Below are 143,617 nucleotides of genomic sequence, written 5' to 3' on the forward strand. Positions count from 1 at the left end.
TGCTAGGTTGACAGTTACACCCCCCCCCCACTACATCACTAATACATCATGGTTACATCATGAAAGGGGAGGTCTGGTGGCAGTAATCTGAGCATCCTGGACCCTGCCCCATGGTTCCCCTTGCCCTCCACCAAACACCCATCAAGTGAAACAAAAGAGATACATACAGTGGTACCTTGGTTTGCAAGCGTTTTGGATTACAACCATGTCAAACCTGGAAATGTGTGTCCCTTTTTTTATTATTACAACCCATTTTTTTATTATTACACCCCCCCCCTTTTTTTGGAGGCCCCATTGGTGAAAGCGCGCCTTGGGTTACAACCTATTTTGGTTTACAACTGGACCTCCAGAACGGATTATGGTTGTAAACTAGTTAGTTGTAAACTAAGGTACCACTAGGGACGCGGGTGGCGCTGTGGGTAAAAGCCTCAGCGCCTAGGGCTTGCCGATCGAAAGGTCGGCGGTTCGAATCCCCGCGGCGGGGTGCGCTCCCGCTGCTCGGTCCCAGCGCCTGCCAACCTAGCAGTTCGAAAGCACCCCTGGGTGCAAGTAGATAAATAGGGACCGCTTACTGGCGGGAAGGTAAACGGCGTTTCCGTGTGCTGCGCTGGCTCGCCAGATGCAGCTTTGTCACGCTGGCCACGTGACCCGGAAGTGTCTCCGGACAGCGCTGGCCCCCGGCCTCTTGAGTGAGATGGGTGCACAACCCCAGAGTCTCTCAAGACTGGCCCGTACGGGCAGGGGTACCTTTACCTTTACCTTTTTAAGGTACCACTGTACTTACATTTCCCTGTTTCCCAGCCAAGTTAATCACATCCTTTTGTCTTCATCTGGGTTTGTTATTTCTGGGATGGCTACCTGTCTGGCACTCAGGTCTCAGGAGGCCAGGGATTATCACTCAGGCAGAGGGGCTCCTAAGTAGCTGAGCTCACAGGTCTATAGGAATTTCTGAAGTTTTCCCAGTGAGCCAGTACATAGATACATTTATCAGTGAGTTGTTGCATTTGGTATCATGCAGCAAAGGCCCTTTGAATAGATAGGAAGAAACTGTGGTGAAGTGTTTTGTGGGGACAAATTACAAAAGTCTCAAAAGCGATTGTGCTGATTTTGGTAGCGGGCTGCATGTGCATGATATCTGCTGGAGGAGCAACCCACCCTATACATAAATTCCTGCAACAGTATGTAAATAGATAGATGAGAGAGATGAGAGAGAGAGAGAGAGAGAGAGAGAGAGATGATAGATGATAGATAGATATAGATAGATTAGATAGATAGATGATGGATGATAGATTGATAGATGATAGATAGATAGATAGATAGATAGATAGATAGATAGATAGATAGATAGATAGATAGATGATAGATAGATAGATGATAGAGATAGATAGATAGATGATAGAGATAGATAGATAGATAGATAGATAGATGATAGATAGATAGATAGATAGATAGATAGATAGATGATAGATAGATAGATAGATGATAGATAGATAGATAGATAGATAGATGATAGATAGATAGATAGATAGATAGATAGATAGATAGATAGATGATAGATAGATAGATAGATAGATAGATGATAGATAAATAGATATAGATAGATGATAGAGATAGATAGATAGATGATAGAGATAGATAGATAGATAGATAGATGATAGATAGATAGATAGATAGATAGATGATAGATAGATAGATAGATAGATGATAGATAGATAGATAGATAGATAGATAGATGATAGATAGATAGATGATAGATAGATAGATAGATAGATGATAGATAAATAGATATAGATAGATGATAGATAGATAGATAGATAGATAGATAGATGATTGATAGATAGATGATAGATAGTAGATAGATAGATAGATAGATAGATAGATAGATAGATAGATAGATGATAGATAGATAGATAGATGATAGATAGATAGATGATAGATAGATATAGATAGATGATAGATATCACAGTCGCACTGCACCATGGATACTGTAGTTTCAAAGCTCTGTGAACTGTATGCTGTGTGGATGCAGGGTTTTGGGGAACAGCGAAAAAGGGAAATGACCTTTACAGAGTCAGAGCATGAGTTCCACCTCGGTCCGTATGGCCTTCACTGAAGCACAGCAGCTCTGCAGCTTTCAAAGAGGGAGTTTTTACATGGAGATTTTCTTGCCAAGAACTGACCCTGGGGGCCTTTTTATGCAAAGCAGGTATGCCACCCACAAAGACATGGCGGGCCTTTCCAAGAAGGAATTTTGACAGGGGAGGGAGGAATTGATTCAAAGGAGCACTTTAAACTCGGGGGAAAGAGAATTTTTAATCTTCCTTCTAAATAATTAAACATGCATTTATTGAAGTAATGCCTTCAAACATGCATTCTAATAGTAAATGACTGCAATTTAAAGAAACTTTAAAAATTAATTTGCTTCTCCACCACCTCACAAAGCACTAGACCTCGTGGACTTCATTTGAATGGTGGAAGATTCGAGAAAGAGAAAGAGATGCACTCGGCACATAAACTATGGAACTCCCTCCTGCAGGAGGCAGTGATGACCACCAACCCATAAGGCAATAATAATAATAATAATAATTTTATTTATACCCTGGCCTTCCCTGCCAGGCCTTCCCTGGCCTTCACTCAGGGTGGCTAACACCAATAAAATCACAGTAAAAAGATAATAGGGGAAAGAAAGGGGGGGACCAATTTCAATTACAGGTTAAAATGCAATTTAAAATGCAGCCTCATTTTAAAAGTACCCCATAGATCAAAACCATAAGGGGAGAGAAACATAAGGGTCAGATCGAGTCCAAACCAAAGGCCAGGTGAAACTGCTCTGTCTTGCAGGCCCTGTGGAAAGATGTCAAATCCCGCAGGGCCCTGGTCTCTTGGGACAGAGCGTTCCACCAAGTCGGGGCCAGTACTGAAAAGGCGCTGGCCCTAGTTGAGACCAATCTAACCACCTTGGGACTTGGGACCTCCAAGGTCTTGTCATTTATGGACCTTAAGGTCCTCCCTGGGGCGTACCGGGAGAGGCGGTCCCATAGGTATGAGGGTCCTAGGCCACATAGGGCTTTAAAGGTCAAAACCAGCACCTTAAACCTGACCCTGTACTCCAGGACAGGACAAATTCATTGAGGAGGAGAGGGCTATCAGTCGCTATTAGCCAGGATGGTTACGCTCTACCTCCACAGCAATAATTCTGAATCCCAACTGCTGGTTTACTGAGGAGCTCCGGAAAATGAAGCGGGACCTCAGATGGCTAGAGCGAGTATGGCGGGGTGCCCATGACGGAGCCTCAAGAACATCTTATAGGGTTTTTATGAAAACCTACGAGATGGCGGTGAAGGCTGCTAAGAAGTCCTACTTCTCGGCCTCCATTGCATCCACTAGCTCTCACCCGGCGCAATTATTTAGTATAATCAGGTCTTTAACGTCCCTTGAGGGACAGCCAAATTTAAATAACAATTTGACACACAGCTGTAAGGCATTTGCGAGCTTTTTTGCGGAGAAGGTCTTGTTGCTCCGCCATGACCTCCCTGCCAATTTGGATACAATAAAGGAACTGGAGGCCCCTCGACTGTCCTCGGGTCCAGTATTGGACCACTTCGACTGGATATCCCCAGCCGATGTGGACAGACTCCTCCGAGCTGGAAAGCCCACCACCTGTCCTCTCGACCCGTGCCCGTCTTGGCTGATTAGAGCGTGTCCAGACGAGGTGCAGGCCCTCCTGGGGGATATCATCAATTTGTCCCTTGGCACGGGGACATTCCCAGGGGAACTGAAGGAGGCAGTGGTGCGCCCGCTCTTAAAGAAAACATCATTAGATCCTTTAGATCTATCCAATTACCGCCCGGTTTCAAATCTTCCATTCCTGGGTAAGGTGATTGAGAGAGCGGTTGCTGAACAGCTTGGTGGGTTTCTGGATGAAACATCGGCTCTGGATCCATTCCAGTCCGGCTTCCGCGCTGGTCATGGGACCGAGACGGCTCTGGTTGCCCTAACAGATGATCTTCATAGACAGCTGGATCGAGGCGGGTCGGGGCTGCTGATTCTTCTAGATCTGTCAGCAGCTTTCGACATGGTCGATCACGAACTTCTGGACCACCGCCTTGCCGACGTGGTGATCCAGGCCACAGTCCTTCAATGGCTGTGCTCGTTCCTCTCTGGTCGGGGACAGAGGGTGGCGCTTGGGGGGGAATTGTCATCGCGCCACTCCTTGGTGTGTGGAGTACCTCAGGGTGTGATACTCTCCCCGATGCTTTTCAACATCTTTATGTGCCCCCTCGCCCAGCTTGTCCGGAGTTTTGGGCTGGGTTGCCATCAGTATGCCGATGACACCCAACTCTATCTGTTGATGGATGGCCATCCTGACTCGGCACCAGACACACTGACCAGATGTTTGGAAGCTGTGTCTGGATGGTTACGTGGGAGCCGGTTGAAGCTAAATCCTTCGAAGACAGAGGTCCTGTGGCTGGGACGGGACGATATGGGATTGGGGGGGCAACTCCCATCTCTTGCGGGGGCGCAATTAGTGCCAGCACCATCCGTTAAGAGTTTGGGTGTAATCTTCGACACCTCCCTTTCCATGCAGGCGCAGATTGCAGCTATAACAAAGGCGGCATTTTTCCATCTCCGCCAAGCTAAGCAGTTGGCTCCTTACCTCTCTCGCCCTGACCTAGCCACTGTGATCCATGCGACGGTCACCTCCAGACTGGATTATTGTAACTCGCTCTACGTGGGGCTGCCCTTAAGACTGACCCAGAAACTCCAGCGGGTGCAGAATGCTGCAGCGAGACTCCTTACGGGGTCTTCGCTGCGAGATCACATTCATCCGGTGCTATATCAACTGCACTGGCTCCCGGTGGAGTACAGGATCAGGTCTAAGGTGCTGGTTTTAACCTTTAAAGCCCTATACGGCCTTGGACCCTCGTACCTACGGGACCGCCTCTCCTGGTATGCCCCACAGAGAAACTTACGGTCTTCAAATAAAAATATCTTGAAGGTCCCAGGCCACAGAGAAGTTAGGCTGGCCTCAACTAGAGCCAGGGCTTTTTCGGCTGTGGCTCCGACCTGGTGGAACACTCTGTCACAAGAGACTAGGGCCCTGCGGGACTTGACATCTTTCCGCAGGGCCTGCAAGACAGAGCTGTTCCGCCAGGCCTTTGGCCAGGGCACAGCCTGACTCCCTCCCTCGGCAATCTTCGCGGAGCTCTGGCCCAATGGTGGCCAGTGGCTTGAATGTAATTAATTTTATAATGAATGATTTTAGAGTGTTGTTTGTGCTGTACTTTTGTACTGTTTTATTGTTGTTAGCCGCCCTGAGCCTGGCTTCGGCTGGGGAGGACGGGATATAAATAAAATTTATTATTATTAATTATTATTATTATTATTATTATTATTATTATTATTATTATCATCATGAAGGGAGAGCTGTTCTTATGCTTAGGATCATAGAATTCTAGACTTGCAGAGTTGGAAGGGAACCCCAGGGGTCATCTAGTCCAACCCCTGCAATGCAGGAACCTCAGCTGAAGAATCCCTGATGGGTGGCCACCCAACCTCTGCTTAAAAACCTCCTGTGACGGTGAGAGTGTTAGAATTCCTGCTCCGTGATTGCAGTCATGGGATTGTTGTCTATCACATGACGGTGTATGTTTTGACTCCACAGAGTGGGAAGTGATGGAGACAGGATGTTTGTGTTCCTGTGTTCCGTGAAGTGGGACTATTGTCCTTTCTTCTTCTTCTCTTTGCTGTCTGATGCAAGAGAGAGTGGGAGCCATGTTGCAGTGTTCCGTGTGTGTTTAGATGTAAATAAAGTCGATTAGCCAAAATGCTGAGTTGCTGAGGTCTGTCACGCAAGCTGCGAAGGCTCTGCGGATCCCTAAGTCTGCCGGTGTCTGTTGGCACTGGTCGCTGTGATGTTCGGGCAGAAGAAAGCTTTTGAAGCTCCCAAAAGATCGACGAGGAGGGAGAGAACATGCCAGTTGGGCATGTGTCTCTGCCAGGATCCTACTTGAGTGTAGGATGAGCTCCTGACAGAGAGCCCACCACCATCTTGTGTAGGTCTGTTCCCTCCACTGTTGAACTGCTCTTACTGTCAGAAATTTCTTCCTGGTGTTTAGTCGGAATCTCCTCTCTCGTAACTGGAATCCTTTGGTTCGATTCCTGCTCACCGAAGCAGCAGAGAGCAAGCCGGCTCCATCTTCCAGCCAACAGCCCTTTAGGTATCTGAAGATGGCTCTTGTATCACCTGTGGCAGTGGCATCATATCAAAGCTGGTAGGTCAGGTCCTTAATCATGCCTAAGAGAGCGGCAGCAAGAGGGGTCAAGGATCTTGAGGGCTATGAATATGCAGGGGATCTCTCAAAGCTAATCACTGCATATACGTCAGCAGGGCCAGATTTAGGTTTGATGAGGCAAGGGATGAGGGTGGCACTGTGGTTTAAAGCACTAAGCCTCTTGGGCTTGCCGATCGGAAGGTCGGCGATTCAAATCCCTGCAATGAGCTCCCGTTGTTCAGTCCCAGCTCCTGCCAACCTAGCAGGGAGCTGGTGTTTGTCCGCTTCCGCAGACAGTTTTTCTGGGTCATGTGGTCAGCATGACTAAGCTGCTTCTGGCGAACCAGAGCAGCGCATGGAAACCCACCAGAGTGGTACCTATTTCTCTACTTACACTTTGACGTTCTTTCGAACTGCTAGGTTGGCAGGAGCAGGGACCGAGCAACGGGAGCTCACCCCGTTACGGGGATTCGAACTGCCGACCTTCCGATCGGCAAGTCCTAGGCTCTGTGGTTTAACCCACAGTGCCACCCGCTTATACTATATGTTAAAAGTGCCATGAGTTTATATGAGTTATGGACCTTTCCCAGGAAGAGATCTGGCCCCAAAGACTTAATGTCTCAGAAGAGGGAAGTTATGTGTGGTTGCAGAGAGGGTACAGATACGTAACTCTCTCTCATGTTAGCATGACTCAAAATACATAGCAAATTCCTGGATCTTCCTCCACGATTTCACAACCAGGGCTGGGAAGTTATAGGAGGACTTCACATTTCCTCCCCGCTCTGTTCTGTTTGTTTTTAATAATTTGGGCCTCGAGTGTGTTTTGTCTCCAGAGAAGGAGCTGAAATGAGAAAGCAAGCAAATAACCAACAGGATTATTTTTCTATACTTCAGCCTTCTGGTTCACTTCATTGAAATGAGGAGGAGATTCTCAATGGGAAGAAATAAAACTTTAACAGAAAACATGGAGGTGGCCCAGATACAAAGCTAATCTTTTGGTCCATGAGCCTCAAGGGGCTGGATCTGCAGGCAAGGTTCTCCATCAACAGGGCATCCGAAAAGAAATGTTTCTCAAACAACAGCAAGATGCAAATATTTTAATAAAACAAGGCTTTGTGTCAACGTATAACTCCTGTGCCCAGAGATGGCACTGGTTTCTGATTTGCTACTGGGTCAGGTTCAAGGTGGGATCACTTTACCTACAAGATCACCTCACCCATATATGCACAACTTCTAGTGTGGCAGCACAGAAACTTTGGAACTCCCTGCCTCCTGAAATAAGGGAGGTGCCTTCACTGTACTTTTTTTGGCGCCAGATGACAAGATAGTTGTTTTGACAAGCCTACTCAGATGTTCAGAAAGTTCATTCAAGTTTAAATATGTTTTAGTCTATTGTTATCTTCACTTGTTGAAAGTTTTGAACTACTGTGCTTAATTTAGTGTGTTCTATTTTGTAAACCACTTTGGCATGTTGTTGTTGTTGTTGTTGTTGTCAATCATGCCTTGTAAATTTTATGAAATAATGATAATTTAAAAATAAGTGTTTCTCTTCCTCTGAATTCAATTGCCCAAATAGGGTATTGACATGTGTTTGTGGGGGAAAATGGGAGAGTAAGGGGGTTAGTTTCTAAAGGCAACCATGTGAAGTAACAGCTTGCCCAACTTTGATACTTCATATCCTGCTTTCTAAAACAAATAAGCGTTTCCAAATGCAACCTCTTCGCCTCCCCTGCCTACCAATGAGAAGTCAGTAGAAGTTTGAAGAAAAAATTTCCTCAGAGTCTCATTTGAGCTGTAGTTATGACACACCACAAGAAACTCTTTCTGTTCCACTGTTCCAGATAACAGGGGAAATGGGGAACGGCAGTCTTGCAAAATGATCAAAAGCATTGCATATTATTATACGTAGAAGAAAGTGCGGAGAAGGAACGGCTGTCAGTCCTTTGGGGGAAAAGAGTGAGCGGATCATTAATGGTGCTGGCGGATCCACATTTCGCTATCGGATGCCTGGGATTAATTGATGCCTTTGCTGCTTCTGGCTGTTTCAGGGAGGGCGTGTGTGCAAAACATCTGCCCACCTCTGGATTCAGCAGCTAGAGCCTATGCTTTGCATGGAGAAGAACATCTCAAGTTCCGTCCTCAATGGCATCTCCCGGAAGGGCTGGGAGAAACCTCCCTTGGAAACTCTGCAGAGCTAGATGAGCATTAGAAGAGCTGGCTGGGTCAGGCCAGTGGTCCATTGAGTCCAGCATCCTGTTCTCACAGTGGCCAACCAGATGCCCCAATAGAAAACCTGCACTGCCTCCATGGGTGTAGCCAGGGGGGTAAAGGGGGGACAGATGCCCCACAAATCAATACAAATCAAATGTTCTCCCCCCCCCCAACAAAATTCCTGGCGATGCCCATGACTACCTCCTGCAGGAAGGCGTTCCATAGTTTAACTTCTTCCTCTTTCTTTCTTTCTTTTTTTTATTAAGGATTTTCTTGTTTTACAGAAGTGTAGTGCCTCGTATTTTTTTTCTTCTTCCATGTAACATTTTTACAAATCCGTTTCATTTGTTGAGGCATTAGGGGGAGAAGAAAAAAGAAAGAAAAAAGAAAGGGGGGGTGGAGAGAGGGAAGATGGATGGGGGTGGGGTCAGGTGGCGGTTTTTCTATTATGCTTAGTGTATGTAGAGTTTGGTGTCAGCGTTGCTTGTGTTGTTCACTTGTGTTCCTTTGGTGGTGAGAGAGGTTGGGGTTGGCCTAGGGTGTGATTGTTTGCTTGTGATTGGCTGTGGTGATCTTTGTTTTCGTGTGTGAGTGAGGTGTGTGTGTGTTTTGGATCAGGTTAGCCATATTGATTTGTATGCTGTTGGTGGATTATTGTCATTGTCCTGTTGGGTTGTGTATGTGATAAAGGGGAGCCATACCGGGGTGAAGGCGTCTTCTTCTGTTTGTCCCCGTGTCAGTTTCAGTTTATTAGTTAATTTTTCTAGTAGGGCTGTTTCCCATACTATTTGGTACCATTGGTCCATGCTTACTCCTGACAGGTCTCTCCAGTGTCTGGTTATGGTGTTTCTGGCTGCTGAGAGCAGGTGGGTTATGAGTTCTTTGTGGTGTAAATGGGCATTGTTGTCTTGGAAGATTGGCGATCCCTCGTAGCCAAGTAAGATGGTCTTCCATAAACAAGGTTTTAACAGTGAGTCCGTAAGTGACTGTGGAGGCCAATTCTGGATCCACACGTCCCTCCACAGTGGGGACATTGGTTTCCGGGTGGGAGTTGATCACGGTGTGGATTTGCCAAGTGTGCCTTCCTCCTAGCACATTTCTCCCTTGCGTCCTGTGTTCGAGTGTCTTCAAAGCCCAGGACACCTTTGGTAAGGCTGTTCTCCAACTGGAGCGCTCGCAGGCCAGTGTTTCCCAGTTGTTGGTGTTTATACTACATTTTGGGACATGGGTGGCGCTGTGGGTTAAACCACAGAGCCTAGGACTTGCCGATCAGAAGGTCGGTGGTTCGAACCCCCGTGACAGGGTGAGCTCCCATTGCTCGGTCCCTGCTCCTGCCAATCTAGCAAGTAGAAAGCACGTCAAAGTGCAAGTAGATAAATAGGTACAGCCCCAGTGGGAATCATAGAATCATAGAGTTGGAAGAGACCACAAGGGCCATCAAGTCCAACCCCCTGCCAAGCAGGAAACACCATCAGAGCACTCCTGACATATGGTTGTCAAGCCTCTGCTTAAAGACCTCCAAAGAAGGAGACTCCACCACACTCCTTGTCAGGAAGTTCTTCCTAATGTTAGGTGGAATCTTCTTTCTTGTAGTTTGGAACCATTGTAGTTTGGAACCATTGCTCCGTGTCTGCTTCTCTGGAGCAGCAGAAAACAACCTTTCTCCCTCCTCTATGTGACATCCTTTTATATATTTGAACATGGCTATCATATCACCCCTTAACCTCCTCTTCTCCAGGCTAAACATGCCCAGCTCCCTTAGCCGTTCCTCATAAGGCATCGTTTCCAGGCCTTTGACCATTTTGGTTGCCCTCCTCTGGACACATTCCAGTTTGTCAGTGTCCTTCTTGAACTGTGGTGCCCAGAACTGGACACAGTACTCCAGGTGAGGTCTGACCAGAGCAGAATACAGTGGCACTATTACTTCCCTTGATCTAGATGCTATACTCCTATTGATGCAGCCCAGAATTGCATTGGCTTTTTTAGCTGCCGCGTCACACTGTTGGCTCATGTCAAGTTTGTGGTCAACCAAGACTCCTAGATCCTTTTCACATGTACTGCTCTCAAGCCAGGTGTCCCCCATCTTGTATTTGTGCCTCTCATTTTTTTTGCCCAAGTGCAATACTTTACATTTCTCCCTGTTAAAATTCATCTTGTTTGTTTTGGCCCAGTTCTCTAATCTGTCAAGGTCGTTTTGAAGTGTGATCCTGTCCTCTGGGGTGTTAGCCTTCCACTTTTCTCTGTCCTCAAATGTCTTCAAGTTCTAGTGTTAGGAGACAGGGAAAAAAACTTCTCTCTAAGCACCTTCCCTGTGCTATACCTTAACTTTACACATTCCTTTCTGCTGCTGTGGTCAGTGTAGAAACTCCACTTCCAGACTCCTTGGTTGGGCGTTCATTGGCAGCCGCCTCTTAGGACTTCTGGCGTGGGGCTGGGGTGGGGGAACGGCCTTGTGGGCCAAACTCTGACTCAAGATAGGCTTATGTACATAAATAAAAAGCAAATCAAGAGTTAACCGACAATATGTTTCTGGTCCTGCGCGCCAAGGAGCCGGGTTTAAATGCAGCTCAGTGACAGATGACGTGCAGCAGATCCCATATACTTACTCCAGAGGAGGCTGACAGCAGCAAAAGGCAAATATTGGAGCGGGCAACACTTTGTACTTAGTAGGTCTTTAGATGATTTATTACAGTCAAAGACCAGCTCACTTTGCACTTGTTGCTGTTGTTTAGTCGTTTAGTCATGTCTGACTCTTTGTGACCCCCTGGACCAGAGCACGCCAGGCCCTCCTGTCTTCCACTGCCTCCCTCATGCTGGTAGCTTCGAGAACACTGTCCCACCATCTCGGCCTCTGTCGCCCCCTTCTCCTTGTGCCCTTAATTTTTCCCAACATCAGGGTCTTTTCCAGGGAGTCTTCTCTTCTCATGAGGTGGCCAAAGTCTTGGAGCCTCAGCTTCACGATCTTCCAGTGAGCACCCAGGGCTGATTTCCTTCAGAATGGAGAGGTTGGATCTTCTTGCAGTCCATGGGACTCTCCAGAGTCTCCTCCAGCACCAGAATTCAAAAGCATCCATTCTTCGGCGATCAGCCTTCTTTATGGTCCAGCTCTCACTTCCACACATCACTACTGGGAAAACCAGAGCTTGAACTATACGGACCTTTGTCGGCATAGTGATGTCTCTACTTATTACTTTGTACTTTGTACTTTGTACTTTTACTTTGTACTTAGTAACTGGTTTTTTTTTGTTTTTTTTTAAATGCAATAAAGTTTGCATTTAAAAAAGAAATGCACTTAGCAGGTCGCGCAATCAGAGCCTCCGCGCTGGGCGCGTCTGGGAGGAGGCTCGCGCTCTCCGGGGGCCAAGGCGGGCCGTGCCGCGCACCTCCCCTTCCCCTCCCGCATCTGGAGGAAGGCGCCGCCCCGGCCTCCGCCTCCCCGGCCGCCTGGAGCGCCACCCCGGCCCGGCGCCTCCGCTCCGCCCCGCTCGGCCCCTCCGGCCGCCCGCTGCTTCGCATACCGCCACGTCACCGCCAATCAGCGCGCCGGAGAGGCGAATGGGGGCCGAAGGAGGCGCCGGCGCCGCGGAGCGAGCGAGCAAGGCGGACCCGACGAGGGAGCCTTCCTCCGTCAGCAGCGCGGCAGCCGCGACGGCGCCCCCGGAGGGCGAGGTGAGCGAGGCCGGGAAGGGCGCGAGGGGGGCGGACGCCGGCTCGGCCGAGGAACCCTTGCCAGGCTCCGGGACGGGGGTGCCTGCGCTGCGCTGCGCGGGGGAAAGCCGGGTCTTGCCTTTCGACGACGCGGAGTCCTGGCAGGGGAAGGGGATCCGGACCCGGAGGAGTTAATCCGGGATAGCCCCCCAGGTTCACACGGGAGGGAGGCAGGTTCCCCCGGGTCGCAGCTCCGGGGCAAAGCGCCTGCCCTCCAAGGTCCCGGGTTCAAATCTCGGTTGCGTCTCCGGAAGGGCGGGGAGAGAGGCGCCTTGCCTGGAATCCCGGAAAGCCGCTGCCGGCCCGTGCAGGCATCACTGAACCAGGCGTAGCACAGGTCGGTTTCTACCTCCTACACCGGTGTCAACGGCGAGCGATCCCCGGGAAGGGCTCTCTGTTGCGCAGCCCCCGGAGGCTTCCAGGCACGGCTGGCTGCTGGTTCCGTGGTTCGGTTCGGGGAGAGAGATGCGCTGCTTCGGCTCCCGTCCTACCTTTCCGGGCTTTCGTCTCGCCAAACCGCGCCAGGCTCCAGTTGCGTTCTTCGGAACACGTTTATTTTTTCCAAGAAAACCGGATTGCGAGCGCAGGGGCTCCGATCCGGAGAGGGTAAGGCGGGGGAGACTTTAACCCCCTTCCCCTCCTCTCCCTCCTACGAGATCGGGATCCGGATCCGATCGCGCTTTGGGGTTTCTGTCTGTTTGGAGAGTCAGAAGGATGCGCCCGGCTCCTGCGCCAACTTGCCGAGAGTCTTCCCCGCCTCCGGTGCTTCCTGGTCGGCGGCTCCGAGCTGGAGCGCCGCGCGCTGGAACAGCCACCCGGAGGATTGGAGGATGGAGGCGGCAGCTGCGCTCGGACGGTCCCTGCTGCTTGGACAGCTGCCAGTCTTCCCTTTTCCCTTCTCCCTTCTCCCAAATCGCCTAGGATAGGAAGGGGAATTAATGTTAACCGAAGGAACGTCTGGCTGCAGGGTCCCATCAAAGAGGGCCTTCTCGGTAGCGGCGCCAAGCCTTCCCATCAGATGTCAAGGAAATCAACAACTATCTGACTTTTAGAAGACATCTGAAGGCAGCCCTGTTTAGGGAATTGTTTCCATGTCTGATGTTCTGTTGTATTTATAATATTTTGTTGGAGGCCGCCCAGAGTTTATACCACATGGGCAGGGTATAAATACATTATATTATATTATTATTATTTATTAAGGCCCCGCTCTTCCAGCATCCTGGTCTGACAGTGGACAGCCAGATGCCCTCCCACCCCCAAGCAGGACTCTAGCGGGACAATAATAATAAAAATAAAAATATATATTTATACCCTGCCCTTCCCAGTTCAAAAACCAGGCTCAGGGCAGCTAACAAAAAAATTAAAACACCTAATTATAAAAGCAGCATAAAATACAGTATAAAAACATGAATAACAATAAAAATCAAAAATCAATTAGATAATCCCCAGGGCTAGCTGGCTGAATTGGTCCTCCTTGGGCCAGCGAGGAGACCAGGGGAGAATTAATAACAGCTCTTATTTCCTGCACCTGGGGGTCATCTCACCTGTGATTCTGACAAGCAGCTTCCTGGGGGCAGTGCAATGTTTGTCAGAACCTAAGTGCTTGCAGGATGAGGCCAGAGACCCCACTAGCCCAGCATCCTGTTCTCAGCCAGAGGCCCATGACAAGCAGGATCCGAGCACCGCAGCAACGTTTCCCTTCTGGTTTTTCCAGCGACTGGGGCTCAGCAACACTGCTGCCTCTTACCATGGTGGCAGAGCAGAACCATCGTTGCCTGGCAGACATCGATAGCTTCCTCCTCCTTCTCTGTGGATATGTTTCCCTTCCTCCAGCGCAGTTTCCATCACTGCTTTCTGCGGGAGCGAGTTCCAGAGTTTCCACTTTTGAAGGCAGGCGCATGTTCTTGCTGTCCGAATCATGCCACATGGGGAAGACTAACGCCCGTTGCTTGCCTTTGCTACAGGGTGGAAGCAGGAGGAGGCCTGATCAGAAACAGCAGCGAGGCTGCAGATGACCCCCTCTCTGTGGAGGAGCAGCTATATCATGCTTTCAAGCCCTTGGAGGGTTTTGTGTTTGTGACCACGAAGATCTTCAACTGCAAGGTAGGCCACTGTGATTATTGTCCTGTTACAGGTGGGGGCAGTGGCGTAGCGTGGGTTGTCAGCACCCGGGGCAAGGCAAGTAATTTGCACCCCCAACCCGTGGATTTGCGCCCCCTAACCCGTGGATTTGCGCCCCCTAACCCATGGATTTGTGCCCCCTAACCCATGGATTTGCCCTAACCCCAGATGTTGCGCCCGGTGTGGCCGGCCCCCCCTGCACCCCCACGCTACGCCACTGGGTGGGGGGGCAGGTGTTCTGGGGGCAGGAGGGCAGTGGCTTGCTTAAGGATGCTGCCCAAGAGAGATTTGGCCCGGAGGACCTTAGTTCCAGCTCCCCTTTCTTAGCTGTGTCTTTGTGCCACCAGCCGCTGGACCCCCGACAGCTTCTGAGAACCAAAATGGCAAACTCTGCAAGGATGAAGGACATGTGGTCCTCCAGGTGCTACTGGACCACAACTCTCATCATCCCTTGAATTTAGCTCTCTGGCTTGGGACTAAAAGGGGGGGGGCAAATAAAAACCCTCCTCCCCGCACCCTTTACCCCTCCTGGCTTTTCCTAGCCTCTAAAGAACCAGCCACTGTTGCCTATCTTTGCACCGTGTGTTTTGCCTTGGCATAGATCTTTTAGGTTCTGTGGTTTTTTGTCTTTTCCGGCAATGTTTTTACTGTCTCGCCGATCCTCGCGCAGATTGCCTTGAGTACCTTGTTCATTGCAAAGGTGATTCCTAAGTTTTGAAAACAAACAAACACACACGTTTTTCCAGCTGCCTGTGGAGAGCTTTCCAAGTACCCGTAGGGTAGCGGCTTGAGATCAACAGTGAACATAAGAACTGATCGCGAGTAGAGTCGCTTCTGACTTCATTGGGATTAATTTGCACTTTCCTTGTGAGCAAACACAGGCTCCTTACCACCAGGTTGTTTTAAACTTGGTATGTTTGATGTTTGTTGTCCTGGGTTCGTTTGGGAAGAACGGTAGGATAGAAATTTAATGCATAATAATAAATAGCGTCTTGTCCCCTAGAATCAGACTCACTCTCCCCCACCCCCCTTCCTACATACCTTTCCTCTCCTAGCTTTTCCTGACTGACCTTCATTTGTACATCTTGCAGGCAAGGCCTGTTCCGACTTTTAATTTTTCGTACCTAGCAATTTCAGACACGTTAAATGATGCCTGGTTAGGATCACGCGGAACTTGATGTTTCGAAGAGGAGTGGATGTGATAAGGAGATAGATTGCTATCTCCCAACCTAATCAGAGCCCTAATCAGAAACAAAGTCATTTCCCTTCCAAAAACCCGGAAACTCACTTCTTTTAAAAACTAGCTTTGTGAGCTTCATAAGCTGAGTAACTCAGACAATTGGGTGTGTGAGTGTGTGTGGCACAAGGAAGGGAGACCATTTTCACTGCATTGGGTATCCATGGCTGTTCAGGGTGAGTTTAGGCATTGCTGAATGTGACTCAAGTATTGTGTGGGGGACTCCCTGCTCCTGAATGGGGTAACTGGGCCCCCGAAGGACCAGGTGCGCAGCCTGGGAGTCATTCTGGACTCACAGCTGTCCATGGAGGCACAGGTCAAATCTGTGTCCAGGGCAGCTGTTTACCAGCTCCATCTGGTATGCAGGATGAGACCCTACCTGCCCACAGACTGTCTGGCCACAGTGGTGCATGCTCTGGTTATCTCTCACTTGGACTACTGCAATGTGCTCTATGTGATCTTGACGGTGACCCGGAAACTACAACTAATCCAGAGTGCAGCAGCTAGACTGGTGACTGGGAGCGGCCGCTGAGACCACATAATACCAGTCTTGAAAGACCTACATTGGCTCGCAGTACGTTTCTGAGCACAATTCAAAGTGTTGGTGCTGACCTTGAAAGCCCTAAATGGCCTCGGTCCAGTATACCTGAAGGAGCGTCTCCACCCCCATCGTTCTGCCCGGACGCTGAGGTCCAGCTCCGAGGGCCTTCTGGCGGTTCTCTCACTGTGAGAAGCCAAGTTACAGGGAACCAGACAGAGGGCCTTCTCGGTGGTGGCACCCGCCCTGTGGAACGCCCTCCCACCAGATGTCAAAGAGAAAAACAACTACCAGACTTTTAGGAGACACCTGAAGGCGGCCCTGTTTAGGGAAGCTTTTAATGTTTGATACATTACTGTATTTTAATATTTTGTTGGAAGCCGCCCAGAGTGGCTGGGGAAGCCCAGCCAGATGGGCGGGGTATAAATAATAATAAAAATTATTATTATAAATTTATATACTGCCTTTACCTCCAACTAGAACTCAAGGCAGCTTCCACGCATTAAAGCAACATGGATAAAATACTGGACTACTGCAATGTGCTCTGTGTGGAGCTTCCCTTGTGCTTGATCCAGTGCTTGCTGTTAGTGCAGAATGCTGCAGCGCGATTGCTGACAGGAGGGAGGCCTTGTCAGCAAATGACCCCTGCGCTCAGAGTCCTGTGCTGGTTTCCGAATTGCTACCAGGCCAACTTCAAGGTTGTTGCTGTTGGGGTATAAAGTCAACATCCCACATGCATCCACCGCACTGCTTGGGTGGGTGGAATTAGCACTGCCACAGCTGCCACGTAATTCCCGTTCCACATCTGTAAGGAACTTGTTCTTTTAGTTTGGCAGCCCCTGCCTGTACTATGGAACTCCCTGCCTATTGATATCAAGCAGGTGCCTTCACTGTACTCCTTTTGGCACTGCTAAAAACATTCTTGTTTTGACAAGCCTACCCAAAAGCTTAGAAAGTGGAGGTAATTTTAATTTGTTTACCTTTCTAACGTGTAAGTTTTAAAGTATGATATATATTTTTTCTTGGTTTCATTGTTCTGTCCTTTGGTAAACTGCTTTGAGATGTATTGTTTCTTTGAAACAGATGAATGAAATACATAGCCAGCGCTTCAAACTGAGCCTGGAAACAGGTAGCCGGCGAAGCTTTTGCAACAGGAGAGTCATGTGCCCCTTGTAATGAGAGAATGAGCCGGTCTTGCTGCGTACCTTTGCATGACTTAATAATAGTGCTCTGCATTTTTGACATTTCTGCCGTGCTGCTTGTGTGCTTGAAGTGCTCTGCGCACAGCTCCCCAGATTCCAAAGTGATGGTGGTTGGTTTGGGGTGAAAGCAGCCAGAAATGCACCTTGCGGCTTCTTAGTGGATTCCAACTTACGCTCCCAATGTGTTACCAGCAGATTTGATTTGCGTGGACTTGGCTGGGTCTTGCATTAGCTCTGCCAATGGGGAGGGGCTCTCCCTTGCAGCTCCTTTGCACTTTGCATGTGAGATTTTTCAGTGCATAAGACTAGTTTTTTCCCCTTAAAAAAGTTGTGCTAAAAATGGGGGTCATCTTATACATTGGTAGTGCATAGGGCAGGCGTTTGATTGGTTGCTGCCATGGCTGTTAGCGGCCATTGTGCATGTTACTGGTTGCTACGTCAATGGGTGGTGTTGATTAGCTGACGCTGCGGCAATTGGGCATGCGATTGGCAGCTTCTTCCGACGAGGGGACAGCCGAGAGGCGGATTTAGTGATGCTCAACAACTCTGTGCCATCTCCCCCCATTTTCCTAAATTTGAGTCCCCCCAAAGAGGGGCGTGTTATACACAGAAAAGTACAGTATATATTTACTGTCTGCTCAGTACAGTGGTACCTCTGGATGTGAACGGGATCTGTTCCGGAGCCCCGTTCACATCCTGAGTAGAACGCAACCTGCGACTGTGTGTGCGCGGGTCGTGATTCGCTGCTTCTGTGCATGCGCATGAAGTCATTTGAGCATCTGCGCATGCGCGAGCGGCGAAACTTGGAAGTAACCCATTCCGTTACTTGCCGCAGAGCGCAACCTGAAAACGCTCAACCTGAAGCAGACAGTGGTACCTCGGGTTACATAAGCTTCAGGTTGTACATGCTTCAGTTTACAGACTCTGCTAACCCAGAAATAGTGCTTGAGGTTAAGAACTTTGCTTCAGGATGAGAACAGAAACGTGCTCTGGCGGCGCGGCAGCAGCAGGAGGCCCCATTAGCTAAAGTGGTGCTTCAGGTTAAGAACAGTTTCAGGTTAAGAACGGACCTCCGGAACGAATTAAATACTTAACCTGAGGTACCACTGTATTTAACCCGAGGTATGACTGTACTGTCTCCCACTTGATCCATGTGATGAAGAGGACTCTGCCCTTGAAAAGTGAACTGTCGAAATAGATTCATTTGTCTTTAATGTGCCTCAATATGCTTTTTCTCTTGGGTTATATATAATCTCATTAGCTTTTACAACAACCCTGTGAAGTGGGCCAATGTTATCCTCCTCATTTCAAGTTGGGGGACTGAGGCAAAGGGGGCTGGATTAAGACCCTCTGAAGAATTTGTAGTAAGCAATACATATCTGGAGAGCGCTTGACCTACAGACTTAAGCTGTGGGTGCCTGCTTAGGCATGTAGAATGTGGATGTACATTTTAATTCAGATTTTGGTTTATTAGTCAAGTTCTGTTTTGAATGATTTAAACAGTTTTTAAGGTTTAAATAGAGCAGTGTATAAATTCTTTAAAAGAAACAGACATTGTGGAAGTTTGTAAGTTTATGCATGGCATAAACTAGAACTGGGGGAAATGCAGTGAAACTGAACGCTGGAAGATTCAGGAAAGATAAATGAAAAGTCCTTCGTGCAGTGCGTAGCCAAACTGTGGAACTCCCTGTGGAACAACCCAGAAGGCTTTAAGATTACTGCAATGTGTTATACATAGGGCTGCCTTTGTAGACGGTTCGGAAACTTCAGCTGGTGCAGAATTCAGCGGCCAGGCTTCTCACCAGACCAAGACAGTCTGAGCATATTGCACCTATCCTGGTCCAACTGCACTGGCTCCCAATTAGTTTCTGGGCCCAATTCAAAGTGCTGGTTTTGACCTATTAAAGTGCTAAACGGCTCAGGACTGCAATACCTCAAAGACTGCCTCTTTCCATATGAACCTCCCTGGACCTCATCTTCTGAGGACCTCCTTCGTGTGCCTCCTCCTTGAGAGGTCCAGAGGGTGGCAACACGAGAACGGGGCCTTCTCTGCAGTGGCTCCCTGTCTGTGGAATGCTCTCCCCAGGGAAGTTCACCTGGTGCCTTCATTATACACATTTAGGCGTCAGGCAAAAACGTTCCTTTTCAACCAGGCCTTTGCCTTATCTTGAGCTACATCCTTGATATTGTTGTTTAGTGGTGTCCGCCTCTTCGTGGCCCCCTGGACCAGAGCACGCCAGGCACTCCTGTCTTCCACTGCCTCCCGCAGTTTGGTCAAACTCATGCTGGTAGCTTCGAGAACACTGTCCTACCATCTCGTCCTCTGTCGTCCCCTTCTCCTTGTGCCCTCCATCTTTCCCAACATCAGGGTCTTTTCCAGGGAGTCTTCTCTTCTCATGAGGTGACCAAGGTATTGGAGCCTCAGCTTCAGGATCTGTCCTTCCAGTCAGCACTCAGGGCTGATTTCCTTCAGAATGGAGAGGTTTGATCTTCTTGCAGTCCATGGGACTCTCAAGAGTCTCCTCCAGCACCAGAATTCAAAAGCATCAATTCTTCGGCGATCAGCCTTCTTTATGGTCCAGCTCTCACTTCCATACATCACTACTGGGAAAACCATAGCTTTAACTATGACCTTTGTTGGCAAGGTATATACCCTTTTAAAAAATGCTGACTCTTTGGGGTCTTTTTTATTGGGTTGTTGGTTTTTCTTTTGATTTTATGTATTTGATATTTTATGGGAACCATCCTGAGACTTTCGGGTGTAGGGCGGTATAGAAGTTAAATAAATAAATAGTAATAATAAAAGACACGTTCACAAAGGACAAGAGGGCTATCGATGGCTCTTGTGCACAGATCCTGTTTGTGAGTTTCCCGTAATGGGCATCCGGCTGGCCACTGTGAGAACAGGATGCTGGACCAGAGAGGCCACTGACCCGATCTGTCAGGGGTCACCTTATGTTCTTATGTTAGTACAGTGGACGCTCGGGTTGCGAACGTGCATGCTCTGGTTACCTCCCACTTGGACTACTGCAATGCGCTCTACGTGGGGCTACCTTTGAAGGTGACCCAGAAACCACAACTAATCCAGAATGCGGGCAGCTAGACTGGCGACTGGGAGCGGCCACTGAGACCACATAACACCAGTCCTGAAAGAGATTCCTTGGCTCCCAGTACGTTTCTGAGCACAATTCAAAGTGTTGGTGCTGACCTTTAATGCCCTAAACGGCCTCGGTCCAGTATACCTGAAGGAGCGTCTCCACCCCCATCGTTCTGCCCAGACACTGAGATCCAGCACCGAGGGCCTTCTGGCGGTTCTCTCATTGCAAGAAGCCAAGTTACAGGGAACCAGGTAGAGGGCCTTCTTGGTAGTGGCGCCCGCCCTGTGAAACGCCCTCCCTTCAGATGTGAAGGAAATAAGCAGCTATCTTCTCTTTAAAAGACATCTGAAGGCAGCCCTGTTTAGGGAAGTTTTTAATATTTAATGCTGTTTTGTTTTTAACACTTGATTGGAAGCCGCCCAGAGTGGCTGGGGAAACTCAGCCAGATGGGCAGGGTATAATTAATAAATTATTATTATTATATTATTATGTGTGCAGGAGGCACCTTTGCAACCCGCAGCGCCGCGATTCTGCACTTCTGCGCATGCGCATAGCACAATTTAGCGTTTCAGCGCATGCCCAAGTGCTGAAACCTGGAAGTAACCCGTTCCGGTACTTTCGTGTTTTAGTGTGTCCGTAACCCGAAAACGCGGAACCTGAAGCGTCTGTAACCCGAGGTATGACTGTATACACAGCTAAAAGCTTCAGAAGAACTGCTGTGCTTGCCTAATATTTCTTTGCAGTCGGCATCCATTCCCCTATTCACTCTTGGCATCCATTCATTGTTACTAAAGAATGAATGAAGCGGCAGGTTTTATGCAGGAAAAAACAAAGCACTGGGAGATATTCGCTGGCTGAGGGCCATCCAAGTGGAGGAGGCAGGAAGACAAGGCTCTGGCACAGTTTAGGCGAAAGGCGAGTCCCATCCTTCAGAAACATTCATTCTAAATTTAGAGTGGGTCAGGCAGCGGAGAGGCAACTGGAACAAGCGATTGTGTACGAGAGAAGAGGCAGCTCCAGGCTCTCATTGAGCATAAATCCAGCCTGACAAAAGCAGCCCATTCAGAAACGCTGTCGTTACTAAGCAATATACCTGATTCTTTGAAAGAGAGCAGAGGGAGCGAAATGAACTCATCCACAATGCATATAAAAAATAACTCCCGAGAGGATGAGTTCGTTACTATTGGGCTGGTAGGTGTACAAATTCATGAGCTGCAAATTCCGGGTTGCATTTTGAGCAGTATCTCTGCCTCTATGTTGGGTTCAGGGTTGTATTAGGGTGTCTCTGTGGTCTAAACCACTGAAAGGGTCAGTCAGTTTTATTGCACATAGCCAAAGGCTGCCGCAATGTACACAGAATCATTCAACAGTCTAAACCACTGAGCTTCTTGGGCTCAGCGGTTCGAATCCCCGCGACGGGGTGAGCTCCCGTTGCTCGGTCCCTGCTCCTGCCAACCTAGCAGTTTGAAAGCACACCAGTGCAAGTAGATAAATAGGTACCGCTGTGGCAGGAAGGTAAAAGGTGTTTCTGTACGCTCTGACTTCTGTCATGGTGCCCCGTTGCACCAGAAGCAGTTTAGTCTTAGTCCTGGCATTTGTTGTGTACATAAGCTTCAAAGTTTCCTTTCCTTTTTAAATTTATTTTATATTTTGCAATGTTTTTCTCAATATTTAGTAGTTTTTCCATGTTTAGATATTTTTCTTCGGTGAAGCAAAATTACCTAGATTACCTATTGATTTAAAATATAAAAAAATAGCAAAAGTTAAAAAAACAAATGAATGTTTTATAAACCCAGGAAAAGAATTTTCAGCACAGTACAAAAGTTTAAAGTATTCCTTTCTTTAATTTTGAGGTATGCACACACATACAGGTATATGGATGGGGAGGTTTAAATAGTCACATTTCCCCTTATGTTGCAGTTTGAAAAAAGTGAATGTAAAGATTGCATAATATAATAATACAAGCAATCCCGATACTTTCATCTTGGAACGCTTGATCCTTTTGCAAACTACTTAAACAAGTACAGTGGTACCTCGGGTTAAGAACTTAATTCGTTCTCGAGGTCCGTTCTTAACCTGAAACTGTTCTTAACCTGAAGCACCACTTTAGCTAATGGGGCCTCCCGCTGCCGCTGCGCGATTTCTGTTCTCATCCTGAAGCAAAGTTCTTAACCCGAGGTACTATTTCTGGGTTAGCGGAGTCTGTAACCTGAAGCATCTGTAATCTGAAGCGTCTGTAACCTGAAGCGTCTGTAACCCGAGGTACCACTGTATGTTTGAACATTGCTGCCTCTTGCACACATTCTGATTTGTTTGGGGAGAAGTGGAGGTTTATTTTGGGGGAGGGTGGTTGTTGTTGTTTTTTCTGCATTTTGATGCAGCCCAGAACTTCACGTGTGCCTGAACATCCCTGACTCTGAAGCAACCCTTATGTGCACAATTATTATGCTGAGCAGAGATGTTTTGATGTTAACGGGTGGCGACAGACGCCTCTTTGAACAGTACTCTTTCATTTCCCCTCTATCTCCCAGCTACATTTACTGGAACCCCGAGACAACTGATGAATTCCAACTTGCGGAGAGAAATACGGTTAGAGTTTTGGAGCATAACTTCTTTGGGATGATAGGTATTCAGGCATGGAAGAGGCTATAAATTCAGTGGAGTGCTACAGTTAACGAAGGGGGGGATACTTCATTCTTTCTCCTGCTCCTCCCTTTCAATGTCTTCTTTCTTCAAATATTCTTCCTTCCTGCGAAAGTTCTGTTTTGTTTTGACCTGAGATTTCAGACCTTGCTTTCCATGACCTTCTCTTTCTTACCTTAATTCCTTCTTGTTGTTGCTGTTTTTAAATCTCAGACCTGCTTCTGTTAAGCTGACTTGCACCTGGAAGTGCCATTCAGGTCCTGCACCAGGTCTTCCTGCGAAGGCTCAGTGCTGCTATTATTTATCATCCTTGCCGAAGGCAATCTGCAGGTCCTCGTCACACCCATTTATGGCGCTGTATCTTTGAGAGCCCAGGGAGAGTTTGCTTATTATCGAGTCTTGTCCCAGAAAAGAAACCGTTGCAAACTCCAGTTTGTGAGTGTCGGTCCTTGGACGGTCACCTTCCAACAGGTCACCTTAGGCCACTACCCCAAACTCAGCCTCTTTTGGCCACATTTGAGAGCCAGTTAGAGTTTCTTAACCCCACCGGTTTGGTTGATTACCTGAGACAGAAAAACAGGGGGGGGGGGTTGCTGAGTGCTTGCCAGACCAGAAACGATGGCCGGCGGTGGTCTTCCAGACCGGTGGGGTGCCCATTTGTACAAAGTGTATTTTTGGCTCTCTTCGGGTCCAGGTACAGGTTCTGCCACCTGTTTCCTGGGGAGAACAGCCCCTGCGCTCCACCCTCTGATTTGTGTAGCCGGTCTGTTTTGGCTCCTGTGCCCCAAACCGAATCCAAGGTATGAGCTCATGCCTCTTCCACTTGACTGTCCTCTACTGTCCCTCCTGTGTCTTGCTGCAGCTTTGCGTCCAGCCTGTGGAGATGGCAAGTAGGCAGGGAGGTCAGGCAGGCAGCAGGAGGAGGCTGCCTTGAAGGCTGAGCCAGGAGAAGAACTTTCAACGTAGGTGTGCATTGTAAGCTGCCTGCCTGCAGTCCTAGGAAGACAAGAAGCTCTCTTCTACTGAGTCAGACCATTGATAAACAGTGGGAACATTGGTTTCTGGGCAGGAGTTGATCACGGTGAGGGTTTGCCAAGCGTGCCTTCCTCTTCGCACGTTTCTCCCTTGCGTCCTGTGTTCGAGTGTCTTCAAAGCCCAGGACACCTTTGGTAAAGGCTGTTCTCCAACTGGAGCGCTCGCAGGCCAGTGTTTCCCAGTTGTTGGTGTTTACACTACTTTTTTAAAAAATTGTCTTGAGAGAGTCTTTGAACCTCTTTTGTTGACCACCAGCATTACGCTTTCCTTTTTTAAAGTTGGGAATAGAGTAGTTGCTTTGGAAGACGATCATCAGGCATCTGCACAACATGACCAGTCCAGCAAAGTTGATGTTGAAGAATCATTGCTTCGACACTGGTGATCTTTGCTTCTTCCAGTACTGTACACTGATATTAGCTCGCCTGTCTTCCCAAGTGATGTGTGAAAATTTTTGGAGACACCGTTTTGATGGAATCTTTCAAGGAGTTGGAGATGGTGTTTATAAGTGGTCCATGTTTCAAAAGCATACATGTTAAAACCCTGTTTATGGAAGACAATCTTACTCGGCTATGAGTGATCGCCAAAGAAGAAGAATGTTGTTGTTGTTGTTTAGTCGTTTAGTCGTGTCCGACTCTTCGTGACCCCATGGACCAGAGCACGCCAGGCACCTCTGTCCTCCACTACCTCCCGCAGTTTGGTCAAACTCATGCTGGTATCCTCGAAAACACTATCCAACCATCTCATCCTCTGTTGTCCCCTTCTCCTTGTGCCCTCCATCTTTCCCAGCATCAGTGTCTTCTCCAGGGAGTCTTCTCTTCTCATGAGGTGGCCAAAGTATTGGAGCCTCAGCTTCACGATCTGTCCTTCCAGTGAGCACCCAGGGCTGATTTTCTTAAGAATGGATGTGTTTGATCTTCTTGCAGTCCATGGGACTCTCAAGAGTCTCCTCCAGCACCATAATTCAAAAGCATCCATTCTTCGGCGATCAGCCTTCTTTATGGTCCAGCTCTCACTTCCATACATCACTACTGGGAAAACCATAGCTTTAACTATACGGACCTTTGTTGGCAAGGTGACGTCTCTACTTTTTAAGATGCTGTCTAGGTTTGCCATCGCCTTTCTCCCAAGAAGCAGGTGTCTTTTAATTTCGTGGCTGCTGTCACCATCTGCAGTGATCATGGAGCCCAAGAAAGTAAAATCTCTCACTGCCTCCATTTCTTCCCCTTCTATTTGCCAGGAGGTGATGGGCCCAGTGGCCATGATCTTCGTTTTTTTGATGTTGAGCTTCAGACCATATTTTGCGCTCTCCTCTTTCACCCTCATTAAAAGGTTCTTTAATTCCTCCTCACTTTCTGCCATCAAGGTTGTGTCATCTGCATATCTGAGGTTGTTGATATTTCTTCCGGCAATCTTAATTCCGGCTTCGGATTCATCCAGCCCAGCCTTTCGCATGATGAATGCTGCATATAAGTTAAATAAGCAGGGAGACAATATACAGCCTTGTCGTACTCCTTTCCCAATTTTGAACCAATCAGTTGTTCCATATCCAGTTCTAACTGTAGCTTCTTGTCCCACATAGAGATTTCTCAGGAGACAGATGAGGTGATCAGGCACTCCCATTTCTTTAAGAACTTGCCATAGTTTGCTGTGGTCGACACAGTCAAAGGCGTTTGCATAGTCAATGAAGCAGAAGTAGATGTCTTTCTGGAACTCTCTAGCTTTCTCCATAATCCAGCGCATGTTTGCAATTTGGTCTCTGGTTCCTCTGCCTCTTCTAAATCCAGCTTGCATTTCTGGGAGTTCTCGATCCACATACTGTTTGAGCCTTCCTTGTAGAATTTTAAGCATAACCTTGCTAGCGTGTGAAATGAGCGCAATTGTGCGGTAGTTGGAGCATTCTTTGGCACTGCCCTTTTTTGGGATTGGGATGTAGACTGATCTTCTCCAATCTTCTGGCCACTGCTGAGTTTTCCAAATTTGCTGGCATATTGAGTGTAGCACCTTAACAGCATCATCTTTTAAAATTTTAAATAGTTCAGCTGGAATACCATCACTTCCACTGGCCTTGTTATTTGCAGTGCTTTCTAAGGCCCATTTGACTTCACTTTCCAGGATGTCTGGCTCAAGGTCAGCAACCACACTACCTGCGGTGTACGAGACATCCATATCTTTCTGGTATAATTCCTCTGTGTATTCTTGCCACCTCTTCTTGATGTCTTCTGCTTCTGTTAGGTCCTTACCACTTTTGTCCTTTATTATGGTAATCTTTGTACGAAATGTTCCTTTCATATTTCCGATTTTCTTGAACAGATCTCTGGTTCTTCCCATTCTGTTGTTTTCCTCTATTTGTTTGCATTGCTCGTTTAAGAAGGCCTTCTTGTCTCTCCTTGCTATTCTTTGGAAATCTGCATTCAATTTCCTGTATCTATCACTATCTCCCTCGCATTTTGCTTGCCTTCTCTCCCCCGCTATTTGTAAGGCCTCGTTGGACAGCCACTTTGCTTTCTTGCATTTCCTTTTCATTGGGATGGTTTTCGTTGCTGCCTCCTGTACAATGTTACGAGCCTCCACCCATAGTTCTTCAGGCACTCTGTCCACCAAATCTAAATTCTTAAACCTGTTCCTCACTTCCACTGTGTATTCATAAGGGATTCATAAGAATGTGTATTCATAAGGGATGTGTATTCATAAGGGATTCATAAGAAGAAGAATACCCGAGGGCTTTCCCAGTGGTTTTGCCAAGGCTTCCTTCCTTCCTTCCATTTATTTGAAGGCCCCTTTTCCACACATGCAAAAATCCGGATTAAAGCCTTTTACAACAAAGAAAGCAGGCCTTATTAGAAAAACTAAACAATAAACTGAAACTGACGCGGGGACAAATAGAAGACGACGCCTTTACCCCGGTATGGTTCGCCTTTATCACATACACAGCCCAAGAAGACAAGAACAAGAATCTGCCGACAGAATGCGAATCAATCTGGCTAACCTGATTCAAAAACACACACATGCATACCCACTCTCACACAAAAACAGATCTCACTACAGCCACCCAAAGACAACCAACCACACCCTAGGCTAACCCCAACCTCTCACCACCAAGGAAATACAAGAAGCGAATAGTAAGAGAACCCACACAAGCGATGCTGAAACAAAACCCCACACATACACTAAGTAGGAGAATAGAAGTTTTCCCACCCAACCCCACCCCACTCACCATTTCCCCCTTTTCTTCCTAATGTAACACTAATGTTTCACAACAAATGCAGCTGATCTGTAGAAAACACAACTTGAGAAAAGAGACAATGCACATATTTTTGTAAACTAAGAAATCTTTAGTAAAAATATTATTCTTTTTTAAAAGCAGGAGTGCACTTCAGAACCTAGCATTGCAAAAGCAATTTCATAACAACACAGCAAAACAGCTCAATAGCAAACATGATAACATGCAAAAAGCAACATTTCTGTATGTTAAATAGAGCAAGACTGCATAAGCAAAATCCGGCAACCGTAGCAAAAATAGCAAGGGAGTTTGATGGTTTCCCTGTGGTCCTGGACCCCCCCCCCCGATGATGCGCCTCCATCACTAGTCGTCACTTAGTTACTTTATTGAGGAGACGCAAAGAGTGAGCAAGAGAGCAGATCCATGCGCAGACATATGCGCTCCCACAGCCTGGGTCTTGAATTGGGAAGTGATGTGGAATTTCTGCAAAACACATTATCAGTGGGGCTGGACTGGAAAAACTGGTAAGATCCAGTTCAGGAGGAACCTTACAGCTGAACATTAAACTTGAAAACAGCTCCATGCAAACTACAAGGATGGCTCTGTTACATACAGTGGGAATGTGGAGAGTAAATCCTGTTGAAATTTGCACCCAGCAGTAACCTTTGAGATTCTGTCGAACCAAGAGCGATGTGCACAGACCCAGTTTTCTTTGGTTTTACTCTTGTAAAAAGTTACTGTTTAGGGCTGGAGTTGTCCAGGCTTTCTGTAAAGGACCAATGATGCAGCAAGCTATACTATGGGTCTCATCAATTTCCCACTGTATTTCCATTTAGAATGGCGTCCTTAGAGAGACCATTATCAGACAGGACATTGCGTTTCTGAAAGGTAGGAAATGAATCCCATCCACTCTCGTGGCCGCAGTATTATTTTGCACGATTGCCTTGTGACTCACACAGGGGCCCTGAAGTCCTGGACTTTGATTAAGACACTTCCTGCAGTTTTTAATCTGGGTTTGATCATTTACAAATCCAATGAAAGTGTGTGTGTGTGTGTGTGTGTGTGTGTGAAGAATCGCTGCAAAGACATAGCTGTCAACCGTCCCTTATTTGGTGGGAAAGTCCCTTATCCCAGCGCCATGTCCCGCTGCTGTCCCTTATTGATGATGTCCCTTAAATTTCCCGGGTTTCAAAGGAAGCAGCTCCTCTCCCTCCCTCCCTGCCTGCCGGCCAGGGAGGAGGGAGGCTCCAACGGTGTTGCTTGGCTGCGTTGCTCACCCAATAAGGAGTCTGAGAACGACTGGGGGGTGGAGCTTGCATGCCTTGTGCCGATCAAATCGGCCGCGTTGCCTGGGGACTCGCCTTTGCTCAGCGCTTCACAGCGGAGAGGTGACTGTGGTTTTCCTTGCTGCATCCCCTTTGCCGGGTTGCAGCCACCGCTTGAGGCTTTGTTTGGCTGCTGGCTGGGCTTTCTGCCTTTGGCTCGGAGGGGCTCAGAAGTTGAACATACCTGTGCTGGGAAAATCCCTTATTTTGGCTGCTGGTCCCTTATTTTCGAGGCTGCTGGTCCCTTATTTTCAAATCTGTAAGTTGACAGCTATGAGCCAGAGACCAGTCATAGCTGACTTCATATTTTGGAGCGCAGTCCTTCTCCATGCTGTCTTCTACAGAGAAACAGGGCAGGGGTTGAACACAAGTGTATCTATTTTCTGCACAGCAATAAACTGCATTTACTGTATGTCTCGTGCCAAGGCTTTTTCCACCTCTTTAGCTGGCAGCGGAGGTTGCTTGTCCTACGGTAGCTATTAAATCAATTACCTTAAAACAAACTGGGATTTCAACCCTCTCCATCAAGGAGGACAGAGGAGTTCTCCACTCTGCAAGACACTTGCTTAAACTGCAGAGTTTAAGATCACATTGACATTGCAACGGTTCGTGGCATGGTTTGGCGGCTCTGGTGTAAACTCACAGAATCTTGGAATTGCACAATTGGAACGGGCTGCCCCCCAAAGTTCATCTATTCTAACCCGCTGCAATGCAGAAATCGCAGCTAAATTTAGAACCAGAATCGGATCTGTCATGAAGCAAGGTGGCATGGCTGCTTCGGCAATGGAGGGGAGGCAATGTGAAGGGTTGGACAGCAGGAGGTGAGCAGATCTCTCCAAGGGATCTTAATCTACCGGGAAGTTCTCTCGCGAAAGGAGGGAGCCAACTTGTTTTCTGCTGCTTCAAAGGGTAGGACGAATGGATTATTAAACTGGCAAGAAAGGTTTCCGGCTAAACATTCAGAAGGGCTTTCCGATGGCAAGGACTGTTCGACTGCAGAACAGACTCCCTTGGAAGGTGGTGGATTCTTGAAATACACTCGGAGTCAAGAGTGGATTTCATGCTCTTTATTCAGCTCATAGTGGTGAGGAGGAATGGAAGTTCCCCCAGAATGTCTGCTTTATATACATTATTTACACAATGGGCCCCACGTGATTGGCTAATTCCGGGGCCAATCAGGTTGCAGATTCACTTCCACCTGGAGCTGGATTGGGTGGCTCCTGTGAACCAATCAGACCACTGCATTCTGGGTCCTATTGTTCTAGGACCAATAAGACTGCTGCATTCTGAATCCTATTATTTTAGGACCAATCAGACTGCTGCATTTTGGATCCTATTCCACTCAGGAAATAACAATTCTCCTGAACTGGAAGTTTTTTAAGAGAATTTGGAGGGTCAAGTCCCAGTTAGAAGGTCAAGAGGCAAGCCAGGCTGGCTTCTGGTCAGTTGGCAACCTTTGTATGGTCTCTCTCTCTTCCCCCCCCCCCCCCCCCGCCCTTCTGACAACCATCACAGAAAGGGGGCAAATGCCCCAGCCAAAATGGCAGATGTAATTGCACCGGGGAATTTGTTCCGATTGGCTGCTGCTGCTACCATGTGACCAGGCTATCCCATGTCCTTGCCTGCTCTCCTTGAGGAAATTAGCAGTTACTCCTAAGTGAAAAGCTTTGGAATCTGCCCAAAATATGCTCTGATTTATTACTTGGAGAGTCTTTTCCAAGAGAAGAGCGATCGCTCAGACGTTTCTCTGTCCCCATGGCTTGCAAGAAATTAGGGAGGATATTCATCACGTGGAATTTAATGAACCACAGTTAATGAAATCATCCGGAGGAAGCCTGAGTGATATTGTTTAACCAGGAAAATGTTGGCTGTCACCAGGCTGTGCTCCTGCAGCATTTTCCCTGAACTGAAGGTGTTTTTCCAGACCTCTGAGACCTGCCCATGGACTTTCTAAATGTGTTAATGAAAGCTTTTGCCAGGCTTTGCTCTTCTTCTCTGCCAGGTGTGAATTGGTGGGAAGAGAACATCTCTCAGTTCCATCACATCTGACCTTATGAGATGCTCTGAATTCCCTGTGGAGATGACACACGACAGAGTGAATCAGCACAGGCTAGTGATGGTTCTGGACATGAGAACACGAGAAGAGCTATGCTAGATCAGCCGAGAATAATAGAATCCTAGAATTGTAGAATTGGAAGGGACCCCAAGAGCCATCTAGTCCAGCCCCCTGCAATGCAGGAATCTCAACTCAAGCATCCATGGAAAATGACCATCCAACCTCTTCTTAACAACCTCCAAGGAAGGAGAGTCCACCACCTCCAGAGGAGACCGTTCCATTGTCAAACTGCTTGTGCAGTGGTACCTTGGTTCTCAAACACCTTGAGAACCTCAAACACAACTTGGAACCCTGACACTGCAAACCTGGAAGTAAGTGTTCCAGTTTGTGAACTTTTTTTGGAAGCCGAACATGCTCCATTTTGAGTGTTATGCTTCCGATTTGAGTGTTACTCTGAGTTCTGTCTGTTTTTGCTATTTATTTTGTGTTTTTGTGGCTCTCTTTTTGTGTGACACTGTGGAACCCAGTTCAGCTACTGATTGATTAATTGTGTGACTGCAGTACATTGTTCGTTGCTTTCATTTTTTTGGATCAATGGTCTCATCAGAGAGTAAAATTCATGTTAAACTGCTGTTTTAGGGGTTATTTTGAGAAGTCTGGGGCAGATTAATCCGTTTTGCATGACTTTCTATGGGAACGCAGTGCACCTTGGTTTTGGAATGGACTTGCAGAATGGATTAAGTTTGAGAACCAAGGTACCACTGTACAGTCAGAAAAGTCTTCCCAATGTTTGGAATCTCCTCTCTTGTAGCTCGAAACTTTGGGTCCCTCCAGAGCAGGAAGAAAACAGGCCTGCTCCATCTTTCATTTTATGCCCGGACACTGAGGTCCAGCGCCGAGGGCCTTCTGGCAGTTCCCTCGCTGCGAGAAGCCAAGTTACAGGGAACCAGGCAGAGGGCCTTCTCGGTAGTGGCACCCGCCCTGTTGAATGCCCTCCCACCAGATGTCAAAGAGAAGAACAACTACCAGACTTTTAGAAGACATCTGAAGGAAGCCCTATTTAGGGAAGCTTTTAATGTTTAATAGGTTCTTGTATTTTAGTGTTTTGTTGGAAGCCGCCCAGAGTGGCTGGGGAAGCCCAGCCAGATGGGCTGGGTATAAATAATAATAATAAATTATTATTATTATTATTATTATTATTATTATTATTATTATTATTATTATTATACCTGCCAGGGATCCCTTAGCTGTGCTCTCTACATTACTGGGGGTGGGGCTAGATGACTTTTGGGCTCCCTCCCATCTCTACGATGCTATGAAAAAATGGCAGTGGTACGCCAAGTTCCAAGCGATGGAAGCTCTCGCTGGAAAGCTTGGGAGAATCCCAGATGGCTGTGCCTGTGACAGGCATTGCAGCCCCCTGTTTCCACAGCTCCCGCTGCTTTCTCTGCATTGTGTTCTCTGCTCAAGAGCTTTGGAGGATCAATTGTAGTATGTTCCTTCCCTCCAGGTAATACATATTGATGAAGGACATTCGCGCCAGCCTTTCCGTGTCCTTACTGGCGCAAGGCTCTGCATGCAGAAAGCTTTTCAGACAGAGCGTTTAGAGAAGGGCTGTAACTCATAAGAAGCGCAATCCATCACAACAAGGGAGATGGTACTCAGCCTGTTCCTAGTGTGGGGAAAAGGATTTCATCACAATGGGCTGGGCAGGTGGATTTTCATGAGCGCTGCCTGTTGGAGCCAGCGAGTAGGGATCCTGTTATGTACTGAGTTGAATAGGATCCAAAATGCAGCACTCTGATTGGCCCTGGAACAATAGGATTCAGAATGCAGCAGCCTGATTGGTCCTAGAACAATAGGATCCAGAATGCAGCAGCCTGATTGGCCCTAGAACAATAGGATCCAGAATGCAGCAGCCTGATTGGTCCTAGAACAATAGGATCCAGAATGCAGCACTCTGATTGGCCCTGGAACAATAGGATCCAGAATGCAGCAGCCTGATTGGTCCTAGAACAATAGGATCCAGAATGCAGCAGCCTGATTGGCCCTAGAACAATAGGATCCAGAATGCAGCAGTCTGATTGGCCCTGGAACAATAGGATCCAGAATGCAGCAGTCTGAATCGTCCTAGAACAATAGGATTCAGAATGCAGCAGCCTGATTGGCCCTAGAACAATAGGATCCAGAATGCAGCAGTCTGATTGGCCCTAGAACAATAGGATCCAGAATGCAGCAGTCTGAATCGTCCTAGAACAATAGGATTCAGAATGCAGCAGCCTGATTGGCCCTAGAACCATAGGATCCAGAATGCAGCAGTCTGATTGGTCCTAGAACAATAGGATCCAGAATGCAGCAGCCTGATTGGCCCTAGAACAATAGGATCCAGAATGCAGCAGTCTGATTGGCCCTGGAACAATAGGATCCAGAATGCAGCAGTCTGAATCGTCCTAAAACAATATGATCCAGAATGCAGCAGTCTGATTGGCCCTAGAACCATAGGATCCAGAATGCAGCAGTTTGATTGGTCCTAGAACAATAGGATTCAGAATGCAGCAGCCTGATTGGCCCTAGAACAATAGGATCCAGAATGCAGCAGTCTGATTGGCCCTGGAACAATAGGATCCAGAATGCAGCAGTCTGATTGGTCCTAGAACAATAGGATCCAGAATGCAGCAGTCTGATTGGCCCTAGAACAATAGGATCCAGAATGCAGCAGCCTGATTGGCCCTAGAACCATAGGATCCAGAATGCAGCAGTCTGATTGGTCCTAGAACACTAGGGTCCAGAATGCAGCAGTCTGATTGGTCCGCAGGAGCCACCCAATCCAGCTCCAGGTGGAAGTGAATCCGCAACCTGATTGGCCTACAGGAACATTCCGGAATTAGCCAATCACGTGGGGCCCATTGTGCAAATAATGTATTTAAAGCAGACATTCTGGGGGAACTTCCATTCCTCCTCACCACTTTGAGCTGAACAAAGAGCATGAAATCCACTCTTGACTCCGAGTATATTTCAGATCCCGTACCCTGTTGAGTGTCGCGATCATTCGTATCAGAGCTTGGGAAGATTCTTGGCCTTCAACTCCCTTCAAGCCAGGCAGCTCATGCCAGGGGTCAGGGATGGCAGGAGGAGTGATGCGAGGTGAGAATATTCTCTGCTAGAAAATCCTCGGGCGAATATTCTCCACAAGCTGTAAATTCTAACGTAAGAACCAGTTTGACAACCCACATTTAAAAAAATCTAGGAAAGAATAAGTCAAGCTGTGATATTTCCAGTATTAGTAATGAAGAATCGTTGTTGGGTTTTTTGATCCAGTTACATGACTGGGCATTCTGTCATTCATTATTGGCAGTTCTGAAATGTGAGCTACAGAAAACATTTATTATTATTATTATTTTAGTTTTAAAAATGCTAGTCATTTAATTTGAGGAACATTTGAATTCGTATGTATTCCAGCTATATGCAATAGAGGGAAATGGCTTGGGCTTAGATTTATGTTACTGAAATCTGAAGGGGGGGGGGGAGGGAGTGTGGACAGAAAGAAGACTGAAAATAAATAAGTGTGTGCACTATTTTGGTATTGCATTCTAGAAACGCCAGAAACCACTTTATGCAGAGTCAGATCATTCGTCCCCCCAGTTCAATGTCGTCTACACTGACTGCCAGCAATTAAGAACATAAGAATGGTCTTCTGGGACAGGGCTCACTCACCCGACTGACTGCTTTTGAAATACCGTATTTTTTGCTCTATAAGACTCACTTTTTCCCTCCTAAAAAGTAAGGGGAAATGTGTGTGCGTCTTATGGAGCGAATGCAGGCTGCGCAGCTATCCCAGAAGCCAGAACAGCAAGAGGGATCGCTGCTTTCACTATGCAGCGATCCCTCTTGTTCTGGCTTCTGAGATTCAGAATATATTTTTTCTTGTTTTCCTCCTCCAAAAACTAGGTGCGTCTTGTGGTCTGTTGCGTCTTATAGAGCGAAAAATACAGTAAATAAATGCTGGTTTTGATGGACTCATGATCTGGCCCAGCACATCTATTCTCACATTGCAGTTCCTGAGCCTCCTCTTGCCCTCAAACATCAATGATACATTTTGGAAAAAATGTGTTTTTGTTTTTGATTTATAAATTATTTTTATTGGTTTTACATATAATCACACTGGGACGCGGGTGGCGCTGTGGGTTAAACCACTGAGCCTAGGGCTTGCTGATCAGAAGGTCAGCGGTTCGAATCCCCGTGACGGGGTGAGCTCCTGTTGCTCGGTCCCTGCTCCTTCCAACCTAGCAGTTCGAAAGCACGTCAAAGTGCAAGTAGATAAATAGGTACTGCTCTGGCGGAAACGTAAACGGCGTTTCCGTGTGCTGCTCCAGTTTCGCCAGAAGTGGCTTAGTCATGCTGGCCACATGACCCGGAAGCTGTATGCCGGCTCCCTTGGCCAATAAAGCGAGATGAGCGTCGCAACCCCAGAGTCAGTCACGACTGGACCTAATAGTCAGGGGTCCCTTTACCTTATAATCACATTACATAACATCGTACCCTCTTATTGGTTCGGCTGAGCCTAAAAACTTCCCTCCCTCCCATCTGATGGTTTACAAAATTAAACTTTACATCTTTACATTTTGCTTCGTTTCCTATCCTTGTCCTATCATCACCTAAAATATTATATTATTCAACCTGAATAGGTAGCAATTTCACCTTGCAGATCTTCAGATAACCCTGCCAGTGATGTCAATTGCTTGCAGTTGTCTTTCAAATATAATATAAATTTGTTCCAGTCTTTTTGGAATACTTGGTCTCACCGGTTCCTGATTGTTCCCGTCAGTTTTGCCAGTTCTGCAAAGTCCATCAATTTCGTCTGCCGCTCTCGTTTTGTTGGTAACTCCTGTTGTTTCCCTCTTTAGGCTAACAAAATTATTGCCGAAAAAAATGCTGCTTGTTTGCTTTGCATTTGAAAACCTCATCATAACCAAATGTTGCAGGCTTGCATCTTCATTTGAATCCAGTTTGGCACTGTTCTGAAATGAGGTGGCAGACTTGAACCTTTCAAAACAGCACTGATTTTAGCTGCTGATTCCAAAACTGATTTCTTAGAATTCTGATTTTTATTTGTATTTTGTTTATATTGCAGAAGGTTTCTTAGAATTCCTAAGAAGCTTCTGAGATACTAGGTAGGAATAGGATGTTAACTTGACTTGTACCAATATGAGGGTTGGGTGAATCTGTCAATTTCAGTTTCCAATATTTCCATTCTTGCGTTCAGTTCTGTATATTTCACCATCAAATTAATCAGTGATTTCCCCCCTAAAATGCATTTTTTTTGTACGCACCTTTGCCCAGTAATTCATATTTTTGCAAGCAAAGACTCTCCTCCTGGAAGAGAGGGGAGTGGTTGTGGGCGGGAGCCCGAGCTCCGTCCCTAGCAGGGGGCATCAGCCCCCTGCCTCCTCCTCTCACCTGGCTGGCGCCCACGCCCCTCGGCAGGCACCCAACCAGGTGCCCCCAAGGGGCGTTTACAGCAGCCTTTTGCTGCGGCGCCAGCTCCTCCTCAGCCTCATTCTTCTCTCCGTCGTCTCGTCGCGAGTCACCCACCCTCCACTCCCTTTGAGCTCAGGGTCTTAGTTCATTGGCCTTGCTATGGACCTTAGGTTGGTCGCCCTGGTTGTCCAGGGGGCCTGGTAGGAATTTTTCCATTTGGCATTAGGCTTTTTGGTTTTTTCGCCTACCTTGTAGCAATCGTCACAACTTTTGTGGTATTGGTGGGTAGGTTAGGCATTGGAATAATGTGTTGTGTGTCGAAGTGCTAGGTGTGGCCATCGCCTATGCCTTCAATTTTTGGGTATTCCGTTAAAGGAATCTGGCGGTCGTGTACTCTGTCCGATGCCTGCTTGGCGGGAGGCCATGGCACGACCCTCGGTGACATCAGGGGTGAGCCTATAGCTGGAGTAGCATCAACAGGCTCCACCTACTGGTGAATAAACCCCCTTGTTTTAGACATTCAATGCCTAAGCCAATACCTTTTCACTGCTGTAATCAATAAAGTTGTGGCCTTTTCTTGCCCATTAACCTTATATCACGTGTCCTTGCGTATTCATTTCACATTGCGGGGGTCGGGTCCTCGAACCACAATTTCCACTGATGAAAAAGCATTTCTATACACATTGCCCCTGGTACGTCTGCTTTGGAACACATGGCTCGGCTCGAGAACTGCATTGCAAAATTGCTAATTTGGGCGGATGGCTGTGTTTGGGGTTTTGCAAATCAGGTAGCTTTGCCTTTAAATGTGAACTGGATTGACTTTCCCCCCTAGCAGGCACCATTGCTGCAACAGATTTTGCAGGGGCTCTTCCCATTTATTTGGAAAGTTTGCATAGCACAAAAGAAGGAGCAAGTAGGTCCTGTTGAAAGCAGCAATTTTGTGTTTCTGGGACTGCTGCGTCAGCAATGCCAGAGAAATAAAAAATAAATGTTGTCATCCCGTCATGACCTTGAAAGGCCATGCCCTATTATGTCAGGGAGGCTGGCTGCTTGGCAGTCAGGTCTGTTTGCTGTAGCTTGTCGTTCTGCTTGCTGGGGCTCAATGCAGGCTCTGTCCCCCTGATCTGCCTGCCGAGGTCCCGATAAACTCTGATAAAACGGCAACTGATGTTCAGAGGCACCAATCGCCCCCAGAAGAGCAATCTGGCTGCCTGGAATGCATTTTCTATTCCCTGCTCAATGGAGCCCAGATGGCTTCTGCTACAGTAATTTTCTCCATTGTCCAATTTCCGCAAATCCCCCCCCCATCGCCTTATTTTCTGCAGTTCCCAGTAGTAAGAAGCAAAAGCATTTCCTGGAGGGTCTGAAGGACCTTTTCCAGTATCTGTTCAATTCTGAATCCCCTCCCTCCCGCCCACTGTCCCGCCTTTTGTCAGCTGTTTTAGTAAATCGTGTTCTCTTTCCGTGATTTCTTCATTTCCACCCACCCTTCCCTCTCCCAGTTCCTTGGATTTTATTATTTTCTTATCATTATTTGTATACCACCCTTCATCCATTGATCTCAGGGCAGTTGCAGCCTAAAATTACAATATAAGGCAGGGGTAGGCAACCTAAGGCCCGTGGGCTGGATCCGGCCCAATCGCCTTCTCAATCTGGCCCATGGATGGTCCAGGAGTCAGCGTGTTTTTACATGAGTAGAATGTGTGCTTTTCTTTAAAATGCATCTCTGGGTTATTTGTGGGGCATAGGAATTCGTTCATTTTTTTCTTCAAAATATAGTCCGGCCCCCCACAAGGTCTGAGGGACAGTGGACCGGCCCCCTGCTGAAAAGATTTGCTGACCCCTGATATGTTCTTGTTGTTTAGTCGTTTAGTGGTGTCTGCCTCTTCGTGACCCCCTGGGCCAGAGCACGCCAGGCACTCCTGTCTTTCACTGCCTCCCATAGTTTGCTGGTAGCTTCGAGAACACTGTCCAACCAACTGCCCTCCATCTTTCCCAACATCAGGGTCTTTTCCAGGGAGTCTTCTTTTCTCCTGAGGTGGCCAAAGTCTTGGAGCCTCAGTTTCAGGATCTGTCCTTCCAGTGAGCACTCAGGGCTGATTTCCTTCAGAATGAATACGTTTGATCTTCTTGCAGTCCATGGGACTCTCAAGAGTCTCTGACCCCTGATATAGGGAAACACAAGAAAACTAAGAACAAAAACAGCCCGGCCCTGGTATGACCTGTAACCCAGTGCGCAGAGTCTCGCGTGTGACTTTACCTATAATTAGAGGTGCTCTTGAACCACTTAGATGAGGAGGAGGTTTTGGGAGAGAGAAAACTGCTCAACTATTATGCATGTCTTTTTCCTTGATCTCACCTTCAAACATTTGTGTTGGCCTCCCCTTCCCAAGGATGCTGAAGGCTTTGTAGACAGCATTGAACCATGTTGCAGTGCACCACTTGCGCTCTCCCTTGGCCTTGGTGCAGGGGCTCCAGGTTGGGGGGGGTGAGGGGTCTTCAGCCCCCTGTCTGATGTTGTGTGGGGAGGAGGGGGCTGAGAGTGGAGTGCCAGTGGCGGAGCATATGCCCCCGCTGCCCAGGGTTGGCGGGATCCCAGGTTTTCTCCTCCTCCTCCTCCTCCTCCAGGGGTTACTCAGATTCCTTGCTTCAGCCTCTGACAACCTGGCACCATCCAGATGTTTTGATCTACAACCCCGGACGAAGAGTCAGAATGAAAGGCTGTCTTAATCACAGAAGTGGAGAGATGGAAGGGACAGCTGCACTGCAGGAATTGCAGCTAAGCTGGGTCCCGTGGCAGAGGCCCCCAATTCCTTTCCCTTGGTGACCCACTGAGGGCTCTCAGCGGCCCAGACCAACCCACCACCAGTGTCAAGCCAGACAATTGATCTGATCCCATGGCAGCCATTCCTGGTACAGAGCAGGAGGAGAGTTTTATTTTTCAATTGCTGTGCTGCTTTGCTGCTGGCGCAAAGGGGGGGTGTGACATTCAGCGCGCCCACGACTCAGACTCCCACGCCTTGTTTAGTCGTTTAGTCGTGTCCGCCGCTTCGTGACCCCCTGGGCCAGAGCACGCCAGGCCCTCCTGTCTTCCACTGCCTCCCGCAGTTTGGTCAAACTCATGCTGGTAGCTTCAAGAACACTGTCCCACCATCTCGTCCTCTGTTGTCCCCTTCTCCTTGTGCCCTCCATCTTTCCCAACATCAGGGTCTTTTCCAGGGAGTCTTCTCTTCTCATGAGGTGGCCAAAGTCTTGGAGCCTCAGCTTCAGGATCTGTCCTTCCAGTGAGCACTCAGGGCTGATTTCCTTCAGAATGGAGAGGTTGGATCTTCTTGCAGTCCATGGGACTCTCAAGAGTCTCCTCCAGCACCAGAATTCAAAAGCATCAATTCTTCGGCGATCAGCCTTCTTTATGGTCCAGCTCTCATTTCCATACATCACGACTGGGAAAACTATAGCTTGAACTCTACGGACCTTTGTTGGCAAGGTGGTGTCTGCTTTTTAAGATGCTACTCCCACACCTACCCTGAGCAAAGTGGCGCAGCAGCTCCCCCCTTTCCCTGGCGGCTCATACCCCTTTGCCGCTTGGCTTGTGGAGGCATGGGAGTCTGAGTCGCGGGCGGGTGGCCCGGCCCTCAGAGATGACAACCAGGGCGGTGCACACGCCCCCCCGCACCCATCTTCTTCTGCCAGTGTGGATTGCGGAGCCCAGATCCATGCTCCCCATTCCCCACCCAGCGTATCCTGGCCCAGGGGCTGGGTGCCTCACATGACTTGTGGCACAACACATCTCACGCTGAGCCACCGCAATGTGGGGGGCAAGTCGGCGCCCTTGCCTTGGTGGACCTTGAGGTGGGCATGCCTGCAATTTCCAGAGAGAAAGCCAAGCAGCCAGTCCGCAGCACAATAACAGGCCAGATCATGTTGCAGAGTTCTTATCTTCCCATCTCCGGAAGGCTCTTGCAAGTGTGGTTGAATCAGATAAGAATGTAAGGAGAGCCTGAAGGATCAGGCCAAAGGGGAACCACCTAGTCCAGCATCCTGTTCTCGCAGTGGCCAATCAGATGCACCACTGGAAAACCTGTAAGCAGGATTTGAGATCGAGAACAACAACTCTCCCCTCCTGCGGTTTTCAGCAGATGCTATTCAGAAGCACTGCTGCCGCCAGTTGTGGAAGAAGAAGAAGAGTTTGGATTTGATATCCCGCTTTATCACTCCCCTTCAGGAGTCTCAAAGTGGCTAACGTTCTCCTTTCCCTTCCTCCCCCACAACAAACACTCTGTGAGGTGAGTGGGGCTGAGAGACTTCAGAGAAGTGTGACTGGCCCAAGGTCACCCAGCAGCTGCATGTGGAGGAGAGGAGACACGAACCCGGTTCACCAGATTACGAGACTACCACTCTGAACCACTACACCACGCTGGAGGCAGAGCAGAGACATCCTCGCAAGTAAAGGTAAAAGTTAAAGGTAAAGGACCCCTGGATGGTTAAGTCTAGTCAAAGGTGACTCTGGGGTTGCAGCGCCCATCTCTCTTTCAGGCTGAGGGAGACGGCGTTGTCCACCGACAGCTTTCTGGGTCATGTGGCCAGCAGGACTAAACCGCTTCTGGCACAATGGGACATCGTGATGGAAACCAGAGCGCACACAAACACTGTTTACCTTCCTGCCACATGGTAACTATTTATCTACTTGCGCTGGTGTGCTTTTGAACTGCTAGGTTGGCAGCAGCTGGGACAGAGTGATGGGAGCTCACCCCGTCCCAGGGATTTGAACCGCCGACCTTCTGAGCACCAAGCCCAAGAGGCTCTGTGGTTTAGACCACAGCGCCATCTGCATCCCTATCCTGGCAAGTAGCCATCAGTAATCCTCGCCTCCTCCATGAATTTGTCTCATCCTCTTTTAAAGTTATCTAGCTTAGTGGCCATCAATTCTTCCAGTGGGAAGGAGTTCCGCAGTTTAATTACGTGCTGCCTGAAGAAGTCCTTCCTTTTATCCATCCCAGATAATCTTCAATAAATGTCCATGAGTTCTAGTGTTATGAAAAAGTTTCTCCCTCCGCTTCTGCATGCCAGATAGCTGGGAAGAATGGATACACAAATAGCCGGCAACTGTGGGTATTAATTTGGTGGCTCTCCAATTCTGGCTCTGTGACTCCCGACTTCCCTCTGGAGCAGCTGGCTGGCCACTGTGAGAACAGGATACTGATCCTGCACGATGCTCTTATGCTGTTTAGGGAGACCTCCTCTTATAATATCATATAATGTGGATTTTTAACCCTCCCTGGACATCGCCACCAGGTTATGAGAATTGCTTGGTGAGACAAATTTGTGACGTACACAGAACTGTTAACTGAACGTGGTATAAAAGGAGAGCCATTGCAAGCTTCTGCGTCAACACTGTTTAGGATTCTGCTGTGGTTCTCCAGTATCCAGATATTAAGGGCAATAGTAGTTAAAAAGTGGGATAACAAAGACAGTTTTATTTCGGCAGGCCTCTGGGAACTGCCTGTTGTTGTTTTTTTAAAGGAAATGGCTTTTGATAGTGCCGTGCATTTTAATCTACCGGTTATTTATTTTTAATTCCATCAGCGTCTGATTACTTTTTTTAGCCATTTTCTTTCATATGTTTTTCGCTGTTTCTGTTTTATCTGCATTGTTTTAATTTGTCTGAGCTGCCTTGAGCCCTAGTGTGGGGGAAATTGCAGGAGATAAACAAGTGTGATAATGATTAATAATAGCAAAGGTGCAAAACGGTTTGGTCTGTTTGGCTGCGTCCTTCAGTCTGCCATTTGCAGTTTGCCTCGGAGCCTTCGGGTTAGTCGCAGGTGCTTAAAGCAAAATGAAAACAGATCATCTGTATTTGGGGTGACGGCTGGTTACCACGGCATTTGTCTCTCGTTGCTAAGGGTCCGGTGGTTGAGTGGCAGGTTGCTGTTCAGCCATGCCCAGGGGACAACTCAGTGGTGGGACTTCAGGAAGGAACACCAAAGAGGTGACAGAAAATCCTTGGCAAATGGAAACAGGAGAGTGTATACAAGATTGGATCCAAAAGCTGAGAGAACATGCAGAATTAGGCGGTCTATCAGGAAAAAATAAAGAATAAATCCAAACAGGGATTTGTTTCAAAATGGGAGGTTTTCAAAGAATATTTGAAATAGAAATATAGTAGTTTAAACTTGGTTGCAGCATTCGAGGAACTTCAGTAATAGTGGAAAGGCAGATATAAGAATTAAGATATATTAAGAAAAAGTTTAATACAGTGGTGCCTCGCAAGACGAAATTAATTCGTTCCGCGAGTTTTTTCGTCTAGCGAATTTTTCGTCTTGCGAATCACGGTTTCCCATAGGAATGCATTGGAAATCAATTAATGCGTTCCTATGGTCAAAAAAAGTCCAAACAAAGCCAAATTTGGTACAACAAGAGTTTATTAACTGCTCTTTAAAGTCACACATACTGTAAAGAGCATTTCAAAAATTGAAGGAACAATAAGTTTCTAAACATGACAGAAAAACATTTAAAAATCAACAAAGTGTACAGTACATTTTCTAAGACTCTGGGGGACAACTCGAAGAAGGTTCCTCTTCCACTCTTTGCTTCTTGCTGAAGAACCTGTCCATGGTCTGCTGCTTCATCCGCCTTTTCAGCACCTCCCTGAAAGGCGACATGACCCTCGTATCAAAGGTGTTCACAAGGTCATGTGCCACGTGCTTGTCAGGGTGGTGCCGCTGTGCAAAAGCCTGCACATCCTTCCACTTCATGCAAATGTCCCTCAGTTCTTTGGAGGACAGCCGTTCCTCAGTTGCTTCCTCCTCTTCCAGCGAGGCCTGCTCCTGCGCAGCCTCTGCCTGCAGTTCGACCAGCTCCTGGGTGGTCAGCTCGTGGTTGTGCTCCTCCACCAGCTCGCTGATGTCCTCCTCTGTGACCTCCAGGCCCATGGTCCTCCCCAAGGCAACAATGTCCTGCACCACTGTTGTCTCTGGTGCATCAGAGTCACTTGGTGCCACACAGTCTGGCCACAGGCTGCGCCAAGCGCAATTCAAATTTCTCTGGCTGATCCCATTCCAGGCCGTGGTGATCATCTTCAAGCAGGTGACGATGTCGAAGTGGTCCTTCCAGAATTCCCGCAGGGTGATGGTGGTGCAATCAGCCACCTCGAAGCATCGCCTGAAAAGCTCCTCGGTGTAGAGTTTTTTGAAATTGGCGATGAGCTGCTGATCCATCGGCTGGAGCAGTGGCGTGGTGTTAGGCGGCAGGAACATGATGTTGATGAAGCTGAACTCCTCCAACAAGTCCTCCTCAAGGCCTTTAGGATGAGCAGGAGCATTGTCCATCAGAAGCAAAGCCTTCAGCGGCAGGTCGTTGTCCAGCAGGTACTGTTTGACAGCAGGGCCAAAAGCATGATTGACCCAGTCCACAAACAGCACACGTGTGACCCAAGCCTTACTGTTGGATCGCCACATGACACTCAGCCGCTCCTTGTCGACCTTGTGTTTCTTGAAGGCCCGTGGGTTCTCCGAGTGGTACACCAGCAGGGGCTTGATCTTCAGGTCGCCGCTTGCATTGGCACAGAAGAGCAGGGTCAGACGGTCCTTCATGGGCTTGTGGCCAGGCAACTTGGCCTCCTCCTGTGTGATGCAAGTCCTTTTAGGCATCCTCTTCCAAAACAGCCTGGTCTCGTCGCAGTTGAAGACCTGCTGTGGAACGTAGCCCTCCGTCTTCACAACCTCCAGGAACTCCGCTGCAAAGTCTTCAGCCGCAGAAACATCAGAACTGGCAGCCTCTCCATGCCAGAAAAAAACACACAAGCTTCCAGATTCTTGCAAACCCCTCCCCAACTGTTCCCCCAGTCACCCAGCACACAGAAATTCAAATCCAGAATTTTTTTTAAAAAGCAGCAGAGTGGCCCAATGGTCACAGAAAATCATAAAAATGCAGGAAAACACACACAAGCTTCCAGATTCTTGCAAACCCCTCCCCAACACCAAGTCCTTGAATTCCAAACACCCCAACCCAAAATCCAAACCCCCCCAAAAAAGTTTTAAAAGCTTAACTTACCAAATGGCTGCAAAAGAAGTTTTGGAAAAGCTTCAAAAATCACCAAAGTCTTTAAAAACCTCAAAAAAGGCTACTATGTACACTGCGTTCTATGAGTTGCTCCTCGAAGTCAAGTCGCAACTGTATTAACGGTTTTAAGAAAAAGGAAACAAACTTGCAAGACGTTTTTGTCTTGCGAAGCAAGCCCATAGGGAAATTCGTCTTGCGAAGCAATTCAAAAACGGAAAACTCTTTCGTCTAGCGAGTTTTTCGTCTTGCGAGGCATTCGTCTTGCGGGGCACCACTGTAATGATAAAGTTTGTACAGTGGTACCTCGGGTTAAGAACTTAATTCATTCTGGAGGTCCGTTCTTAACCTGAAACTGTTGTTAACCTGAAGCATCACTTTAGCTAATGCGGCCTCCCGCCTCCGCCGTGCCGCCAGAGCACAATTTCTGTTCTCATCCTGAAGCAAAGTTCTTAACCCGAGGTACTATTTCTGGGTTAGCGGAGTCTGTAACCTGAAGCGTATGTAACCTGAGGTACCACTGTACTGGCAATAAGTTATATGAAATCAAAGTATGGAATAGAATCTTTAGTGTTAAGACCAATTTATGGCTCATTTTTTGTTAAGAAAATTCAGTATCTATTGTTATTCTTGTGTGTAATTTGGTATCTGTGTTTTCCTTTTTTCTTTTCTTGCTGTATCAATAAAAAAAGAAAAGAAAAGAAAAAAGAAACAGGATAGTGGCCCAGCTTGGGATCTTGACATGGTCTCTGTCCAAGGTGCTTAGTTATGGTGCTGAGGGGGCTTCAACTTAATGAATCAAGGGGCAAATGGAGCCAATAGCTTTGTCACAGAATGTTTAAAATATATATACATTGATTTATTGCATTTTCTTCCAACCCGGAATGTATGGGGTGTTAGGGGAGGGGATGGTACCTCTGATACAGGACACATCGTGCTCCTTCTCGGGTAGCATATTTACCTTTGGTCCCCATCCTGCACTCAGATTTCACCTGGGGCTCCTAGAAGCTGTCAGCAGGTGACAGCGGCCGTATCCCGGGAATGGCTTTGACTGGCTGACTGAGCCAGGTGAGGTGAGCCAATAGACCTCAAACCCTCAGTGAGGTAGGTACTGGCATACAGTGGTACTTCGGGTTACATATGCTTCAGGTAACATACGCTTCAGGTTACACACTCCACTAAGCCAGAAATAGTGCTTCAGGTTAAGAACTTTGCTTCAGGATGAGAACAGAAATCGGGCTGCGGCGGCGTGGCAGCAGCAGGAGGCCCCATTAGCTAAAGTGGTGCTTCAGGTTAAGAACAGTTTCAGGTTAAGAACGGACCTCCAGAACGAATTAAGTACTTAACCTGAGGTACCACTGTACAATTAATCCAGAATGCGGCAGCTAGATTGGTGACTGGGGGCGGCCGCCGAGACCACATACACCGGTCTTGAAAGACCCACATTGGTTCCCAGTACATTTCCGAGCACAATTCAAAGTGTTGGTGTTGGCCTTTAAAGCCCTAAAGGCCTCGGTCCAGTATACTTGAAGGAGCGTCTCCACCCCCATCATTCCGCCCAGACACTGAGGTCCAGCTCTGAGGGCCTTCTGGCGGTTCCCTCCCTGCGAGAAGTGAGGTTACAGGGAACCAGGCAGAGGCAGATGGGTCTCATCAGCCTGCGAAGGCGGCCCACCTAGGAGAAGGAAAACTCTGATCCTAAACTTCTGCTGCCTTGCAGGATCTGAAGAGGCAGGGAATTCCAAAGTTCATGCCACACTAATTTCATGCACTCTGACGATGTTTAAACAAATGTGGCTGGCCCCTTCATTTCTGATTTGGTATTGAGAAGTGGCTCTGGGCAGGATCAATGTCTTGGGTCGTTGTTGTTTAGTCGTTTAGTCGTGCCCGACTCTTCTTGCTTATTCCAGGAAGGGGGTGCAGGATGTTGAGGGGCTGGCCAGAGCCTTTGGCAGGTCAGGGAGGGGTTGCAGAAAAGGACCCCAATCTCTCCCTTCCTCTCTGCAGGTAGGTAGCCGTGTTGGTCTGCCGTAGTGGAAACAAAATTTTAAAATTCCTTCCAGTAGCACCTTAGAGAACAACTAAGTTTGTTATTGGTAAGAGCTTTCGTGTGCATGCACACTTCTTCAGATACTTAAATCATCATCATCTATAGGCCTGTTAAATGTAATTGTTATAGGAATCTTATCTGCACATATATAAAAGACATGTATATATTTTATCAGCTGCCTTGGAGGCAGGATGTAAATTTCTATCAATAAATCGGTCAGATCCCTATAGGCTTTTCAACGCCTGATAACTTGCCAAAGTGCTTTGTATCTGAAGACGTGTGCATGCATACGAAAGCTCATACCAATAGCAAACTTAGTTGTTCTCTAAGGTGCTACTGGAAGGAATTTTTTAATTTTGTTTCCTCTCTGCAATTATTCCCGGACTCACTAACTGGGTAAAAAAAAAAAAAGGTAAAGGGACCCCTGACCATTAAGTCCAGTCGCAGACGACTCTGGGGTTGCAGCGCTCATCTTGCTTTACTGGCGGAGGGAGCCGGTGTACAGCTTCCAGGTCATGTGGCCAGCAGGACTAAGCCACTTCTGGTGAACCAGAGCAGGGCATGGAAACGCCATTTACCTTCCCGCCGGAGTGGTACCTATTTATCTACTTGGCTGGTGTGCTTTCGAACTGCTAGGTTGGCAGGAGCAGGGACCGAGCAACAGGAGCTCACCCCGTCACGGGGATTCGAACCGCTGACCTTCTGATCGGCAAGTCCTAGGCTCTGTGGTTTAACCCACAGCGCCACCCGCGTCCCTCGCCAACTGGGAATAGCAAGCAAAAGACGCATGAAAAGTGCTGGTGGGGTCCTGGAATGAATTGCACATTCCAGCTCATGTACATAGGTTTTCCCCACTTGAATGGCATGGAGGTTTTTCTTTTTCTTTTTAAAAATATTTTTTATTAATTTTCCATTTAAAGATATATAACCACATCATTATATATCACTTAACCTCTTGCCTCTTTCGAGCCTATTGACTTCCTTCACTCCTGCCTCTTGGCTTTCAAAGTTAACCTTTATATCACAGCATCTTATATTTTTTTCCAGTTCTAATAAAACTCATCGCAAAATACCTCAAAATTTAAATAAATGTAGAAAGGTACAAAAAAATTCTCGTTATGAGTCTTCAGCTAACTTGTTAATTGCTTACAATGATCTTTCAAATATTGTGTAAATTTACTCTAGTCTTTTTGGAATACTTGATCGTGCTGGTTTTGGAGTTTTCCTGGTTTTCCAGTACCGCAAAGTCCATAATTGCTACTCATGTTTTTATACTGTATTTTATGCTGCTTTTATAATTAAGTGTTTTAAAGTGTTTTAAATTTGTTGTTAGCTGCCCTGAGCTGAGTTTTTGAACTGGGAAGGGCGGGGTATAAATAAAAAAATATTATTATTATTATCATCTTCATCTGCCCCTCTTCTGTCATTGGTACTTCTTCTTGTTTCCATTTTGGGGCTAAAAGAATTCTTGCCGCAGTTGTTGCATACATGAACAGTCTTTTATCTTTTCTTGGGATCTCTTCGCCTACTAACCCAGTAAAAAGGCTTCTGGTTTTTTTAAACAAAAGTGTTTTTAAACATTTTCTTTAACTCATTATATATCGTTTCCCAGAAAGCCTTTAAATGGCATGGAGGTTTTCTCCCACTAGAACTCGCATAGTTAACCTGTGGAACTCCCTGTAGGAGGTGGTGATAGTCACCAAACTAGATGGCTTAAAAGAAGACTGGGCAAATTTATGGAGTAGGAGAGGGCTGTCAACGGCTACTGGACATGATGGCTGTGCTCTGCGCCTCCGCACTGATGTTCTCATGCTCTCCGCCTCCGGATTCTGAACCTCATCTAACCTATAACCTCTGGGTTTAGGGCGGTATATAAATTTGATAAATGAAATACAGTAAATGAAAAAAAAGAAAGTTTGTGGAAACCAGAGGAGGGGAGAGTGTTGCTGTTGCTCTCGAATCCTGCTTGCTGGTTTCCCACGGGCATCTGTACTACTACTACTAATAATAATAATAATTTATACCCCGCCCATCTGGCTGGGTTTCCCCATCCACTCTGAACGGCTTCCAACAAAATATTAAAATACCATAATGCATCAAACATTAAAAGCTTCCCTATACAGGGCTGCCTTCAGATGTCATCTAAAAGTCTGGTAGTTGTTTTTCTCTTTGACATATGGTGGGAGGGTGTTCCACAGGGCGGGTGCCACCACCGAGAAGGCCCTCTGCCTGGTTCCCTGTAACTTGGCTTCTCGTAATGAGGGAACCGCCAGAAGGCCCTTGGCGCTGGACCTCAGTGTCCGGGCAGAACGATGGGGGTGGAGACGCTCCTTCAGGTCTACTGTGAGAAGAGGATGCCGGACTAGATGGGCCATGGGCCTGATCCAGCAGCCTCTTCTGACCTAGTTATGCAACCATCATTATCACTTGAGGCTCAGGTGGCCTCTGTGGCTAGAAGTGCCTTTTATCACTTTTGACTGGAGTCTCAGCTGTGGCCCTGCCTGGGCAGGGATTTTCTGTTTGAACGGTTTTTAATTATGATTTTTAAATTGTCGGCACCTGTTTCTTGGGTCAGGGACCTGCCTGCCTTGCCTTTAGACTACACCAGGTGCATTGATGCTGCTTTAGAAATACACTATTTAAAAAAGCCAATGGGGGCCTGTTGTAGTGTTTGTTGTTGCTGTTGTTTAGTTGCTTAGTCGTGTCCGCCTCTTCGTGACCCCCTGGACCAGAGCACGCCAGGCACTCCTGTCTTCCACTGCCTCCCGCAGTTTGGTCAAACTCATGTTGGTAGCTTCGAGAACACTGTCCCACCATCTCGTCCTCTGTCGTCCCCATCTCCTTGTGCCCTCCATCTTTCCCAACATCAGGGTCTTTTCCAGGGAGTCTTCTCTTCTCATGAGGTGGCCAAAGTCTTGGAGCCTCAGCTTCACGATCTGTCCTTCCAGTGAGCACTCAGGGCTGATTCCCTTCAGAATGGAGAGGTTTGATCTTCTTGCAGTCCATGGGACTCTCAAGAGTCTCCTCCAGCACCAGAATTCAAAAGAATCAATTCTTCGGCGATCAGCCTGCTTGATGGTCCAGCTCTCGCTTCCATACATCACTACTGGGAAAACCATGGCTTTAACTATACGGACCTTTGTTGGCAAGGTGATGTTGTAGTGTTATATTTATTATAATTATTGCTGTGTTTTAAAAGAGATGGTATATAGCAGGCATCCCCAAACTCGGCCCTCCAGCTGTTTTGGGACTACAATCCCAAACATCCCTGACCACTGGTCCCGTTAGGTAGGGATGATGGGAGTTATAGTCCCAAAACAGCTAGAGGGCTGAGTTTGGGGATGCCTGGTATATAGCTTTTAACTCCATCAATGCTGAATTGTATTTTAATGATTGGGTTTTCTATGTTTTAAGTAGTTCTTGTTTTTATGTGTCAGCTGGCTTGAGTCCTGTAAGGGGGAAAGGTGGGTTATAAATATAAGTACATCATCATCATCAACAACAATAACAAAATAGCCGAAATAACCATTCTGTCCCCTGTGGCTGTTTTTCTGTCTTTGCAGGATGAAGGTCCGCTGCCTCCTGCTGGTAGCTCTCTGGCTCTGCGCCGTTGACCTCGGCAGCGCCTCAGGTGAGTGACCCCATCCCGCTTTGGCCTTGGGCAGGAAGCTACAGGTGGAGCTTCCCTGGAAAATGCAAAATAAGCATTTGACAGGCATGTCATCCACGATCTGCCGGTCGATTGCATGGCATCCATGGCTGATCCCAGTTGATCGCGGGATCCTTTTTTCCCCCCTCAAAATTTTTTTATTGGTTTTCACAACATTATAAACAAACAAACACATATGACAAACAAACATAAATCATGTTACAGAAAGGTAGCCGTGTGGGTCTGCCATATTCAAAACAAAAATTTTTTTTCCTTCCAGTAGCACCTTAAAGACCAACTAAGTTAGTTCTTGGTATGAGCTTTCGTGTGCATGCACACTGTGTATCTGAAGAAGTGTGCATGCACACGAAAGCTCATACCAAGAACTAACTTAGTTGGTCTTTAAGGTGCTACTGGAAGGAAAAAAATTTTTTGTTTAAACATAAATCATAGCCTTATTGGAAATTACACTTATTAACATTGTTAAGTGACTTCCTTGCTTCCCCCTGGTTGAATTTCATTGCATTATCGTTTTAACGGTTTTCCAAATCACAGTTCTTATAAAATTTAACTTTAACATTAACATCCTTAGATCTTCACATTATGAAATTAAACATATTAATTCATCACTTAACATAAATAAAATCCTAAGCCAATGAAGTATCTGCAAGCTGTTTTCAGTTAATTTAACTTAACATATTTAACTAAATAATCATTAAATTGAATCCACTCTTCCTGATACTCCTCCTCCTTCTGGTCGTGGACTCTTAGATATCAACCAGGATCGCGGGGTTGATATCTACCACCCCCAAAAAAAAATGCTCAACAACTTTGCCTCCCCCAACTTTGTCTCCCCAGCTTTGACAATGAGTAGATCACAGCCAGTATTTTTATACTGTGAGTAGATCACAGTCTCTTGGGAATCAGACATGCCTGGCATCTGGGATCCCGAGAGCTGCTGCTCTGAGCATGGACAGAGGCAAAGGACCCAGGCTGTCCACAGTGATGCAGAGAAGAACCCCCTCTCCTCTTGCCAAAGGCCAGGAGGGCGCTGAGTGTGCAAACGTGAAGCCCAGGACGGAAGCCGAGTGCCTAACTGAGAGATGCAGCCCCCTCAATTCGCACAAGGCAAGGTTGCCCCCCCTCTTTTGCAAAGCGGGGCAGTGGTTCGGGGCTTTGTTGGCCAAGGGCTCCCTTGAGGGAAGCAGATGAGCCCAGAGCAGAGCGAGATGAACATGTTGGCATGCAATTAGCCAGAGCCGCTGACAGGCCCATTTGTCACAGTCAGGAGGAATCAACTCTGGGGATTCCCAGGCCCTGAGTGATTCTGGCTTCCTACTGATGGGTCTCTGGGACTCCATGAGAAATGGACTTATTCTCTCTCAATGATACTCTTTGCTCTCCTCATGGCCTGATAATCTTTGGGAGAGTTTTGCTGCAGCTTGGATTAGGGATGGCAGGTCCTGTCAATTTTAGGTCTCTTCGTCTCTCAAGTTTCCCGTCCTAAATTCATTCATTCTCCACATTTTGCAACAATTTGCAACTGGGGGGGGGAAACACATTGGCATTTTAGTGCAAATTTTTCATATTTAAACATATATTTGTATGTGGTCTTGACTAATGTATTTGCAAGCAATTTCTGAATGTATGTTATTTCTATGATTATCTTCATTTCTGTGCACACTTTCCCCGCAAAATGTGCATTATTAAAATGCTGTTTAGGAAACTGCATTGCAAAATTCAGATAAGTGCAAAATTCTAAGGATAGAATCATAAAACTGTAGAGTTAGAAGGGACAACCAATGGTCATCTAGTTCAGTGCCCTGCAATGCAAGATTCATTGAGAGGTAGGTAGCTGTGTTGGTCTGACACAGTTGAAATAAATAAATAAAAAATAAAAAATTGTCCAGTAGCACCTTAGAGACCAACTAAGTTTGTTCTGGGTACAGTGGTACCCCGCAAGACGAACGCCTCGGAAGACGAAAAACTCGTTAGACGAAGGAGTTTTTCGTTTTCTTAGCCGCTTCGCAAGACGCATTTCCCTATGGACTTGCTTCGCAAAACGAAGCTTGCCCCGCAAGCTCCGGGGATAGCGGGGAAGCGCAGCGCGTCTTCCCCTCTGTCCCCGGACCCCTTTTGAACCAAGGGGCGGCAACGGGGAGAAGCGATTCTCCCCGCCGCCCCTTGCTTTAAACAGGTCTGGGGACAGAGGGGAAGGCGCACGGCGCTTCCCCTCTGTCCCCGGACGGTCTCCATAGGAACGCATTGATTGATTTTCAATGCATTCCTATGGGAAACCGTGCTTCGCAAGACGAAAAACTCGCAAGAAGGAAAAACTTGCGGAACGAATTAATTTCGTCTTGCGAGGCACCACTGTATTAGCTTTTGTGTGTCTGAAGAAGTGTGCATGCACACAAAAGCTTATACCCAGAAGAAACTTAGTTTGAACAAATTTTTAAAATTTATTTATTTATTTCAACTGTGATGCAAGGCAGCTGTGTTTTGGTTCCCGTGTTGTTTCCAAAAGTGCAAATTCAATATTTGGCTTTAAATGCATACTGAACCAAAGTTCTACTCCATCCCGATCTGGGATTTCTGGGTGAGGAGTCCTCGCCTCTGCTTATCTTGTTCTTCCTGTTAGCCGCTGAGCTGAAGATTAATAATGGAACACTTTAAATGGTGTTGGGGGCAGGGAAGTGGACGACAAATATTTGGGCCCACAAGAAAGGATAAAAACACAAGAAAAGCATACTGGGACAGGTCAGTGGCCCATCTAGTCCAGCATCCTGTTCTCACAGTGGCCAAGCAGATGCCCATTCTGGGAAGCCTCTCCAGGGACAATAGCAACTCTCCCCTCCTGCAGTTTCCAGAAACTGAGATTCAGAAGCATTGTTGCCTCCAACTGTGGAGGCAGAACAGAGCCATCTTGGCCAGGAGCCAGTGATAGCCCTCTCCTTTTCCATGAATTTGCCTAATGCCCTTTTAAAGCCATCCAAGTCGGTGGCCATCCCTGCCCCCTGCAGAAGCGAGTTCCACAGTTTAACTCTGTGCTATGTGAACAATATGGTCTGAAGCTCAACATCAAAAAAACAACAACAAAGATCATGGCCACTGGTCCCATCACCTCCTGGCAAATAGGAGGGGAAGAAATGGAGGCAGTGAAAGATTTTCCTTTCTTGGGCTCCATGATCACTGCAGATGGTGACAGCAGTCACAAAACTAAAAGACGCCTGCTACTTAGGAGAAAAGCAATGACAAACCTAGACAGCATCTTAAAAAGCAGAGACAGCAGCTTGCCCGCAAAGGTCTGTATAGTTAAAGCTATGGTTTTCCCAGTAGTGATGTATGGAAGTGAGAGCTGGACCATAAAGAAGGCTGATCGCCGAAGAATGGATGCTTTTGAATTCTAGTGCTGGAGGAGACTCTTGAGAGCCCCATGGACTGCAAGAATATCAAACCTCTCCATCCTTAAGGAAATCAGCCCTGGGTGCTCACTGGAAGGACAGATCCTGAAGCTGAGGCTCCAAGACTTTGGCCACCTCATGAGAAGAGAAGACTCCCTGGAAAAGACCCTGATGTTGGGAAAGATGGAGGGCACAAGGAGAAGGGGACAACAGAGGACGAGATGGTGGGACAGTGTTCTCGAAGCTACAAACATGAGTCTGACCAAACTGCGGGAGGCAGTGGAAGACAGGAGTGCCTGGCATGCTCTGGTCCAGGGGGTCACAAAGAGGCGGACACGACTAAGCAACTAAACAACAAAATGTGAACAATTCCTTTCTTTTATATGTCCTGAATCTTCCAACCTTCAGCTGCATTGGACACCCACGAGTTCTGGTGTTATGAGAGAGGGAGGTAAACTTCTCAATAGCCATGCCATGTTTAATTTTATAAACTTCTATTACATTGCCTCTGACCGAACTTTTCTCTTTGAGAAAACTCCCAAATGCTGCAACTTTTCTTCATACGTAGGGGAGTGACTCTGTCCTCCTAGATCAATTTGGTTGCCTTTTTCAGAACTTTTTCCAGCTCTGCAATATCCTTTTGGACGTGGGGCAACCATAATTGTACCCATCTGCATTTCCACATCGAGAGATTCTGAAGAGTGTCATAAAGCTTGCATAACGCGTGGAGTGCTTGCACACTTTGAGCAATGTTAAACTTTCAGGATGGCAAAAGTGTACGAAGTGAATGAATTTTCCTTCCTGCTCCTTCACGGTTTCCTGAGTGGGGAGTGGATGGGTGCTTTGATCTTTCCTGCTATACAATGAGCTCCATCTGCCTTGCGTATGATTCATCCTTTCATTAGAAATCGGAAACGATTGCAGAGAAGAATGCAAGAAGCTGCCTAGGATGATGTCAGTCCTGGTATTATGTCAGTCACCCAGTCCGTAAGTAACAATGAGTCCGTAAGTGACTGTGGAGGCCAATTCTGGATCCACACGTCCTTCCACAGTGGGGACATTGGTTTCTGGGCGGGAGTTGATCACGGTGTGGATTTGCCAAGCGTGCCTTCCTCCTAGCACTTTTCCCGTTCGCATCCTGAGTAGAACGTAACACACGACTGCATGTCTGCATGTGCGCAGGTAGCTTTCCGCTGCTTCCGCGCATGCGCATGATGTCATTTTGAGCTACTCTTCAGCATGGTCTCGGGCAGAGGGGTGCCTCTCCCCTCCCTTGCTCCCTTTTGTTGTTTAGTCGTGTCCGCCTCTTTATGACCCCATGGACCAGAGCACCCCAGGCACTCCTGTCTTCCACTGCCTCCTGCAGTTTCGTCAAACTCATGTTGGCCGCTTTGTGAACACTGTCCCACCATCTCGTCCTCCGTCGTCCCCTTCTCCTTGTGCCCTCCATCTTTCCCAGCATCAGGGTCTTTTCCAGGGAGTCTTCTCTTCTCCTGAGGTGGCCAAAGTCTTGGAGCCTCAGCTTCAGGATCTGTCCTTCCAGTGAGCCCTCAGGGCTAATTTCCTTCAGAATGGAGAGGTTGGATCTTCTTGCAGTCCATGGGACTCTCAAGAGTCTCCTCCAGCACCAGAATTCAAAAGCATCAATTCTTCAGCGATCAGCCTTCTTTATGGTCCAGCTCTCACTTCCATACATCACTACTGGGAAAACTATGGCTTTAACTATACGGACCTTTGTTGGCAAGGTGATGTCTACTGCCCTTATTAATGTGAAATCTGCCCAAGGTGGCCGTTACTGTTAGCCAACTTGGACGTGTAAAAGTTCTGGGGAAGGTGGGATGGCTAAAGATGCATCTGTCAGAATCAGTCATCTCTTTGAGGGCTGCGCGTCACCTCGACTTCATGCATTGCTGAGTCATGGAGTCCATTTCCTTCCTTCCTTCCTTCCTCCCTGGGCAGGCGGCCACAATGGTTAAACACCCGCTCTGTCTTAACGGAAAACGCAGCCAGATTTCTCCTTGGCACTGGGCCAAGGCCAGCTCCAAGCCAACGGGCGCTTTTCTGCCTCTTTGCTCGAGATTAAAGAGGCTCCGAGAAGTGGACTTCTCACATCTGCAAGACTCCTTTCTTTTTAAATTGAGAGCGCAGGGATTCTTGTGAGGCCAAGCTCTAGGAATTTGGGGGAAAGTATAGCTTTAATGTATGTTTTATTGGGTTGGGGGGTTTTGTGTGTAAGTGTTGTGATACTATACAAAATGCTATATTCTTCTTCTTCTTCTTTGGCGATCCCTGGTAGCTGAGTCAGATTGTCTTCCATAAACACGGTTTTAAAAGTGAGTCCGTAAGTGACTGTGGAGGCCAATTCTGGATCCAAACGTCCTTCCACAGTGGGGACATTGGTTTCTGGGCGGGAGTTGATCACGGTGTGGATTTGCCAAGCGTGCCTTCCTCCTAGCACTTTTCCCGTTCGCATCCTGAGTAGAACGTAACACACGACTGCACGTCTGCATGTGCGCAGGTCGCTTTCCGCTGCTTCCGCGCATGCGCATTATGTCATTTTGAGCGTCTGCACATGTGCAAGTGGCGAAATCCGGAAATAACGCGCTCCGTTACTTCCGGGTCACCACAGAGCGCAACTGGGAAATACTTAACACGAAGCTACTTTAACCCAAGGTATGACTGTATTGTTATTATTATATCTCCTCTCAGCCTTGCATGCGCAGATGCGGGTTGTGTTTGCTTCAGGATGCGAACGGGGCTCCGGAACGGATCCCATTCATATCCAGAGGTACCACTGTACATCGCTGACTAGATTAAAATATACCTAATTGCTATAGACGTCCCTTTGCTATATATAAATGTAACGCAATTAGAAATATTACATTAATTTTTTTTATAAATCCCCCTATACCCCCACTCCCCTTCACCCATGTGTGATCTCAATATATATATTTTAACTTCTTCCATCTTGTTTTTGTAGTTTAATAATTATTCAGTTGATTCTTTTATTATCTCCTTGCTTACCCCTGCACGTTTTACACATTATCTATTAATATTCCAGTTCTGGAACCATATTTTTTTCATATATTCCTTCACTCCATTCCACTCTTTAATTATTCTCTGATTTGAATGGCTTCTAACGATTGCCGTCAAAAAAATGTATTCCTTTACGCAACAGCAGCGGCCACAAAGAATTGGAAGGGGGAGAAAATACCATCATCATTAGAATGGCAAAGCAAGCTCTGTGAGTTTGTGGAAATGGCAAAGTTGATTGTCAGAAACATTTTCATTGGATCATAAAAGTTGGAGGGGACCACGAGGGTCATCTAGTCCAACCCCTTCAACGCAGGAATCTTTTGCCTGATGTGGGGCTTGAACCCTTGACTCTGAGGTTAAGAGTCTCATGCTCTACTGACCGAATTATCCCTCTTTGTGCATTTTGTTCTTAGAAATAAATAAAATTCTGATGCAAAAGTTGCTGTAGGCTGACCGTATCTCTCTTTTGTGACTTGAGTATTCAAGGACTGAACTGCCAAGGGCCCATCTCATCTAGATTTGAATGAAAATAGAAAAGTGTAGGATTATACAGTCATACCTCAGGTTGAAGTAGCTTCAGGATGAATATTTTCGGGTTGCGCTCCGTAGCGACCTGGAAGTAACTGATGTGTTACTTCCGGATTTCGCCACTCGTGCATGCGCAGACGCTCAAAATGATGTCACGCACATGCGCGGAAGCGGCGAATCGTGACCCGCGCAGTTGCTGGTTGTGTTCTACTCAGGATGCAAACGGAGCTGTGGAACGGATCCCATTTGCATCCAGAGGTACCACTGTACATGGTGTGACAAAAGCAGGCAGAAAAATGTGTGTGTCCCCCCCCCTTCCTTATAACTGTAGAATTTGTGGGCATCCGCAATGAAACACCCAACAGTTGGGAGATTCAGGACAGAGTCAAGAACTGCACAGACTTTGTTTTCCATAATGGACATGATTCTATGCTTCTCTGAATCCTGCTTCAGTTCTCCCATTTGGTAACAAGATTAGACCCGGCGCTATTCTGAACTGGGAGCTCCGTGAATGGCACTGTGCCCCAGATCCGTACCTCTGCTAGATAAAACTTATTAACATGTAAATTGAGGAGTCCCGGGAGGGAGAGGCAGGCCAGACGAATGCATAAATATACTCCCCGAGTGTGACAGACAACATTCGGCCACGGTAAATTAGACGTGGAATTAAATCCACACACGCGCCAGTTGCCAGCGACTGCCGCCGGATGTCTTGCCGGATCTCGGAACGATTCCTGCCGTTCCACAGTGTCCAAATTCATGATCTGACTTTATGTTGATTTCTGGGAGATGTTTGGACAAAGTCCTTCACCCAAAGGCTCTTGCGTATGGATATAGCAATCTGGGGATGCTAGATTATTTTGCAGATTGGAAAATCGGTTTAGCAGTGCAAATCTGAGGATGGGGCAGTTATAAGGATAGAGGGAAATAAGAATTGGGTTCTAAGCAGCATTTCTCCCAGGAAAGTGTGCAGATTCTTTTTTGACCTGTGTCTTTTTCAATCATTTTGTTTCCTCCCCCGGACATATGGCTGTTTTATACCCCTCAGCAAGTGGCCTTTGCACACTGGTGGATTGCTTAAGAAAAAAACTGTCAAAGCACCTTAGAGTAAGCAAAAACAATAAGATCAAGGAGAAAAAAATACAACAGTATTTTAAATATTTTCCTGTAGGACTAATTGCAGTCATTAACAGTCGTCAACAGGTTGACCATACCCATTGAGTCAATCACCCATCTCCTAAAACCCCACCACACCCTCCCACTATATATATATATATATAGGTCTGGTGACTTCTGTTTCAGGGTATCTGAAGAAGTGTGCATGCACGTGAAAGCTTATACCCAAAACATACTTAGTTGGCCTCTAAGGTGCTACTGGAATTTTATTTTATTTATTTCGACTGCGTCAGACCAACACGGCTCCTGCAATTTATTTCAAGAGTATTTTAAAACATCCTGAAGTTAAAATACAAAAACTGATTAGCGTTAGGCGGTTGAGCGTGAGACTCTTAATCTCAAGGTCATGGGTTTGAGCCCCATGTTGGGCAAAAGATTCTTGTGTTTCAGGGGGTTGGACTAGATGACCCTCATGGTCCCTTTCAACTCTAAAATTCTATGATTCTATACTTCAGCTTTCTAAGCATGTAAAGGGCCAAGAAAGAACCCTGCACCCGGTCATCTTCATGGAAGGGTCCTGAATATTGCATAATAAAAAATTATATACCCGTATTTTTCGCTCTATAAGACGCACCAGACCACAAGACACACCTAGTTTTTGGAGGAGGAAAACAAGAAAAAGAATATTCTGAATCTCAGAAGCCAGAACAGCAAGAGGGATCACTGTGCAGTGAAAGCAGCAATCCCTCTTGCTGTTCTGGCTTCTAGGATAGCTGCACAGCCTGCATTCGCTCCATAAGACGCACACACATTTCCCCTTACTTTTTAGGAGGGAAAAAGTGAGTCTTATAGAGCAAAAAATACGGTATATATATATTTTAAAGTTTTTATTGTTAAAAAAATTCAGCATTAATACACACATATTACACACCACCCCTCATCCCACCTTTGTGTTAGACTTCCAGTCCACTCAATTGCAATTTCTTTCCACTTCTATTACTTTCTTTCACACACCTTTAACCTAATTTCATGCTTCTTTTTCTATTACACATTGTTATCCATCTTATTTAGTATTTCAGTATTTAAAACGGAACTTGTTTATTCTAATAGGAGTTCTGATTTTTCGATATGGTTTTGCAAGTATCCTTTAAAAAAATTATATTTTTATCCCAGCAATTTGGCAAGCAGCATTCTTTCTCCATTTACCTTCATAACAACCCTGTGAGGCAGGTTAAGCCGAGTGCCGGTGACTGCAAATTTCTCTCCCTGCCCCCCCTAGAGCGCTGCGACGACTGGGGCGTGGACACCATGAAGCACAAGCCGGTCTACAACGGGGAGCCGGCCAAAATCAAGTGTCCTCTCTTTGAAGCCTTCCTGAAGTACAACTACAGCACCGCCCACTCCGCGGGCCTCACCCTGATCTGGTACTGGATTGGGCGAGGCCAGGACATCGAGGAGCCCATCAATTTCCGCCTCCCGGACAACCATATCAGCAAGGAGAAGGACACCCTCTGGTTCCGCCCCGCTCTGCTCAACGACACCGGGAACTACACCTGCATGCTCAGGTAAGGAAGCTGATGGAGAGGGGGCCATGCTTGTAGGGCGGGGTTTTAAGGTTGGAAGAATGAAGGTGTTTGGGTCATCCAATAATCTTTCTTGCCGTTTTCTACAATTGTTTGGAAATGGTTACAGCCGCTTTGTGTTCTGCTTGAGAGGAAATTGTTGTTTAGCCGTTTAGTCGTGTCCGCCTCTTCGTGACCCCCTGGACCAGAGCACACCAGGCACCTCTGTCCTCCACTGCCTCCCGCAGTTTGGTCAAACTCATGCTGGTAGCTTCAAGAATACTGTCCAACCACTTCATCCTCTGTCATCCCCTTCTCCTTGTGGCCTCCATCTTTCCCAACATCAGGGTCTTCTCCAGGGAGTCTTCTCTTCTCATGAGGTGGCCAAAGTATTGGAGCCTCAGCTTCAGGATCTGTCCTTCCCGTGAGCACTCAGGGCTGATTTCCTTCAGAATGGAGAGGTTTGATCTTCTTGCAGTCCATGGGACTCTCAAGAGTCTCCTCCAGCACCAGAATTCAAAAGCATCAATGCTTCGGTGTTCAGCCTTCTTGATGGTCCAGCTCTCACTTCCATACATCACTACTGGGAAAACCATAGCTTTAGCTATACGGACCTTTGTTGGCAAGGTGATGTCTCTGCTTTTTAAGATGCTGTCTAGGTTTGTCATTGCTTTTATCCCAAGAAGCAGGCGTCTTTTAATTTCGTGACTGCTGTCACCATCTGCAGTGATCATGGAGCCCAAGAAAGTAGAATCCCTCACTGCCTCCATTTCTTCCCCTTCTATTTGCCAGGAGGTGATGGGAGCAGATGGGAGAAATAGTGGCAGATATAAATATGAAGAAGCAAACATTGGTTTGTTTACCTTGCAGATTACTTTGTATTTCAAGGAATCTCTACACTGTTTACATATCTCAGTATATATATATATATATATATATATATATATATATATATATACACATATATATATACATACATACACACACACACACAAACACACAGAGTATATATACATATGTATATGTATGTGTATATGTGTGTGTGTGCTTATATATATATATATATATATATATATATATATATATATATACTGTGCGTGATAAAAGTACAAATTCCACATTCAGTACAGCTGCTGCTGCAAATAATCATACATTTTTAGCAACTTAATTGCAGCGATAAATCTCTGGAAAAAAATGCACATAAAATAAGCGAAAGCAAATTGGATGCAGGAGAAAAGTAGAATTTTATCCTAGAATGCCAGGATAAAATATAATTATAATATAGGTCTAAAAAAAAAATTGCCACCAGAAAGAAAGCTCTCATGAGTCAAATTGGGAATTCAGGAATTATTCTTTCAACCACCTTCTCTCTTTGCACCCACCCCACCCCACGGGTTGGACCAAATGACCCTTTGGGTCCTTTCCCATGCTACAGTTTTTTAAAATTCTATCTCATCACTGCATCCTCTCAGTTCTCACTTCAATAAAACACTAAAATGTTCAACAGCCGACAGTCACATGCAAGAAAGATATTTGGGTGTCCGGTGAGTGCTTTTGTATTTTGAGTGTGAACCTTTCTTCTTTTAACCTCGTGGTCGGAACCTTGAAATCTCTTTTTTTTTTCTCCTTTCCATGCAGAAACACCACCTACTGCAGCAAAGTGGCTTTCCCGCTGGAAGTCGTTGACAAAGACCCCGGTTCCTGCGTCAGCCAGGCCATCAGGCCGGAAGAAGTCCTCATGTACCTGGACTACACGAACAAGAACCTCACCTGCCCAGATGTGGAAGGGTTTTATCCAGCCGGGACCAAGCCAAAGGTCTGGTGGTATATGGTAAGCTCTAAAGCCCGGGGCTGGAGGCTCCATTTTGCAGAGGGTTTTCATTCTCTGCATTTGCAAGTTTATGAAGCTCTGGACAAGCGTATTGGCAAGGCAGCTGCAGCAATGGCTCGCTTCTGCAAAAGGGTCTGGGAAAATGTGATGCTAACATCCAATACCAAGATGAAGGTCTATCAGGCCTGCATGTTGAGCACGCTGATTTATGGAAGTGAGTCAACTCACAGCTTCCAGGAGTGACGCCTCAATGCCTTCCACATGGAATGTGTCACGAGGATTTTGGGAATCCGATGGCAGGGCAGAATGCCAAACAAACATTCCCAGCATGCTTGCACTTCTGTCTCAGTGTCGTCTAGGTAAGGTAAAGGTAAAGGACCCCTGGATGGTTAAGTCCAGTCAAAGGTGACTATGGGGTTGCAGCGCTCATCTCGCTTTCAGGCCAAGGGAGCTGGCGTTTGTCCACAGTCACCTTCCCGGGTCATGTGGCCAGCAGGACTAAACCGCTTCTGGTGCAACAGGACACCGTGACGGAAACCAGAGTGCACAGAAATGCCGTCTACCTTCCTGCCATAGTGGTACCTATTTATCTACTCGCACTGGTGTGCTTTTGAACTGCTAGGTTGGCAGGAGCTGGGACAGAGCAGCGGGAGGTCACCTCTTTGTGGGGATTTGAACCACTGACCTTCAGATCGGCAAGCCCAAAAGGCTCAGTGGTTTAGACCACAGCACCACCTGTGTCCCTACATAGTGACGTCTCGCTGACTTGGTCACGTCCACAGAATGGAAGTTGGCAAGATCCTCAAGGAGCAAGTCCTCTATGGGGAGCTGGCTCCAGGCACCAGATCTGTTGGCAGACGAAACATGTCCACAAACATGATCTGAAGGTTGGAAGCATCAACCTGCCAAGGTGGGAATTCTCTTGCAGACAATCACAGAGCATGGAGACAGACAGTCCGCAGAGGTGACCAGAGGAGGAATGTTTGCAGATTTATGTCTTCCTCCGTCCAGCCGTTTCCCCTGCGTATACTCTGAGGAATAACGACCTAGGCAGGAAAATTAGCAGAGATGCAGCAGTCTTGCCTTAGTGTAAGAGCAGAGGGAGTGAAATAGTCCAGAGACGGCTTTCTCTAGCTAAAAGCGTTTATTTACAAGCAGTAAATCCGCCATCCAAACATTCAGACATCCTCTCCATGCTAAGAGCACGGTCAGTCTAAAACCGAAAGCAAATCACAGAACAAAGACCTGTGACGAACAGAACAGCGTCTTGTAGATGCTCCTCCCCCCAGAGCAGAACACAAGAAGGTTAATCCGATAACCACCATACTCTACAGAATGTCTATTGGGAGGAGCACAGAGAGAAGAAACGTCCTCTGCATCAGCATAACTGCACGTTTTCTGCCCCAGCTGCAACAAAACATGTCTCTTCTATATCGGTCTCTACAGCCACAGCAGACGCTGCAGTTTGCCAGCGGTTTGACTTCACTCCTTCATTGCCTCTCGAGACAGACGCCAGCTCGCAATCACAGGCAATTGAAGCCGTGCTCAAGTTACTTTTGATGTTGCTGGGCTGTTCACAGTCCTGCTAAAAGCCATGTTTCAGTTTTGCTCTTCATCAGTGGTTCCCAAACCGTTTTTGGCCACTGCCCCCTTGGTTACATAAACTCATTCCCAGAGCCCCTGACCCTGTAAGAATCATAAAATTCTTATAGTGTTGGCAGGGACCTCAAGAGTCATCTAGTTCAACTCTCTGCAAGGCAGGAATCCTTTAGCCCAGTGTGAGACTCGAATCCACAACCGTGAGATTGAGTCTCATGCTCTATGGATTGAGCATTTTTCAGAATAGTGGTTTTCACAACCCACTAAGGAAGATAGTAACCCAACAAAACTCAAAGCAGTAACAATTAATTGCACATTTGTTCAAAATCCAATTAAAACTATTTCCTCTAATTGAGTGAACAAAATTGAGGGACTTGATCCTGTGATCCCAGGCGTTTACTAATAAATGGATATCTTGTGACAACTCGGAATCATACATACAAACATGTGTGACCCAAGGAAATTGCTTTGAAAGTGATAAGAGTAGTAAAACTTCAAATGCAAAGCGAGGAATATGTTTCGCTCCAGGCTCTCGCCTGGTCAGTTGCAAGTAAGCCATTCATGCACTTGGAAGGGGCCACAACCCCTTTGTCCCCCAGCGGTTCTGCGAGGCAAGAAGCAGGTGGTGTGCTTTTCTCCCCCTGCTACTTCCAGAGACCCCCCCACACACACTTTGTATCCTATTTTAGGGGCTCTCTAACGACCTTTGTGGATCACGAAATACATTCCAGGTTTTGCAATCCACTCTGGAGTTTGGGAGGGGTTCCAAACTTCATGCAATTCTGCAGTTCCCTTATCTATTCCAAAACGGCCCTTGTCTATAGCTCATTGAGTAGCAGAAGTGGATTAAAGCATGAAAAAAGAGGAGAAAAAATATTCTTAAATGAGGATCAGGTGCAGAAGCCACTTATGTTTCAGAATTCTGCAGGTGGAATTTTGTTAGATGCAGTTTTGAATCCCGGCGAATTGAGAGCTTTGCTCATCCTTCGCTCTGTGGGTCAGCTTTTGAGGGGAGGGCATTCTCCCCACCCCCCCACCTCCCTGAGACCAAATACTCTTCACACTCAGATGCCCTCTCTGTGGAAATGCAATTCATGGCTCCAGCAGCGGAGCTGGAAGCCTCCTGTCCCTTTGATCAATACCCCTTTTCTTCTGGGCTAAGAGAAATCGCTTTTATTTGGCCGCAAGAGCTGGTCCATTAAAATTCAGATCCCGGCCGTCAATTAGCAAAATGAAACCGAACCCTCTCTGGAAATAATTTTTTTGCAGATGGTAGATTGCTCATCCCCGCTAATAAGACTTCGTCAGAAATGGTATATTGCCACTGTCTCCCCTTGCCATGTGGAGGTGGAGGTGATCTGGAAAGGGGCCACAGAGGAATAATTGCTGCAAAATTGTGGATTGCCAACCTTCTGTGATCGGGAAGATGGTTCACCTGAGCTTTTCCCTTCCTCCCTTCTTGACTCCCTTCAAAGGAACCATAAAAAGAGGTATGGCACATGAAGGAAGTGGCTTAGCTCAGCTGCCAAACTCGGAAGCCTCGGATTTTTACCGCACAGCAACTCTGTTTCTGCCTCCCTGCCATCGTGCCATTTGAGAATATGTTGGGCACCTTGACAAGTGACGCTTTCTCTTCTCTAGTCCCTTAACACTAGAACTCCTGGACATGCAATGAACCTCAGAAGACTCAGAGAGGATGAAAGAAAATCCTTCACAGAGTGTGCAGTTAAACTGTGGAACTCCATCTTGCAGGAACGCAGTGTTGATGACCAACAAAAATGTCTTTGAAAGAGGATTTGACAAATTTGTGGATAAGTCTAATGTTATTGAAGCCTACTGGCCCTGATGGATTTCTTCTGCCTCCACAGGTCTTCACAGTTCTCTGAATTTTGCAATGCAGTGCTCCAACCAGAAATATATTTTAAAAGGTTTTTGTTGGGGGGGGGGAAGGGTGTGTATGCAAAATTATATGGAAGTGCATGTATGCCAAAATGCATTATACTACTTGCCAAGCCAAAAAAATCCCCACATGTTTAGAGCAATGTCCACTAAAATGCTTCAAACTTTAGTGAGGTCTTTTATTTTTTTCTAATTGCAAAAACAAATTGCAACATGAAGATGTGAAGAACGGAATCTAAGACTGGAAGAATAGGAATGAAAATAGATTCCTGTCCATCCCTATGTGCAGTGAAAAACCCACATGTGTGATCGTCACATCTGGCGATTCCCATCTGGAGTTGCAGATTAATTTTAGCGTGTGCCTTTTCCTGTTCTTGCTCGTTTCAAAAGGCGGAGAGAAATTCTCAGAAAATCACAATTACAGCGTATGCAAAGAACATAGCAAGCATGAGAACGTAAGAAGAGTCCTGCTGGATCAGGCCCATGGCCATCTAGTCCTAATCTTGCTGTGTCTGAATTGTTGGTTGTTGTTTAGTCGTTTAGTCGTGTCCGACTCTTTGTGACCCCCTGGACCAGAGCACGCCAGGCACTCCTGTCTTCCACTGCCTCCCGCAGTTTGGTCAAACATCTGGTTGGGTAACATCAGGAAAGGATGCTGAACTAGATGGACCATTGGCCTGATCCATCACACTCTTCTTATATTCTTAGTTTTTGTAGTTTTGGTGGCAAAATGTTACAAATGGAGATGACAGCTTCTGAAATCGTGAGTTTCCGGCTAGGGGCTGCCCGGTGTTGAGCGAGTGCTGCTTCTGGGTCCTGGGTTCCAACCTTCCTCTTCTCGGAGGATGTCCATTTTGTGTGCTCAGCAGATGTGCCTTTCCTGCATGCAGTGAATGTGCGTTATCCCCTTTTCCTGCAGAACTGCAAACTCATGGATAATTTCAACGAGCGATACCCCAGCGGCGTCAACCTGACCTTTGGCTTCGTCCGCGAGGCGTACCAGGCCGACTACACCTGTGTCGTGAGCTACAAGGAGAACGGCCGGGATTTCAACCTCACACGGACTTTGAGGGTCAAGGTGGTAGGTAAGGAGAATCGAGGGACAAGGGGAGCCACAACATCAACTGAGCTATTATTGATGTGCATCCGGTTTCTAGCTCATAAAGCCCTGGACGGCTCAGGCCCAAACTATCACATTTCCCCATATGAACCTGCCTGGGCTCTGAGATCTTCGGGGGGAGCCCCTTCTCTCAGCCCTGCCACCCTCACAGGGGTGCTTGGTGAGAACATGGTGAGAGGGCCTTCTTGGTGGTGGCTGCTCCCAGGCAACTGTGGAACTCCCTGCCTCGGGAAGTTAATAATAATAATAAGTCTGGTGTCACCATATTCTAGTCTTATGCCTTTCATTTTAAAATACATGTCAATACAGGGCTTCTTAGTAGTAGTAGTATAGTAGTAGTAGTAGTAGTAGTAGTAGTAGTAGTAGTAATAATAATATAATTTATTTATACCCCGCCCATCTGGCTGGGTTTCTCCAGCCACTCTGGGCGGCTTCCAATGGAATATTAAAATACAATAACCTATTAAATATTAAAAGCTTCCCTAAACAGGGCTGCCTTCAGATGTCTTCTAAAAATCTGGTAGCTGTTTTTCTCTTTGACATTTGATGAGAGGGTGTTCCACAAGGTGGGTGCCACCACTGAGAAGGCCCTCTGCCTGGTTCCCTGTAACTTGGCTTCTCGCACCAAGGGAACTGCCAGAAGGCCCTGGCACAGGACCTCAGTTAGGCTGGTTCCCTCCTTGCTGTCCTCCCTTCTGACAGGCCTTTGGGAACTGACTCGTTTTGTCAGCTACCCATCCCATAGCTAAACCTAGATTGTAAATTCCTCAGGATAGGGACCCCCCCAGATCAAGGGAAGTCCTAGTCCCGCTCTATTCTGCCTTGGTCAGGCCACACACGGAGTCCAGTGTCCAGTTCTGGGTGCCACAATGTAAGAAGGATGTTGAGAAGCTGGAATGCGTGCAAAGGAGGGCAACCAAGATGATAAAGAGTCTGGAAACCAAGCCTGATGAGGAATGGTTGAAGGAGCTGGGTATGTTTCACCTGGAGAAGAGGAGACACACAGGAGATATAGCTAATGAACTCTCCCATGGAAGATGGAGCAAGCTTGTTTTCTCCTGCTCTGGAGGGGAGGCCTCGAACCCATGGCTTCAGGTTAAAAGAAAGGAGAGTCCGGCTAAACATTGGGAAGAACTTTCTGGTGGTAATAGCTGGTTGGCAATTGTACAAACTCCCTCAGGAAGTTGTGGACTCTCATTCACTGGAGGTTTCTAAGCAGAGGTGGGATGGCCATGTGTCAGGGACTCTTTCGTTGTGATTCCTGCATTGCAGGGGGCTGGTCTAGATGGGTCCCTTTCAGCTCTATAATTCTGTGATTCTAAAGCAACGGACCCAGTGATACCTCTATCCGAATAAATACTGTCTCTGGCAAGAACAAATAAGAGGTGTTGTGGTTGCTCTGAGATTTCTTGTAAGAGCCACGGAAGGTTCTTTCAGGGCACCTCGAAAATGGCTTTTGGAAAAACAAGACAAAAGCAGAAAGCATCGCTTTAAAAAAAGTTTCCTAAGAAAATAACCCACATTTTGAGCAGCTGGGGTGGGATTTTTGTCCTGGTGTCCTCTCTTGGAAGAACCTTCTCCCTCATCCGCTGCCCCCTGAGCTCAAGAGCGCTTTGCTCTGTGCAGCTGCCTGTCACGAGGAGAGCAGGCTTGTCAAAACCATGTCATTACAAATATCTGCTTCATCCAAGCCCTGAAGCATGACAGGATGCTTAAAAACACCTGCGCTTTGCAGAGGTTGCAATTTTTGGAGAGTGAGCTGGGCCAGGTTCGAAAACTTCCATGATAACAGAGGAAAAGCATTATGGGCTATATCTGGTGCGGAACTAACTTCTTCCACCGCTGCAGGAATTTAAGCACTTTCCTCCTGCTTACCAGATCTGTTCTGGAGGGTTCAGGGAACCTCGAAAATGATCGACGCGATGATCGGTGTCCAGGGGGGCGGTCAGCGTGGTGATCAGCGCCCAAAAGGGATTTTGTCACCCCCCCCTCATGGATGCCACCCGGGACACCCCGCCCCCACCGCCCCCTTCCTATGCCCCTGCCAAGGGACACCTATCGTATTTTTTGCTGTATAAGACGCACATTTTTCCTCCTAAAAAGTAAGGGGAAATGTCTGTGCATCTTATGGAGCGAATGTGTGGTCCCTGGCAGCGGCGGAGCTGGGGACTTTGGTTCCTGGAGCAGCGGAGGCGTGGCACATCGCCCGTGCAAGCGTCCTAATGGCGTCGCCCGTGCGAGCATCCCCTGCCCGTGCGAGGGGATGGGGAGAGGAGAGGCAGGGGAAGAGGGCTTTAGAACACTCTTTAGAGTTCCTTGTGTCCGAGGGACTCAGTGACTTGCATGAGAGCAGCCGGGAGCCAGCGCGGAGGGGATCTTTCTCCCTCGCGCGCTCTGTCAAATTGGGCTTTTTTCTTGCTTTCCTCCTCTAAAAACTAGGTGCGTCTTATGGTCAGGTGCGTCTTTCAGAGCAAAAAATATGCTAGTTGAACTCCCTGCAGTGCAGGAATCACAGCTGAAGAATCCAACCTCTGCTCAACAGCCTCCATGGAAGGAGAGTCTACGTCCTTCCAAGGGAATCTGTTCCACTGTGGAGCAGTTCTTGCCCTCAGAAAGTTCATTCAGATGTTGCAGGATGCTGAGAGATGTGCTGAGAGATGCCTCAGGCAGTTCTTAAAGGCACACGTGTTTTCTGAGTTGCTTCCTGCCAGAGCCATTCGTGTTGGGCTGATGCCTGAGTGTACCTCAGAGACAGCCCTGAGGCTCGAGGCTGGAGGGCCTAGCGATTGTTCCCTTGGGGCACAGAATCCAGCCTTTGCTCCAAGTGGCTTCTTCAAGGTCTGCAGAAACTCAAGGTGCACATTTTAATTTTCCCACGAAGAAACCCATGCCAAACAAACTTTCCCCTTCGTTCCATCCCATTCTACGAATCAGGCCCCAAACACTTGAGAGGCTGCCTTCTTCCCTAGGGACCCTCTTGGGTGCTGAGATTGATGGAAGGGGCCCTCTTAGCCCTCAGAGGTTTAGGGTGAAGGTGGCCCAGGGGAGAGGGCTTTCTCTGTGGCAGCCCCAAAGCTGTGGGACTTCCTCTCCACAGTCGCCTTCATTGCACGCCTTCATTGCATCCAAAAGATGCTGAAGACCTGTCTTCTGACCATAGCTGTCAACCGTCCCTTATTTGGCGGGAAACTCCCTTATCCCAGCGCCGTGTCCCGCTGCTGTCCCTTATTGATGATGTCCCTTAAATTTCCCGGGTTTCAAAGGAAGCAGCTCCTCTCCCTCCCTCCCTGCCTGCCGGCCAGGGAGGAGGGAGGCTCCAACTGTGTTGCTTGGCTGCGTTGCTCACCCAATAAGGAGTCTAAGAATGACTGGGGGGTGGCACTTACATGCCTTGTGCCGATCAAATCAGCCGCCTTGCCTGGGGACTCGCCTTTGCTCAGCACTTCCCAGCGAAGAGGTGACGGTGGTTTTCCTTGCTGCATCCCCTTTGCCGGGTTGCTGCGCTGTGGGAACCACCGCTTGAGACTTCATTTGGCTGCTGGCTGGGCTTTCTGCCTTTGGCTCAGAGGGGCTCAGAAGCTGAACATAACTGTGTTTGGAAAATCCCTTATTTTGGCTGCGGATCCCTTATCTTCGAGGCTGCTGGTCCCATATTTTCAAATCTGTAAGTTGACACCTATGCTTCTGACACAGGAGCTGCATGTTTTCAGGACCCACCGTTTGCTTGCTTTATTTATTTTTAATATTGTGTTTTGATGCCGTAACCTTCCCTAGGGTGACGGGCAAGTAAATAATCATGATCCTATTCTGTCGGCAGGGCCTCCAGACAAGGCAACGGTTCCGACAATCATCTCTCCAAATAAGCAAGTCGGTTATGAACTCACACCAGGTAAGGTCTGCCAGCAGCTACCCGTCCCCTCAGTTCAAAATCTGCCAGTTGAAATGTGTGTCTTCTGCATGTTTGAAACAAGGCGTTGACCACGGAGAAGCTTTCAAATCGCTTCTGGCTTGACTGCGCTGCTTAGGAAGCTGCCTTGGACAGAGTCAGGCATTAGAATCGCAAAATGATTCTACAGTTGATTCCACTCTCCAGAGTGGAAGGTGAAGTGAAGGTGGAGTCACCATATTGGAGGAAGAACTCCAGCTGGGTGGTGTGGTCCCATGGTGTCAAACTCCTCAATGTGGCCCTGGGTGGCCATGACATTCACTCTTTGTGATCTGCCTTGTGGCTGCAGTCAGTGATTTCATCTCAGCTGAGGCGACGGTTCCCCAGCTGTGATTTCAGCTCATGGAAGCTAGCTGGTGCTGAATAATAATAATAATAATAATAATAATAATAATAATAATAATAATTTATTATTTATACTCCACCCATCTGACTGGGTTTCCCCAGCCACTCTGGGCGGCTTTCAACTGAATATTAAAAACAATACAGCATCAGACATTAAAAACTTCCCTAAAGAGGGCCGCCTTCAGTTGTCTTTTAAAAGTAAAATAGTTGTTTATTGCCTTGACATCTGCTGGGAGGGCGTTTCACAGGGCAGGTGCTGCTACTGAGAAGGCCCTCTGCCTGGTTCCCTGTAACCTCACTTCTCGCCAGAAGGCCCTCGGCGCTGGATCTCAGTGTCCGGGCTGAAAGATAGGGGTGGAGACGCTCCTTCAGGTATACTGGACTGAGGCCGTTTAGGGCTTTCAAGGTCAGCACCAACACTTTGAATTGTGGCCGGAAATGTACTGGGAGCCAATGAAGATCTTTCAGGACTGGTGTTATATGGTCTCGGTGGCCACTCCTAGTCACCAGTCTAGCTGCCGCCTTCTGGATTACAGTGGTACCTCGGGTTAAGTACTTAATTTGTTCCGGAGGTCCGTTCTTAACCTGAAACTGTTCTTAACCTGAAGCACCACTTTAGGTAATGGGGCCTCCCGCTGCCGCTGCGCGATTTCTGTTCTCATCCTGAAGCAAAGTTCTTAACCCGAGGTACTATTTCTGGGTTAGCAGAGTCTGTAACCTGAAGCGAATGTAACCTGAAGCGAATGTAACCCAAGGTACCACTGTAATTGCAGTTTCTGAGTCACCTTCAAAGGTAGCCCCACGTAGAGCGCATTGCAGTAGTCAAAGTGGGAGATAACCTAGCCTAGCATCCCAGCTTCATCGCTAGTGAGGTGTAGTTGGGTTCCCACGAGGCAAGACACAGCGATAACAGCAAGAACCTTTATTTAACTACATAACTGGGAAACAGGGACAGAGCAACTGCTCATATCAGTGATGGCCAGACTTGGCCCTCCAGCTGTTTTGGGACTACAACTCCCATCATCCCTAGCTAACAGGACAAGTGGTCAGGGATGATGGGAATTGTAGTCCCAAAACAGCTGGAGGGCCAAGTTTGGCCATCACTAGCTTATATACACTCCTGAAAGCCTGGGCCACTCCCACTCCCAATGTGATTGGCTGTCTAAACTTCCAAGCTGCGAATCAGGACTCAAGAGTTCAATGGGACCAATGGCAGAGGCCTAAATCCTGAAATGTTCTGTGATTGGACATCATGTATTGAACCAGAACACAGGGGCTCAGAATCCTTAGTCCAGACTCAAGCTCAGGCAAACAGAGACCACTGGATACAAAACAGACAGGATCCCTGAGGATCCTGGAGTCCAGCCCCATTGCAATGTAGGAACCTCAGATGCAATGGAAGATGAAGCAACAAATCTAAATGTTACCTTTATATGGTGGGCTCGTTTCTGCTCCTTAAAAGTGTGGGGTTGTTGTGGGTAACAGGAGAGGATCTATTGCTTACTATTATCCTTCCTAACTTGCGCTAGCAAGCGTCTTCATATAGCAGAGTGCATTCCCCTATTACACAGCAAGAAGCTGGTTGCAGACTCGTTAGACTCTCTTAAGATAACAAGCAATTCAGTCTGGCTTCCCTAGATTGGGATACGTTCTATTATCCCTGGTAAGACCCCTTTGATCCCTCCTAAAAGAATGAAGACACAACAGTCTTATTCACAGGTGACAAAATGCATCTTTGGGTTATTTGTGGGGCATAGGTTCATTCCCCCCCCAAAAAAAAAATATAGTCCGGCCCCCCACAAGGTCTGAGGGACGGTGGACCGGCCTACGGGTGCAAAAGGTTGCTGTCCCCTGATCTAGGGCAACCCAGGTCTGCCCCTACCCTGAGACAGACAAATCTGCCCAGATCCACCCAGATCATTGGCCCAGTCCACTTTGGGACCTGGGGTTTGTCCAGAAAGGACGCGCACAGCCCTAATGTCTGCTATTGAATGCTCTTCCTATTATTGCATTGAACATTGTTGTTCTTAACCTTGCGCATGCCAGGAGAAGCGCTCGAGATCCGTTGCGAGGTCCAGTTCACGTTCCTGAAGGACTCTCCGCAAGAGGTCTGGTGGATGGTGGACGGGAAGAGCCCAGAGGACGTCGCTGACCTGAAGTTCAACATCACACTGACGTAAGTGCAAAGGATTTCCCCCTTGTCTGAAACGGAGAGACGGGGAGACAGTTTAGTCCAGGGCGAAGGGGGAGATGGAAATCCTTAGCAGGCGCTGGAGGAAGCACAATGGAGACGTCTGTATGGTGGCTTGCTAGAAAAGAGGGGCTATATAGGAAGACCTTTCCCTCAGCTGCATCTTAAAGACCTCGCTCCTTTCAGTACTTGTGTGTGTGTTTCTTGCTATTTAATTGTATTTATTATTACTATTAATTGTATTTATATAGTGCCCTATACCCACAGGCTTCAGGGCAGTTCACAGGATAAAATCAGAATATAAAACCATTATCAAAATAAAAGCAGCAGTGACCCAGTGACCCCTTTTTGTTCCCGTTTGAGAAAATCCTAAGAAATTGATTGCAGGGCAGTGTGAAAACCCCCATGGATAAATATGAAGTTCCCGTAGACAGAGTCTGATCACAGGTCCATCTGTTTGTTTGTTTGTTTGTTTGTTTGCTTGTTTGTTTGTTTCATTTACCGTATTTTTCGCTCTATAAGGCGCACCAGACCATAAAACGCCCCAAGTTTTTGGAAGCAGAAAACATGAAAAAAGAATTCTGAATCCCAGAAGCCAGGACAGCCAGTGGGATCGCAGCACAGCAATCCCGCTGGCTGTCCTGGCTTATGGACAGCCGCGCTCCCTTTAAAGAGTGTGCAGAGTGGGTGTGCGGCTCTTGGGGGCTTTTCCTTCCTTGGGGAAAAGCCCCCAAGAGCTGCACACATGCTCCACGGGGCTCTTTAAAGGGAGCGCTGAGCAGAGCCTTCCGCCTGCATTCACTCCATAAAACGCACACACATTCCCCCTTTTTAGGAGGGGAAAAGTGCGTCTTATGGAGTGAAAAATACGGTATATCCCACCCTTTTTGCAGCCCCCACACTACTCTGAATTTTGTGATGCAGTACGCCAACTAGAAATAGATCTACAAATGTGTGTGTTAGGAGGGAAAGCGTGTGTATAAAAATGTATAGGTAAGCAAATGCACCATGCCAATACTACTACTACTAATAATAATAATAATAATATACTGCTAATAATGATGGTGATGTTTGGAGCAATGTCCACTAAAATGCCTTGAACTTTAGTGTGGTCTTTTTTTTAAAAAAGCAAAAGCAAAATAATTGCAAGCCAACATGAAGATGTGAGGAATGGAATCTAAGACTGGAAAAAGAGGAATGAAAATAGATTCCTGTCCATCCCTATGTGCAGTGAAAAACCCACGTGTGATTCTCACATCTGGTGAATCCCCATTTGGAGTTGCAAATTAATTATAGCGTGTGCCTTTTCCTGCTCTTGCTTGTTTCAAAAGGCAGAGAGAAATTCTCAGAAAATCACAATTATGGCATATGCAAAGAACATAACAAGCACGAGAACATAAGGAGAGTCCTTCTGGATCAGGCCCATGGCCCATCTAGTCCTGGTCTGAATAGATACCCCCAGTGGGAACCCCCCCAAACAGGATTCAGGCCCCAGAGCCCTCTCCCCTCCTGAGGTTTCCGGAAACTGGGATTCAGAAGTGTTGCTGCTTGCGACTGTAAGGCAGAGCAGAGCCACCTTGGCTACTCGCCACCCATAACCCCTATCCTCCTCCATGAATTTGTCTAATCCTCTTTTAAAGCCATCCAAATTGGCGGCCACCGCTTTCTCCGGTGGGAGGGAGTTCCACAGATTAACCATGAACCGCATGGAGAAGGGCTGGCGTTTCTCTGGAAAGGGCTCTTGTGCCGGGTTTCCTGCTTGCAGCTTCCCACTGGGGCATCTTCTTGGCCCCCCTAGAACAGGATGCTGGACCAGATGGTCACCCTTGTTGGAAAATGCCCTAGGGGTGCCTGCAAGCCGCCGGAACTCTGAGCATCCTCCGGGATGCGCAGCTCTGGAAAAGGCATCTCCCTTCTCTTCCGGTGTGCTTCTAGCGACATAGATCCTAATGATATGTGCACACTAAGCTTCTGGCAGAACACAGCAAGAAGCGTGAGACATTGCAGAGCTAATCTACTATTTATTTACACACTGTGTACAGACAAAAGCAAAAGTACAGAGCCAGCGTGGTGTAGTGGTTAAGAGTGGTGGACTCGTAATCTGGGGAACCGGGTTCGCGTCTCCGCTCCTCCACATGCAGCTGCTGGGTGACCTTGGGCCAGTCACACTTCTCTGAAGTCTCTCAGCCCCACTCACCTCACAGAGGGTTTGTTGTGGGGGAGGAAAGGAAAGGAGAATGTTAGCCGCTTTGAGACTCCTTCATGTAGTGATAAAGTGGGATATCAAATCCAAACTCCTCCTCCTCCTCCTCCTCCTCCTCCTCCTCCTCCTCCTCCTCCTCTTCTTCTTCCTCCTCCTCCTCATCTTCTAATAGCTTCCATTCTCTCCAGCTCCAAGAGAACAACAGGCACAAGTAAGAGTGAAAGTACATTACAGTGGTCCCTCAGGTTAAGAACTTAATTCGTTCCGGAGGTCCATTCTTAACCTGAAACTGTTCTTAACCTGAAGCACCATTTAGCCAATGTGGCCTCCCGCTGCTACCGCCGCGCAATTTCTGTTCTCATCCTGAAGCAAAGTTCTTAACCCAAGGTACTATTTCTGGGTTAGCGGAGTCTGTAACCTAAAGCATCTGTAACCTGAAACGTCTGTAACCCGAGGTACCGCTGTACAAAGTACATACAGCGGAAGAGATAAGACTGTCTTCCGTTTCCCACACAGGCATGTGATTTGCACCAATCGCAAATGCAGCGTCGGAGGAGTGAAATTGCTAACACCCCTTTGACCTCCTCCAACAGGCTTTTCTGAGGTTCTTCCCTTAGGGATGGTGGTCCCTGTGGATATTTTCACCCCCTCCCATTACAAGAATCTCCTGATGTTTTCAGAAAGGAGGGGGCAGAGACTGCTCTTCGCTTCTTCTGCTCCTGCCTGACTCTGTGTGGAGTCTGTGTGTTATCTATGTCGTGATTCGATGGCTGAGTTGGAGCTGTAACCCTCATGCAAGCCAGTACCTCTTTAGTGTTTAGTTTGCAGTAGCTGTTAGAAATAAAACAAGTTATGCTTCATGGCTTTCTTCCATGTTGTTCATACTCTGCTGAGGTTGGTGCTCACAATGGACAGTTGTGGGTCCAGTGCACTTAGACCTGCTTTCCAGGAGTGGAAGGTCTCTGGAAGTGCTCCAGTCACCTAGCCCAGCCGGGGCAGAACTGAAGGAATGGGTTTCCCAAATCTAAGACTGACTGTGCAGTGAGTCTGAAACGGGCCCCCAAAATCCCCATTTTTCCTTCTTCAAAGAATCCATTAGCTAAAATCCATTAGTCTGAGCTGTGTAGCACAAACCCAGCTGTATAAACAAAGACCTCTCCCTTATCAGTCCATGAAGGCTGGTAATGACGGATGGCCTTGTCAGTTCCGAGTGGAGCAGGGATGGCACATCTGGGTCTTATCTTACATCCTGACCACTCTGACGCACAGACCTTGTCACGTCTGACAAGAGACCCAGGAACGGCGCCAGGAGTGCTCTTAGAGATGGTGACCTTCTTGCCCCAAGATAAGAGTATAGGAACAGGAAGATCCTTTTATGGTCAAGAGTACCGGAACAGGAACATCTGTTTATGGTCATGGATGTCAACTTACGTGTATAAGCTGACGTGGTTGAATTCCTGGGGAAGGGGGGAGAGGGTGCCTGGAGGATATATATACTGCATGAAATTTCTCATTTCTTTGGACTTGCTGTGAACTGACCATGCAAGTGCCTTCTGCTATCCAGAGAGCAGAATAAACTCTTTCTCTGCATCAACCTCGGTGTCATTTGACTTCCTTTCTCCCTTCCGGGAGCAACGCAGACCCCACCAGTCGGTAAAGTCTAATAAGGCTACAGAACCAGTTGTTGAGCCCGGGCATTGGCATCGGCTCAAAGGCATACTGACAGTCCCTTGGCATCTCAGAGAGCTTCTGAGCTCAGACTTCTCTTCTTCTTTTCCCTTTCCCCAGGGAGATCCCCTCCAGCCTTGGTGAGATGACCATTGTGAAGACTCTGGTCGTGCCCAAGGTCACTGAGAGGGACCTGAAGCGAAACTACACCTGCTGGGCGCACAACCTGAAGGGGACCGTTCACCAGGAGGCCATGGTGAAGATGAAAGGTAAGGGCCTTCTCAGTGGCTGCTCCCAGATGTGGGAGCTCCCTCCCTAGAGGAGCCAGACAGGCTCCTCCCCTGTTTCCCTCCTTGATTCCTCTTCCTTCCAGCAAAGACTCTTTTATCCCATCAGAACTGGCTTTCAACAGCACCGCACTGTTTTTATGACCTGCATTTTAATAGCTTGTGGGGGGGGGTTAAATATATATAGAGATATAGATATAGATATAGATATAGATATAGATATAGAGATAGAGATAGAGATAGATAGATAGATAGATAGATAGATAGATAGATATTGTTTAAATTTTGGGGAGTGGATGGAAAACAAAATAAAATAGGAGTGAAAGGATTGTGGAGGAGATAAAAGTATAAAGCAGCATAGAAGGGTAACTACACACAACCTAACACAAACCAGTGGAAACATCCACATTCTCAGTCTTGCAGAGAACACGAGAAAAACCAGTAGCTAGCAAACTAAAAAGGCCCATCGCTGAAATCTAAAAAAAGGCGTTTGCTTATTTCTAGCAAGTGAATGGGGGGGGGCTAAAATGGGGGTAACAGCACCACAGAAGAAGGTTGGGAAGTCATCTTTTAGATTGTGCCTTAAATTTGATGTTCATTTGTTTTTTTAAAAAACCTTGAAATTCAATAAAAATTACTTGGCCAAAAAAGAATTCCCTTAGAGCAGTGGTGTCCAAACTTTTTTCAAAGAGGGCCAGGTTTGACGAAGTGAAAGGCCGTGAGGGCCGACCAAAGTTGTTTGCCTTTTTTCCTGAACTTCTTCCAACATAAAAGCTCTTTGACTCCAAGTCTCCGCCTAGCCTCCCTGCGCGGAAGTCTTCTGCGCAGAGTGGGCGTGGCCAGCGGAGGTCCTGGGCTCTCCCCGCTGGTCTCTGTGGAAGAGTCTTGGAACCATCTCTCCGAAGTCCTTCCCTGCTCCCCTTTCTTCCTGGTGTCACACCGATTTCCTTCCCCAAAGGAAGTGTTCTCTCTCTCCTTGCTGGTCCCTTCTCCTGCATCGTTGGGGAGCCTTACCTCCACTCTTGGCTCCGATGGCAGTTCCCTGACATCGTGGAAAAGTTCATTTATTTCAGTAATTCAGCTTAAAAGGTGAAACTAATATATGAGATCACCTCCTGGCAAATACTGTAGAAGGGGAAGAAATGGAAGCAGTGAGAGATTTTACTTTCTTGGGCTCCAAGATCACTGCAGATGGTGACAGCAGTCACGAAATTAAAAGACGCCTGCTCCTTGGGAGAAAGGTGATGGTAAACCTAGACAGCATCTTAAAAAGCAGAGACATCACCTTACCAACAAAGGTCCGTATAGCTAAAGCTATGGTTTTCCCAGTAGTGATGTATGGAAGTGAGAGCTGGACCATAAAGAAGGCTGATCACCGAAGAATTGATGCTTTTGAATTCTGGTGCTGGAGGAGACTCTTGAGAGTCCCATGGACTGCAAGAAGATCAAACCTCTCCATTCTGAAGGAAATCAGCCCTGAATGCTCACTGGAAGGACAGATAGTGAAGCTGAGGCTCCAATACTTTGGCCACCTCATGAGAAGAGAAGACTCCCTGGAAAAGACCCTGGTTGTTGGGAAAGATGGAGGGCACAAAAGGGGACAACAGAGGATGAGATGGTTGGACAGTGTTCTCGAAGCTACCAGCATGAGTCTGACCAAACTGCGGGAGGCTGTGGAAGACAGGAGTGCCTGGCATGCTCTGGTCCAGGGGGTCACGAAGAGTCGGACATGACTAAACGACTAAACAACAACAACAATATATGAGATAGACTCATGACATGCAAAGCGAGATATGTCAAGACCAACACCAGCTGATGACATGGCTCCCCAAATCAACACAGACTGTGGAAACCTCACACTGGACTTCAAGCATCTGGCATTGTGTGCCTCCCCATTCTTCCTTCAGACTCTGGGTCCTTGGTTTCCAAATGAGATGCAAAAGCTGCTCTCATCAGAAAAGAGATTTGGGGAGCCATGTCACCAGCTGGTGTTGGTCCACTGTGCTTCATTAAGTCCAGGGTCAACGCAGCCGTCTACCAGGAGATTTTGGAGCACTTCATGCTTCCTTCCACAAACGAGCTTTATGGGGATGCTGACTTCATTTTCCAGCAGTACTTTGGCACCTGTCCACACTGCCAAAAGTACCAAAACCTGGGTCAATGCTCATGGGATTACTGTCTTTGATAGGCCAGCAAACTCACCTGACCTGAACCCCATAGAGAATCTATGGGGCATTGCCAAGAGAAAGATGAGAGACATGAGACTGAGCAATGCAGAGGAGCTGAAGGCTGCTATTGAAGCACCCTGGTCTTCCATAACACCTCAGCAGTGCCACAGGCTGATAGCATCCATGTCATGCCGCATTGAGGCAGTAATTGATGCAAAAGGGGCCCAAACCAAGTACTGAGAACATATGCATTCTTCTACTTCTCAGAGGTCCAATATTGCTCTATTTGCAGTCCTTGTTTTGCTGATTTCATTTAATATTCTAATTTTCTGAGATTGTTAATTTCGGGCTTTCATCAGCTGTACGCCATGATCATCACAATTGTAACAAATAAAGGCTTGACATTTCTCGCTTTGCATGTCATGAGTCTATCTCATATATTAGTTTCACCTTTTAAGTTGAATTACTGAAATAAATGAACTTTTCCACGATATTCTAATTTTCCGAGTTTCACCTGTAAGTTCATCTTAGGTTGGATAGTTCGTACGTCTCTGTGGCTTTGCACAAGGTTTTGCATTTTTCTCAGAAGATTGATAAAGAATGTATAATTATTTTGGTAAATATTGTGTGTATATTAGTCTCCAACGTGTTGCATGAGTCGTACTGCCTTAGAGTCTAGGCTACCTTTTAACAATGGTCTCCCCCCTCTTGTATTTATTTTGTCCCTTTGTTTTATATAAGCCTCCTTGAGTCGTGGTCTGGGGAAAGGGCGGGTTAGAAATAAATCTAGTAATAATTAATGATGATGGTGATGATGATAATCCACAGCGAATGCCCCCCCTTCCTCTTCCCCTGACCCCCACAGTCCCTGTGCCCAGGTACACGGTGGAGCTGGTCTGCGGCTTGGGGGCCACCATCGTCCTGGTGGTTCTCCTGACCCTCGTCTACCACTTCTACTGGCTGGAAATGGTCCTCTTCTACCGGGCTCATTTTGGGACAGACGAAACCATCTTAGGTAAGGGGCATTGCTGGAGGTGTTCGTTTGTTCTTGTCTTTTTAAAATAAATTCTTCTTACGTTTTACAATTTAAGATTCAACACATTTATCATATGTAAGAAAATACAATAAAACAAAACTCCCCCCAGCCCATGACTTCCCTCCACTTCCCCTTCTGGTTCTTTAGCTATTTGCTACTTCTGCTTCATTTTGTCTTATTTTCCATCTTTTAGCTGAAAGCTCTTATATTCTTAACATTTTTATACCAAATTTTCCATATTGTTGTTTCTTAACCTTTCGTTTTCTTCATTGTAAGTGTTTACTCAGACCCTACTAGTGAGTCCATTTCCTTACAATATTTCTGTAAATACAGCATAAACGATTCCCAGTCTTTTTTTAAGTCTCTATTGTCTTTGTCTCTGAGTCTTCCGGTGAGTTTCGCCATTTCTGCGTATTCCATGAATTTGACTTGCCATTCTTCTTTCGTTGGTATCTTGTCGTCTTTCCATTTTGGGGCTAGTAGACTCCTAGCCACTGTTGGAAACCCAGCCAGATGGGCAGGGTATAAATAATAAATTATTATTATTATTATTATTATTATTATTATTATTTACATGAATAACTTCCTCCACTCTTTTGGCACTGTCCTATAATAACTAACAAAAAAGCTTCTGTTTTTTTTAAACAAAAGTTATTTTAAACATCCTTTTCAACTCATTATATATCATTTCCCAATAGTTTTTGATTACACTACACCCCACATAATAGAATGTATCTTCTTACTCTTTACACTTCCAGCACTTATTAGAACTTGTTCTGTACATTTTTGAAGTGTAACAGGAGTCATATACATCCTTTTCGTATAATTCTCTTTCAGAGTTAGGCAATCGGTAAATTTTAAATCCACTTTCCAGGTGTTTGTTTTTAACCAGTTGCATCCCTTACACCATTTATTGCCCACTTGGACTTTGCTTGCCTTGCTTCTGTGTTCAGTCCACTGCTTATTTTTTCCAGGTGGGGTAACTCTGTGCTTTGCCAACAATCTCCTCACCCCACACCCCTGCCCTCACTTCCTTTGGGCACCAGGAAAAAAAGTCACCCCCTGATAGGTTTCCATTAGGGAGGAACAAATGGCTCCTGTTTGGTCTCACGATTCTCCCACACCTGGGCTCCGTTCTGCCTTTCGCTCTACCTGTGCGATGGCGACCCGCTTAGCTGGTGGGCAAATTTGTGGAGGAAGAGAGGTCTGTTGAAGGCTGGTGGCCGCGGCAAATCGCAACCCACGTGTGCACAGACGTGGGTTGCGTTCTTTTCAGGTTGTGAACGGGCCTCCGGAACGGCTCCCGTTTGCAACCAGAGGTACCACTGTACTGCAGTCACACAATCGGCAGCTGAACTGGGTTTCACACAGTCACAAAAACAAGAAAAACGCAAAATAAATAGCAAAAACAGACAGACCTCAACGTAACACTCAAAGTGGAAGTGTAACACTCAAAACGGAGCTTGTTCGACTTCTGAAAAAAATTCACAGACTGGAACACTAACTTCCGGGTTTGCAGTGTTTGGGTTCTAAGTTGTTTGAGTACCAAGGCGTTTGAGAACCAAGGTACCACTGTACTGTCCCACTGCTCCTGGGAAGATTCAGGATCCTGATCCGGGGGGGGGGGGGGGGGAAGGCTCCCACCATTCCTCCCCACATAGTCCCTGAAAACTCTGAACTCCAGAAGTGCTTCATAGATGCCGAGTTATTTTTCTAAGTCTTTTAATGGTTAAACGTTGCTGCTGCTGCTATTATTATTAATTTGCAATGTTTATTGGACATTAAATTGCTATTTTCATTACATTGTTTTGTAGCATTGTTGCATGCCTCTTGGAGTACTGTGTGAAACATTTCATTAATCGCGGTAATTTCCCCCCAGTGGCGCCCAAGAAGGCAAAACGCAACTGCGACATTAAAGCCTTCAATCTGTACAGAGCCAAATAAGCACATTAAATACGTGTATGATTAAATAAATAAATACATTTTAAGCTCGCCTTAAGAGTCGCGGCTGAATGTGGCGGATTATGATAATGTCAGAAAGTGCAGAAAGTCTAATTGCTCCTTCGCCTTCCGCCTCTCTGCATTCCCTCCCATCTCTTGCAAGAGCCAAGGGATTTCCTCCGGGCTAGAACTTTAGAATTAAAGGCCACAGGGTTGCCTCTAGCAACGACATAGACCTAGTCAGCCTTCCGCCTTTGGCGGCCTGAAAGCCTCAGTCCCTCTTTGGAGATGTCCTCTTGCAGATCGGGAATAATAATAATAATAATAATAATAATAATAATAATATTGGTAAGTAAGCAAGTACAGCTGCGAGGAGCAGGAATAAATGGACAGTTCTCCAAACGGAGAGACGTAGAAAGCAGTGCCCCCCAAGGACCAGGATCAGGGCCTGTGCTTTTTAAACGGTTCATAAACAAGAGAGGCAGTGTTGTGTAGTGGTTAGAGTGTCCAACTTGGAGCTGCGGGACCAGGGTTCGAATCACCAACTCACACTCCTTGGTGAAAAAAACTGGGTTATAAATGCAATAAGCCAACAGACAGAAAAAGAATGAGAAACCTGGAGCTAGCATTGAGCCGTGAGGCAGCCAGGTTTGCCGATGGTGCTAAATTCTCTGGGGCTGTTGGAACAAAATGAGATTGAGCTCGAAAAGGAGCAACGTGGATGGCTTCAAAAGCGGATTGGACGAATTCATGGAGGGAGGAGAGGGCGGCTGATGGCTCCAAGCCGCAATGACTCTACTCTGCATCTATAGTTGGAGTCAGCGATGCTTCTGAATCCCAGTTGCTGGAAACCACAGGAGGATAGAGGGCTCTTGGGCTCAGATCCTGCTTGTGGGTTTCCTTTCAGGGACATCTGGTTGTGAGAATAGGACTGTGGACCTCCATCGTTCTGCCTGGACACTGAGGTCCAGCGCCAAGGGCCTTCTGGCGGTTCCCTCGCTGCGAGAAGCCAAGTTACAGAGAAGCAGGCAGAGGGCCTTCTCGGTGGTGGCACCCGCCCTGTGCAACGCCCTCCCACCAGATGTCAAAGAGAAAAATAACTACCAGACTTTTAGAAGACATCTGAAGGCAGCCCTCTTTAGGGAAGTTTTTAATGTTTGATAGGTTATTGTATTTTAGTGTTCTGTTGGAAGCCGCCCAGAGTGGCTGGGGAAACCCAGCCAGATGGGTGGGTATAAATAATATATTACTATTATTATTATTATTATTATTATTATTATTATTATTATTATTTGGCCTGATCCAGCAGCCAGGCTCTTCTGACGTTGCTGTGGAGCCTCCAGGTCCAGAGACAGTCTATCTGGATTTTGAGGTTCTTCGGGGGCATTTGGCCCCTGTGGGAACAGGATGCTGGTTTATATGGGGCCCCCTTGGCCTGTAATAATAATAATAATAATAATAATAATAATAATAATAATAATAATAATAATAATTTATCTATACCCCGCCCATCTGGCTGAGTTTCCCCAGCCCCTCTGGGCAGCTCCTAATCAAGTGTTAAAAACAGTACAGCGTTAAATATTAAACCTTCCCTAAACAGGGCTGCCCAGATGTCTTTTAAAGATAGGATAGCTGCTTATTTCCTTGACATCTGCTGGGAGGGCGTTCCACAGGGCAGGCGCCACCACCGAGAAGGCCCTCTGCCTGGTTCCCTGTAACCTCACTTCTCGCAATGAGGGAACCGCCAGAAGGCCCTCGGTGCTGGACCTCAGTGTCCGGGTTGAAAGATGGGGGAGGAGACGCTCCTTCAGGTATACTGGACCGAGGCCGTTTAGGGCTTTCAAGGTCAGCACCAACACTTTGAATTGTGCTCAGAAACATCCTGGGAGCCAATGCGCATCTCTCAGAACCGGTGTTATATGGTCCCGGCGGCCACTCCAGTATCCATCAGACTCTTCTTACGAGGTTCCTTTTAATGAGTTGCTTTTTAATGAGTGCTTTTTCAGGCTCTGTGTTGGAAGGGAGCAAGAATGTTGAGAGGCAGAAAGCCCCCCTATTTTCCTGACTTCTCTGCCCCCGCCCCAGCAGGGCCTTTGCTCTCCTCCTGGCACGGGGGCAGAGGAGCCAGAAGCCGATGTACCCACAGCTACTCCGAACTAACCAAAGCCTATTCCCCCCTCCCCTTTTTTCTTTTCTTCGTCTGCTCGCTTCCCTCTCCAACTGGGGCCGTCAGACGGGAAAGAGTATGACATTTATGTGTCCTACGCGAGGAACGCCGAAGAGGAAGAGTTTGTGCTGATGACGTTGAGAGGGGTTCTGGAGAACGAGTTTGGCTACAAGCTGTGCATTTTTGACAGAGACAGCCTCCCCGGGGGAAGTGAGTATCTCTGGAGCGTTCAGAGCAGCCGAGAGCAGCAGGCTTTCTGCTTTTGCACAAACCACACACCCACAGACACACACACACACACAGCCCTTCGGCAAAGAGAGCAAACCGCCACACTTAGCAAAAGCAGCTCCGGCAGCCCTTGCGGTTAATGTTGGGTTTGAAAGCAGCTTGCCACAAGTTTCTTAAAGAAGTCCCCAATGTTATTTTTTTGTCTCCCTCTTCAAGAAGGGGGGTATTTTGCTCCCATTCCCAGAACCTTCAGGTCCCCATCATCATCATTTTTTAATTTGTACACCGTCTTTCTGTCTTACAATACTCAAGGCGGTTTACAAGCTGAAGAAGCAAAAAAAGGAACGTCTTATAACAATCTAATGCAAGGCAAAAATGTGACAGTACTTTAAAATAGGCAACCTGCATCAAAAAGGTAACATTCAACAATCATTAGAATAGTATTAAGTAATAATAGCATATGAAAGTTAAACAGAAATCCACTCAACAGTTACAATAAATAATTTCTAAACTATAAAACAACGGCAAGCCACAGTACATAAGAGAACACAGTACATATAATAATTCCTCCTCCTAGGAGGAAGACCCATGAAGAGTGGAATTGTAGGAAGGGACCCCAACGGTCATCTAGTCCAACCCCCTGCAATGCAGGATTCTCATCCAGGACAGATGACCATCCAACCTCTGCTTAAAAAACTGCATGAAAGGAGATTCCACCACATTCCAGGGGAGTCAGTTTTGCTGCCAAACAGCTTTTATTGTCAGAAAGTTCTTCCTGATGAAAGGAGTCGGAATCTCCTTTCTTCTAACTTGAAGCCTTGGGTTCGAGTCCTACCCTCCAGAGCAGGAGAAAGCAAGCCTGCTCCATCTTTCACATGACAGTCCTTGAGACATTTGAAGATGGCTCTCATATCTCCTCTCAGTCTCCTCTTTTTGAGGCTTCCTCAACCTCGGCCCTCCAGATGTTTTGGGACTACAGTTCCCATCACCCCTGGCCACTGGCCCTGCTAGCGAGGGATCATGGGAGTTGTAGTCCAAAAACATCTGGAGGGCCGAGGTTGAGGAAGCCTGGGCTAAACCTACCCAGATCCTTCAACCACAAGGCCTGGTTTCCAGACCCCTTGATCTTCTTGGTCGTCCTCCTCTGCACACCCTCCGGCTTGCCAATGCCCTTCTCGTCAAGATCCTTTTAAGAAGGATATTGAGAAACTGGAAATGAAATGAAATATTATCCCTGGTTGCTAGGGAGGGGGTACGAGCAGTTGGGACCAGAAGTGGCACCCATCTTTGAAATCGTCTTCTCTGCAGACGTCTGTGTCTGTCAAGTAATGGTAACTGCTCCTGAATCTGGGGGATCTGCTTGTCTCCCAAACTCCTTGACTCGACAGTCAAAGTCAGGAGGGCAGCCGCTGGCCTTTTAGAAAAAGCCTCCCTTGTTCCTTCGCGGTTCCTGCCAAGAGAAATCCAAATGGCAGCCGGAAGATCAAATTCTGAAGGGGAAATGATGAGAATGAATGCGAACTGGTGGGCCTGTTTCATGAAGGACTGCCTGTTCTTTATTCTGTAGTTGGAATTTTTCTGCATATCTTGCTGGTGTGTTAGCTGAAAGTAGCCCAGTGGCAGAGAGGAGAGTCGGAGGATGGGAAAGGGCAGTTTGGGTGGAGGGCGGGATGGGGAGCCAGGGGCAAAGGGAGACTGCTGAGCTTTCCGTACTTAGATTCATGGGATTGTAGAGTTGGAAGGGAGCATGAGGGTCATCTAGTCCAACCCCCTGCAATGCAGGAATCTCTTGCCCAACCCATCACCTTGAGATTAAGAGTACTGACTGAGCTATCCCAGCTGCAGTCATGGGAAAACAGAATTATAGAGTTGCAAGGGACACCCAGGGACGCGGGTGGTGCTGTGGGTTAAACCACAGAGCCTAGGACTTGCCAATTAGAAGGTCGGCGGTTCGAATCCCCATGACGGGGTGAGCTCCCGTTGCTCGGTCTCTGCTCCTGCCCACCTAGCAGTTCGAAAGCACGTCGAAGTCCAAGCAGATAAATAGGTACCACTCCGGCGGGAAGGTAAACGGTGTTTCCGTGCGCTGCTCTGGTTCACCAGAAGCGGCTTAGTCATGCTGGCCACCTGACCCAGAAGCTGTACGCCGGCTCCCTTGGCCAATAAAGCGAGATGAGCGCTGCAACCCCAGAGTCGGCCACAACTGGACCTAATGGTCAGGGGTCCCTTTACCTTTAAGGGACACCCAACAGACATCTAGCCCAACCCCTGTGTGGTGGGTCATATTGCAGGTGGTGCTGAGAGGTGGAGATGAGCTCACCTTAGGCTGCCTAGTGATTTCATGCAAGAGGCAGCATTCGAATTGGGGACCTGAGCTCAGCCTGTATGCTATGCAAAGTGCTCTCTTAGGCCTGTGGTGTTCCTACCCATGTTGCTCCCCTGCTTTCCGGTGGTATTTTGGAGCATTCCTTTCTGGCTTAGGGCCCTCATATTTATGGGATCACCCCTCATGGTCTGCCCCGCAGAGGACCTTAAGGTCCATGAATAACCATAGTTTAGAGGTCCCAGGCCCTAAGGAAGTCAGATTATCCTCCGCCAGGGCCAGGGCCTTCTCAGTGATGGCTCCAACCTGGTGGAATGCTCTGTCCCAGGAGACCAGGGCCCTGCAGGATTTAACCTCCTTCCTCAGGGCCTGTAAGACAGAGCTATTCCCCCTGGCTTTCAATTTGAACTTAGCCTGATCTTTTATTCCCCTTCCTTCCCTCCCTCTCCCCTCTTTTTATGAAGATTTCCAGCTCTGGGATCCCACAGCTAATTCTCCCCTGGTCTCCTCGCTGGCCCAAATAGGACTAATTTAGCCAGCTAGCCCTGGTGGTCATCTAATGTTTATTGGATGGATTTCCCCCCTAAATTGATTTTTGAATTCTGAATTTATTGTTATTCACGTTTTATACTGTATTTTATGCTGTTTTTTTGTTGCATCAATTAAGTGTTTTAAATTTGTTGTTAGCTGCCCTGAGCCCAGTTTTCTGAACCGGGAAGGGTGAGGTATAAATAAAAATGTATTATTATTATTTAGTATTACAGAACTGGGGCATGATCCAAACCTTACCTTAAGGAGCCGGCTAGCATAGCTTTGCGCCCTCCCTGTAGCAGCCTAGCCCAGAGGATGGGGGGCTGTTTAAGAGTTGTGGGGGGCAAGCTCCCATTCTTCCCAGGTCAAGGCTTGAGGGCTGGCCAGCCTGGGGCCTTCTGTCCAGTTTTGGCTCTGTCCGGTTCCTTCCTCCTCCTTTCATCTTAGTCAGCACAAGGAAACCAAGAAGGGCCTGAAGGACAGCCCTGTCCCATCCAGACTGAGCCCTCCCTGTGGTCCCGGGGATTCCTGTGGGGAAGGCAAGGGTCCTCATCACCCCACCGTGACCTTAGTCCTTGGTCCTTGCATATATTTTCGGATTGTTGTTGTTGTTGTTTAGTCGTTTAGGGGCCTCTTCGTGACCCCCTGGACCAGAGAACGCCAGGCACCTCTGTCCTCCACTGCCTCCCGCAGTTTGGTCAAACTCATATTGGTAGCTTCGAGAACACTGCCCAACCATCTTGTCCTCTGTCGCCCCCTTCTCCTTGTGCCCTCCATCTTTCCCAGCATCAGGCTCTTTTCCAGGGAGTCTTCTCTTCTCATGAGGTGGCCAAAGTCTTGGAGCCTCAGCTTCAGGACCTTTCCTTCCAGTGAGCACTCAGGGCTGATTTCCTTCAGAATGGAGAGCTTTGATCTTCTTGCAGTCCATGGGACTCTCAAGTGTCTCCTCCAGCACCATAATTCAAAAGCATCCATTCTTCGGTGATCAGCCTTCTTTATGGTCCAGCTCTCACTTCCATACATCACTACTGGGAAAACCAGAGCTTTAACTATACGGACCTTTGTTGGCAAGGTGACGTCTCTACTTCTCAAGATGCTGTCTAGGCCTGTCATTGCTTTTCTCCCAAGAAGCAGGCGTCTTTTAATTTCTTGGCTGCTGTCACCATCTGCAGTGATCATGGAGCCCAAGAAAGTAAAATCTCTCACTGCCTCCATTTCTTCCCCTTCTATTTGCCAGGAGGTGATGGGCCCAGTGGCCATGATGTTTAGCTTCAGACCATATTTTGTGCTCTCCTCTTTCACCCTCATTAAAAGGTTTTTTAATTCCTCCTCACTTTCTGCCATCAAGGTTGTGTCATCTGCATATCTGAGGTTGTATATTTTCGGATAAGATCTTCCTATTCCATTTCTGGGCTCAGGTTTCCATCTACTTAAAAGCTCCCTGTGTTTTTATTCTTGTTTGGAAACCCCCTCCAGGCTAGAGAAGCTCTAGAAGTGCACATATACGGCTTTTGGGCCCAGGAGCGGCGGTGGATAAAAACAGCATCTGTTTGCCCTGCAGGTCTCCCTGCCTTGCACATCCAGAGCCAGAGCAACTGACGTGAGCGTCCAAATTTAACTTCCTTCCTTCCTCCCTCGCTCGTCCTTTTGCAGAGACCTGGCCTAATTCTGGCAGAAGGAAGGCAACTTTCTCTTCTCTCTTCTGCAGCAGCAATAGTCTTTGTCGTCTGCTGCAAAAAAAGAGAGAGATCTATTTTAATTACACTGGCCTAAGTTTGGTGACAGCGTCAGCAAGCTTTTTGGTTCCACAGAACCCTTCGTCCAGCTGTTGCTGTCGAGTTCAGTGAAACTGGAAAACTTGCATACTCTAAGACCAATTAAAGTTGGTCTTGACAGAGCATTGCCATCCTGGCTAGTAGCCATCAATAGCCCTCTCTCCTCCATGAATTTCTTGAATCCTCTTTTAAAGCCATCAAGTTGCAGGGAGTTCCACAGTTGAACTGTGCACTGCATGAAGAAGTTCTGTCTTTTATCTGTCCTGAATCTTCCAACATTCATCTTCATATGATACCCACTAGTTCTATTGTTCTGAGAAAGGGAGAAAAACTTTCCTCTATCCACTTCCCAACATGTCACCTCTTACTTCTCGTTCCTCAAAGCTGCAACCATTCTTCATATGTGAATCCCCTTGATCGTATTGGTCGCTCTTGGCTGATCCTTTCCCAACTCCACAGCATCCCGGCAGGATGAGCCTGAGGTTCCAAAGAGCCTTTGGAAAGAGCTACCTGTTGCATCCATCACTGTCCTGTGAATCATGGAATTGTAGAGTTGGAAGGGACTCCAAAGGTCATCCAGTCCAACCCCCTTGCAATGCAGGAATCACAGCTAAAGCATCGCCGACGGGTGGCCAGTTCATGACCTCCGTAAAACAGAGCACAGGGGAGGCTGAGAAAAGGTGGCCGTGGGATTCCGGGAACGGAGCCCGCTGGCTGCCGTCAACGATCTCTCCTTTCCTCCCGGTCTTAGTCACAGATGTCTTCTGACAGATGGAATCCGCCCCCCACGCCCTCAAGCTTTTGCTCTGCTCCTTCTGTTCCCCTGCTATTTTAGACGGGATGGGAAGGCTGCCATTCTGTGTGTCCTCCCCCCCAACATCCTCGTTGGGCTCCTACAGATCCCAGATGGCCACCCTTCTTTCCTTCCTAGCTTGGAAGAGCCTCACCTTCTTCCTCTCCCCAGTTTCAGTTACAGAGATGATCACTCATTGGGTCTCAAGATGTACTTCTTAATTTCTGGTATTTCATGATATGCTGCCATTTGAGGCAAAGCCTGGGGAGGTGGGGAAGAAGAAGAAGAAGAGTTTGGATTTCAAGTCGGGTAGCAGGTCTTCCAAGACTCCCAGCCAAGATGGTCAGTCAGTGTAGAAACCCTGAGCTGGGTTGACCAAGGCTCTGACTCCATACGAGCTCCCTTTGTTCCTATGAAGCAGCTTGCGTAATATTAGTTTCAGTTGCACTGAAATACTTTTTAAAAATTTCATTACAGTTGCAAAGTCAAAAGTCTGAAAACTCTCTGCGGCCCAACCCAGCACCTCAAACGAAATAAGCTAGAAAAGGAATCATAAATAACCTCTTTAAAGAAAGCAGGCCAAGCATATTAGTTCAAAAAAAAAGATGGAAGCAGAAAGGTCTTCATGGCCTTTTTGAAAGCCTGCCCTCCATGTTCCTATTTGACCAGTTTGGTCTGCAGGACTTGCACACAAGGACTAACAGTTTTTGCTCCGTGCCTTTGCAGAGTTGAGCTTTCAGCACAGCAACCCCAAGAGCAGCCTGCCTATTAAAGTTTGGCAGTTTTAGACACCTGTGCTTTTTTTATTTAAAAAATCTGTTTCAGCAAGCTTAACCCAGATGCAAAAACCAATTAGGTACGCCCGTTTTTAAATGTTCCTGCTTTTATTTATAGAGCAGTGATGGTTTTAATGTACGCTGCACAGGGATTATTTGATTTAAATGTTTTTCTAAATTATCCTACGTAAAATAAATGACATAAAAAATAGGTGCATTCGATATCACTTGGGAGGGAGTTCCAAGACCAAGAGGCCAACACCAAAAAGGTCATGACTCTATTGCCCGCCAATCTTTTAAATTTTAGTGGTGGGCTTCATACAGGGACAGGCAGTCCTTCAAACAACCGGATCCCAGACTAGATCTTCAGGGATCCTCTCTGGCTGTGCTCTCCAAATTGTCAGGGGTTGGACTTGATGACTTTTGGGGTCCCTCCCAAGTCAGTGATTCCCAAATTGTTCCCTCCACCACTCACTAGAGGCCGATGTGGGAAAGGTTTTTGCCCTCAGATGTTCCTGAACTACAGCTCCTAATCTCCCACGGCCACTGGCCTTGTTTGCTAGAGCAGATGGGAGTTCTAGCTCAGCAATATCCAGAGCTCCATCCCTCAGTTAAGAGCTGCAGACTCTCTTTCCCTCTCACTGATTTCCTTTTCATACTCTCAGAGTGGGTACAGGTCAGGGCCAGATTTAAGTTTGATGAGGCCCTCAGCTCCTGAAGGTAATGGGGCCCTTTCTATGTCCAGCTGTCCTTTGTCAACAACAAATTGTTGCTTTTGTTGTTGTTGAATATGTGCTATATGAAGGGACGCGGGTGGCGCTGTGCGTTAAACCACAGAGCCTAGGACGTGCCGATCAGACGGTCGGCGGTTCGAATCCCCACGACGGGGTGAGCTCCCATTGCTTGGTCCCTGCTCCTCCCAACCTAGCAGTTTGAAAGCATGACAAAGTGCAAGTAGATAAATGGGTACCTCCCCAGCGGGAAGGTAAGGGGCATTTCCGTGCGCTGCTCTGGTTTGCCAGAAGCAGCTTAGTCATGCTGGCCACATGACCCGGAAGATGAGCGCCGCAACACCAGAGTCAGCAACGACTGGACCTAATGGTCAGGGGTCCCTTTACCTTTACCTATATGCTATATGGTAATTGATGGACCTCATAGGTACCTAAGGCCATTTGCACATGTTGCCCTGCAACCAGTCCATGCAGAATGTAGGGACCCTATATATAGAAATGAGCAAACCAGTGATATTTGAGGGAGCAGGCGGGGCCCATGACTTACACCATGGGAGCCTACACAACACAAAACACTGTTGCTGTGGGTAGGTTTTATTTTATTTGTTTTTTATCTTATATTTTGGAAATGTGCATCCAGGTTATATTTTCCTTTACATTTTTTGAGGGCCCCCAAGAGAGTGGAGCCCTAAGCTAGAGCTTGTTTAGCTTATACAATGGACGCTCGGGTTACGAATGTGATCCATGCGGGATGCACGTTCGCAACCTGCAGCATTCGCAACCCGTGTCTGCGCACGCGCGGGTTGCCATTTGGCGCTTCTGTGCATGGGCAAAGCACGATTTAGCGCTTCTGCACATGCGCAACCGCTAAAACCCGGAAGTAACCTGTTCTGGGACTTCCGGGTTTCAGCGGTCCACAACCTGAAAAAACGCAACCTGAAGCGCCTGTAACCCGAGGTATGAGTGTACATAAATCTGGCACTGGTGCAGATGTACCCTTTAACTTTGTGGCCAAGCGAGGATTCAAACCCTGGTCTCTAGTCTGACACTCTAACCATTATACCCCCATTGCCTCTCTGCAGGTGCACTGCGTTTCTCCCAGACTACGCCACATCTGACAGGCGTATTTATCACTCATTCACCCACTAGCTCATCCTTAGGCAGACGCTGCCCCTCCTTTAATTGTTCTTGAGATTTTTTAATCTCTCAGTTTATGTTTGTTTTCATCCTTTGATTAATCAACTGCAAATTACAGCAGGTGCACGAAGCAGATTGAGGCCTGCATTATCTTGTTGCAAGTTTTTTTTGGGGGGGGGGAGACTGCGCCCCAATGCTGGGTGGGGCCGGAGCCTCCAAAGCAAGGGCAGAGCATTGCTTCTTCCGTGGAACAGCCCTTTCGATATTTGAAGGGGGCTCTCCTATTCCCCCCAGCTCCCTCAACCGTTCCTGATCCGTAGTATATACATTTATCTTAGAGTCGGCTCCATGGAATTGAATGGTACTTGCGTCGTAACAGAAATATCTAAGAGGCAGTCCCAGGCACAGCTTTCTTGGCAGCAGATCCTAGCGATGGTGATGATAATGATGATCTATTTATCTATCAATCTATCTATCTTCTTCTTTGGCAATCCCTCGTAGCTGAGTAAGATTGTCTTCCATGAACACGGTCTTAACAATGAGTCTGTAAGTGACTGCGGAGGCCAATTCTGGATCCACACGTCCTTCCACAGTGGAGACATAGGCGGGAGTTGATCACGGTGAGGGTTTGCCAAGTGTGCCTTCCTCTTAGCACGTTTCTCCCTTGGGTCCTGAGTTCGAGTGTCTTCAAAGCCCATGACGCCTTTGGTAAAGGCTGTTCTCCAATCGGAGCGCTCGCAGCCCAGCGTTTCCCAGTTGTCGGTGTTTACACTACTTTTTTTTTTTTTTTTAGATCTGCCTTTAAACCTCTTTTGTTGACCACCAGCATTACCCTTTCCATTTTTAAGTTTGGAATAGAGTAGTTGCTTTGGAAGACGATCATCAGGCATCCGCACAACATGACCAGTCCAACGAAGTTGATGTTGAAGAATCATTGCTTCAACACGGGTGATCTTTGCTTCTTCCAGTACACTGGCATTAGTCTGCCTGTCTTCCCAAGTGATGCGCCAAATTTTTCAGAGACCCCGTTGATGGAGTCTTTTTTTAAAAATATTTTATTAAGGGTTTTCTTGTTTTACAGTGTAAGTGTAATGCCTCATATTTTTTTCTTCCATGGAACATTTTTACAAATCCGTTTCATTTGATGAGGCATTAGGGAGAGAAGAAAAAAGAAAGAAAAAATGAAAGGGGGTGGAGGGAGGGGAGATGGGTGGGGGTGGGGTCGGGTAGCGGTGTTTCTATTATGCTTAATGTATGTAGAGTTTGGGGTCAGCGTTGCTTGTGTTGTTCACTTGTGTTCCTTTGGTGGTGAGAGAGGTTGGGGTTGGCCTAGGGTGTGATTGTTTGTTGATGGAGTCTTTTGAGGAGTTGGAGATGGTGTTTAGAAGTGGTCCATGTTTCACAAGCATAATTTATTATTTATTCCCTGCCCATCTGGCTGGATTTGCTCAGCCTCTCTGGGCGGCTTCCAACAAAATATTAAAAGTACAATAAAATATATGCGAGGATGACATGCAAAGGACTGGACTGCAAATATTTTGGCATTTTGAGTTCCTGGTGTGTGCAGCCTTGCATGCTGTGTCCTGTGCCCCCCCTCCTCCTCCTGACCCCTTTCCTGGTGTCTTTGCAGGAGGGTCCTGTGGCCCTTGAGCCTCTTCTCTCCTGCTGTTCACAGCTGGGTGGCAAAGTTGTTTTTCCTGCTTGTGTTTTGTCCTCCCCTCTTACTTCAAAGCAGCCGAACTCTGCCTTTTCATTTTGAAGCCCAAGTGGATCTGGTTCTTAAGGGAGCCTAGCAACGCATGAAATTGCTGTCAGCTCATCTCTGGCTTCTTAGAGAGCACCCTGCACTCTTTCTTTCTCTTGTAGGTAGAGGATTACGCCATCCTCTTGAGGAACTGGCAAGAAGGGAATTATCCCAAGACTCCTTTGGAGTCACAGCAGCAAGGAAAGCTAATGCTATTCTAGGCTGCATCAAGAGAAGTCTAGGGTCCAGATCAAGGGAAGTCATCGTCCCACTCTCTTCTGCCTTGGTCAGACCACACCTGGAATACTGTGTCCAATTCTGGGCGCCACAATTTAAGAAGGATGTTGATAAGCTGGAAAGTCTGCAACCAAGGAGGGCGACTAAGATGATCAAGGGTCTGGAAACTAAGCCTTATGAGGAGTGGTTGAAGGAGCTGGGCATGTTTAGCCTGGAGAAGAGCGACTGAGAGGAGATATGAGAGCCATGTTCAAATATATCAAGGGCTGTCACATGGAAGAGGGGACCAGCTTGTTTTCTCCTGCTCTGGAGGGTAGGACTTGAACCAATGGCTTCAAGTTACAAGGAAGGAGATTCTGACTCAACATCATGATGTACTTTCTGACAGTAAGAGCAGTTCGACAGTGGAACAGACTCCTTTGGGAGGTGGTGGACTCTCCTTCCTTGGAGGTTTTTAAGCAGTGGTTGGATGGTTTGAAAAACAAAAGGTTCTGACCTCCTTTTTACTCCTTTGCCTAGTCCTCAGACCTTAGTTGGCACAAAAGAGTATTTGAGAAAGAGTATTCTTGCAGAGTATTGCTGCTTTTATTCTTAAAAAGTCTTCTTCTCCAACCACGACCGACAGCTTTTACACACACCAAACGCAACCAGCTTTCTACCATCCAACCAACCCACACCACCAAACACTAACATCGACCACTCTATATATACAGGTACGATTTGGTGAAAGGGTGCATGAGTCATTGTAGGCCACTGACTTAGTTCTTTTAGCATTAAAGAAACAGAGGCCAATTTTTAGCCATGACAGGTCATCTGTCATGGGTGCTTCAGTTGAGATTCCTGCGTCGCAGGGCATTGGACTAGATGACCATTGGTGTCCCTCCCAAGGCTATAATTTTATGAGTCTATGAATTAGGCATTTCCCCCTGTCGAGGCATTTCCTTGGGGTAGGACAACCCCAAAATACACCCACTCAGCAGCATGGATGTGGGCAAGAATGGCAGGGAAGGGCATTCCTCCCCCCCAAAAAACCCCCCAATAAAAATACATAGATAACTGAGGCTCCCCCCCCCAAAAAAACCCTGAAAAATTCTGGCTAAGCCCTTGCCCAGCAACACCAGGTTTGGGATCTCTTTCAGTTAGCCATGACCCCCCCCCCTCAGAGCTGCAGTGGGATCCCCCCCCCCCCCCCCGCTTTCTCTGCTGTCTAGAAGTGACACTTTCACACCGACTTTGCATTCATTATCTAAAAGCAGCTGCAGAATTTTACGCCTGCAAAGGGATAAGTCCTGCCACCGCTTGCTTGCATTTGACACTTTGTAGGGCATCTCTCCCCCCCCACCCCCGCATGCTAGCGCTTTCTTGCAGGGCTCTGGTATGAGTGCACAGCGTTTCCCAGCTCCCGGACAGGATGTGGCCCCCCCACCCCCACCCCCGTTTTGATAGGGGAAGCTGATCCACAGGCATGCTCCCTTTGTCTGTGTGTCCTCTCCATCCTCTGAATTGACTAAGGCAGCCTTTCTCCACCTGTGGGTCCCCAGATGTTGTTGAACTACAACTCCCATCACCCCTTGCGAGCTCAGGGATGATGGGAGTTGTAGTCCAACAACATTTGGGGACCCACGAGTTGAGAACGGCTGGACTAGGGCAACCTGTGTGCTGGCCAGCACAAGATCTCTGTCAGATTCACCCCCCGGTCCTGGCTGATAGGGGTGGGGGGCTTTTTCGGTGAGAGCAATGGCGCTGTGTCCCAAATGAGATTCTGGAAGAGACTACCAGGGAGGCACTGTCTTAGCAAACCCCCCCAACCCCCAAAATGCATCCTCCCCTCTATGTAATCATGCCAGCGGAAGAAAAATCCTTAGTGAAATATAAAAGCTTTGTTTTAACTGTGATGCAAGGTGCATGTCAGGCAGATGAGAATTGGGTCTAATTATGGCTACTCTTTTTATGGCTACAGTTGGAGGCAGAAATACTTCTGAATCCCAGTTGCTGGAAACCAGTCTTGTGTTCGAATCCTGATTGCTGGTTTCCCTTTGGTGAATCTGGTCAGCCCCTGTGAGAACAGGACGCTGGGCTAGATGCCCCCCCCCCACTTTGGCCTGATCCAGAAGGCGCTTCCGTTCTCGTCTTCATTTATTTTTATTTTTTATTTCATAAAATTTATACTCTGCTTGAATGCGGGTGGCAAGGGGGCACCCTCAAAGCAGTTTACGGAAAAATAAAACCATAACATCAGGAAAGAAATTGCAATGCATTGAAACGTACACAAACTTAAAATGCAAACTTAAAAAGGTAAAGGTAAAGGGACCCCTGACCACCAGGTCCAATCGTGACCGACTCTGGGGTTGCAGCACTCATCTCGCTTTACTGGCCGAGGGAGCCGGTGTACAGCTTCCGGGTCATGTGGCCAGCATGACTAAGCTGCTTCTGGCGAACCAGAGTAGCTCACGGAAACGCCGTTTACCTTCCCGCCAGAGCGGTGCCTATTTATCTACTTGCACTTTGACGTGCTTTCGAACTGCTAGGTTGGCAGGAGCAGGGACCAATGGGAGCTCACCCCGTCACGGGGATTCGAACCGCCGGCCTTCTGATCGGCAAGCCCTAGGCTCTGTGGTTTAACCCACAGCGCCACCCGCGTCCCTTTAAAAATACAAACTTAGCTGGTCTCTAAGGTGCTACTGGAAGGATTTTTATTATTATTATTTTAGAATACAAAAATAGATTAAAATTCGCGCCAGCATTTTCTGTGTGTCTGGGCGGGCGCCGAAAAGAATGCAGTGTAGATGCCTGCTTGGTATCATGAGGCAGGGAGTTCCAAAGTGTAGGTGCTGCCACACTCGCTTCATGCTTAAGCAAGCATGGCTGGCCCCACTGCGTCTGCAGTGAATCCTGGAAACTTTAAAATTAGCTTCAGAAAAGAAGAAACTGCATTGCATCTGGCCAAAGACAGCTGGTCTGACAGCCCCTCTGCGCAGGGAAATGACAACTGTGTTCTCAGTTCTGCGCAGGGTGGAATCTCCTTGCCTCTGCAGTCGGAGGCAGCGATGCTCCTGAAAGCCAGTCGCGGGAAACCGCAGGAGGCAAGAGTTGCTCATGTGCTCGGATCCTGTTTGCTAGTTTCCAACAGGCAGCTGGTCGGCCACTGTGAGGACCGGCTGCTGGGCCAAGAAAGGGATGGTAGAAGGCAAAGAAATGCTGAGCCAATGATGCCCTGCCTCTCTTTCCCCCACTTTTCTTCTTCTCCGCTATTTCATAAAAAAAGAAAGAACTCAAAGTGACAAAAATTATTATTATTAATAATAATAATAATAATAATAATAATAATAATAGTATTTATACCCCGCCCTCCCTGGCTAGAGCAGGACTCAGGGTGTCTAACACCAGTAAAATGACAATAAAAACATAATGGGGGGGCCAATTTAAAATACAAGTTAAAAATGCAATTTAAAATGCAGCCTCGTTTTAATAGTAGCCCATAGATCAAAACCATAAGGGTCAGACTGAGTCCAAACCAAAGGACAGGCGGAACAGCTCTGTCTTGCAGGCCCTAGTCTCTTGTGACAGAGCGTTCCACCAAGTCGGGGCCAGTGCTGAAAAGGCCCTGGCCCTGGTTGAGACCAATCTAACCACCTTGCGACTTGGGACCTCCAAAGTGTTGTTATTTGTGGACCTTAAGGTTCTCCGCGGGGCATACCAGGAGAGGCGGTCCCATAGGTACGAGGTTCCTAGGCTGCATAAGGCTTTAAAGGTCAAAACCAGCACCTTAAACCTGACCCTGTACTCCACCGGGAGCCAGTGCAGTTGGTAAAGCACTGGGTGAATATGCTCCCATGGCAAGGACCCCGTAAGGAGCCTCACTGCAGCATTCTGCACCCGCTGGAGTTTCTGGGTCAGCTTCAAGGGCAGCCCCGTGTAGAGTGGGTTACAATAATCAAGCCTGGAGGTGACCGTCGCATGGATCACCGTGGCCAGATCAGGGCGAGAAAGGGAAGGGTAAAGTAAAGGTAAAGAGACCCCTGACCATTAGGTCCAGTCGTGACCGACTCTGGGGTTGCGGCGCTCATCTCGCTTTACTGGCCGAGGGAGCCGGCGTACAGCTTCCGGGTCATGTGGCCAGCATGACTAAGCCACTTCTGGTGAGCCAGAGCAGCGCACGGAAACGCCATTTACCTTACTTATTTATCTACTTGCACTTTGACGTGCTTTCGAACTGCTAGGTGGGCAGGAGCAGGGACCGAGCTACGGGAGCTCACCCCGTCGCGGGGATTCGAACCGCTGACCTTCTGATCGGCAAGTCCTAGGCTCTGTGGTTTAACCCACAGCGCCACCCGCGTCCCAAAGGAAAGGGACCAACTGCTTAATACGGCGGAAATGGAAAAATGCCACATAAAGCAATACAGTCAAAACATATATTTAAACAGTTGAAAGCAGGAGTCAATGAAGCATTGTGGAAGCAATTGCCTGAATATGGAAAAATCCACAGGTGCCTGAAAGTTAAAACAGAAGGTGTTTGCTGTGTGACAGTAATAGTACCTCCAATTTGGGGGCAGTTTGTCTCTTAGTTCCTGTTGCTGGAGATCAAGAGCAATAGAGGGCTGTTCCCTTCATGTCCTCTGTTAGATCGGTCTTGGGTCTGATCCTGCAGCCTCTCCCTGTTCTTTTTTTGATGTTCTCCACTGTGCGTTACCCAGGAGACACCCGCATGTCAGCGCGTAACAGAGCTCAGTGTCCTTCTATCTTCTCCCTTGCAGGCTGGAGTTTGCAAATAAGCTCCTTAGGGATCAGTGACTGGGGGCAGGAAAGCTTCAGTCAGGTTCCTATGCACCCTTTTCCCACTTTGAAAGTGGCAGCGGGGGGGGCAGGTCTCAAACTTAGCCACCCCCCGATCTCCTCCAAGCAACTTAAATTTCACATTAGGGATTTGTGCAAACAAGGGGAAAGTTTTTGGCATTGCATAATTTGCTCCCCAATCCAGATGTTTCTTCAACTGGATTTCTTAGCTGGAAAGGAAGGAAGTTTATGAACACTGAAAGAATTCATTCATCCCCTCGTTCATTTTTAGCAGTTATTAGTCATCTTTTCCGAGTCCTGAAAGCCACAAGAATGAGGAAGCCCCATAGCTCAGTGGGGCAGAGGGCCACCTTTGCATGCAGAAGGACCCAAGTTTAACCCATGGAAGTATCTCCAGGTAGAGCTGGGAAAGATTCATAGAATCTTAGAGTGGGAAGAGATTCCTAGAGGTCATCTAGCTCAACCCCGCGCAGAGCTAAAGTCCAATCAGAGCTGAAGAATCCCTGAGAGGCGAGCATCCAACCTCTGCTTGAAAATCTCCAGGGAAGGATCATCCCCCACCCTGCCTGTAATTCTGGAGAGATGCTCCAGAATTCTTGAGCCAGACAGATCAGCTTCATCTGATCCTCAGAATGATCTTAGAGCAGGATCAGCAAACTTTTTCAGCAGGGGCCGGTCCACTGTCCCTCAGACCTTGTGGGGGGCCAGACTGTAATTTGAAAAAAATAATAATGAACGAATTCCTGTGCCCCACAAATAACCCAGAGATGCATTTTAAATAAAAGGGCACATTCTACTCATGTAAAAACATGCTGATTCCTGGACCATCCATGGGCCAGATTGAGAAGGCGGTTGGGCCAGATCCGGCCCCTGGGCCTTAGTTTGCCTACCCATGTCTTAGAGCATAGCTAGCATTCATACTTTGCTTTGCCTCCGTTTGTGCAATGCATCGCCTCCCTCATCTCAGTTTATTTCGGATCCTGGTGCATAATCAATTGCACGCCATCTAATTGGAGAGGAAACATTTTTTTTTACGAGGAGAAGGGATTTAATTAAAGGTGAAATGCCTATCTTCGGAGAACGCCTGTAAATTATGGATGCACCTTTGTGCGTAATATTAATTGATGCGACAGTCACCACGGCACTTTTCCGTCAGAGGGATAGAAAAATAGGAACCAGCTGAAATTACGTGTATGGCTTACGCAGTAGGTGACATCAGATGTGGGGCTTTCAAAGCGCGATGCTTTGCTGGTCTTCGGAGCTGGCAGAGCGCTGTGCTTTTGTCCCCCCGCTTTGATTTCAAACTGCCCAGGCTAAAACAGGTCACTTGACTGCTTTGTGGTGCCAGATGATTGACAGGTGCAGAGCTCTATCCGCCTGTCAAACTGGGCCAATGCTGGGGGTGGGAGGGCCATCAGCTAGACCCAGATCTCCACCCCTGGTATAGCTACTGTGTGGGGAAAGAATGATCGTAGATGATAGCTTAAGAATTGGAGAATTGGAGAGCTGGAAGGGACCCCATGTGGTCATCTATCCCAACCCCCCACATTGCAGGAATCCTAGAAAAAGAGCCCCTGACAGAGGGCCATCTGACCTCCAAGGAAGGAGAGTCAACCACCTTCTGAGGAAGTCCATTCAAACAGCTCTTACTGTCAGAAGGTTATTCCTGCAAGAATCTCCTTTCTTGTAACTTGAATCCCTTGGTTTGGATCCTTGCTCCCTCTTCCATGGGGCAGGTATTTGAATGTGGCTGTCATATCAACCTTTCAGTCTTCTCTTCTCCAGCTCCCTCATCCGTTCCTCACAAGGCTTGGTTTCCAGACCCCTGAACATCTCTGCACATTTTCCAGCTTGTCGGTTTCCTCCTTAGATGGTGGCGCCCAGAACGGGACACAGGACAGAAAAATGATTTCTGTGGGGGACCTAGAATCATAGAATCATAGAGTTGGAATAGACCACAAGGGCCATTGAGTCCAACCCCCTACCTCAGGCCCCACATACCCCTGAACGTCCTCTGTAGTCCCCACCGCACCCCAGAGAGCCCTCCTTGGGCCTTGCTGGTAGATACCTGCATGCCCACCTGAGCCCAACTGAATTTGGGGGTTTTGCGTGCATCTTTTGATCCCAAGGAGGTTTTGCATCTGAGGCCAACAGTTGATCTAGCCGCTAGTTGACTGAAGCTTCAGCTAGAGGCGTGTCTGGTGGATGGCGAGGAACTGTTGAGTGTTTAAAATAGAAATGAACACAGAAAATTGAGGGCCATAAATGTTTAAAAGCCTCCGCAGAGCACAAAGACAGCAGGATCAAAAAGGACAAAGTTGAAATGACTAAGTTTAAAAGCACCAAAATGAGACACTGAGATGCCCCAGTAACTGGGAGGTCCTTGTCTCTTACGAGATGGTTCTGGTACCTGTCTCTTTGGGAAGAGAATAGGGGGTATAATCATAGAATATGATCATGGAATTGTAGTGCTGGAAGGGACCACAAGGGTCATCTAGTCCAACCCCCTGTAAGGCAGGAATCTTTTGGCCCAACATGGGGCTCAGACCCACAACCCTGGCCTTGTGCTCTACCAGTTGAGCTATCCCAGAAGTGACAGAGAATAGTAGGTTGGGCCCAGTGTCAGGCCCCTGTGGACCTCCTGGTGTTGCTAAACTCCAGCTCCCAGGCAGTATTGCCCAATGGTCAGGGCTGATGGCAGCTGGAGTCTAAATAAATATCCAGACGGCCATCCCTGCACTGGGGTCAAATGCAGAGTTTTGTCAGGCAACCGAGAGGTTCAGGAAAGGGCGATCAACAATGATCAAGGCGACGGAGCAACAATATGAAGAAAGCTTGGGACTTTATAGAGAACAGGCAAGGAAGAGGTGGATTGATAGAGGTTTGCAAAATTATGCATGGCCGGGTGAAAGTGGGAAGACTGAAGATTTTCTTCGCCAGATGGGCGGGGTATAAATAATAAATTATTATTATTTCTCCCTAACACTAGAACTCGTGAAAGGTGAATGTTGGAAGATTCAGGACAGATAAAAGAAGGGACTTCTTAGTTAAACTGTGGAACTCGCTGCCACAGTAGGCAGTTATGACCACCAATGACCCAACGATCAGGGATGGTGTTAGCTGGCGTCCAATTAATATCCTGCTCTGGGGTGGAAAGCAGAGTTTGGCCGGGCAGCCTCCTTACATTTTGCACACGCTCCTTTGTCTGTGTTTATGATGCTTATTGATGCTGAAAAAGCCTTTGATAATGTCTCATGGGCCTTCATACGGAAGGTCCTAGAGGAGATGAACTTTGGAACGACATTTATAAGAGGAATGGAAACTATTTACGCTAGACAAAGAACGAGGTTGATTCTTAATAATACCATTACTGAAGAATGCAACCTTATGAAAGGAACAAGGCAGGGCTGTCCTCTTTCTCCACTATCATTTATATTAGTGTTAGAAGTCCTGACGCGTAATATAAGAACTGATGAAAATATTAGAGGAGTAAAGGTAGGCAATAAGGAATTTAAATTGAAAGCATTTGCAGATGGTAGCAGACCCAGATGTTTTGAACTACAGCTCCCATCAGCCACAGAGATGGCAGCCCCCAACATCTGGAGGGCACCAGTCTTTCTTAGGGGCTAGAAACTTCGCAAGGAGGAAGCTGAGAACTCACAGGTTCCTGGGCTCAGCTGCCGGAGGGCAGTCTGCAGGCTCCAACCTTCCCTAACCGGCTCGGTGTGTTTTCTTCCCTCCTTGCCCTCTGCCAGTTGTCACGGATGAGACCCTGAGCTTCATCCAGAGGAGCCGGCGTCTGCTGGTGGTGCTGAGCCCCAACTATGTCCTCCAGGGGACGCAAGCTGTGCTGGAGCTGAAAGCGGGCCTGGAGAACATGGCGGCCAGGGGGTCCATCAAGGTGATCCTTGTCCAGTACCAGGCCATTAAGAAGAGCAAGTTCAAGGAGCTCAGGCGGGCAAAGGCCGCCCTCACCGTCATCAAGTGGCAGGGGGAGAAGTCCAGCTACCCTCGGGGAAGGTTCTGGAAGCAACTGCTGGTGGAGATGCCCGTCAAGAGCAGCAGGACCAGGAGCTCCGGGCAGGAGCAGGACTTTGCCCAGCCTCCTCTGGGAGATGTCTGAGGACAAGGGGAGCTTGAGCACCCGTCGCTGGGGTGGGGGAGAGGCGTAGCTGGAGAGCGAGGGTTTCTGGGATGGAGGGCACCCTCTCTCAAATCCCAAGGGCCCGGCTGCCTCTCCCCTCCAGCGCCCGACTTGAGCCTGCCTCGCCTGACTCTGTTTCCCTTCGGACGCCAGCCCACAAAAGCCAAATTGCTTTTCTACTGGAGCGAGTCAGTATCCTTCCAGGTTGATGTGGGAGCAATGCGGTCTTGCCCGCCCCCCAGTTTGGCGCAAGAGATCTCGAGGGCCTCTAAAGTCCATTCTCCCTACCTTGCAACCGATCCCCTGGCCTAGACACCCACTGTGATATTTTTAAACTCTGCCAGGGTTGGTTGAAAGCCCCCACCGCCTGGAACCCAGAATGCAGAGCAGGTAGGGAGTTTTTTGCCCCGTGGAGGCAGGGGGCTGCATTTCCTCACCCACCCGCCCTCCTTGAAGCAGCCGATGTAGAATCATAGAACTTCAGAATTGGGGCCCAAGGGTCATCTAGTCCAACCCCTCAATGCAAGGACGTGGGGGGTGCCTTCAGGTCAAAAGCCCCATTCTCTTTCCTGCATCCTAGGAGAGTCTGTGTGTTTCCTTTTCCTTCCACCATTTCCCATCAACCCCCTTTGCTCCCATCTCCTCTAGAACGGAAAGCCATGTTTGGAACTGTACCTCTTTTTTTTTAACCCCCATGTTCAGTATTATTTCTCATGCCATCTGCCTCTAATCTGCCGGGAGAGTCAAACGGACAAGTTTACATAGAGTTCTTGCTGGTGAGCCTGGGAGAACAGCTCCACAGGGTGGGATTTTCTTTTCGTTCTCAGATTTGATGGAAGCAGTTTTCCATCTCACAAACACACACACACACACAGAGAGAGAAACCACAATGCAACTGACATTAGGATTCCAAAGCCCGTTTGCACAGCTCTGAGAACTCGCTCCGACCGCAGGTTGCATGTTTGGCGGCTGACACCAGCAAGCCAAAGAAGAACCATGTGTGAGCCTTCACCACAGAGACACGACGTCTCAGGGTTCCCGATTCCTTTCGCTCCCACATCTCAGGGTCTGCGGTCAACAGTAGGTGCTTGCAAGCTTCTGTGGCGGACTCAGAACACCCTAGAGCAAAGCCATTTCTAGCATGTGCATGATAAAAGTTCGGTTGAGCAGGTTGTGCCTGAAACACCCAAATGACCTTTCACCTCTGGGCTGTTGTTTCGGGAGACGTGGTCTTAAACTTCTTGATGGAGCAAAGATTTAAACTTGGTGCACGGAGTCTAAACCCATCACGTGCACCAGTCCTGGACCATGCACCTTCTGATGTGGGTGTTCTAGTGAATGAATTGGCTCTTCCAAGCACCCTTGCAGTTAAGCACTAGCCTGCTTACCGTAGGCGACTAGGGCTTCCACACAGGCAAGCAAGTGGGCTGGCAGAGATGGGGCAGAGTCCTCCAGAGCCCTCTTCCATACCCTACAGCGGCCTGTCGGAGGAGAGAAGTCCTGCCCTCCGTTCTGCCCAGTAAAGAACTTTGATAGTACTCACAGAGTTGGAAGGGACCCCCAGTGGTCATTTGGTCCAACTCGCTGCAATACATACATATCCCAAAGCAGCTGGAGGGCAAAATAAGGTTGGCAAAGGCCGAGACAGAGGTTGCAGTCGAGAATTCATCCATTCATCTCCTTTTGTTGCCATTTTTGTTTTAACACGTTGCCAGTTCCCCACCTCCCTTTCCTTATATCATCTGCTTTGAAAAGTGACCTTGTTTTAATTTTGTTGCGTTCAGTTTGCATTGAAATAAAACGCTTATTTTGATAGTTTTCCTTTTTGTGCTTCAGTTCATTCTCCATGTCTCATGTGTGTATGTCTGCTCCTTCCTCCTCCACAGCCCCAGTTTCTTTTCCCCATTCTGCCATCAAGAGAGGGGTCTGCCATTAGCCAGGTCTCAGAAGTTCCTTTGCAGGAGTCTTGTCACAACCAATAGGAGCTGTGTTGGCTCACACCACCCTGGGCTCAGATGGGACTGATGTGTCCATGAGGCAGCAAAATTCACACCCCTTCCCCAAGGAAGCGGATGCATTGGGTGGTCTTCAGCCAAGACTCACTTCAAGGTTGCCCATTGAAATAAATGAGCATGACTCAGGTCCATTGATCCCAATGAGTCTACTCTGAGTAAGACCTAATGCCACCCACTAGAAATATAGTAAGATGCCTTGCAGTGGGTTGTCTTGTTTGGCAATCACTCGTAGCTGAATAAGATTCCATGAACACGGTTTTAACAGTGAGTCCATAATAATAATAATAATATTAGTAATAATAATAATAATTAATAATAATAATAATAATAATAATAATAATATGGTGATGATGATAATGATGATGATTTATTATTTATACCCCTCCCATCTGGTTGGGTTTCCCCAGCCACACTGGGTGGCTCCCAACAGAATATTAAACAGAATAAAACATCAAACATTAAAAACTTCCCTAAGTGACTGTGGAGGCCAGTTCTGGATCCACACACCCTTCCACATTGGGGACATTGGTTTCCAGGCGGAAGTTGATCACAGTGTAGATTTGCCAAGCATGCCTTCCTCTTAGCACGTTTCTCCCTTGTGTCCTGAGTTCGAGAGTCTTCAAAGCCCATGACACCTTTGATAAAGGCTGTTCTCCAACTGGAGCGCTTGCAGGCCAGCGTTTCCCAATTGTCGGTGTTTATACTACATTTTTAAAGATTTGCCTTGAGACAGTTTTAAGCCCCTTTTGGTGACCACCAGCATTACGCTTTCCATTTTTATGTTGGAAATAGAGTAGTTGCTTTAGAAGATGATCATCAGGCATCTGCACAACATGACCAGTCCAACAAAGTTGATGTTGAAGAATCATTGCTTCAACATGGGTGATCTTCGCTTCTTCCAGTACACTTGCATTAGTTCACCTGTCTTCCCAAGTGATGTGTAAGAAATTTTGGAGGCACTGTTGATGTGGATTGTAGCCATGAGGAGCAAACCCACCGTAGTTAATACGCACGACTAGCTTAGATCCATTGATTTCAGTGCGTCTTCTCTTTGTGCAATGCTAGTGGTCTCCTGCAAGCCCCTCTGGACCAACCCTGGTGTTGCATACAATGAGGCAGCTGCCAAAGGGGACAGAGACAAGGTGTTGGAGCACAGAGCACTGGGTGCCGCTTAGCTGGTCCTTGCCCCCTCCCCCAAGATAGCCTTCTGCTCTCAAAGGGCAGTGGAGGATCTTGTCCCATCCCCAGCGGTCAAGTCTTACCATCTTCTGTGTATGGAACAAGAGGTGTGGGAATGTTAAGGATAGTAAAGGTAAAGGGACCCTTTCTGGCCGACTCTGGGGTTGCGGCGCTCATCTCATTTTATTGGCCGAGGGAGCCGGCGTACAGCTTCCGGGTCATGTGGCCAGCATGACGAAGCCGCTTCTGGTGAACCAGAGCAATGCACAGAAACACCATTTACCTTCCCGACGGAGTGGTACCTATTTATCTACTTGCACTTTGACGTGCTTTGAAACTGCTAGGTGGGCAGGAGCTGGGACTGAGCAACGGGAGCTCACCCCGTCATGGGGATTCGAACCGCCGACCTTCTGATCAGCAAGTCCTAGGCTCTGTGGTTTAACCCACAGTGCCACTCGCGTCCCCATTAAGGATAGTAGGAAAGGGTATATTGAATAAGTGTTATCCTTCCTTCACCCACGCCAGTGAGTGATGTAGCAGAGAAGATTCCCCTCAATATAGCTGGAAGCTAGTTTGCAGACTCATTTGAATCTCTTAGTTAAGATTATTTCCCAGTGTCCCCTTTTATCCCTCTTAAAAGAATAAAGACACGAGAGTCTTTCTAAGTAAAGTAACAAAATGTTTACTCACATTTCAGCTCACGATTTGTTCCCGGAAAGGCAGGCTTTACTTAATAGTTACACAAAGAAACTGTGAGTTGATCTCATATGGAGACGGAACTCATGTGCTGCTGGCTGAGAGCCAGCAGACAGCAAAATTACATTAATACAACAAAATGGCTGCAGGAGAGCAGCGTGGCAGCAAAAGAGCAAGACAATAGAAAGACAAAAGTGACTGAGAAAACGACTACGTGACTCGGCTCTTTGATGGAGTCAGCCAGAGCCAGGCCCATCTCCCAGGTCACATGCAGAGGGAGATATTCCATACCTGTGGAATAGGAAGTTACAATGAATGAATGAATTTTTATTTGTGTCAGCCATTGGCCACAGCAATAAAACAACAGTACAATACCCAAAGAATAGAAATAAAAAGTCAATCATATAAAATACATTTTAGGGGTTTGAATCAATAGTCAAATAGTGGGCCTTATTCTGATTGCCCCAGCTAGAAACCTTGCAGCCTTTGCTGTCAGCTGCTCATCTTGATCTGCTCAGAGAAAGGGCAGGGTGGCAGTGGCTGGGCGACCCAGAATGGACGATAAAAGAGAGGTGATAAGTCTTTATAAAGAGTGCATGCGCCACTGATTCAGGACTGCCATCTCCACAGGGCCATAAGCATTTTCCATGTGGAATCTCTTGGAATCGTCCCTCAAGTCCAGCCGAGGGCAACACATTCAATCTCGCGAGAGTAAAAGCATGTCTATAGGGTGCCAGAGAGTCAAAATGGGAAGGTGGAAAATAGTCATACCACGGGCAGAATTTCCTTATTGTGGCCAAGTTGTTCTGACGCTCGATATCATTTCAGCGCTGACAAATTAGACTGCTTGCCTTACTAAAACCCAACGTGAGTAGATGTTGTGGTGATAAACCACAAGAGTGAAGTTTCTGATAGACAATTTTAGTTTTCCTGACTGGATATCCCCCTGCCTGTGCCCACGCTAGGGAAATAAGGAATGTTGCATTTGACAGCATTAACGGATTACATCTCACAAGTGGAGGTCCTGACCTTCACCTGTTGTCAGGATCCCAGGGAGCCGGTCACCTCAAAAAGGATACTGTGGAGTTAGCAAAGGTTCAGCAAAGGGCAACCAAAATTATCAGGCAGATGGAGGGACTCCCCTTGCAGGAAAGGTTTGGGACTTTTCACTTTATTTTTTTTTTTTTTTTTTTTTTTATAAATTTTTTTATTGCTTTTTTCCAGAATCTAAATCCATCATCAATAACACAACAAAAGCGGTTTTACAGAAAGAAAAAGAAATTAAACAAGAAAAAATTCATTTTTCGAAGTCTTTTTTTTTTTTTTCATCATCCACTGGACTTCCCCATCTCCTCCATCCCTGCATTCTTTATAATAAATATAAACAGCAAATTAATACCTTGTTTCCTGTGTTTTTGTATTTTCATCTAATTATTCACTCTGAAATTAAAACTTTTCTCAATCATTAACTTTGTTTCTATCAACTCCGAATTTCAATACTGAAGCATATTTACCTCAAACCTTAGCAAATTTTTAACATTCATATATCTTATAATGTTTTTGTAAATAGTCCTTAAATTTTTTCCAATCCTCTTCCGCAGCCTCTTCTCCCAGGTCTCGGATTCTGCCAGTCATTTCGGCTAGTTGCATATAGTCCATCAGTTGTGTGTGCCATTCTTCCAGTGTGGGTAGCTCCTGTGCCTTCCAGTATTTAGCTATGAGAATTCTTGCTGCAGTCGTTGCATATAGAAAGAAGGTTCTGTCTTTCTTAGGTATCCTCTGGCCCACAATGCCCAAGAGGAAGGCCTCTGGTTTCTTCTGAAAGGTATACTTAAATACCTTTTTCAACTCGTTATAAATCATTTCCCAGAAGGCCTTCACCCTCGGGCATGTCCACCAGAGGTGGTAAAAAGTTCCTTCAGCCTCCTTACATTTCCAACATTTATTATCAGACAAATGGTATATCTTTGCAAGTTTGACTGGGGTCATGTACCACCTGTACATCATTTTCATAATATTTTCCTTTAAGGCACTACATGCCGTAAATTTCATACCGGTGGTCCATAACCTTTCCCAGTCCTCAAACATAATGTTGTATCCAATATCTTGTGCCCATTTTATCATGGCTGATTTGACTGTCTCATCTTGAGTATTCCATTTAAGCAGCAAGTTGTACATTCTTGAAAGCACTTTCATCTTAGGTTCAAGTAATTCTAGTTCTAATTTTGATTTTTCCACCTGGAAACCAATTTTTTTATCTTTTTTAAAGATCTCTAAAATTTGGGCATAGTGAAACCAGTCTCGCACCTTCCCTTTCAATTTTTCAAAGCTCTGCAACCTCCAAGTGTCACCCACTCTTTCTATTATTTCACAGTATTTTGCCCAGCCACCCCCCATATTAAGTATTTTTGTGGCTTTAGCCTCCATCGGTGATAACCACCTCGGAGTCTTGTTTTCAAATAAGTCCTTGTATTTAGTCCAGACAGAAAACAGAGATTTCCTTACAATATGGTTTTTAAACAACTTATGAGACTTTACCTTGTCGTACCACAAATATGCATGCCACCCAAAAGCATTGTTGAACCCTTCCAGATCTAGGACATCAGTGTTTTCTAGCAAAAACCAATCTTTCAGCCAGCAGAGGGATGCAGCTTCATAATACAACCTTAAGTCCGGCAGGGCAAAACCCCCTCTTTCCTTTGCATCTGTTAATATTTTAAATTTTATTCGGGGCTTTTTGCCCTGCCAGACAAACTTCATAATGTCCCTCTGCCACTTTCCAAAACATTCCACTCTGTCCACGATCTGTAGGGTCTGGAACAGAAACAGCATTTTTGGCAATACATTCATCTTTACTGCTACAATTCTTCCCAACAAGGAAAGTTTCAATCTTGACCAGATTTCTAGATCCTTTTTAATTTCAGACCAACATTTTTCATAATTATCTTTAAACAGATTCAAATTTTTCCCAGTCAAGTTGACCCCCAGGTATTTCACTTTATTAACAACGTTTAGTTCTGTTTCCTTCTGAAACCCATCTATTTCTAAAGGTGTCAAGTTTTTTGCCAAAACCTTAGTTTTTTGTTTGTTTAACTTGAATCCCGCCACCCGACCAAACTCAGAAATTAATTCCAATACTCTTTTTGTGCTGGACACCGGCTCCTGTAATGTCAAAACCAAGTCATCTGCAAAGGCCTTCAGTTTATATTGTTTTCCTCCGACCTGTATTCCTTCCACCTGCTGATCCTTCCTGATCAAATTTAGCAAAACCTCAAGGACAGAAATAAATAGCAAGGGTGATAGGGGGCACCCCTGTCGTGTTCCTTTTTCAATTTTAAACTCTTCTGTCACCACATTGTTTACTATCAATTTAGCCTTTTGTTCTGAATATATTGCATCTATGCCATTTTGGAACGCCCTTCCCACTCCCATCCCTTCCAAATTCTTCTTCATAAATTTCCAAGATATATTGTCAAAGGCCTTCTCCGCGTCTATAAATATCAAAACTGCTTTTGTATTCAAATTTGTCTGTAGAAGTTCCAGAACGTCAACAATGTTCCTAGTATTTATCTGACAAATGCCTGCCAGGGAGAAAGCCTGCTTGGTCTTTATGAATAACTCCATTTAAGACTTTTTTCAATCTATTTGCCAAAATGTCAGCAAAAATCTTGTAATCCACGTTTAGGAGTGAGATGGGACGGTAGTTCTTAAGTTGAGTCTTTTCAGATTCCAATTTTGGTATCAAAGTGATGAATGCCTCTTTCCACGATTCTGGTGCCCCCTTCCCTTCCATAATTTGATTACATACCTCCATCAATGGCTGAGTCAGGTATTCCTTCAATATCTTATAGTATTTGGAGGTAAGTCCATCTGGGCCCGGGGATTTGCCTAGTTGCATGTTCTGAATGGCATTTTCGATTTCCTGTTGGGTTATTTTATAATTCAAGTCAATTTGTTTGTCTTGTGTTAGTTTTTGTAGGCCATAGCTTTTTAAAAATTTATTTATTTCAGTCTCCACTTGGGGTCCTTGGGAAAACAATTTTTTAAAATATCTCTGGAAACACTTTCTAATTTCCTCTGGTTTCTGAATACATTCTCCTTCAACCTCTAGATTGGTAACAAAGTTCAGTTTTTGTCTCTTTTTCAGCTGCCATGATAGCAGCTTCCCACATTTATTTGCCGATTCAAATGATCTTTGTTTCATCTGTTTGATTTTCCATTCAACTTCTTGATTTATCAGTTTTGCATATTGTGCTTGATGGAATTTTATTTCTCTCAAAACTTCTTTTGATTTTGGATTTAGTCTCAACTTTTTCTCTCCGTCTTTTATCCTTTCCAAGATCTTGTCCTTTTTACCGTTCCAGAGTTTTTTCTTAATAGAATTCTGCTGTATCAGAAACCCTCTCATAACAGCTTTGCTTGCGTCCCAGATTGTTTTTTTTTCCACCGAAGTGTTCAAATTTAGTTCAAAGTAGTCTTTCATCGTCTTTTGGGCCTTCTTCACTATCTCCTGGTCTCTAAACAATGCATCATTCATTCTCCATCTGAAGGATCCAGCTGGTGTAAGTCTCAAGTCCATTTTCAAGGGGTTATGGTCGGAGCAAGTTTTAGGGCAGATCTCTACTTTTTTGGTCTTGGGTGCCAGTCCTCTAGATATCCAGATTTGGTCGATTCTTGTCCAGGATAGGTGGGCCTCAGAAAAGAATGTTCCCTCTCTACCTAGGGGGTTCTTTGTCCTCCAGATATCAATCAAGTCCATATTGTCTGTGAGTTCAAAAAAAGTCTTTGGTAATCTGCCATCTTTAGTCACATTTTGATTTTGTGACTTATCCATGTGTGTGGAGACAACCCCATTCATATCTCCCATCAGAATGATGTTATTATAGTCCATATGGTCCAGCATTGTCTCATGCAGCTTCCCATAAAATTCAGATTTCCCCTCATTTGGTGCATAAATTCCAATTATCAAAAATTTTTCTCCTTGTGATTGTATTTCGATCGCCAAAATTCTTCCTTGTTCATCTTTGAACACAAATTTTGGTGCTAGGCTCTCCTTTGCATATATCACGACTCCCCTTTTCTTTTCTTTAGCTGATGAAATAAATTCTTGGCCTAGTCGCTTGTTTATTAGCACTCTTCTGTGGAGCCTAGTCACATGGGTTTCCTGGAGACAAATGACGTCTAGTTGTTCTTTCCTCAAAATGTGAAAAATCCTTTTCCTTTTTTCAGGGGAATTTGCCCCATGAATATTCCAACTAAAAAGCTGCAGAGACATCCTGGATCAGCTTGTTAGCCGATGGGGTTGTCTCCCTTCTCGTCTATGTCTGGAGGTGGATCTTTTGTACCAGGCGTGGGGGGTGGCCAGGTACCTGCTGTCCCTTTTCGAAGGTCCTCCCCGTGATCGTTTAGGAATTTTTCTTGCTCTTCTGCTGTTCTGATTCTCACCTTCTTCCCTTTCAAATTAAAAGATAATCCTTGGGGGAATTCCCACCTGTAAGGGATTGTGTTGTTTCTTAATAATCTTGCCAGATCCTTGTATATAGTTCTTAAGTCCAACAATTGTTTTGGTATGTCTCTGAAGATTTCTGCTGTCTTTCCCTGTATCACCAATGGGTTTTTAAAATGTAGGCCAAGTATGTTGTCTTTTTCTTGCTTGTATCTCAATATGATCAAGCAATCCCTTGGTTTATCTTTCTTGGCCACTCTTCCCAATCTAAAAGCGGTGACGATTTTGAAGTCTTTCTCTTCTGCCAAACCCCAGAACTTGGATATTTCTGCAGTCAAAAAGCCAGCCAAATCTTCCTTTTCTAGTTCTGGAATATTTCTAATCCTAAGATTACTTTCCCGGTTTTTCAGCTCCGCCATAGACAGATAGGCCTGTTGTTCAGTGACCTGTCTACTCAGTGGTCTTACTTCCCCTCTTAATTCCTCAATCCTTTTTTTGTTTTGGTCTGCTTTCGTGTTTGCGTCCTCAGCTAATTTTCGGTTCTCTGATATAGTCTTTTCAAAATTTCCTATCGCCTGTGTGTTTTGAGCAACTTGGTCTGTCAACTTATTAATCGTTGCTGTAACCTGGTCAAATTTAGCCGCTTGTTCATCAGCTTTCTTATTTAATGCTGCCAGTTGATCCAATATTTCTTTAGAAATAGGGTCTAATCCTCCTGCAGCCATATCCTCCAAAACTGGCTGTTTAAATTGTCCTTCTTGCAGACCTGTCACAATTGGAACAGATGATCTACGTGGCTGCACAGGCAAAGTTGATTGCAATAGTTCAGTTTGTTTTGCTTTCTTGGCAGCCCTTGTTTTTCCTGCCACACTCATTCCACAACTGTCTAGGTTTCAAGGTCAAATTGTAAATCCCATGGGAAAAGCAATCATCCAGGCAAAAAGATTTCCAAAACAACCAGCAGTTCTCAGAGGTTTATATTTCCACAATCCAGCAGGGGGAGCTCCCCAAAAGTTTCCACCATTTAATTCCCAAATATGGTAAAATCCAAAATAAGGGGGGGAAACCCTCTAAATTCACTTTAAACTGCAGATGATAAAGGTTCTTTGCGAAGGTGTGAACAACAGTTCCTTTTTTGTAACTGCAAAGTAGCCCAATGTAACTTTATGTCTCTATACACAGTTGCCACAATCTGATGTTACTTTGTATCCAGGCAGCCCGTGAGCTGGGGCTTATAACTTTATAATCCACAAAATATAGAGAGGTATAGCACAGTCTCACAATCAAATCCAAACTTGCAGGGTAAGTTCCAACTTCTTTTAAACTCCTTTCAACGCTTCCGCTTTAAAAAAACTTTGCTCAGTACTTTAAACAGGGACGGAAGACTGACTTCCTTTTTAGCGTCTCCCGCTTTCAGCCGAAATTCACCAATTTGATGTCCAAATAAAGCCTCAAATTTCTTACTCACGAGTTTGTTGTTTCCAATCAAATGTTCAAAGAAGAAAGGTCAGCGCTCATCAGCAGCAGCCGCGCGGCTTCGCTTCCGCGGAAAGAGCGATGGATTCACAGCACCGCTACCCCCTCCACGTTCCGGAGCCCCTTACGGGGTCCCTTCTGCGTATCCGAGGTCGCTCCTGGTGCCCGCCGAATCCCACGGCCACGGGCTCACTCTACCCGTGGTTTTCCTAAACGGGTCGTCGCTGTGCCGCAGCGCACGACCCTTTTCCGCGGAGCCCCTCTTCAACAACTGAAGAGGACCGCCATTGCTGTTTCGCGCCGCCTCCAGAAGTCGGGACTTTTCACTTTAGAGGTTGCCTTGGGGTCCCTTCCAGAGATTCAGCTCTGGGACAAACATTTCTCCGATGAAAATAGGGGCATCAGGAAGCTTCTTCTGTGTCTGATCTCCTGCACACATAGATGTGGCTATAAACATCTTCACCTGTCACCTTCATCCAATTAAAACCTCTCCACCCGAACCACCTCACAGGGTTGTTGTAAAGTAAAAATGTGTGAGGGAAGGGATCGTTTGCAACAATTTCATCTGTAACCTGCCATGAGTCCTTGTCAGGGAAAAGAGTTGGAAATATAATAATAATAATAATGATGATGATGATGATGATGATGATGATGATGATGGAAGAAGAAGAAACTGTGAGAATGATCAGGAACATTACTAAAGGGTGAATCCTTACTTCTGAGTAAATATGCTGAAGTTTGCAGTGTCAGGCTGCCCAGTCTTGACCCAGTTACCTGGGAGCAAGCTGCATTGAATACAGTGGGACTTACTTCTGAGTAGACAGTGTCAAAGCAACACTTCCCATGTTCCCTAAGAAATAGCTGGTTTCAGAAGCATTGCAATGTAATAATAATAATAATTTTATTATCATTTATTATTTATACCCTGCCCATCTGGCTGGGTTTCCCCAGACACTCTGGGCTGCTTCCAACAAAATATTGAAATACAATGTAAGAATTTACAGTGGAGTGGTGACATTTCCCACCAAAATTATAGGAAGGGCTTTGTATGCCAGCGTCACAATTTCCTTCATTTGGTGCAGGAATTTTATTGTCAGTATAAACAGGGGCTCCACTTTTTCCACCTACAGACACACACAGCTTTTAATTGTTTTCTGAGAGGTGGCAGGGGGTTGGACTTGATGGCCCTTGTGGTCTCTTCCAACTCTAGGATTCTATGATTCTATGAAAAAAAAAGGAAAATCAGAACATTCTGGGATCAAATCAGAAACTGAGGTGGCTTCTGTAATTCCAGGACTGTCCCTGGAAAATCAGGGAACTTGGAGAGTATGCAATGATTCTCTGACTAGAACCCACTGCTGGAGAAAATGCCTATATATATATATATAATTGTAGAATGGGATGGGACCCCAAGGATCATCCAGTCCACCCCCTGCAGTGCAGGAATCCACAGCTGACCTATATGGGGATCAAACCTGCAACCTTGGTGACAGCTGCAAGAATGCTTTTTGCCCAGGGTTGGGCAACTCCAACCAGAGAAGAATGCAGAGTCAAAATGATGGAATGTGCCAAAATGGCAAAAATGATGGGAAGGATCAGACACCAAGATGACAAGAAATTCAATAAGGATTCGGGAAAAAATTATTGAGTATCTTAAAGATCACTGTAAATATCTGAAGATGTTAGCAGGGTCGATTTAATACTTGTAATATAATTTGATAAGGTTAAATGTGGGTTTAAATAAGTGTGGGTAAGTATAATTAGATGCAGTAAGGTTGAAAACGAAAAGATAAATGTTGGAAGCCGGGGGGGGGGGATGTCGGGGGATTCTGAGAATCCCACTACAGTGGTACCTTGGTTCTCAAACACCTTGGTACTCAAACAACTTGGAACCCAAACACTGCAAACCCAGAAGTAAGCGTTCTGGTTTGCAAACCTTTTCCGGAAGCTGAATGTGCTCCATTTTGAGTGTTGCACTTCTGATCTGAGTGTAACACTTAGATCTGTCTGTTTTTGCTATTTATTTTGCATTTTGGTTTTTGTGGCTCTTTTTGTTTTTGTGACTGTGTGGAACCCGGTTCAGCTACTGATTGATTGATTGATTGATTGTGCGACTGCAGTACATTGTTTCTTGCTTTCATTTTATGGATCAATGCTCTCATCAGATAGTAAAATTCATGTAAATTGCTGCTTTAGGGGTTGTTTTTAAAAGTCTGGAACGGATTAATCCATTTTGCATTACAGTAGTACCTCTGGTTACGTAGTTAATTCATTCCGGATGTCCGTTCTTAACCTGAAGCACCACTTTAACTAAAGAGGCCTCCTTCTGCTGCCACGCCGCCGCTGCGCAATTTCTGTTCTCATCCTGAAGCAAAGTTCTTAACCCAAGGTACTATTTCTGGGTCAGCGGAGTCTGTAACCTGAAGCGTATGTAACTTGAAGCATATGTAACCCGAGGTACCACTGTACTTTCTATGGGAAAGCAGTGCGCCTTGGTTTTGGAACACTTTGGTTTTGGAACGGATTCAGTCTGAGAACCAAGGTCCCATTGTAATGTATAAATGTGTTTCTGTTTAAAATGAATGTTATTTCTAAAAATTGGGGGGAGGGAGGAAGAAGCTCCAACCTTGGCACTCTCAGCGCCACGCTCTAACCAGCTGAGCTGTCCAGGCTGATATGGGTGCAGAGACCTGACTGGCGTCCTTTCCTCTCCCCCTCAGATACCACGGAAGCCATTTTCGACTTCATCCAGAGGAGCCGCAAGATGATTGTGGTCCTGAGTCCCGACTACCTCCTGGAGAAAAGCATCAGCATGCTGGAGTTCAAGCTGGGTCTCTTGTGCCAGAACAACATTGCCACCAAGCTGGTGGTGGTGGAGTATCGCCCCCTTCTCCGTGCCCACCCCAACATCCAGCAGCTGAGGGAGTCGGTGGCCTTCGTGGCCTGGAAGGGAGAGAGGTCCAAGCGCCCCGGCTCCAAATTCTGGAAAGCCCTGCGCTTGGCGCTGCCCCTGAGGAGCCTCAGCGCCGCCAGCAGCTGTTCCTGGAATGAGAGCTGCTCTTCCCACTCGGACATCAGCCTGGACCACGTCCAGAAGAAGAAGGGACGCTTGAAAGGACCGGCCGAAGCACCCGGCTCCCGGCCGAAAGGCCTCCCCGTCCAAAGGGGCCTGGCGCCGCTGCCCAGGTCAAAGGCCAAAGACCACGCCAAGCCCTTCCTGGCCTGCCGCTGCTGCGTGGCCTATTGCAATGAGAACCACAAACTCGGGGGCCACGGGCGAGGCGGGGCCAAGCCCAAACCGGGGCTGCAGTGCCACCGGACACCCGTGGGAGAGGCCACGGGGCGGAGGTTGCAGAAGAGCGAGAAGCCATTGCAGCAGCACCCGCCGTCGGCGCTGAGCCTTCGCCACTACGCGGACTTGTCAAACAACAATGACTTTTACGTGCTCTAGGTGTCCCTCTCGCCCCCTGGACATTGGGGTGAGGGGATAGGAGGTCTCCCGTGGGTTGAGGGTCCATGCCGTTGGGGTGAGGGAGCCGGCACAAGGGCACAATGCTCTGTGGGATGAGTTTGGGGCCGTGTTAGGAGGCGAGGGTTCCTGTTCCACGAGCCTAGGTAAAGGTAAAGGGACCCCTGACCATTAGGTCCAGTCATGAACGACTCTGAGGTTGCGGCACTCATCTCGCTTTACTGGCCAAGGGAGCTGGCGTACAGCTTCTGGGTCATGTGGCCAGCATGACTAAGCCGCTTCTGGCGAACCAGAGCAGCGCACGGAAACGCCGTTTACCTTCCCACCGGAGAGGTACCTATTTATCTACTTGCACTTTGACATGCTTTCGAACTGCTAGGTTGGCAGGAGCAGGGACTGAGCAACGGGAGCTCACTCCGCCGCGGGGATTCGAACCACCGACCTTCTGATCGGCAAGTCCTAGGCTCTGTGGTTTAACCCACAGGGCCACTCGCGCCCCTTCCATGAGCCTAGGGATCCCCCAAAATGCACACACGGATCAGGCAGCTCAGATGTCTCAAAATTAGGTACGTTCCCTGACACTGGAGAAGGTATCTGGCTAGAGGTGGCTGAAGGTCTCGAGTATTCCCTTTAGCAGGTGCTTCAAAGGTGTCTAGGTCCTCAAGGATGGCCAGGAGCATTGTAAAGGGGCAGAGGCTGCTGCTCCAGAGGGGATGACCCAAACCAATGGAGTCATGCGTCGTGTTCTGGGCACCCCAGTTTAAGAAGGACATTGACAAGATGGAAGGTGTGCGCAGGAAGGCAACCAAGATGATCAAAGGTCTGGAAGGAATGGTTGAGGGAGCAAGAGGAGACTGAGAAGGGAAAGATGGCCATCTGCCTTGGGTCCTTTAGTTGGGATTCCTGCATTGCAGGGGGTTGGACTAGATGTCCCTCCAGGTCCCTTCTGAGACTACAATTCTATGGTACGAGAGCCAACTTCAGATATCTGAAGGGGCGTCACATGGCAGATGGAGCGAGCTTTTTTCCTTCTGCTTCAGAAGGTAGAACCAGAACCCACAGATTCAAATGAGGAGGAAGCCAATTCCAACTAAATTTTAGGAAGAACTTTCTGGTGGTAAGATCAGTTGGAATGGTCTCCTCGAGAAGGTGGCGAGTTCTCCCTCTTTGGAAGTTCTGAAGAGGTGGTTCGATGCTTTAGCTGAAATTCCTGCCTTCAGGTCAGGGGCGGGGGGTGGACTAGATGACTCTCAGGACCCCTTCCACCTCCACCATTCTTTAACTCTCGTTGCAATGCTGCCATCCCAAGGCCAGTGGAGAGCCTCTGGTGTGTAGTTTTCCCTATGGAGCCCAACCACGGCAAACCCACCCACCCACCCATTCTGCATTTCTTGTGGGTTCAGATTGCTTATGATTTAGATCTGGAGTGAGTCATCTCAAATTCGGCAAGAGCTTGGTCAGAAATGCAAAAAAGAGAAAGAGAGGATTATTTTGGTGACAAATGTTTTGGTGTGTGTTTTTTTAAACCTACCTTTTCAGGATCTTAAATTATTTTTTTAAAAGGCATGTTGTATGGGTTTGGGGAGAGTTGTGTTGTTTGCTTTGGGGAGAACTTTCAGATTCTTTGCTTTGGCGCTGTTGCTCTATGAACACTTTGATAGGTAATAATTTTTAAAAAAAACCCTTTAAAAAAAAGAAAAGAAGAAGAAGAAGACTCGGTTGGGTTTCTGAAGTCAGGATGCTGAAAAAGCCATTGTTGGAAATTGGGAGTTCATTTCTGCGAAGGATTGAAAAACAGAAGCTGAAGAGCTGCTATTGTGTCCTGGGTTCTCACCCTTGCTTCTCCCCGGGGCACCCTCTGCAGCGGCCGCAGCACCCACTGTCCCCCCAGAAATCTCTCCTGCACCCCACTGTCTGGAAAGTGGGTGAGGAGTGGGATGAAAAGCCTGAGGACAAGAGAGGGGTGGGTTTCTGGGAGATGAGAGGACAATCAGGGGCAGCAAAACTGCTGAATCCCAGTTTCTGGAAGCCTCAGCAGGTGGGGGGGGGGCTCTTGTGCTTGAATCCTGCTTGGGGGGTTCCCCCAATGCTTAGCCACTGCAGGAACAGGAGGCCTGGCCAGATGGGCCATTGGCCTCATCCAGCAGGCTTTTCTTATGTTCTTATGATTACAGTGGACGCTTGGGTTCCAAACGTGATCCGTGCGGGAAGCACGTTTGCAACCCGCAGCGCTGCACATGCGCGGGTCATGATTCAGTGCTTCTGTGCATGCACAAGTGCCGAAATCTGGAAGTAACCAATTCCGGTACTTCCAGGTTCGCCGCGGTGCACAGCCCAAAATCGCGCAACCCCAAAGCGTCTGTAACCCGAGGTATGACTGTACTAGGTCTTAAGAAAAACAGCTCCTTTTTTGCAAATACAGTGGTACCTTGCTTCTCAAACTTAATCCATTCCAGAAGTCTGTTCCAAAACCAAAGCGTTCCAAAACCAAGGCGTGCTTTCCCATAGAAAGTAATGCAAAACGGTTTAGTCAGGGCATAGGCAAACTCGGCCCTCCAGATGTTTTGGAACTACAACTCCCATCAACCCTGACCACTGGTCCTGTTAGCTAGGGGTGATGGGAGTTGTAGTCCCAAAACATCTGGAGGGCCGAGTTTGCCTATGCCTGGACTAATCCATTCCAAACTTTTAAAAACAACCCCTAAAACTGCAATTGACCGTGAGTTTTACTATCTAACGAGACCATTGATCCGTAAAATGAAAGCAATAAACAATGTACTGCAGTCACATAACCCATCCATCAGTCGCTTGGGTACTACACAGTCACTAAAACCAAACAAGAAAGAGGCGCAAAAACAAAAATGCAAAATAAATAGCAAAAGCAGACCTCAGCGTAACACTCAAAACAGAATTGTGGCACTCAAATCGGAAGCATAACACTCAAAACAGAGCACGTTTGGCTTCCAGAAATAGTTTGCAAACCAGAACACTGTCTTCGGGGTTTGCAGTGTTTAGGTTCCAAGTTGTTTGAGTGCCAAGGCATTTGAGAACCAAGGTACCACTGTAAAAGTTTTGAAAGCAACTTTCCAACCGGCCCCCAAATCAGAACCAAAACAGAAATCTGCAGTCTGTTCTTTTTACATTTTACCCATTCAAATGGGCAGGATACAAATAATAAATCTTCTTCCTCTTCTTCCTCCTCCTCCTCCTCTTCTTCTTCTTCTTCTTCTTCTTCTTCTTCTTCTTCACCACTTTCCAGCATTTCCAGCATAGGCGCTCACACCATGCATGTTTCCTGATCTGAATTGCACCCCCCAAACTGCTGTTTGCCTTACGGGTGTCAGAGGAAAGCTGATTTTCTCCTTTACAGATATCAATGGTGAGCCAGTGTGGTGCAGTGTTTAGAGCGCCGGACTAGGACCTGGGAGACCTGGGTTCGAATCCCCGCTCCATCCTGGAGCCCACTGGGTGCCTTGGCTGTCTCTCAGTCTTGCCCAGCCTCACAGGATAAACAGGAGAGGTGTGTAGGGCACATTGAACTCTTTGGAAAAAAGGGGGGGTATAAATCTAATACTGAATTAAGCTGACCCATTCCAAATCAACCCTGAACAAAGTTACTCAGGACTTGATTCTATTTTTCCAGAGGGATGTGGGTTTTTTTAATTATTAAAGAATAAAGAAATTGTAGGAAACCATAAACCCAGAGAGTTTCGTTCAACGGTTTGTAGGAACAGACACACACACACACACCCGCCCCCCGGCTATGATTTTGGGAGTTTTTCTCTCTTCCTAATAACTCTGGACTGGACAAAAAATAATTAATTTTAAAAGTCTTAGAAAATGAGCATCACCGAAGCGTAAAATTAAGGCTATCTGGGAGGACCAGAAAGAGGCAGCTTAAAACTGAAAAGGGGGGGGGAGAAAATCATTAAGATCTAAATTGTTTTAAAAATGGGACAGTGGGGGCGAGGAGGGAAGTGTCCCTTGCCGCACTTTCCCGCCAGCTGGGATGCCTCTGGGGTGACCTTCGCATCCATGGCTCCGCTCCTCTCCTTCAACCCCCTTTTTTGGGGGGGGCGCGGGAGCCTGTTTCTTAGCACTCAGTCCATCTCTTTTTCCGTGCTCAGAGCATGATGGACGATTTCCTCCCGACTGAGCCAGTCTCCCAGTGAATCGACAATGGATTCTGAAAGTTCCCCCAGAGATGTATTTTTGGACAGGAATGTGGCAAGGCTATATTTTCCCCCTGCCATTCCTCATCCCTTACTCTCCCCAGAAACAGTATTTTCACTGTCCTGACATATGTGGGAGCTTGAAATAGCTCCTGCTCCTGCCCCGGGGGAAGATTTAGACATTGCATCCATTAAGAGCATCCCCTTCTCCGTCTTTTGTTTAAAAAAAGGCCTTTTCAGAGATGCAGCTGCCGTTCCTCCGCTGGCTGTTCCCCTCCCCAGATCGCGCCCCTCTCCAGGATTTTCTCTGCCAAAGGTCAGCAAACCTCTGGGTCTGAGGCCTGTGGAATGTGGCCCCAAATGTTTCAGACCTGAATCATGCCAGCTTGTTTGTGCCAGAACAAACCAGAACTTGTGGACATCCAGTGGAGATGAATGTTGGCAGGTTCAAGTTGGATGTGATTAAGGACCGGCGTGCCTTTGCAGGGATTTGTTGCCGAAGCTTCTCTTTCAAATTAGAAACCGCTAGAAGATAATAATAATAATAATAATAATAATAATAATAATAATAATAATAATGAATTTTTATTTATACGCCACCATCCCCGGCCAGAGCCGGGCTCAGGGCAGCTAACAGCAGTAAAATTACAATAAAAACATAATAGGCGGGGGAGAAGAGGGAAAAAAACTAATTTAAATTATGGGTTAAAATACAATTTAAAATGCAGCCTCATTTTAATAGTAGCTCATAGATCAAAACCATAAGGGAAGGGGAACATAAGGGTCAGACTGAGTCCAAACCAAAGGCCAGGTGGAACAGCTCTGTTCTGCAGGCCCTGTGGAAAGATGTCAAGTCCCACAGGGCCCTAGTCTCTTGTGACAGAGCGTTCCACCAAGTCGGGGCCAGTGCTGAAAAGGCCCTGGCCCTGGTTGAGACCAATCTAACCACCTTGTGACTTGGGACCTCCAAAGTGTTGTCATTTGTGGACCTTAAGGTCCTCTGTGGGGCATACCAGGAGAGGCGGTCCCGTAGATGTGATGCCCTCTGGCTTGGCCATCCTAAAGATGCCTCTGAGCGCATGTAGAGACATCACCTTGCCAACAAAGGTCCATATAGTTAAAGCCATGGTTTTCCCAGTAGTGATGTATGGAAGTGAGAGCTGGACCATAAAGAAGGCTGATCGCCGAAGAATCGATGCTTTTGAATTCTGGTGCTGGAGGAGACTCTTGAGAGTCCCATGGACTGCAAGAAGATCCAACCTCTCCATTCTGAAGGAAATCAGCCCTGAGTGCTCACTGGAAGGACAGATCCTGAAGCTGAGGCTCCAAGACTTTGGCCACCTCATGAGAAGAGAAGACTCCCTGGAAAAGACCCTGGTGTTGGGAAAGATGGAGGGCACAAGGAGAAGGGGACGACAGAAGACAAGATGGTGGGACAGTGTTCTCGAAGCTACAAACGTGAGTTTGACCAAACTGCGGGAGGCGGTGGAAGACAGGAGTGCCTGGCGTGCTCTGGTCCAGGGGGTCGTGAAGAGGCGGACACGACTAAATGACTAAACAACAAGCGCCTGCAGAGTGCCCTCCCCAGGAGTCCCCAACCAGGTCAAGCCAGGACTTGTGAGTTGCAGGGTGTGATTTCTTTGTAGACATGAGACAAAGGCTCTACGCAGCCCCAGCTCAGTCCTGGCTTCTCTGCCTCACCTCCAGTTTCAGTGCTTGTTCTTCTGGGATTGTTGCTTTTGCAGAGAAGCTGGCAGAATCGAGCCGCGAGCCGACATTTCGGTAGCATCTGTTTACAGTGGCGCCTGGTCACCCTTGGGACTGGTTGGACGGAAGGCAGGGAGGTGACCAGTAGGTGGCGCCAGAGCCAATGAGAGGTTGAGCCAACTCGTCGTGTCCCCATGCTCCTCTTATGCTCATTCTATGATTCTATGATTCTTCCCGGCTGAGTTCTGCAAGAGCAGCGCTGAGACTGAGAAGGAGAAAGCCTTGAGGCAGGGCCACTCCCTGGGCTGGAAATAAGTAAGGCAGGCAGGTGGGGGCCGGATGAGGTTGGTGGGGCCATGCCCCATTTGCCCCAATGCACTAGCCTCCTCTTGCAATGACCATCTTCTGAGCACCCTGCACTAGAAATGAAAGAAACCATATTTGAGAAAGGAGATTCCAACAAAATATTAGGAAGAACCAGTGCTTTTTTCTGGGGGAGAGGTGCAGGGGAACGCATACCCCTAAACATTTTGTGGATCTTTGTACTTTTGTCCATTTGTTGTTGTTGTTGTTTAGTCGTTTAGTCATGTCCGACTCTTTGTGACCCCCTGGACCAGAGAACGCCAGGCACCTCTGTCCTCCACTGCCTCCCGCAGTTTGGTCAGACTCATGCTGGTAGCTTCAAGAACACCATCCAACCATCTCATCCTCTGTCGTCCCCTTCTCCTTGTGCACTCCATCTTTCCCAACATCAGGGTCTTTTCCAGGGAGTCTTCTCTTCTCATGAGGTGGCCAAAGTATTGGAGCCTCAGCTTCAGGATCTGTCCTTCCAGTGAGCACTCAGGGCTGATTTCCTTCAGAATGGAGAGGTTGGATCTTCTTGCAGTCCATGGGACTCTCAAGAGTCTCCTCCAGCACCAGAATTCAAAAGCATCAATTCTTTGGCGATCAGCCTTCTTTATGGTCCAGCTCTCACTTCCATACATCACTACTGGGAAAACCATAGCTTTAACTATATGGACCTTTGTTGACAAGGTGATGTCTCTGCTTTTTAAGATGCTGTCTAGGTTTGTCATTGCTTTTCTCCCAAGAAGCAGGCGTCTTTTAATTTTGTGGCTGCTGTCACCATCTGCAGTGATCATGGAGCCCAAGAAAGTAAAATCTCTCACTGCCTCCATTTCTTCCCCTTCTATTTGCCAGGAGGTGATGGGCCCAGTGGCCATGATGTTGAGCTTCAGACCATATTTTGTGCTCTCCTCTTTCACCCTCATTAAAAGGTTCTTTAATTCCTCCTCACTTTCTGCCATCAAGGTTGTGTCATCTGCATATCTGAGGTTGTTGATATTTCTTCTGGCAATCTTAATTCTGGCTAGGGATTCATTCAGCCCAGCCTTTGTCCATTTACTGTATTTATTTTTCCCGATTTGAACTATACAGTGGTGATTTTCTTGAGTCAAAATGACAGTACCCCTAAACATTTTTAAAGGAAAAGATAGCCCTGGGAAGAACTAATTAAGCAACCAAGATTATCAAGGTTCTGGAAACCAAGCCTGATGAGGAACAGTTGAAGGAGCTGTGTATGTTTAGCCTGGAAAAGAGAAAGCTGAGATGCAATATGAGAGCCGTTTTCAAATATCTCAAGGGCCGCCACATGGAAGAGGAAGCAAGCTTGTTTTCTCCTGCGCCGGAGGGTGGGACTCGAACCCATGACATCAAGTTACAAGAAAGGAAATTCCAGCTAAACATCAGGAACAGCATTTTGATGATAAGAGCTGTTCGACAGTGGAGCGGTGGAGGTGGTGCGATCTCCTTCCTTGGAGGTTTTTAAGCAGACGTTGGGCGGCCGTCTGTCATGGATGCTTCAGTTGAGATTCCTGCATTGCAGGGGGTCGGACTAGATGACCCCCCGGGATCCCTTCCATCAGTGCAGTCCCAGGGCTCTACGTAATACAACGCTGCTTTGTGTGGGTGTGTTTTCTTTTAATGGCCGCTAGAGGGCAACCAAGGGAGGCCCAAGGAAAGACACTTCCTTCTGTAGCAACACAAATCAGAATCACTTTTTAAAAATAATAATAAAAAAAGAAATATTTGGGGGTGGCTAGAACTCAAACCGGAGCATGATTCCCCTTTGCCCAAAGAACTGCTTGCTAGAGCCATTATTTTTGCAAGGAAACAAAACATACTTCAAGTCACAAATCATCTTCAAATACTTGGACTACTGCTATGCATTCTACGTGGGGCTACCTTTGAAGGTGACCCGGAAACTGCAATTAATCCAGAATGTGGCAGCCAGACTGATGACTGGCAGCTGCCCCCGGGACCACATAACACCGGTCTTGAAAGACCTACATTGGCTCCCAGTACGTTTCCAAGCACAATTCAAAGGGTTGGTGCTGACCTTTAAAGCCCTAAATGGCCTCGGCCGAGTAGACCTGAAGGAGCGTCTCCACCCCCATCATTCTGCCCAGACACTGAGGTCCAGCTCCGAGGGCCTTCTGGTGGTTCCCTCACTGTGAGAAGCCAAGTTACAGGGAACCAGGCAGAGGGCCTTCTCGGTGGTGGCACCCGCTCTGTGGAACACCCTCCCATCAGATGTCAAGGCAGTCCTCTTTAGGGAAGACATCTGAAGGCAGCCCTCTTTAGAGAAGCTTTTAATGTTTAACAGACTACTGTATTTTAATATTCTGTTGGAAGCCGCCCAGAGTGGCTGGGGAAACCCAGTAAGATGGGCGGGGTATAAATAAATTATTATTATTATTATTATTATTATTATTATTATTATTATTATTATTAAAAAATATCCCACTATTTCCCCCCAGAAGTTTGGGAGGTAAGTAAAAGATGTAGCAGAGTACTATAGAAATAGGGGGACTGGGTTATGGGGCACAAGCCTTTGATTGTGGGCCCTGCATGGCCCCCTCCATGCTGAGGATGCGAGGGTCTCATGGACCGGCATTGAGTACGTATTTATCTTATTTGCATTTACACCCCACTTTGCTTCCATCGCAGACCCTGAGGCAGCACAGGTGAGGCCTGCAAATTGCCCCCTATCTCAGCACCGACTGGGGCTGTCCATTTCAAGCTGCATCAGGTACCTCCAGATCGTGCCTTGATGGGACCTCGACTGCTGCTGTTAAAATACTTTGACCCATGGAGCCCCGATTCCTGGTTCAAGGCTTGGGAGCACAAGGGAATTGAACATGCAACACGGGTGCAACGTGAATGCCCAGCGCCTCCAACTGGATCGGGGGGTGAGAGCTTGTATTGGAGCACATCATGTTTATTTATTTTTATTTATTTGTTGAATTTATATACCGCCCTATACCCGGAGGTCTCAGGGCGTTTCTCAGAACAAAATCAAAATATGAAACCACAATATACCGTATTTTTCCGTGTATAAGACTATAAAAGGTAAGGGACCCCTGACCATTAGGTCCAGTCGTGCCCGACTCTGGGGTTGTGGTGCTCATCTCGCTTTACTGGCCGAGGGAGCTGGCATACAGCTTCCACGTCATGTGGCCAGCAGGACTAAGCCGCTTCTGGCGAACCAGAGCAGCACACGGAAATGCCATTTATCTTCCCACCGGAGCGTTACCTATTTATCTGCTTGCACTTTGACGTGCTTTCGAACTGCTAGGCTGGCAGGAGCAGGGACCAAGCTACAGGAGCTCACACCGTCATGGGGATTCAAACCGCCGACCTTCTGATTGGCAAGCCCTAGGCTCTGTGGTTTAACCCACAGCGCCACCCGCATCCCGTATAAGACTATATTTTCCCCCAAATTTTAAAATTGGATGGCCATCTGTCTTGGATGCTTTAGTTGAGATTCCTGCAATGGAATTTTAAAATTGGGGGTCGTCTTATACACAGATTTATTTCTTAATTTTGGGTTCAAAAAATAGTAGTCTTATACATGAGGGGCGTCTTATAGACGGGAAAATACGGTATATAATCAAAATAAAAACAACAACCGAATACCCCCCCAAAAAAACCCCCACATTTTAAAAGGGCATAGGATGTCAATCAAAGCAACCAAAGGCCTGGTTAAAAAGGAACGTTTTTGCCTGGTGCCTAAAGGTATGTAATTAAGGCGCCAGGTGAACTTTCCTGGGGAGAGCATTCCACAGATGGGGAGCCACTTCAGAGAAGGCCCCGTTCTCGTGTTGCCACCCTCCAGACTTCTCGAGGAAGAGGCACCACACGAAGGAGGGCCTCAGAAGATGATCTCAAGGTCCAGGTAGGTTCATATGGAAAGAGGCGGTCCTTGAGGTATTGTGGTCCTGAGCTGTTAAAGGCTTTATAGGTCAAAACCAGCACTTTGAATTGGGCCCGGAAACTAATTGGGAGCCAGTGCAGTCCGACCAGGATCGGTGCAATGTGCTCAAACCGTCTTGCTCCAGTGAGCAACCTGGCCGTTGAATTCTGCACCAGCTGAAGTTTCCGAACTGTCTTCAGAGGCAGCCCTACATATAACGCATTGCAGTAATCTAACCTATAGGTTACCAGAGCACAGACGACAGGAGTTAGGCTATTCTTGTCCAGATAGGGGCGTAGCTGGTCCACCAGCCAAAGCTAATGAAAGGCACTTGGGGCCACTGAGGCCACCTGAGCCTCGAGCGACAGCAAAGGATCCAGGAGGACCCCCAAGCTACGAACCTGCTTGCTGCATCATGCCTATGTTTTTCATTTTTTTTTAAAAAAAATCCTCTGGATTATTGCATTTGTCTTGGAGTGTTCAGGGATGCGTAATTACTAAAGCAGATAGAGAAAATGTTTTCTCCCTCTCTCATAACGTGGGCATCCATTGAAACTGAACGTTGGAAGATTTTGGAGAGATTTTGTGCAGCACATAGTTGGACTGCGGAACTCCCTGCCACAGGAGGAAGTGATGGCCACCAAGCAAGACGGCTTTAAAAGAGGATTAGACAAATTCATAGAGGGGGAGAGGGCCATGGATGGCTACTAGACATGATGGCTGCACTCTGCCTCCCCAAGCAATAATGCTTCTGAATCTGAATTGCTGGGAACCCCAGGAGGGGGAAAGTTTCTCTTCTCACTGGTCCCCCCCCCCAGGCAGCTGGCTGTCCACTGTGAGAACAGGGCTCTGGTCTAGATGGGGCATGGGCCTGATCCAGCTTCTTCTTCTTGTGTTCTTACACATGCAAAGCAGAATCTCTTCCCCAAAAGTGTTCTAGGGGATATGATCTGGAATCACGGGCACACACAAAGAAAAAGCTCTCTGTTGTCTTATCTTTTCAAAATTATTTTTAAATGCTTTATTGAGATGAAAAAGAAGTTGCAAACAATAAGGTTATCCAGAAAGGAGGAAAAAATGGCAATATTTGTTACATCACATCACATCACATTCTTTGTAAATTTCTAATCGCTTTCCATCAGGCAACTATCCCATCAGGCAACTACCACTTAATCTATCTGGTGCACTATTTATTTCCCTTTTCTTTTGTTAAGTTTCAGTATTATATTCTCTTATGGTTATCCACCATACCATAGAAATCATTCAAGGGCTGCCACAGACGTCATGTTATTACAGTGAACCTTAAGACATTTTTTGTACACGTCCCATTTCCTAATAAACGTTTGATCAGTGTGGCCTCTCGGTTTTTCTGTCAATTTTGCCAACTCACATAGAGATTACAAACTCTAACAGATATTACAAACTCAAACTCATAAATATATGTATAACACAATAATTCATTACAGAATTAAAGATAAGAGTTTATGAGTAGAGATAAGTTCATGTTAGTCCATAGTCAGATTTGACGTGGAGGTCTTAGTTTCAATCACAGAGCAGAAGTCAGAAGTCAATTATGGATCAGAAACCAGGACAGGGCCCTGTTTCGATGTATTCACCTTCATCAGCTGGAAGTATCAAATATTACATGAAAATACATTTAAATTCTAAATAATCATAAATTATAAAACAATATTATATAACATTTGGTTCCTTACCTAATTTTTAAAGGGTCGTGTCTGGTCAGACCTCACCTGGAGTACTGTGTCCAGTTCTGGGCGCCACAGTTCAAGAAGGACACTGACAAACTGGAACGTGTCCAGAGGAGGGCAACCAAAATGGTCAAAGGCCTGGAAACGATGCCTTATGAGGAACGGCTAAGGGAGCTGGGCATGTTTAGCCTGGAGAAAAGGAGGCTAAGGGGTGATATGATAGCCATGTTCAAATATATAAAAGGATGTCACATAGAGGAGGGAGAAAGGTTGTTTTCTGCTGCTCCAGAGAAGCGGACACGGAGCAATGGATCCAAACTACAAGAAAGAAGATTCCACCTAAACATTAGGAAGAACTTCCTGACAGTAAGAGCTGTTTGACAGTGGAATTTGCTGCCAAGGAGTGTGGTGGAGTCTCCTTCTTTGGAGGTCTTTAAGCAGAGGCTTGACAACCATATGTCAGGAGTGCTCTGATGGTGTTTCCTGCTTGGCAGGGGGTTGGACTCGATGGCCCTTGTGGTCTCTTCCAACTCTATGATTCTATGATTCTATGTGTAAGGTTGGAGACTTTCGGATAAACATATCCTGTTATTTTCTATGTTTCTCAGAGATAACAACTGAAAATAATCAATAGTAATAGTAATTACATGTGTTTTTGTTACAATTGACTATAGATTTGCAAGTAGGGACCACTCCCACTATTGAAACTTACATTGGCCTGAGTTCTTGGTGTGCTTTTTTCTTGCTATATATAATAACAAGAACTCCAACTTATTTTAATTTTGCCAACTCAGCATATTCCAACCGTTTATTTTGCCACTCCAGCTTTCCAATTGGTAGTGATTAATATTCTTGCAGCTACAGTGGGATATATGTCTTGCTATCACAATGTCCCCTCGCACGTCACCGCAGTTTCAGATCCTGCCACCAGGTGTCAACATAAACCCAGAGCTGAGCCCATACATTCCTTTTGCTAAGTGGGGGGAAAAGATGCTTTGAGACTCTGGCATATCTCACTGGTCTCACCCCATCTGTTCTGCTCGACCCGTCCGTGGGTTTCCAACGCCAAGAGAGTGCTGCAATGTTCCCATCTAGAAAGCGTCAGGCCAGGGAAAGGGACCGAGCAGAATCTTCACCCTTGTCTAGTCGTTTAGTCGTGTCTGACTCTTCGTGAACCCCTGGACCAGAGCACCCGGAAACTACAACTAATCCAGAACGTGGCAGCTAGACTGGTGACTGGTGGCGGCCACCAAGTCCACATAACACTGGTCCTGAAAGATCTACATTGGCTTCCAGTACGTTTCCGAGCAAAATTCGAAGTGTTGGTACTGACCTTGAAAGCCCTAAACAGTCTCTGTCCAGTACACCTGAAGGAGCGTCTCCACCCCCATCGTTCAGCCCAGACCCTGAGGTCCAGCGCCGAGGGCCTTCTGGCGGTTCCATCATTGTGAGAAGTGAGGTTACAGGGAACCAGGCAGTGGGCCTTCTTGGTGGTGGCTCCCGCCCTGTGGAACACCCTCCCACCAGATGTGAAGGAAATAAGCAGCTATCCTATCCTTCAAAGACATCTTAAGGCAGCACTGTTCAGGGAAGTTTTTAATATTTAATGCTGTACTGTTTTTAACATTTGATTGGGAGCCGCCCAGAGTGGCTGGGGAAACTCAGCCGGATGGGCGGGGTATAAATAAATTATTATTATTATTATTATTATTATTATTATTATTATTATTATTATTATTGAAATTTTCATCCTTTCAGTGCAGATTTCTAATAAACCACACATTTTGGCCTGTATCGTTGCCTAATGTGTGAATTTTTGCAAGATATTGTGCCCGATATAATAAACTTTGTACGTTACTTTCATGCACTTGATGATGTGTTAACACACTCTTCCCTTTAATAGATGCATTTTTCTACACACACACAGAAGCAACTTCATCCTAAAATTTGGAGAAGTGTGAATTTTCAAGGACTGCTGTGTTTCGTTTCACATATTGTTTCGGGGATTTGTTTAGCTTTGTGTTGAAATGCAAACAAGGCCAAATATATCTTCTGTCTCTAATTTCCAGGAACAACTATTACCAGTCTCTCCCCCCCCAACTTGGGTTTGGACTACAACTCCCATTAGCCTTCAGCAGCTCTAGGGCAGGGGTAAAAATCTGCCCAGTTTGGCTCTCTCCATTTCTCTCCCCCCCCCCCCCAATCTTAAGTTACCGTATTTTTCGCTCTATAAGATGCACCAGACCACAAGACGCACCTAGTTTTTGGAGGAGGAAAACAAGAAATGCAGGCTGCGCAGCAAAAGCAGTGATCCCTCTTGCTGTTCTGGCTTCTGGGATAGCTGCGCAGCCTGCATTCGCTCCATAAGACGCACACACATTTCCCCTTACTTTTTAGGAGGGAAAAAGTGAGTCTTATAGAGCAAAAAATACGGTAGGTTCTCAACACTTCGACACAAGATTTCCTTTTTCGAAACTTCTCATGAAGATTCATTGATATTCTGGGGCAACTTTCTCCTAATAAAGACATTTTGGTGAGCTGTTTTGATCCTAGGCAAATTCATGGAGGAAGAGGAGAGGGCTATTGATGGCCAATCGCCCCAAGGGCAAGGCTTTGTCTTGGTGCTTGGAGGCAGCGGTGCTTCTCAATCCCAGTTGCTGGAGAGACAGGAGATGTGCTGGGCCTGGGGGTAACCCTTGAAACACGGTCCAGGACCGGTCCAGAATCCGAAGGTTCTGCTAGGAGTCAGTCTGACAGGGCCAAGGCAGGACACGAGGCAGGAAACCAGGCAAGGACAGGTACAGGTTCTCAGGCAGGATCTGGCATACAGCAATGTTGCTCCCTCAATCTGAGGCAGGGTACGACTTTTATCTTTGTTAGGGTAGCGGCCGGTCCTGATCCCCCAGCGACTCACCTCCCTGTTTTGCCCGAAGGTGAGCACTCCTCCTGCGAGTACTCAGGTCTCTCCTTCTCTCAGACCTTCGTCTCTGCAGCTCGGGAGACGTCGGTGGGTTACTAGACCCAGAGGCCGCCTCAGCCTCCCCTGACCCAACTGGTAGTGGAGCAGCTGTAAGTGATGGCCCAGCTGGAGGCAACAAGGTCATCCCCGCATCTGGAGCCAGGGCAGGCCCCTGACTCGGCCCAGCTGGTGCTTGTTGCAGGGGAACCTGTGCAGACTGGGACTCTTCAGGATCAGGCCCCAGACTTGGTACACCCCTATCTGGACAGGGAGAGCCTAACTTCTGTTGCCTATGCTCTGATAACTTCAAGGTTAGATTACTGCAATGCGTTCTACATAGGGCTGCCTCTGAAGACAGTTCGGAAACTTCAGCTGGTGCAGAATTTGGCAGCCAGGTTGCTCACGGGAGCAGGACGGTTTGCGCACATTGCACCTATCCTGGTCCGACTTCACTGGCTACCAATTACGGTAGTTTCTGGGCCCAGTTCAAAGTGCTGGTTTTGACCTATAAAGCCTTAAACGGCTCAGGACCGCAGTAGCTCAAGGACCACCTCTTTCAAGCCTGAGGCAAAGGATCTGGTGCAGACTGAGACTCCTCTGGTTCCGAGTCTGAGCCCGAGTCCCAGGCCATCACAGGGGAGTTGGTCTTGTGTTCGAATCCTGCAGCTGGTTTCCCCCAGGCATCTAGTTGCAACTCTGAGAACTGGCTGCTGGCCTGATCCAGCAGGCACTTCTGAGGTCCTTATGGGAGTTGCCCCAGCCCCTTGATCATTTTGCTTGTCCTTTTCTGCACCTTTTCCAGCTCTTCGGTCTCCTTCCACGCCTCCTACGTCTTCTCTTTGAGGCAAGGGGCAAATATTCAGCTAATCTGGAGTCTCATGTAACATCTTTGTGCTACAAGGAGCTCACTCCCCTTCTTCTTCTTTAGATACACTAAAAGATAAATGTTTAAACAGCTGCAATTATGAGTTCTGAGTAAGAGAAAATAAAAGGCATTGTGCCTGTGTTGGAGCCGCAAGTCTGGACTTCCTCCAAAAGGGCGGAGCCGGTGGCTGACTCGACCAAATTGCCCCTCATTTTCCCAAATCCCCGGCATGGCGCAACTCTCGCTGCGGGAGATTTCCCTCCCCGACAGTTGAATGAAAAGGCAGAAATGTGGAGAAACCAGCTCGCGTGATTGATCACCTCGTGGCCGCTCCCGGGATTTTGTTCTCGGTGGCCATGGGTCTTTCCTACTGCCTCTGCTGGGTGCCTTGGCTCCCTGCGAGGGCGGCGATAGCGATCGCCATTCTGCGCTTCAGCACGGATACTTAGGCAGAGTGAATTGGAGCCGCCGATCTTATCGCCTGCCCAAGTCTGCCTATAAAACATGTCAGGCAGATGGAGGAAGGAAGGGAGGAGAACTCAGCGCCTCTGGGTCAGATAGGAGTCCCCAGGCCCTCTTGAGAAATGGGATGCAGGCACGTTGATTATTTTGAATGTTTAATTTCAATGCAGCTTAATATTTCAAAAATGCATTAAAGCAGCATACGGAAAAGGGAAGCGACAACAGGCAGCTTAAGCAGAATAGTACAAAAATGCACGGCTACATATAAAAGCGTTACATTAACATAGAAAGTGCAACAATAAACTGCTAGCATATTTGCAGTGCTAAGCAGGGTCTGGTATGGTTTCAAATTGGAGGGGGGGGCTGCACCTTGAAATCCCACATTAATTATTTATTAAGCCCAACTTTCTGCAATGCAGAAGGTTGGGCGAGAAGTGAGGTTACAGGGAACCAGACCGAGGGCCTTCTCGGTAGTGGTGCCCGCCCTGTGGAACTCCTTCCCATCAGATGTCAAGGAAATAAACAACTATTCTATTTTTAAAAGACATCTGAAGGCAGCCCTGTTTAGGGAAGTTTTTAATATTTAATGCTGTATTGTTTTTAACACTCGATTGGGAGCTGCCCAGAGTGGCTGGTGAAACTCAGCCAGATGGGCAGAGTATGAATAATAATTATTATTATTATTATTATTATTATTATTATTAGGCTTAATAAATAATCTTATTTATTTATTTTTTAATTTATTTATTTATACATAGGCAGAGTATGAATAATAAATTATTATTATTATTATTATTATTATTAGGCTTAATAAATAATCTTATTTATTTATTTATTTATTTATTTATTTATTTTATACATACATACATACATACATACCCTGCCCATCTGGCTGGGTTTCCCCAGCTATTCTGGGCGGCTCCCAGCAGAACATTAAAAACATGATGAAACATCTAACATCAAAAACTCCCCTAAACAGGGCTGGGACTGCCTTCAGATGTCCTCTAAAAGTCAGATAGTTGTTTATTTCCTTGACATCTGTCCACAGGGCAGGCGCCACCACCGAGAAGGCCCTCTGCCTGGTTCCCTGTAACCTCGCTTCTCATAGGGAGGGAACCGCCAGAAGGCCCTCGGAGCTGGATCTCAGTGTGTGGGTAGAACGGTGGTGGTGGAGACGCTCCTTCAGGTATCCTAGGCCGATGCTGTTTAGATGAACCGCAGGGTCCCTTCCAGCCCAAAGACGCTTTGATTCTATATAAATCAATATCAATTCCTTTCCCTTCTGACACACCCTCCCTCTCAGCTGCCCGGTTATCACCCAATGAACTCTCAGCTCATCCACAAAAGTCTCACAACAGAATGAGTTTCTGGAAGCAGCAGACAACATCCTAATCTTGCCCTAGACTTCCCCAAGGTGGATGCTGCTTCCTCAGGCTGCCCACAGCTGTGTCCCATTCAGCCACATTCTCCACACCCAATTCCAGGGGCAGCAAGTTTGTTGAGTTTCCACAGGTGTTCCAGAGGATGAGGAAGGAGTCCCCCAACACTCCCAGCTCTTTCTTCACTCCATGGCCTTTCCTCCTCCTTCTCCAGCTGCTTTACTGTCTCATAGCAGGGTTTGTTTTTGTGGCTCAAGCCCAGGAGAGAAGGAACCTGTGGACAGATGACATTGGTGTGTCTAGACTAGTATTGTCTACACTGGCCGGCAACAGCTCTCAAGAATTTCAGACATGATGGAGGAGCCAGGGTGAGAGTTAAACCAGTGAGTTGAGAACCTACTGCCTCACCTGGAGATCTGCTGGATCCTAATTCCACTGATCCCGGCAGATCTAGCCTTAGGCAGCCATTCTTAGCTGCAGTGGGAGGCATCTGGTTGATACAAAACTACCTGTTCACACTTCCCAAAAGAACATGGAACTGAGGCACAGCTATCTTTGGAAATAAATAAAAACGCTCTGAATTTTGCAATGCAATCAATTCTCCAACCAAATAGTGCGTGCAAAATTATAATATGAAGAGAAAGTGTGCATAAGAATGCATTTATAATCATATTTATTTGTGCATTTATTTCTTTGGAGGCCACTCGGTGCATCTAAGTGCTAAATTAAACATCCACAGTTAAAATAGGCTCCAAAAAAAGCCCAACAATGCAGCAATGAAAAGAGGTCGAGAGGTCAAAGCCGGTGGAATGCCAATGCAGATGATAATATTTATGAAAATTGCGTGCTGAAATGCATTGCATTTGGGAAAGTGTGTATATTAGGCAGCACTGGGTACAAAAATTGGGATAATTGAGATAAAAGTGCACTAAGATTCTGATGATCCTCGCATGAGGACATTTTTTAAGAAAAAGAAAAAGTTGAAAGTGATATGGAAATGTGGAGAAATGCAAATTAACGTTGGGCAAATGAGAAATGGAAAGAAAGGGAGGTTGACTGGTTCATCCACCCCCCATTTCTCTTAATTTTTAAAATTATTATGTACTGAGTTGAATAGGATCCAGAATGCAGCAGTTTGATTGGTCCTAGAACAATAGGATCCGGAATGCAGCAGTCTGATTGGTCCTAGAACAATAGGATCCAAAATGCAGCAGTCTGATTGGTCCGCAGGAGCCACCCAATCCAGCTCCAGGTGGAAGTGAATCCGCAACCTGATTGGCCTACAGGAGAATCCTGGAATTAGCCAATCACGTGGGGCCCATTGTGTAAATAATGTACAGTGGCACCTCGGGTTACATACGCTTCAGGTTACATACACTTCAGGTTACAGACTCCGCTAACCCAGAAATAGTGCTTCAGGTTAAGAACTTTGCTTCAGGATGAGAACAGAAATCGTGCTCCAGCGGCGCGGCAGCAGGAGGCCCCATTAGCTAAAGTGGTGCTTCAGGTTAAGAACAGACCTCTGGAACGAATTAAGTTCTTAACCCAAGGTACCACTGTATATAAAGCAGACATGCTGGGGGAACTTCCATTCCTCCTCACCACTATGAGCTGAATAAAGAGCATGAAATCCACACTAGACTCCCAGTGTATTTCAAAAATGCTTCCCCAATTTGCATGCCTGGCCTGTCCCCACCCCCCCACCCCGGTCACTAAAACTGCTCCTGCAGCCGCAGATCTGCACGAAAAGGCAGCAGCGTTTTGGGAGATGCAGGAGGTGTCCCACCCAACGTCAAGAGGAGGATTAACTGTTCCCTGCCTTGACACCTGGAGGGCCGCGGCGGCCAATTCTGAGCGCAGTGACCTCGAAGCTCAGCCAAAACAGACATTATTTGCCTTACAAAGGATGGCAAATCAAACAAGGGAGAGGGAGGGAGGGAGGGAGGGAGGGAGGGGGCACGGCAAGCAACTTCTCCTGTGGTGGGAAAGGCAAAATATGACACAGCATATCTGTAAGAAGCAGGCTCTCCAAATAGCATAGTATGGGGGGGGGCAGCCTGGGAGCTATTTACACCCCCCCCAGTTCATCTCTCACACATGGAGGGATTGTGCCATCCCCTGACTCACGCTGGATGAATCACAGGGTGGAATCCTTAAAGGCAACTGCAGAAAAAAGAGGAAGGGGGGAAATATCCACCTTGTTTTTATATGCATTTAATTTCTGGGGTGTATGAGGAATGGTCCAGGGAGTGGGGAAGTTGAGCCCGGAGAAGAGAAGCTGCAGGGCTCATCCATACTTGCCAAAAAAGCGAAGGTCGGAGCAGCTACGTATAATAATAATAATAATAAGAAGAAGAAGAAGAAGAAGAAGAAGAAGAAGAAGAAGAAGAAGAAGAAGAAGAAGAAGAATTTATTTATTTATAGAATCATAGAATCATAGAGTTGGAAGAGACCACAAGGGCCATCGAGTCCAACCCCCTGCCAAGCAGGAAACACCATCAGAGCACTCCTGACATATGGTTGTCAAGCCTCTGCTTAAAGACCTCCAAAGAAGGAGACTCCACCACACTCCTTGGCAGCAAATTCCACTGTCAAACAGCTCTTACTGTCAGGAAGTTCTTCCTAATGTTTAGGTGGAATCTTCTTTCTTGTAGTTTGGATCCATTGCTCTGTGTCCGCTTCTCTGGAGCAGCAGAAAACAACCTTTCTCCCTCCTCTATGTGACATCCTTTTATATATTTGAACATGGCTATCATATCATTTATAACACATCCATCTGGCTGGGTTTCCCCAGCCACTCTGCACATGTGATGGACAGAGAAGGGGCTTGTCTCAAGTAGCCGCCCGCCGCACTTTTGACCCCCAAGCCTGGCTGAGTCGCCAAAACCATCACGCATGTGCACTATGACGGCTGCCTGGATTCCTGGACCATCCGCGGGCCGGATCTAGAAGGCAATTGGGCCTGATCCAGCCCGCAGGCCTTAATTTGCTGACCCATGCTGTATACCAACACTGAGCTACCCCCTTAGAGATATTTCTATGCAGATGAAGCATCATTTATGAAAACGGGCTCTGCATTTGCACAGAGCAATGTCTCCCATGCAAACCATATGGGTGAGGAATTTGGTCCAGCAATTTACACGCCAGAAACCCATAGGCAGCTACCCTTCAAAAGTCACATTTCTCTGAATTTTGTGGTGCAATTCTCCAACCCAATAGTGTGTTTGAAAATGCATATATTAGGGGAAAGTGCACACTTTAAAAAATACATATATGAGTGAGAATAACATGGAAATAGGCATCGTAAAAGGGACGCGGGTGGCGCTGTGGGTAAAAGCCTCAGCGCCTAGGGCTTGCCGATCGAAAGGTCGGCGGTTTGAATCCCTGTGGCGGGGTGCGCTCCCGCTGCTCGGTCCCAGTGCCTGCCAGCCTAGCAGTTCGAAAGCACCCCCAGGTGCAAGTAGATAAATAGGGACCGCTTACTGGCGGGAAGGTAAACAGCGTTTCCGTGTGCTGCGCTGGCTCGCCAGATGCAGCTTTGTCACGCTGGCAACGTGACCCGGAAGTGTCTCCGGACAGCGCTGGCCCCCGGCCTCTTAAGTGAGATGGGCGCACAACCCCAGAGTCTGTCAAGACTGGCCCGTACGGGCAGGGGTACCTTTACCTTTACCTTTATGCATCGTATCAGGGAACGTTGCTTGTAGAAATGTGTGTATTTCATACAAAGATGGGTAGATTGAAAGAATTGCACTGCAAAGTACCAATTAAATTTTAAGCAGGCTGTTTTATTTTTTAAAAATGCAAAATGATGCAAAGCAAATAAGAAAGTGTGAGAGAGTGATAGCCAACCATCCCTAGTGTAAACTAGTGAATTGGTAGATACATTGCTGGTTTTATACGATTCCCCTTCATCCATATAGATATTTCCGCCCGCTCCTAACCTGCTGCATGTGCCCTTGTGGGACCCTGCATTCTGCCGTGAATGTCTGGCAAGCGCAATCTGTCTGGCAAGCATATGCAGAGGAAACCTTTTCCGCCGTCATGTGGGCTAGGAACTTGGCAAGCACAGAGGACTTTTGCTCTCCCTCGCAGCGCAGATGCCTGGAGAGAGAGCAGATAACCATCGTGTTCTGGTGACAGCTGGGATCAGCCAGACAAAGGCACTTAAACACCCTCCTTAATGGGTCCTTTCTTGAGCGACTTTATAATTAAATCGCCCATCACTTCTCTGTGTACTTTTCAAAGGCCCTGTAAAGGACCTCAATGATCCCCGTGGAGAGACAAATGCATTCCTGGGACTAGGCAAAAGAAAAAAAACAGCCTTGTTTCTCCGCGCAGCCTGGTGACGCAGCCAGCCCCCAGTGCATCTTCCCTCGTGGGAACTGGAAAAGGTAACTCTATCTCCGTGGAAGCAGCCTGAGCACAGCGGGGCAGGAGTGACGCTCTTGAAGCAGATCTGAATATGGCAGAGACGCCCAACAGGTTGTTAAGAGGGGGGAGAGTTGCTCTTGTGCAGGGGTCAGCAAATGTACCGCACCGCGGGCCAGTGTCTCCAGCACCGATGGTGCGGTGGGCTGGAGGGCAGGGGATTGCATGCCCATACACGTTCGCACACGCTATTTCTGGCGCACTTCCATGTTGGAGGAGCACCGGAAATAGCTTGTGCGCATGTGCACGGGCCTCCTCCGACCCGGATGTGCACTGGAAATAACACTTGCGCATGCGTAAATGTTGCGCATGCGCACAAGCTACTTCCTGTGCTCCTCCGACCCGGAAGTGGGCAGCCGCGCAGCGCAGCGCCGGTAAGAGTGGGCAGTGGCAGCAGGCAGCAGGGGTCGCCACAGGCCAGATAAACGAGTCCCGTGGGCCTTATCTGGCCCGTGGGCCTTAGTTTGGGGACCCCTGCTCTTGTGTCTGGATTCTGCTTGTGGGTTTTCTCCAGGCATCTGGTTGGCCCCTGTGAGAACAGGATGCTGGACTGGATGGGCCATTGGCCTCGTCCTGCAGACTCTTTTCTTAAGGTGACTGCTTCCAAACACCACCCTTTCCATAATTACAGTGGAGGGGTGTTGGGGGGGGTGAGGAGGCAGCAAAGAGGCTGTCCATGAGAAAATTATCAAGCAGATAAATGAAACTCAAACTTTACCATTGCACAGGGACTCGCAGCTCAGGGCTCTGCAGGGAGAAGGTCCCAACTTCAGCCCCTTGAAGCTCCAGTTTTAAAGATCTTGGGGACAGCAGGTGATGGGAAAGGACTGGAGATATAATAATAATAATAATAATAATAATAATAATAATAATAATAATAATAATTTATATCCCGCCCTCCCCAGCCGAAGCCGGGCTCAGAGCGGCTAACAGTAAAAATAACACAGTTTACATAAAATCATAATCATTTAATTGAAATACATTCTAAAATCAATTCATTCTAAAATCAATTCTGAATCAAATTCATGGCAACCATTGGGCTAGAGTTCTATGAGGATCACAGAAGGAGGGGGTCAGACTGTGCCCTGGCCAAAGGCCTGGCAGAACAGCTGTCTTGCAGGCCCTGCGGAAAGATGTCAAGTCCCGCAGGGCCCTGGTCTCTTGTGACAGAGCGTTCCACCAAGTCGGGGCCAGTACTTGAAAAGTCCCTGGCTCTAGTTGAGGCCAGCCTAACCTCTCTGTGGCCTGGGATCCCCAAGATGTTTTTGTTTGAAGACCGTAAGGTTCTCCGCAGGGCATACCAGGAGAGGTGGTCCCGTAGGTACGAGGGTCCTAGGCCGTATAGGGCTTTAAAGGTTAAAACCAGCACCTTAAACCTGATCCTGTACTCCACCGGGAGCCAGTGGAGCTGGTATAGCACTGGGTGAATGTGATCCCGCAGCGAGGACCCCGTAAGGAGTCTCACCGTGGCATTCTGTACCCGCTGGAGTTTCTGGGTCAAAGAGGTGGAGGGAACCTTCTTTCATATGTGGTGGCCTTGCAAAGGGGTAAAAGAGTATTGGGAAATGAGCCATAATGAATTGAAAAAAAGTTTAAAAGTACTTTCCCAAAAAAACCAGAGTCCTTTCTGTTGGGGATAATTCAGACTGAAATTCCCAGGTGTCAAAAAAGGTTATTTATTTATGCTACTACTGCAGCCTGTGTTTTGTTAGCCCCCAAATGGAAAACAAGTGAGGTCCCAACCAAAGAAGAATGTCAGCTTAAGTTGACAGAATATGCTCAGCTTGCAGTTTAATATATACAATAAGAGAACAAGAAGAACACACGTTTAGAGAAGATTGGAAAACGTTGATTGAATATATGGGAAATAATTGTGTACAGCCGAAAATGCTGGCAGCATTAAGATAAATTCAACAGTGTAAATAAGTCTTGATGGATGCAATAATGGAATACTGAATGGTATAGTTTTTGTACAATATGCAGGGATTTATTATATGTAAAATGAATTGTGGAAAGAGAAGGGAAGTCATGGATATCTTAAGGATGCAGAATGAGTATTTTAAATTGTAAAACAGAAATTTTTTTTTAAGAGAGAGAGAGAGAGAGAGAGAGAGAGAGAGAGAGAGAGAGAGAGAAAGACTTGGTCTGCCTGGAATTCTCTGGAGAGTTGCTGCCCGTCCTAAGAAACTAAGAAGATCCTGGCTGCTGGATGAGTTGAGAGGCCCACCTGGTTCTGCCTCCTGTTTGCCCAATGGCCAGTCAGATGTCTATGGGAAGCCTGGCTGAGTGCGACAGCAACTCTCCCATCTCACGATTCTCAGCATACTGCCTCCTACAGTGGAGGCTAGATGGAACGACGCTTTGGGACAGATGTGGTTGGCCCTCCAGGTGTTGATGAACTAGAACTCCTATCAGCCCCAGAAAACATGGCCAATAGCCTGGGTTGGATGGAAGTTATAATTCAGCAATGCCTGGCAGGCCAAAGCTTCCCCACACCTGTCTTGCAAGATGGCAGCTTTATATGTCAAGATGGTCTGCAGCAGACACATGCCAATCCAATCTCCTTTATTGACACAGAAGCAAGCGCACTCCTGGTGAGCTGTGACCAGCCCTGGCCAAGCCAGTGTAGAAATGAATGCCACAGATATGGAGAGATGAAGCTGAATAAAACTTTCCATGGCACCATTTTCATGTAGCTGTTCCAGGGGATGTGCAGGAGGACATCAGAAGATCTTGGGTGCTGGACCATGAGCATCTAGTCCAGCATTTGGTCCTCACTATAGCCAAGCCAATGGGACGCCCACTGTGCTGGGCGTGGGGGTAACCCGAGTAACGCGGTCCAGATCCAGTCCCAAATCCAAGGGCTCTGCGAGGAGTCAGTCCGACAGGGCCAAGGCAGGAGACCAGGCAAGGTCAGGCACAGGGTCTCAGGCAGGATCTGGCATACAGCAATGTTTCTCCCTCAACCTGGGGTGGGGTCCAACAGCCTTTTATCTTTGTCGGGGTAACGGGTGGTCCTGATCCCCCAGCAACTCACCTCCCTGTCTCGCCCGAAGGTGAGCACTCCTCCTGCGAGTACTCAGCTCTCTCCTTCTCTCAGACCTTAATCTCTGCAGCTTGGGAGACGTTGGTGGGTGACTAGACCCAGAGGCCGCCTCAGCCTCCCCTGACCCAACTGGTAGTGGAGCAGCTGTAAGTGATGGCCCAGCTGGAGGCAACGAGGTCATCCCTGCATCTGGATCCAGGGCAGGCTCAGGCCCCTGACTCGGCCCAGCTGGTGCTTGTTGCCGGGGAACAGTCTGTGCAGACTGGGACTCTTCAGGATCAGGCCCCGGACTAGAAGGAGACCGCCATTGCCGTTGGCGCCGCCTCCGGAAGCCTCCTCTCCTCCTTGAATTTTAAAGCCACCTGGGGGGTTGGTGGCCATTGCTGCCTCTTGTGGCAGTGAGTTCCATAGTTTAACTCTGCATTGCATGAAGAAGGACTTCCTGGAAGTTGGATCTTCCACTGATATGTTTCTGCTTCGCTAGATACTGTGACTTTGTTCAAAACCTGCAGAAGCAGGGAAATAGCAAAACAGCACCCCTTCCCCCTTCTCCCTCCCCCAAATGAGCCCCGAAGCATCAGCCTGCGAGGCCTGCAAAGTCAGTCACCCACCATCTCCCCACCCCCTTTCCAGGAATCCGTGGGGCAAATGCCCAGCTTTCCGAGAGAGTTGTGCCTCTTGTTTGTTGAGGAAGTGCCTTGCGCCCTGATTGATTAGTTCAAATAAACGGGCAGGGAAGGGCACTCTGTCTCCCGATGATCGTTTCTTTTCTCCTTCTCCCTTTGTTCTGTCCAAACTCCCAGGGACCTGCCCAGCCCATCATCACAACCCGTTGAATATGCCGCAGATTGGTAAATTAACAGCTGGTGGTTGTTTCTGTAAGCTGAGCTAGTTGCAGGGCTGCGTCTAAAAGGGAGAATTAAGCCGAATGTAAACAGACGGTGGGCCCACTCCTGTTTGTGTTTCGGTCCGATGGTATAAGTGTTTTCATGATTTATTTTTTTTAATGAATTTGATGAGACCTTGCCAGCTAGGTTGCCACCAACCCCAGGGGCTGATTCAGCGGTGGAAGGGGAGATCAAAACTGGATAAAATGTTAGTCAAGAGCTGTTGCCCATTTAGAAACATGGGAAGGCCACTCTTAGATTGTCATTTGTCCTGATCTACCTCTAAAAGGGGACGCGGGTGGC

At 47.1% G+C, this 143,617-nt stretch overlaps 1 protein-coding gene across 6 annotated transcripts; it reads left to right on the plus strand.

Annotated features, from left to right (window-relative positions):
- The first annotated feature begins 12,005 nt into the window (after positions 1–12,005).
- On the plus strand, positions 12,006–118,283 carry IL1RAP (interleukin 1 receptor accessory protein). Of its 6 annotated transcripts, none has more exons than XM_053390862.1 (12): positions 12,006–12,155; positions 14,159–14,297; positions 49,819–49,886; positions 59,268–59,553; positions 61,189–61,381; positions 65,799–65,964; positions 69,817–69,888; positions 72,337–72,466; positions 76,473–76,621; positions 79,673–79,822; positions 84,018–84,161; positions 116,697–118,283. In XM_053390862.1, exons 3-12 carry the CDS (start codon positions 49,820–49,822, stop codon positions 117,425–117,427), a joined length of 2,088 nt encoding a protein of 695 aa, XP_053246837.1. In that variant the 5' UTR covers positions 12,006–12,155; positions 14,159–14,297; position 49,819; the 3' UTR covers positions 117,428–118,283. The 6 variants fall into 6 exon arrangements, with proteins under 6 accessions (XP_053246837.1, XP_053246842.1, XP_053246843.1 ...); XM_053390868.1 differs by lacking the exon at positions 116,697–118,283 and adding an exon at positions 102,776–104,982 and having other exon boundaries at positions 12,023–12,155; XM_053390863.1 differs by lacking the exon at positions 12,006–12,155 and adding an exon at positions 12,277–12,531.
- The last annotated feature ends 25,334 nt before the right edge of the window (positions 118,284–143,617 follow it).

Source organism: Podarcis raffonei, chromosome 5, assembly GCF_027172205.1.
Source record: "Podarcis raffonei isolate rPodRaf1 chromosome 5, rPodRaf1.pri, whole genome shotgun sequence".
Lineage (NCBI taxonomy): Eukaryota > Metazoa > Chordata > Lepidosauria > Squamata > Lacertidae > Podarcis > Podarcis raffonei.

What these genes read in the sequence shown, in the direction of transcription:
- IL1RAP (XM_053390862.1), top strand. Translation starts at nt 49,820, where the DNA reads ATGAAGGTCCGCTGCCTCCTGCTGGTAGCTCTCTGGCTCTGCGCCGTT. An exon ending in GGCCATGGTGAAGATGAAAG is followed by an intron (nt 76,622 to 79,672) that starts GTAAGGGCCTTC and finishes TGACCCCCACAG; the next exon opens with TCCCTGTGCCCAGGTACACG. An exon ending in GACAGACGAAACCATCTTAG is followed by an intron (nt 79,823 to 84,017) that starts GTAAGGGGCATT and finishes TGGGGCCGTCAG; the next exon opens with ACGGGAAAGAGTATGACATT.